Source organism: Monodon monoceros, unplaced genomic scaffold (genome assembly GCF_005190385.1).
Source record: "Monodon monoceros isolate NGI ecotype Baffin Bay Population unplaced genomic scaffold, NGI_Narwhal_1 Super_Scaffold_11, whole genome shotgun sequence".
Lineage (NCBI taxonomy): Eukaryota > Metazoa > Chordata > Mammalia > Artiodactyla > Monodontidae > Monodon > Monodon monoceros.
Genome location: NW_021703767.1, coordinates 19,933,070 through 20,077,248, shown reverse-complemented (window position 1 = coordinate 20,077,248; position 144,179 = coordinate 19,933,070).

Genomic DNA, 144,179 nt, shown 5'->3' with positions numbered 1-144,179 from the left:
TCATCGTCTTTTATTCCTAATGATATTTAAAAAGGACTGCAGTACATTTATGCCTCCTAAATCAATTTAGCGTTTAAGCAACCTTTGGAATGTAAGTAAATTTTGCAATTCTGCTGATTCTTGTTAAGTGCTACTATATCTCCTTGTAGGTCAATCAAATGCTTTTATGAATCATGTTAAAATAATACTAGGACTGTGGACATTTATAAGAAGTCCCATCACTAGTTCGATTTAGCTTACTCATCACACTAAGAAGACTTTTAGTCATAATTTTTACTGATTTCTCATTGATTTTATTGAGGAATGATTTATGTACAATAAACTTCATCCATTTCAACTGTACAGTTCAATGACTTGTGACAGTGCTATAAATCTCTGCAATCACCATAATGATCAAAATCTAGTACATTTCTACCTCCCCTTCCCCTGCAACACACAATTTCTCATGCCTTTTGGCAAACCATCCCTCCCTCCACCCCTGGATTCAGCAATGGCTGACCTGCTTCTCTTCTCTACAGACTAATTTGCATTTTATGTGCTCTATTTTGTTCCTGGCTTCCTTCATTCAGCGTGATTTTGAGATTCATCCATGGAGTTATGTTTATGGTAATTTGTTTCCTTGTGTTGTTGAGAAGTATTCCATTGAAAGACAATACACTTCATTTATCCATTTATATGTTGATGGACATTCAGTTTGTTTTCAGGTTTTGACTATTGTGAATTTTGCTGCTATGAATATTCATGTACATGTCTTTGTGTGGATATATGTTTTCATTTCTTTTGATTAAGTATCTAGGAGTGGAAAGGCTGGGTCATATAGGAGTATATTAAATTTTTTAAAGAAACAGACAAAATATTTTCCAAAGCGGTTGTTCAGTTTTATACTCCTAGCAATGTAGGAGAATTTCAGTTGCTCCAAAGCCTCACCAAATACTTGGTCATTTTAGCATTAGTCATTCTAGAAGATATCTAGTAGAATCTCATTTTTTTGGTTTAATTTGTATTCACTTTATTTCTGGTTTTGATGAGCATATTTTCATTGCTTAATGACTGTTTTTTAGCTTTATTTTGTCTAGTGCCTGTTCAAATGTTTGCCTGTTTTTAGTGGTTGTTTCCCATTTCATGATTGAGTTATAAAAGTCCTCTATATATTCTGCCTGTAAATCCTTTCTCAGATATGCATATTGCAAATACTTCTCCTATTCTGTAATTTTCATTTTTATTTTTTTAGGTTTTTATTCTGATCAAGTCCAGTTTATCATTTTTATTTTGTTTAGTATGCCTGACTTTTTTTTTCCTAAAACATATTTGCCTACTCTAATATTACAAATACGTTTTCTTTATTTTTTGTCTAGAAGTTTATATTATTCTAGCTTTTGTACTAGAGTTTATGATATGTTTTAAGTTAATTTTGTGTGCAGTATGAAAGAAAGTCAATATTCTTAATATCTTACATAGATATATTTCACATAGATATTGATTTTTTCCAATACCGTTGGTCAGAAAGATTTTCTTTCCCCTTAATTGAGTCGGTATCTTTGTTGAAAATCTATTGGCCATTTATGTGTAAATCTATATTTTGTATTGTGTTCTATATACTTATCATATATTGTTCATTGGAACACTGTTACAAGTAGTTTAAAGCCTCCCATGTGTTTCTTCATTTTATAAGTTGCTCAGAGACAATGATAACTATGTAAGATGACGGATATGTCAATTAGCTTGATTGTGTATATTTTTTATATATCCCAATGTATACATATGTCAAAACCTCAAGTCCTACACTTTATATATATATAATTTTTACTTATATCAAGTAAATTATTCTATCAAGTGTATCATAGCTCAGTAAAGCTGGAAAAACTTTTCTTATTTTTTGGTAGCTTGTCATTTTATACCCCCCCAAAAAAACCTGCTAATGTCTTAATGGTATTGTACTTTATCTAAAATCTATTCATCACTTTTGTGGGAATTGTCATTTTAGGCATATTAAGTCTTCCAAACTATGGACAGTGTTATCCCACTATTTATTTTGATCTTTTAAAATTCCTATCAGTAATATTCTGTAGTTTTCAGCTTAAAAATTTTTCATGTCCTTTGTTAAATGTGTCTCCAAGTATTATATGTTGGTACTGCTGTAAATAGAATTAAAATAATAATCCTATGACATATCATAGAATGCTATGTGCATCTACTTACATAATCCACTGATATTTAGAGTCTGTGTTATGTAGGAGAGAGTACAGGCTTTGTAGTCCTACAGATTTAAATTTAATTCTGATAATTATTAGATGTATATTTTATTCATCTCTAAAATGATTATGATGATAATATCTATTCATTTAATTGTGAGAATGAAAAGAGATTTCATGGTATATAGAGAATGCCAGTATACTTTAAATCTCTAGTTGCAAATGGAGAGGAGAGTGAAAAAACAAAAACTTTCTTTTATCACTTCCAAAGAAAATGAAAATACACTTTCTTTTTCTGTTTTATGAAACAATTCCCATTTCTGCCAACACAACACTTTCCTCTCCATATCCTGTACAAACTTTCTTACAATTGTTGGAAAAAAACTATTGGAAAAAAATCAGATAGCTATCCAGACAACCACAGAATTTCTCCCTTTTATTCACATGTGAAACATTTTCCCAGCTTTAACTACTTCTACTACACACATTCTAAACAAGTACTTATAATAATCTTAAAAATTTGACTTTAATTCCTACCATTTATGAAAGAGAAAAGTAAACAAGACAAATCATAGTAAACATAGAAACTACACCCTAGCCCTTTACATCAATTGTTGATGAAAAATATAATAAAACCTCCTCACTTCTTTATAGATTGTGTCCTTTGTAGAAACAATAAATTGAGCCATTAAAATGTAAAACACTCCACTGAACTGAAAGGCAGTGAATGTGAAAACCAATACCAAAGGGAAAAAAACATATTTTCTAATCTCTGCTTTTATGCCTCCTTTTGCCTTTGAGAGGTGATGAAAAATGGAATTCTAAATGAAAATATCACAGGGATTGCACACTAATATTCCAAACTGCTTTGCATACCAACGAGGGTTACTAAAATATAAAAATAAATAAAACATAGGAGATGCTACCTAAATGGAAGTGGGAAGACAGTGAGACAAATAATTCTATCAAGTCTATCATTAAGTAGCTCCTTTTCTAATGACAAAAATGAAATTTATTTCATAGTCATTCAAATTATTTGCTAAAGATATGCTAAAATATATTCTGAGACTGCTCAGATTTTATCGTTAATTTCTAAATCCTTAAGTACTGGATCCTTCTTCAGCTTCTCCGAATCCTGCATTGAACACGTGTACTTTTGTGTGTGTGTTGGCTCCATAATACGGGGCCTTGGTTTCTTCAGGGCCTTCACTCTACTAAGGTCAGAGGCAATGAAAATTGACAGGTGTTTTAGTCTATCTTTATGAGCTGCAGCTCTTCTTGTAAGTTCCAGCTTACATTTGATCTTGCCAACCTCGCATCTCTGTTCCTATTTCAACTGCTTGCCCTGTGCTATTCAAGTTTTAGCATCAGACAGGAAGACAAACTTCTTAGAGAGACTGCTTAACTAGCTCCCACAAGTTCCTTAGGTCATATCCCTCTAACAAATCTCATTGAAACTTGACTGATTCACCATAATCCTAATATAAAGGAGTTAGATCTTTGTGGAAAGTTTTTTAAGGATAAGCTTCTAAGGTCTGACCACGTAAGTAGTAATTTCAAAATTACCTGATTTTTTTTTCCTCTTATCACTTTATTAGAATGCTTACTTAGTGAAGATGAATCCTACCCAATACAATGAGCAATACTATGTAAATGTATAGCATTTTTTACATCATTATTGAGTGGAACTTAATATCCTTTGAAATAATTGAATGCTTATGCTTATTAGCCCACTAATATGTAGAAGAAAATAGAAGCATTTTTTGTTGTTTCTATGTTAGATAGATATTTTACTAAAATGATATAAGGTATAGTACAGTCATGCACTGCAACTTCATTCAAAGGGTTAATATAAATAGGTCTATTTAACAGATTCACTATAGTTTATTGACTCAGACTTCTAAGACTTAAACTTTGAATGGTCACAGAAAAGATATTGCTTCATTCTCTTTAATATTTTTCACAGAATATGTTATCACTTTGTGTCATTCCTTTTCCCTGGAGGAGATAAGCTCTTTTGATTTTAGATTGAAAATGAAAGAGGCATACTAGAAAACAAAATGAATTTTGACATGTTTTACTCTTGAGAAGAATTCTGGACTTTGGTGGCACTGAATCTTATCAGAACAATTCACTGTAGAAGACTAAACTCTGAATTGAGGCAGGATTTCAAAACTCTATAGATTTGGGGAAAAAGTAATATAAAGAATCCTCTAAGTATCCCTTTGCTAAATTATATTTCTTCTACTGTGTTTGTTTGACCTATTTTACTAACCATACTGAAAATAAAAGCCCTATATGACAAGTTGTTATAGGTAAGAAGCTCTTCAACGACTGTTCAATACAACTAAACTAAACAATCAAGGTTTATTAACTTACACTGTTAATAAGTGAGACCCCAAAACTTAGAAACTTGCTTTAACTTGGAAGTTATGGGAAAAGGAACTAATGAAAACTATGGCAGGGTGCTATTTTTTTTTCTCCTCATTTTTCTCTCCCATCTCTGTAGAGTCGGCCCTCTATAATCTCAGATTCTGCATCCATGTATTCAACTAACCTCAGATCAAAAATAATTTTTTAAATGTTCTAGAAATTAATGAAAAACAAAATTTGAATTTTCCATGCTCCAACAACTACTTACATTGTATTAGGTATTATAAGAAATTTAGTGATGATTTAAAGGACGATGTGCCTAGGTTATATGAAAATACTATGCCTTTTATATAAGGAACTTTAGCATCCATGGATTTTGGTATTTGCAGGTGTCCTGGACCCAATCATTCTCAGATACTGAGGGACAATTGTACTTTTATGCCATACTCTTCGATCTGAACTACAGGTTAAAATTATTTTCCAAAAGAGGCCCAATAAAAAGGAGGCTAAGGCAATCCTACCAGATTATTAAGATGTTACTATTGAGAGGAGTATTGATTATTTGGAAGAATCTATTGAATATGAGGAGGGAAAGGCATTGAATCAAATGAAGAGTTAAATTAGTAAATTAAAGAGAGAAATGTTTCAGTTAAACAAGACCCTAAAAGTAAAAACTAAAGCAAACAAAAGGGTCTTCCCTGGTGGCGTAGTGGTTGAGAGTCCGGCTGACAATGCAGGGGACACGGGTTCCTCCCCCGGTCTGAGAAGATCCCACATGCCGCGGAGCGGCTAGGCCCGTGAGCCATGGCCGCTGAGCCTGCACGTCCGGAGCCTGTGCTCCACAACGGGAGAGACCACAACACTGAGAGGCCCGCGTACCGCAAAAAAATAAATAAAAAGCAAACAAGAAATTAGTCCTGTGGAGGGGGTTTTACTCTTTTAACTGCACGAATAAAGATAGGCAGGGGTAGCTTATTATTAAGACCAGTTAAAGTGAAGTGTCCTACTCAGAGTGATACTGTACATACTCCATTCCCAGATGTCCTTGGAATCAGGAACTTCAACGTAAGCTGTTAGCATTGTAGTGACAAATGCATGTGACATAGATAAACACCGTTTGGGACCAGATACTCAGGTGATCTACTTATAGAAAATATCAGAATATTTTATCATAGCACATTAAAAACGATCCAGTTAAGTCAAAAGACACACAGTTTATGAATGGGAAAAGGCCTTAATGGCAAAATAGCAATTATCCAGGACTAAATATGTAAATCCTTTCATACCAAATAATGATATCTGTCAAAATGGATTAAAATATGTTTGGAAGATTAAATCTCAAGTAATAGTTATGGTAATTCTATTTTTTTTTTCATTTTGACTTAATTTTATTGTTTGAATACATTAAAAGAATACATGTCTCCTTGTCAAAGTATAACAAGATATCTTAAGATAAATATTGCATCCATCCTTGACCCTTCCAGTCTGTTTCCTACCTCTTCTATGTGTAAAAATTATTTTTTTAACAGCTTTATAAGAGTATAATTGCTTTACAATGGTGTGTTAGTTTCTGCTTTATAACAAAGTGAATCACTTATACATATACATATGTCCCCATATCTCTTCCCTCTTGCATCTCCCTCCCTCCCACCCTCCCTATCCAGCCCTCCAGGCGGTCACAAAGAACCGAGCTGATCTCCCTGTGCTATGCAGCTGCTTCCCACTAGCTATCTATTTTAGGTTTGGTAGTATATATTGTTCATGCCACTCTTTCACTTGGTCCCAGCTTACCCTTCCCCCTCTCCATATCCTCAAGTCCATTCTCTAGTAGGTCTGCATCTTTATTCCCATCCTGTCCCTAGGTTCTCTTGACCATGTTTTTTTTTTTTTCATTTTTAGATTCCATATATGTGTGTTAACATACGTTGTTTTTCTCTTTCTGACTTACTTCACTCTGTATGACAGACTCTAGGTCCATCCACCTCACTACAAATAACACAGTATCGTTCTTTTTTATGGCTGAGTAATATTCCATTGTATATATGTGCCATATCTTCTTTATCCATTCATATATTGTTGGACATTTAGGTTGCTTCCATGTCCTGGCTAATGTAACTGGAACTGCAATAAACATTTTGGTACATGACTCTTTTTGAATTATGGTTTTCTACTGATATATGCCCAGTAGTGAGATTCCTAGGTCATATGGTAGTTCTATTTTTAGTTTTTTAAGGAATCTCCATACTGTTCTCTATAGTGGATGTATCAATTTACATTCCCACCAACAGTGCAAGAATGTTCCCTTTTCTCCACACCCTCTCCAGCATTTATTGTTTGTAGATTTTTTGATGGTGGCCATTCTGACTGGTGTGAGATGATATCTCATTGTAGTTTTGATTTGCATTTCTCTCATGATTAATGATGTTGAGCATTCTTTCATGTGTTTTTTGGCAATCTGTATATCTTCTTTGGAGAAATGTCTATTTAGGTGTTCTGCCCATTTTTGGATTGGGTTGTTTGTTTTTTTGATATTGAGCTGCATGAGCTGCTTGTAAATTTTGGAGATTAATCCTTTGTCAGTTGCTTCATTTGCAAATATTTTCACCCATGGTGAGGGTTCTTTTCCTCTTGTTTATGGTTTCCTTTGATGTGCAAAAGCTTTTAAAGTTCATTAGGTCCCATTTGTTTGTTATGTTTTTATTTCCATTTCTCTAGGAGGTGGGTCAAAAAGGATCTTGCTGTGATTTATGTCATAGAGTGTTCTGCCTATGTTTTGCTCTAAGAGTTTTATAGTGTCTGGCCTTATATTTAGATCTCTAATGCATTTTGAGTTTATTTTTGTCTATGGTGTTAGGGAGTGTTCTAATTTCATTCTTTTACATGTAGCTGTCCAGTTATCCCAGCACAACTTATACAAGAGGCTCTATTTTCTCCATTGTATACCCTTGCCTCCTTTGTCATAGATTAGTTGACCATATGTGCGTGGGTTTATCTCTGGGCTTTCTATCCTGTTCCATTGGTCTATCTGTTTTTGTGCCAGTACCATACTGTCTTAATTACTGTAGCTTTGTAGTATAGTCTAGAGTCAGGGAGCCTGATTCCTTCAGCTCCGTTTTTCTTTCTCAAGATTGCTTGGGCTATTTGGGATCTTTTGTGATCCCATACAAATTGTGATTTTTTTTTTTCTAATTCTGTGAAAAATGTCAGTGGTAGTTTGACAGGGATTGCATTGAATTTGTAGATTGCTTTGGGTAGTATAGTCATTTTCACAATGTTGATTCTTCCAATCCAAGAACATGGTATATCTCTCCATCTATTTGTATGATCTTTAATTTCTTTCATCAGTGTCTTATAATTTTCTGCCTACAGGTCTTTTGTCTCCTTAGGTAGGTTTATTCCCAGATATTTTATTCTTTTTGTTGCAATCGTAAATGGGAGTGTTTTCCTAATTTCACTTTCAGATTTTTCATCATTACTGTATAGGAATACAAGAGATTTCTGTGCATTAATTTTGTATCCTTCTACTTTACCAAATTCATTGATTAGCTCTAGTAGTTTTCTGGTAGCATCTTTAGGATTCTTTATGTATAGTATCATGTCATCTGCAAGCAGTGACATCTTTATTTCTTCTTTTCCAATTTGGATACATTTATTATTTTTTTCTTCTCTGATTGCTGTGACTAGAACTTCCAAAACTATTTTGAATAATAGTGGTGAGAGTGGGCAACCTTTTCTTGTTCCTGATCTTAGTGGAAATGGTTCCAGTTTTTCACCATTGAGGTTGATGTTGGATGTGGGTTTGTCATATATGGCCTTTATTATGTTGAGGAAAGTTCCTTCTATGCCTATTTCTGGAGGTTTTTTATTATAAATTGGTGTTGAATTTTGTCAAAAGCTTTCTCTGCACCTACTGAGATGATCATATGGTTTCCCTCCTTCAGTTTGTTAATGTGGTATATCAGGTTCATTGATTTGCATATATTGAAGAATCCTTGCATTCCTGGGATAAACCCCACTTGATCATATTGTATGATCCTTTTAATGTGCTGTTGGATTCTGTTTGCTAGTATTTTGTTGAGGATTTTTGCATCTGCGCTCATCAGTGATATTGGCCTGTAGTTTTCTTTCTCTGTGACACCCCTGTCTGCTTTTGGTATCAGAGTGTTGGTGGCCTTGTAGAATGAGTTTGGCAGTGATCCTCCCTTTGCTACATTTTGGAAGAGTTTGAGAAGGATAGTTGTTAGCTCTTCTCTAAACGTTAGATAGAATTTGCCTATGAATCCATCTGGTCCTGGGCTTTTGTTCGTTGTAAGATTTTTAATCAGAGGTTCAATTTCAGTGCTTGTGATTGGGCTGTTCGTATTTTATATTTCTTCCTGGTTCAGTCTCAGAATGTTGTGCATTTCTAAGAATTTGTCCATTTCTTTCAGGTTCTCCATTTTATTGGCATAGAGTTGCTTGTCGTAATCTCATGATCCTTTGTATTTCTGCAGTGTCAGTTGTTACATATCCTTTTTCATTTCTACTTCTATTGATTTGAGTCTTCACCCTTTTTCTCTTTTTTTTTTTTTGATTATTAGTTTTGGTTTAATCCTTTATCATGTACCTCCTTTCTTTGTAGACATATATATTACTTTTATAATTGAAAAAAAATCTTCAGACCTATTATTCCAAGAAAAGTAGACCCTAAAGTGTTTAAAATTTTACCTATTTGCTCTATTTTCTTTTTAACATCTTTATTGGGGTATAATTGATTTACAATGGTGTGTTAGTTTCTGCTTTATAACAAAGTGAATCAGTTATACATATACATATGTTCCACATGTCTTCCCTTTTGCGACTCCCTCCCTCCCACTCTCCCTATCCCACCCCTCCAGGCTGTCACAAAGCACCGAGCTAATATCCCTGTGCCATGCGGCTGCTTCCCACTAGCTATCTATCTTACTACGTTTGTTAGTGTGTATATATCCGTAACTCTCTCTCACCCTGTCAAATCTCACCCTTCCCCCTCTCCATATCCTCAAGTCCGTTCTCCAGTAGGTCTGCGTCTTTATTCCTGTCTTACCCCTAGGTTCTTCATGACATTTTTTTTTCTTAAATTCCATATATATGTGTTAGCATATGGTATTTGTCTTTTTCTTTCTGACTTACTTCACTCTGTATGACAGGCTCTAAGTCTATCCATCTCATTACAAATAGCTCAATTTCGTTTCTTTTTAAGGCTGAGTAATATTCCATTGTATATATGTGCCACATTTTCTTTATCCATTCATCCGATGATGGGCACTTAGGTTGTTTCCATCTCCGGGCTATTGTAAATAGAGCTGCAATGAACATTTTGATACATGACTCTTTTTGAATTTTGGTTTTCTCAGGGTACATGCCCAGTAGTGGGATTGCTGGGTCATATGGTAATTCTATTTGTAGTTTTTTAAGGAACCTCCATGCTGTTCTCCATAGTGGCTGAACCAATTCACATTCCCACCAGCAGTGCAAGAGTGTTCCCTTTTCTCCACACCCTCTCCAGAAGTTATTGTTTCTAGATGTTTTGATGATGGCCATTCTGACTAGTGTGAGATAATATCTCATTGTAGTTTTGATTTGCATTTCTCTCATGATTAATGATGTTGAGCATTCTTTCATGTGTTTGTTGGCATTCTGTATATCTTCTTTGGAGAAATGTCTATTTAGGTCTTCTGCCCATTTTTGGATTGGGTTGTTTGTTTTTTTGTTATTGAGCTGCATGAGCTGCTTGTAAATTTTGGAGATTAATCCTTTGTCAGTTGCTTCATTTGCAAATATTTTCTCCCATTCTGAGGGTTGTCTTTTGGTCTTGATTATGGTTTCCTTTGCTGTGCAAAAGCTTTGAAGTTTCATTAGGTCCCATTTGTTTATTTTTGTTTTTATTTCCATTACTCTAGGAGGTGGGTCAAAAAGGATCTTGCTGTGATTTATGTCATAGAGTGTTCTGCCTATGTTTTCCTCTAAGAGTTTGATAGTTTCTGGCCTTACATTTAGGTCTTTAATCCATTTTGAGCTTATTTTTGTGTATGGTGTTAGGGAGTGATCTAATCTCATACTTTTACATGTACCTGTCCAGTTTTCCCAGCACCATTTATTGAAGAGGCTGTCCTTTCTCCACTGTGCTTTCCTGCCACCTTTATCAAAGATAAGGTGTCCATATGTGCGAGGGTTTATCTCTGGGCTTTCTATCCTGTTCCATTGATCTATCTTTCTGTTTTTGTGCCAGTACCATACTGTCTTGATTACTGTAGCTTTGTAGTATAGTCTGAAGTCAGGGAGCCTGATTCCTCCAGTTCCTTTTTTCATTCTCAAGATTGCTTTGGCTATTCGGGGTCTTTTGTGTTTCCATACAAATTGTGAAATTTTTTGTTCTAGTTCTGTGAAAAATGCCAGTGGTAGTTTGATAGGGATTGCATTGAATCTGTAGATTGCTTTGGGTAGTAGAGTCATTTTCACAATGTTGGTTCTTCCAATCAAAGAACATGGAATATCTCACCATCTATTTGTATCATCTTTAATTTCTTTTATCAGTGTCTTATAATTTTCTGCATACAGGTCTTTTGTCTCCTTTGGTAGGTTTATTCCCAGATATTTTATTCTTTTTGTTGCAATGGTAAATGAGAGTGTTTTCTTGATTTCACTTTCAGATTTTTCATCATTAGTATATAGGAATGCCAGAGATTTCTGTGCATTAATTTTGTATCCTGCTACTTTACCAAATTCATTGATTAGCTCTAGTAGTTTTCTGGTAGCATCTTTAGGATTCTCTATGTATAGTATCATGTCATCGGCAAACAGTGACAGCTTTACTTCTTCTTTTCCGATTTGGATTCCTTTTATTTCCTTTTCTTCTCTGATTGCTGTGGCTAAAACTTCCAAAACTATGTTGAATAAGAGTGGTGAGAGTGGGCAACCTTGTCTTGTTCCTGATCTTAGTGGAAATGCTTTCAGTTTTTCACCATTGAGGATTATGTTTGCTGTGGGCTTGTCATATATGGCCTTTATTATGTTGAGGAAAGTTCCCTCTATGCCTACTTTCTGCAGGGTTTTTATCATAAATGGGTGTTGAATTTTGTCAAAAGCTTTCTCTGCATCTATTGAGATGATCATATGGTTTTTCTCCTTCAATTTGTTAATATGGTTTATCACATTGATAGATTTGCGTATATTGAAGAATCCTTGCATTCCTGGAATAAACGCCACTTGATCATGGTGTATGATCCTTTTAATGTGCTGCTGGATTCTGTTTGCTAGTATTTTGTTGAGGATTTTTTCATCTATGTTCATCAGTGATATTGGCCTGTAGTTTTCTTTCTTTGTGACATCCTTGTCTGGTTTTGGTATCAAGGTGATGGTGGCCTCATAGAAGGAATTTGGGAGTGTTCCTCCCTCTGCTATATTTTGGAAGAGTTTGAGAAGGATAGGTGTTAGCTCTTCTCTAAATGTTTGATAGAATTCACCTGTGAAGCCATCTGGTCCTGGGCTTTTGTTTGTTGGAAGATTTTTAATCACAGTTTCAATTTCAGTGCTTGTGATTGGTCTGTTCATATTTTCGATTTCTTCCTGATTAAGTCTTGGCAGGTTGTGCATTTCTAAGAATTTGTCCATTTCTTCCAGATTGTCCATTTTATTGGCATAGAGTTGCTTGTAGTAATCTCTCATGATTTTTTTTTATTTCTGCAGTGTCAGTTGTTACTTCTCCTTTTTCATTTCTAATTCTATTGATTTGAGTCTTCTCCCTTTTTTTCTTGATGAGTCTGGCTAGTGGTTTATCTATTTTGTTTATCTTCTCAAAGAACCAGCTTTTAGTTTTATTGATCTTTGCTATCGTTTCCTTCATTTCTTTTTCATTTATTTCTGATCTGATTTTTATGATTTCTTTCCTTCTGCTAGCTTTGGGGTTTTTTTGTTCTTCTTTCTCTAATTGCTTGAGGTGCAAGGTTAGGTTGTTTATTCGAGATGTTTCCTGCTTATTAAGGTGGGCTTGTATCGCTATAAACTTCCCCCTTAGAACTGCTTTTGCTGCATCCCATAGGTTTTGGGTCGTTGTGTCTCCATTGTCATTTGTTTCTAGGTATTTTTTTATTTCCTCTTTGATTTCTTCAGTGATCACTTCATTATTAAGTAGTGTATTGTTTAGCCTCAATGTGTTTGTATTTTTTACAGATCTTTTCCTGTAATTGATATCTAGTCTCATGGCGTTGTGGTCAGAAAAGATACTTGATACAATTTCAATTTTCTTAAATTTACCAAGGCTTGATTTGTGACCCAAGATATGATCTATCCTGGAGAATGTTCCATGAGCACTTGAGAAAAATGTGTATTCTGTTGTTTTTGGATGGAGTGTCCTATAAATATCAATTAAGTCGATCTTGTTTAATGTATCATTTCAAGCTTGTGTTTCCTTATTTATTTTCATTTTGGATGATCTGTTCATGGGTGAAAGTGGGGTGTTAAAGTCCCCTACTATGGATGTGTTACTGTCGATCTCCCCTTTTATGGCTGTTAGTATTTGCCTTATGTATTGAGGTGCTCCTATGTTGGGTGCATAAATATTTACAATTGTTATATCTTCTTCTTGGATTGATCCCTTGATCATTATGTAGTGTCCTTCTTTGTCTCTTGTAATAGTCTTTATCTTAAAGTCTGTTTTGTCTGATATGAAAATTGCTACTCCAGCTTTCTTTTGGTTTCCATTTTCATGGAATATCTTTTTCCATCCCCTTACTTTCAGTCTGTATGTGTCTCTAGGTCTGAAGTGGGTCTCTTGTAGACAGCATATATATGGGTCTTGTTTTTGTATCCATTCAGCCAATCTGTGTCTTTTGGTGGGAGCATTTAGTCCATTTACATTTAAGGTAATTATCGATATGTATGTTCCTATTCCCATTTTCTAAACTGTTTTGGGTTCGTTATTATAGGTCTTTTCCTTCTCTTGTGTTTCTTGTCTAGAGAAGTTCCTTTAGCATTTGTTGTAAAGCTGGTTTGGTGGTGCTGAACTCTCTCAGCTTTTGCTTGTCTGTAAAGGTTTTAATTTCTCCATCAAATCTGAATGAGATCTTCACTGGGTAGAGTAGTCTTGGTTGCAGGTTTTTCTCCTTCATCACTTTCAGTATGTCCTGCCACTCCCTTCTGGCTTGTAGGGTTTCTGCTGAGAGATCAGCTGTTAACCTTATGGGGAGTCCCTTGTGTGTTATTTGTTGTTTTTCCCTTGCTGCTTTTAATATGCTTTCTTTGTATTTAATTTTTGACAGTTGATTAATATGTGTCTTGGCGTATTTCTCCTTGTATTTATCCTGTATGGGAATCTCTGTGCTTCCTGGACTTGATTAACTATTTCCTTTCCCATATTAGGGAAGTTTTCAACTATAATCTCTTCAAATATTTTCTCAGTCCCTTTCTTTTTCTCTTCTTCTTCTGGAACCCCTATAATTCGAATGTTGGTGTGTTTAATGTTGTCCCAGAGGTCTCTGAGACTGTCCTCAGTTCTTTTCATTCTTTTTTCTTTATTCTGCTCTGCAGTAGTTATTTCCACTATTTTATCTTCCAGGTCACTTATCCGTTCTTCTGCCTCACTTATTCTGCTATTGATCCCATCTAGAGTACTTTTAATTTCATTTATTGCATTGTTCATCGTTGCTTGTTTCATCTTTATTTCTTCTAGGTCCTTGTTAACTGATTCTTGCATTTTGTCCATTCTATTTCCAAGATTTCGGATCATCCTTACTATCATTATTCTGAATTCTTTTTCAGGTAGACTGCCTATTTCCTCTTCATTTGTTAGGTCTGGTGCATTTTTATCTTGCTCCTTCATCTGCTGTGTGTTTTTCTGTCTTCTCATTTTGCTTATCTTACTGTGTTTGGGGTCTCCTTTTTGCAGGCTGCAGATTCGTAGTTCCTGTTGTTTTTGATGTCTGTCTCCAGTGGCTAAGGTTGTTTCAGTGAGTTGTGTAGGCTTCCTGATGGAGGGGACTAGTGCCTGTGTTGTGGTGGATGAGGCTGGATCTTGTCTCTCTAGTGGGCAGGTTCACGTCTGGTGGTGTGTTTTGGGGTGTCTGTGGCCTTATTATGATTTTAGGCAGCCTCTCTGCTAATGGGTGGGGTTTTGTTCCTGTTTTGCTAGTTGTTTGGCATAGGTTGTCCAGCACTGTGGCTTGCTGGTCGTTGAGTGAAGCTGGGTGCTGGTGTTAAGGTGGAGGTCTCTGGGAGATTTCCACCGTTTAATATTATGTGGAACTGGGAGGTCTCTTGTTGACCAGTGTCCTGAAGTTGGCTCTCCTACCTCAGAGGCAGAGCCCTGACTCCTGGCTGGAGCACCAAGAGCCTTTCATCCACACGGCTCAGAACAAAAGGGAGAAAAAGTAGAGAGAATTAGTAGAAGTATGAGGAAAGAAAGAAGGAAAGGAGGAAAGGAAGGAAGGAAGAAAGAAGCAAAGAAGGAAAGAAAGGAGGGAGGGAGGGAGGAAGGAAGGAAGGAGGGAGGGAAAGAAGGAAAAAAGACAGAAGATACAGTAAAAATAAAATAAAGTATAATATAGTTATTGAATTAAAAAATATTTAGAAAAAAAAAAGGGACGGATAGAACCTTAGGACAAATGTTGGAAGCAAAGCTATACAGAGAAAATCTTACACAGAAACATACACATACACCCTCACAAAAAGAGGTAAAGGGGGAAAAATCATAAATCTTGCTCTCAGAGACCACCTCCTCAATTTGGGGTGATTCGTTGTCTAAAGGAGGGAAGGAAGGTAGGAAAGAAAGAAAGAACGAAGGTAAAGTATAATAAAGTTATTACAATTAAAATTAATTATTAAGAAAAAAAATTAAAAAAAAAAAAAACATGGACAGATAGAGCCCTAGGACAAATGGTGGAAGCAAGACTATACAGACAAGATCTCACACAGAAGCATACACGTACACATTCACAAAAAGAGGAAAAGGGAAAAAATCATAGGTCTCGCTCCTAAAGTCCACCTCTTCAATTTGGGATCATTCCTTGTCTATTCAGGTATTCCACAGATGCAGGGTATATCAAGTTGATTGTGGAGCTTTAATCCGCTGCTTCTGAAGCTGCTGGGAGAGATTTCCCTTTCTCTTCTTTGTTCTCACAGCTCACAGGAGCTCAGCTTTGGATTTGGCCCTGCCTCTGCGTGTAGGTCGCTGGAGGGCGTCTGTTTTTTGCTCAGACAGGACGGGGTTAAAGGAGCCGCTGATTCGGGGGCTCCGGCTCACTCAGGCCGGGGGTGGGGGGGGGGAGGGAGGGGCACTGCGTGCGGGGCGGGCCTGCGGCGGCAGAGGCCGGCATGACATTGCTCCAGCCTGAGGCCCGCCGTGCGTTCTCCCGGGGAAGTTGTCCCTGGATCCCGGGAACCTGGCAGTGGCGGGCTGCACAGGCTCCGCGGAAGAGGGGTGTGGAGAGTGACCTGTGCTCGCACACAGGCCCCTTGGTGGCGGCAGCAGCAGCCTTAGCGTCTCCCGCCCGTCTCTGGGGTCCGCGCTTTTGTTCGCGGCTCGTGCCCGTCTCTGGGGTTCGCGCTTTTAGCCGCGGCTCGCGCCCGTCTCTGGGGTTCGTGCTTTTAGCCGCGGCTCGCCCCCGTCTCTGGAGTTCCTTTAAGCAGCGCTCTTAAACCCCTCTCCTCGCGCACCAGGAAACAAAGAGGGAAGAAAAAGTCTCTTGCCTCTTCGGCAGGTGCAGACTTTTCCCCGAACTCCCTCCCGGCTAGCCTTGGTGCACTAACCCCTTCAGGCTATGTTCAAGCTGCCAACCCCAGTCCCCTCCCTGCGCTCCGTCCGAAACCGAAACCCGAGCCTCAGCTCGCAGCCCCGCCTGCCCCGGCGGGTGAGCAGATAAGCCTCTTGGGCTGGTGAGTGCCGGTCGGCACCGATCCTCTGTGCGGGAATCTCCCCGCTTTGCCCTCCGCATCCATCGCTGTGCACTCCTCCGCGGTTTCGAAGCTCCCCCCTCCGCCTCCCGCAGTCTCTGCCCGCGAAGGGGCTTCCTAGTGTGTGGAAACTTTTCCTCCTTCACAGCTCCCTCCCACTGGTGCAGGTGCCGTCCTTATTCTTTTGTCTCTGTTTTTTCTTTTGCCCTACCCAGGTACGTGGGGAATTTCTTGCCTTTTGGGAGGTCTGAAGTCTTCTGCCAGCCTTCAGTAGGTGTTCTGTAGGAGTTGTTCCACGTGTAGATGTATTTCTGGTGTATCTGTGGGGAGGAAGGCAATCTCCGCGTCTTACTCTTCCGCCATCTTCAAGGTCCCCCCTCCCTTTTTTCCTTTATAAGTCTGGCTAATGGTTTATCAATTTTGTTTATCTTCTCAAAGAACCAGCTTTTAGTTTTATTGATCTTTGCTATTGTTTCTTTCATTTCTTTTTCATTTATTTCTGGTCTGATCTTTATGATTTCTTTCCTTCTGCTTTGTTTTTTGTTTTTTTTTGTTGTTGTTGTTCTTTCTCTAATTGCTTTAGGTGTAAGGTTAGGTTGTTTATTTGAGATGTTTCTTGTTTCTTAAGGTACACTTGTGTAGCTATAAACTTCCCTCTTAGAACTGCTTTTTCTGCATCCCATAGGTTTTAGGTAGTTGTGTTTTCATTCTCATTTGTTTCTAGGTATATTTTTTTATTTCTTTTTTGATTTCTTCAGTGATCTCTTGGTTATTAAGTAGTGTGTTATTTAGCCTCCATGTGTTTGTATTTCTTACAGAGATTTTTTTTCAAGAATTGATATCTAGTCTCATAGCATTGTGGTCAGAAAAGATACTTGATACAATTTCAATTTTCTTAAATTTGCCATGGCTTGATTTTTGACCCAAGATATGATCCTCCTGGAGAATATTCCATGAGCACTTGAGAAGAATGTGTATTCTGTTATTTTTATAAGGAATGTCCTATAAATATCAATTAAGTCCATCATTTTTAATATATCATTTAAAGCTTGTGTTTTGTTATTTATTTTCATTTTGGATGATCTGTCTTTGGTGAAAATGGGGTGTTAAAGTCACCTACTATGATTGTGTTACTGTCGATTTCCCCTTTTATGGCTGTTAGTATTTGCCTTATGTATGGAGTTGCTCCTATGTTGGGTGCATAAATATTTACAATTGTTATATCTTCTTCTTGGATTGATCCCTTGATCATTATGTAGTGTCCTTCTTTGTCTTTTGTAATAGTCTTTGTTTTAAAGTCTATTTTGTCTGATATGAGAATTGGTACTCCAGCTTTCTTCTGAGTTCCTTTTGCATGGAAAATCTTTGTCCATCCCTCACTTTCAGTCTGTATGTGTCCCTAGGTCTGAAGTGGGTCTCTTGTAGACAGCATATATACAGGTTTTGTTTTTGTATCCATTCAGCCAGTCTACGTCTTTTGGTTGGATCATTTAATCCATTTACATTTAAGGTAATTAACAATATGTATGTTCCTATTACCATTTTCTTAATAGTTCTGGGTTTATTTTTGTAGGTCTTTTCCTTCTCTTCTGTTTCCTGCCTAGAGAAGTTCCTTTAGCATTTGTTGTAAAGCTGGTTTGGTGGTGCTGAATTCTGTTACCTTTTGCTTGTCTGTTTAGCTTTTAATTTCTCTGCCAAATCTGAATGAGATCTTTCCTGGGTAGAGTAATCTCGGTTGTAGTCTTTTCTCCTTCATCACTTTAAATATGTCCTGCCAATCCCTTCTGGCTTGCAGAGTTTCTGCTGAAAGATCAGCTGTTAACTTTATGGGGATTCCCTTATGTGTTATTTGTTGTTTTTCTCTTGCTGCTTTTAATATTTGTTCTTTGTATTTAATTTTTGATAGTTTGATTAATATGTATCTTGGCATGTTTCTCCATCTTGGCATGTTTCTCCATTATGGCATGTTTCTCCTTGGATTTATCCTGTATGGGACTCTCTGTGCTTCCTGCACTTGATTAACTATTTCCTTACCCATATTAGTGAAGTTTTCAACTATAATCTCTTGAAGTATTTTCTCAGTCCCTTTCTTTTTCTCTTATTCTGGGACCCCTATAATTCGAATATTGGTGAATTTAATGTTGTCCCAGAGGTCTCTGAGACTGTCCTCAATTATTTTCATTTTTTTTTCTTTATTTTCCTCTGCAGTAGTTATTTCCACTTTTTTATCTTCCAGGTCACTTATCCATTCTTCTGCCTCAGTTATTCTGCTATTGATCCCTTCTAGATAATTTTTATTTTCATGTTTTGTGTTGTCCATCACTGTTTGTTTGCTCTTTAGTTCTTCTAGGCCCTTGTTAAACGTTTCTTGTATTTTCTTCATTCTATTTCCAAGATTTTGTATCATTTTTACTATCATTATTCTGAATTCTTTTTCAGGTAGACTGCCTATTTCCTCTTCATTTGTTAGGTCTGGTGGGTTTTTTCCTTGCTCCTTCATCTGCTGTGTGTTTCTCTGTCTTCTCATTTTGCTTAATTTACTGTGTTTGGGGTCTCATCTTTGCTGCAGGTTCATAGTTTCCACTGTTTTTCATGTCTGTCACCAGTGGCTATGGTTGGTTCAGTGGGTTCTGTAGGCTTCCTGGCGGAGGGTACTGGTGCCTGTGTTCTGGTGGATGAGGCTGGATCTTGTCTTTCTGGTGGGCAGGTCCACATCTGGCAGTGTGTTTTGGGATGTCTGTGGCCTTGTTATGATTTTAGGCAGCCTCTGTTCTAATGGATGGGGCTGTGTTCCTTTCTTCCTAGTTGTTTGGCATGGGGCATCTTGCACTTTAGCTTGCTGGTCGTTGAGTGGAGCTGGGTTTTGGTGTTGAGATGGAGATATCTGGGAGATTTTCACCATTTGATATTACATGGAGCTGGGAGGTCTCTTGTGGGCCAGTGTCCTGAACTTGGCTCTCCCATCTCAGTGGTCCAGCCCTGACACCTGGCTGGAGCACCACGACCCTGTCCTCCACATGGCTCAGAATAAAAGGGAGAAAAGAAATAAATTTAAAAAGAAAGAAGATAAAATAAAATAAAATAAAATGAAGTAAAATAAAATATGGTTATTAAAATAAAAAATAATTAATAAGAAAAAAAATTTTAAGTAATAAAAAAAAAAACAAAAACAGACAGACAGAACCCTAGGCCACATGGTAAAAGCAAAGCTATACAGACAAAATCACACACAGAAGCATACACATACACAGTCACAAAAATAGAAAAAGGGGAAAAAAATATATATATATCATTGCTCCCAAAGTCTACCTCCTTAATTTGGGAGTATTCGTTTTCTATTCAGGTATCCCAAAAATGCAGGGCACATCAAGTTGACTGTGGAGATATTATCCGCTTCTCCTGAGGCTGCTGGGAGAAATTTCCCTTTCTCTTCTTTGTTCACACAGCTCCCGGGGTTCAGTTTTGGATTTGGACATGCCCTGGCGTGTAGGCCGCCTGAGGGTGTCTGTTCTTCACTCAGACAGGACGGGGTTAAAGGCGCCGCTGATTCGGGGGCTCTGCCTCACTCAGGCCAGGGGGACAGAGGGGTACAGATGTGGGATGAGCCTGCGGTGGCAGAGGCCAGCATGACGTTGCGCCAGCCTGAGGCACGCCGTTCGTTCTCCCAGGGAAGTTGTCCCTGGATCCCAGGACCCTGGCAGTGGCAGGCTGCACAGGCTCCCTGGAGGGGAGGTGTGGATAGTGACCTGTGCTTGCACACAGGCTTCTTGGTGGCTGCAGTTGTACCCTTAGCGTCTCATGTGCGTCTCTGGGGTCCGCGCTGATAGCCGCGGCTCATAGCCGTCTCTGGAGCTCCTTTAAGCAGCACTCTTAATCCCCTCTCCTCACGCACCACGAAACAAAGAGGCAAGACAAAGTCTCTTGCCTCTTCGGCAGGTCCAGACTTTTTCCCGGACTCCCTCCCGGCTAGCTGTAGTGCTCTAGCCCCTTCAGGCTGTGTTCACACTGCCAACCCCAGTCCTCTCCTGGGATCCGACCTCTGAAGCCGGAGCCTCAGCTCCCAGCTCCGCCCACCCTGGCGGGTGAGCAGACAAGCCTCTCGGGCTGGTGAGTGCTCGTTGACCCCGATCCTCTGTTAGGTAATCTCTCTGCTTTGCCCTCCGCATCCCTGTGGCTGCACTCTCCTCTGTGGCTCTGAAGCTCCCCCCTGCACCACCCACAGTCTCCATCCGCCAAGGGGCTTCTAGTGTGTGGAAACCTTTCCTCCTTCACAGCTCCCTCCCACTGATGCAGGTCCCATCCCTATTCTTTTGTCTCTGTTTTTTCTTTTTTCTTTTACCCTACCCAGGTACGTGGGGAGTTTCTTGCCTTTTGGGAGGTCTGAGGTCTTCTGTCAGCATTCAGTAGGTGTTCTGTAGGAGTTGTTCTATGTGTAGGTGTATTTCTGATGCATTTGTGGGAAGGAAGGTGATCTCTGTGTCTTACTCTTCTGCCATCTTGAAGCTCCTCCCCCCTCTGGTAATTCTTTTTTTGTTTGTTTGTTTTTGTTTTTTTTGCTTTTGTGGTATGCGGGCCTCTCACTGTAGTGGCCTCTCCAGTTGCGGAGCCCAGGCTCCGGGCGCGCAGGTTCAGCGGCCATGGCTCATAGGCCCAGCTGCTCTGTGGCATGTGGGATCTTCCCGGACCGGGGTACGAACCCATGTCCCCTGCATCGGCAGGCGGACTCTCAACCACTGCACCACCAGGGAAGCCCCCTGCTCTGGTAATTCTTAAAAAAAAAAAAAAAAGAACACGTACAGTGTATGGAAAACTAGCAATGGAAACGGAATTAGTGATCAATGGGTCAAGATAGAAATGAACCAATGCCTATGGCAATTTGCTAAAGGACAAAAGTCTTAGTTTAGATCAGTTGATAAAATGTATCCTTTAAAAACTGGTATTGCTAAAATTGTTTTCTATATTAAAAATAATACTTGACATAAAAACAATTATAAGTAAAATAATATAATAATATAGTCAGTGATATGCTGGTTAAAATATTTAACTCTTGGATTTTGAGGAGTGGGGAGAATACTGATGTGTACTATTTTCCAATTTCTATGATGTAAATATTACCACCATGACCAACATCAAGCTATCAATGTGATGTCAATAGGTTCACAAAATTTCTGAAAATTTAACAATTGGCCCTTGCAAACAGGTAGCAGAGCCCTCAATACATCACTGCATAGAGTTATTATGAGAATTAAATTATTTAACTACATAAACTGTTTGTCACACAGAAAACAATATGTATTAGCTCTCGTTGAGTTTCTTTTTTAGTGCAATATAAGATGCTTCTCCTATTTGCATTACATGTGTAGGTAATGCAAACATACATAATAATCATTTAAGTTAATAGCGATATATGTACACATAACATCATTGAAAAAAAAAACAAAACTAATTTTGAAGGGCTAGAGAACTCCCTAGCATTCCTATGATTGTGTATCACTGATCTGGTGAATGGTGTGAGGAAACAAATATGTAGAGTAAAGGATTATTCAGCAGACCTCGGTTGTCCAATGCCTGCACATGCCAAAGAATGGTTTCGCTCTTGACCAGTTTTGGGGAAATAACCTCTAAGTTCTTGGAATATCCTTCCTGAGAAGAATGTCTTCATTTACCTGGGACCTTGAGCCATGTCAAATAGTCTAAGATAACCATGGGATTTATGATGGGGGTCTTGGGCTATGTGGTATGACTTGACCTAGAGAGGGACTGGAGACTGAGTAACTGAGGTCAGTTATGTGATCACTCATTTCATACATGCCAACTCCTAATAAAAATTCTGGACACCAAGACCCTGGTGAATTTCCCTGATTGTGACACAGAGTTGCTGGCAGAAAGTGCTTTCCTTAAAACTCCACTGGGAAAGGACAATTGAAGCTTGCCCCTATTTTCTCTAGGACCCTGTTCTACATACATTTTACCTTTGCTGATTTTAATATGTATCCTTTTACTATAATAAACTGTAACCCTGGGTATAACAGAAAGGGCCCAGATAGTGTGGGTAGCTGAAGTTTAAATCTGATGGCCTCTTATTTCACTTTTCCCAACTTTTCCCCACAATTTGTTTTCTGATTCCCCTGGTCCTATATCATGTTCTATTTCTTATATTATACCCTATTATTTTGTTAAAAAGCATTGTGACCTATTAATTTCTGCTAAAGAGTTAGCTGGTAATAACATAGTTTTGCTTTTCCCAATCATACTTGCATTTGAAGAGATTCTTTAAGGTTGAAAAGCCCTTTAAATAATTACTGAAAATGGAATTTCATCCAAGATGAACAATGAAGACAATGTTGAATATTAATTCCTCTAGAGCAGTACCGCATTTGACAATGCCTGGAGAAATATTTGGTTGTCAAAATTGGGGTGGGGATACTACATGTAGTTAGGGGTTAGAGGCCAGGGATCCTACTAAACATCCTACAATGCATTGGACAGGGTCCCCACAAGGAGGAGTTGTCCAACCCAAAATAACAACAGTGCAAAGTTGAGAAGATACCTGCTCTATAGTTATGTATAATCATTTGATCTGAAAGTATTGAACTCCACACTATTTAAGGGAATAAAAGAGCACTAAAATATTTCTTATTGAAGACAAAAATCATCCTGTGAAGTTTACAGTTTCTAATGAATAAGCATAAACCTATAACACAGAGAGCTAAAGATATTCAAATTATATGAAGTTTAATTTCAGGTATAATCAGCTAATAGGACTTGAGGTATTAGTTTAAATACATCCTGATATTTTATTTGGTTAATGTAATTACAATGAAAGATTTTTTTTTCCTATTTACTAGATGAAAATTTCCTCTTGTTCATTACTGATACTTACTTTAATGGAAAAATAATGCAATATTTGCTTGTGTGCATATGGATTATGGTATTAATAAGACAGTGCTTTGTATAGAAATATCTCAGTTTAGAAAAAACTCACACCACATTAAGTCCCATCAGTATTTATGGTGTTTCAGTTAATTTTGCTATAACCTTCAAATTGCAAATAAAAAATTCCTTTCAAGTTTTTAAATTTTGAAATTAAACAAATATTGGCCCCCATATACAGACAGCTGGTGAGCATTTGACATTAAGTGTCCTCGAAGAGTATAAAGTTAGCACAGTGAATTTCAGACAATTTTTTTTGTCATCAAATGTATTGTTGATCATATAAATGGTTATCCTTTGCCCTCAGTCCATGCACATAAAATTCTGATTGATGTCAGTGGGAGCCATGTGAGGCTTCTGAGGACACTGAAGTTTGAAACTTTATGGTGTTTTCAGAATATTTTTGAAGTCCAGTTACTGAGAAGAAATACACTGTTTAAAAAGTAGTTCTCTGGGGCTTATTCTTATCCACTAGGAACAGGTTTAGATTGCCTGTTTCAAATGCAGTGTTAGGCTGGAATTGCAAAACACAATATGGGTAGTGAGTAGTTGATTTCTAATGGATTGTTTCAGTTGATTTCAATGCCAGATTTATAGCCTTGGGGGCCCATAGTGGCAAACCATCCACCACTCTTTTTGAGCATTAATATTCATGAGTTTCTTTCATTCAGTTGCACTAGTGGTAGATATTTTCTTTTATTCATAATATTGCTATAATTTGCATGCATTACTTTTATTAACATAGTCTACAAATTTCATTAAACAGAACAAGTGAGATCACTTTTGCATCAACAAATTTGTTAGTGAATTTCACTTTTACCTTTTGATGAAGTATGTTTTTATAAAACTTCTTCATTTTTTATTGATGCTTATCTTGATAAATATATTTAAGTACTCAACAAATAAATCTCCTTGAATTTATTCTTACAGCAAGAGATGGGATCTTAGGGTAATCACAAACAACCATCAAAATGATGGCAAGTGATGGTTCATCTCAGGAGATCTTAAGTATATAAGTCTGCTATTCAGCATATAACATTTAACATTTATAACAATATTAAATACATCAGTTGTTTTAAAATGAAACAATTTTTGAGTAATCTGGATCTCTTATGTAACAGGGCTAAAATCTGGGCATTCAATTACTAAATGAAATGTGCTAAATAAGATAAGGAAGACTTGCTTAATCTCATTCACCAAAATATTTAGTCCAGTTTACAGATTCTTTTTAAGAAAATTCATATCATGTATAGAAATAATTATACATTTTTAATCAGAAACAAATTTTTTGTTATCTGATAGCTCCATGTCTCCCATTTGAATATCTAAATGCCATAACCCAAGTTAAATGTCCTAAATTTTGTCTTTCTTGTCTTTTTGTGCTACTTATGGTTTTCATTTTGGAGCATAATTAAGTTGTGCTTAGAGCTACTGAATCTGAGAATCTTCTCAGAAAAATCTTTGTCATTTTGCTACTTTAATCTTATTACTTCCATGCAGGCTCAATACTCTTGACAGCTCATCCAGCATGAGCCTGATAATCCTTCTCAATCAAAACTGAAGGAAAGTGCTGAAACAGCAATCAAGAGAAGGGATGTTTCAGAGAAGAAAAAGAATTGACAGACAGCCTTTCAACCAGGAGCTAACCTTTATTTTCAGGAAGATTTCAGGGAGAGTATGCAGAAGTCAAGATTAAGACAATGAAAGTTCAGAAGACAGGAAGCAGAATGTAGAAATGGAGCCAAGAGATAGAAGCAAGAAGACAGTAGAGAGACAGTTTAATAACTTTGACTTTTTCTCTTGATAAAAGAGAGATATTGAAAAGCTTTAAGTAGGCAAATGATTCATTAGATTCACATTTTAAAATACTGGTTCTAGCTTTATGGAGAGAATGCAGTGAAATGAAGACAGAAGTCTCTGAGACAAGTTAGACTCTTGAGAGAAGATAATGTCCTGAGGTCATGCAGAAGATAAAATTAACATCCCTACAAGAAATAGAGTAGTGAATATCCAGGTCGTAGAACTGATTATATTTATTAGTTGGCTGAAGAAAAAGAGGGAATAAAAGAGTCAAAGATAATCTTAGATCTTGGGCTATTTTGCAGACAGAAATGTTCTTCAATGAGAAATACAATACAGATGATAAACCAACATTTTGGATAGCAAGATAAACCTAGTTTTAGACATATGGGGTTTTGGGATTCTATAGACATTCAAGTGTGAAAGTTTGGAAGTTACTTTTTAAGTTTATGTGCCACAGAAAATCACCTCTTCTGTTGCATAAACTATGCCTTCAATAGATTCCTCAAAAGTGAGTACTGCACCAGAGAACATGGAACCGCAAAGCTCATTCTCCTTGAATAATGACTTGTCTCTGAGGTTCTGCTAGAGAGGTCTCATTTGTTCCACCGGATCTATTCCACTCCTTGCCATCCTGCTCTGTACAGCTGGACTGTATCAGTGGATCCTTTGTTCTCTGGCTTCTGATCAATTTCAGCTGATAGTAAGAGATCAAAATGGAAGAGGAGAGTGAAGACACCCCTCTCTGTGGAATTGACACCAGCTGGTTGCATTAGACTGAATGTTTGTGTCCCCACCTCCCCCTCCAAATTTGTATGCAGAAACCTTAATCCCCAAAGTAATGGTGTTTGGAGGTGTGGCCTTTGAGAGGTAATTGGGTCATCAGGGTAGAAACCTCATGACAGGATTAGTGCCCTTATGAAAAGAGGAAGAGACAGGACCTCTCCCTCTCTCTCTGGCTGCATGTACTAAGCAATGACCATGTGAAGACATAACCAGGAATAGAGCCCTCACCAAAAACCTGACCCTGCTAGCACCCAACCCCTCCAGAAAGATGAGAAAAAAAATGTTTGTTGTGCAAGGCACCCAGTCTATGGTATCTTTCTTATAGCAGTCTGAGCTAACTAAGGCACTGGCTACTGAAAGGTCAGCCTCTTCATACAGACCTTCTTTTCCAGGTTTTGATAGCCAACCCTTCCTCTTCTTGTCCCATCAAGTCTAAATGCTATAAGCCACCAACCAGAACCCCACTTCTTGTTCACACACACTGTCACCAAATTACCTCAAGTTTTCTTACGTTCTTTTGACATCTTCGTAAACAGTCCGTTTATTACACTTCTCAAATTACTCAACTTGAGATCACCACTTTATTTCTGTGACAAATTAAAGGCTGAGGTTTGTGTTGTTTTGGTTTCTCCAATATCACCCTCAGCTGAACATAGTTATCTTTCATTCAGAAGGGAAAATATTATTAACAGAAAGAAAATTACATGATACAGAGAGATGTCCATGGGGTGAAAATATTTTTCTCCCTAGGTTTCACTAATGACTATAAAATTTTAAAATCTCATTGTTTCTCAAAGGGAATTAATTATGAAAACAAGACTAGTCCTCTTCCACTTGAGTGGAGTATAACTCACCCTCTAATCTGTGCAAGGCCAAACCTCCATGTGAGATGTTGTTCTATCCAAAAATACTATTTCTCTACATATAAAATAAGAAATTACCTGAGGAAGATTTTTCTTTCATTACAGAATCATAAATGAACACCACATCCAATGAAAATCAAAACTACTGTTTTTAATCCTTCTGAAAAAGAATGGAATGTCTTCAGTCCAACATTTACTGTTTGATTAAAAATATGGTTTATTTTAATATCACATTATGATCAATTATATAAGATGACAGGATAAAAGTTTCTGAACTTACAATAACAAGGTCAGATCAATATGAATGGGCATTTATTCAAGTTATTTAAATAAATGTTTGACTATAATATTTACAGACATCACTATTCTTAAGTGCCCACCAAATTATAAAAAGGTTTGTAAATTGCTCTCTTCAACTTCTCTTTTGACTTGCACTCCCAGAGAATTGTGTGCATTTGTCAACTTCCCAGCTCTATTTTAGTGTCCCTGTCATCATTCCCTCTGGGCCCCTATTCTCTGTCACACTATCCACAGGTGCTTTGCCATGTGTATTTCAAGATGAAAAGCAATTTATGAATGTAATTAAGCTGAAGTCTTACAAAAACCACATTTTAAAACTTATGTGTTATGCGTGTGTATAAATAGACAGATACAAATCCTTACAAAAACCTCCATAATGTCATTTTTTTCCCAACTATTTCAAATGAACAAGTAGCATTTAGTTTTCTGCAATGTCCTGACATCCAAAGCACACAGCTAGAATGACTACTATCTGCTCTCCAGGCCAGAGGAATCATTCTATTATCACTATTCTCAAAAGCACTTCCGTGTTTCATCTCTCTTTCTAGGACACCAATAAAATAGTCTCCAGAGAATTTAAGTTAAAAAAAAAATGCATGTAAAGTCATTGGCTTAAAGCAACTTCTCCTCTCTGACCTTTGATAGTTCTTAGGAAATACAGAGGTTTGGGCTACTCGCCTGTGCTTGGAGGGTGTATGTATGTGGGGAGTGGTCTGTGGTGCAAAAATATATTCACAGCAAAACTGTGCCTCTCAAATAATCCAGTTACAGATAAGAAAAACAATTTGCCAGACTTTGACATGGATGGAAGAAGAGCCTTCCAGCTCTTATGATATAGGAATTGCCAGAAAACATAGTGACCTCAGAGTCATATTGTTCTGATTATAGGTTATTAAACATAAGAATACATGTAAGTTTGATTTTTAAATGGGGAAAAATCAGTAAATTAGTCATGAGAATCTGCTTTGCTGCGTGTGTGTGTGTGTGTGTGTGTGTGTGGTTTCATTCTCCTCTATCCATCTTTATTCCATCCCTGTGAAACATATCTAGAGACTAGCTTAGCAAACATGCTTCTGACCAGTGCACTCATCATAGAGTGTGAATGAGTCTTAGTGTGACCTGAACCAGCACTGCCAGACCAGGTCCAGGACAGGATTTCTCAATATTAGCACTATGGACATTTTCATCCACGTAATTCTTTGTTGTCAGGGATGTCATACACATTGTAGAACGTTAAACAGCATCCTTGACCTCTAACACACTAGAACCAGTAGCATCCCTCTCCCCTTCCCCACCCATTTGTCACAATCAAGAATATCTCCAGACATTTCCAAATTTCCACTGAGGTGAGGGAGGACACAGTCACCCCCAGCTGAGAACCACTGGTTATAGGATAAAAAACATCATCGATAATGACCTGATTCTATAATGTTTGAATAAAACTATTTAAATGTTTCAAAACAAAACACACATGACTAGTCACATTGCCAGGCTAAAAGGTCTTTTTATTGTGTAAATAAGATCCCTTTTTTTCAGTTTAAACATTAGCAAATAAGAGGCAGAGTAACTGAATTGTTGAAGACCCTGCTTTTTGGATCCAGATTACCTCTTACTGGGTGACCCTGGGGAAATCATCCAACATCTCTGTCCCACGGTTTCTTCACTGGTAAATGGGGACAATTAATAACTATTTTATAATGTTGTTGAAGGATAAAACCAGTTAACATATGTAAAGTATATAGAATATTGCTGGGGATAAAAGGATGCACTCTTATTCTTTCAAAATAGAGGAATGGATCTTGAAAGAGGAGCTGACTTGTGCGTAGTACCAGCTCCATCACTAATTGCATATCCTCAGAAAAATCATAACTTCCTTCAGCCTCAGTTTCTTCATGTATAAAACATGGCCTTGAATGATATTCCAAAAGTCATAAAATTCCAAATTCTGAATCTTTGATTGTGAAATCATATTTTTCTAGCAATCTTTTTTTAAAAAGGCAGAATTTTATAGTTATATACACCATAGAAGAAATGTGCCTACCCATGAAAATTACTGTCTTGATCTAACATTTCACTGTAACATGCATAATTTCTAGCCACACAGAACATATATACAACACCGATGCACTTTTTTCTATTCGCTGTATTTTGCCTTCAGGAATCATTACTCAGATGAGCTTACTCCTCATAATACTGTCAAGAATGAATACCAGACATGAAAATAGTGCTAGTAGCTGAATTCTCTCCAAGTTTTCAGTAACTTTTGGTCTTAGTGGTATATCAGCTAAGGCATAAGCAGACAAGGAAATGGAGAAGTAGTAAATCTAGAAAAATGAGATTATAAGTGGAACACACACTGAACCAAGGAGTGTTACAAGGGAATTTCCAAGTTTAAAGCACAAACTCGAAGTTCTTAGAATGGAAAGAGGAGGGAATAATTATACCTGTTGTATTTCTAGATAAAAGGGAACATTTCTGGAGGGTAACCAGCCAGACACTTAGGGAGAGAGCATCTTACATTCTAAGAGCTACGAAAAGGGTGAGGGGGAGATATTAATAATCTTTTTTTCCAGTGGAAATATTTTGGTATGCCCCTTAAAAAGGGGCAATTTTAACTGACAACTGGGTTTCCTATCTCCCAAGAAAAAGCTCTGAATACAGTTTTATCACCATTCTGCTCAACTGTTCTGTGATAACAGAAAAAGTCCATTGGAGTTAGATGGCCCAAGATATTAGACTTCTCATGGAAAACACCAGTTTTCTGCCACATTCCTACTATCAAAGCTGTCACTCATCATTCCTTGGAGTGGGATGTGATCCAGTTGGTGCTGATCACGAGTGGCCTCCACCTGCAGTGGTTTGCAGCAGGGTTTCAGTTCCCAGTCAGAGATTGAAGTCAGGCTGGGGCAGTGAGAGAGCTGAATTCCAGCCACCAGACCACCAGGGACCAGTGGCAAGTGACAAGGCCCTGGCCCATATGGATTTGTAGAAAATGAATTTCCACAAAGAAATGGAAAGTAGTGAATCAAGTAAAGTGTTTATTAAGGGGAAAAAAAGTACATGTGGATAGACACACAGGTGGGCTCAGAGAAATAGCCATGCCCTCATGGTAGTTTGAATTCACTTATATGGGACATTTCTTCTGGGTTTCTTTTGGCCAGTCATCTTGCTTTGCCTGGTTCTGAGCCCAAATTTGGTCTATCTCAGGGTCCTCCCATGTGTGCGTGCACACCCCTTAGCCAAATGGATTCTAGTGAAGAGGCCTATTGGTAGGTTGACATCACTGCGTTTTTGACCTCTAAGGAGCCTTTCTGTGCATGCGTAGTCGGGAAGCTCTCCTTGACCTTGAGAATGAGAAATATGTGGTCTCTTATCTGGACAGGGCTTAGCTTCCCCTCCTCTTCATCTTGAAGTTTCTGTTCACAGGGGACAAACTCCAGCTGCTCAGCCTGGGTCCTATCAATCTCCTCCCTCAGTGCCACTGTACAAAGGACCCATTGGAGTAACTTCTCTTAAGCAGCCCCTCCAAAATCAAAAAAATATTTGACTCAATTTTATTTTAATTTATTTATATTTGACTCAACATGAAAGGAACTGGGGACTCTAAGGGTCTACCAACCAGCCACTTTGGTGCCCCTTTTGGAGGCAGTACTGACTTTTGTTACCCAACTGATATAGGTCCACTTGAGGGGTTCCAGCAATCCTAAATATTTTATTTACTCAGGGCCACTGTTCTTGGTGGAAGCCAGGCATTAAATAATCCCCTCCCAAAAACACTAACTTGCCTCTCGAATACCTAAAAGTGCTTAAGGAAAGACTAGCCCTCAGAAGAATGTGACGTTTTTTCCCAGTCAGGCTACCCTAGGTTTTGTGGAATTTTCCAACAGATAACTGAATCCTAATGTATGGGCAAACTGTGAATAGTTATCTTACTATATAAGTTATTCAATTATAAAGTGGGAATGAAATTTGTCTCTGATTCTAGGTGAAGTGATCATTATCCCTTTAGCTCTGGTAAGCATTCAGTTCAGCCTCACCTGATTGTCCAGGGTTGTTATGGAAAATGAAATTGTCCGAGACATCCTCCTTGTAGACCAAGGCAGATTCTATGCAATTGCTATACCTGTACCTGGATTAATGCCTCAGGAATTTGGAAGGGTCAGTACAGACTCTTAAGAAGAAAACTACCTAGATGTCTAAGGTGTACCTTGATGGTTAGGAGATCAGTTCAGCTGGCAGGTTTGGGACTCTGGAACATTTTTGAGGTTAGTACTTCAGGTTGACACATACTGCTGTTTGGTGTCCTGTTGAGGGTAGCCTTAATTAATTAACTGCTCTATATGAAAAATGGATTTCATCAGTCTCTGTTAGAGTAATCCAAGTGGCCAATGGAGTGTCATATTCATGGCCAGAAGACAAGACAGTGTAGAAAAGAGGAGTAGATATTTGAGCAATTCTCTATGGATTTCTTATGTTTTGGCACATCTTGCAGGAAGAGGCTCTGCCCTTTTGTTCAATAATGTTTGTGTAGTGAACAGCCCGGGTGGACATAGTGTCTCCTTCCTGAGCAAAAAGAAGTTTTTTTTTTTAAACTGTCTCCCTCTGTTCCAAAGGCCAGGCAGTTTTGCTTGAAGCCCACTGTAAAAGATCAGGATTTCCTAAACTCAGGATTCTTTTCCTATAATGCAACCCATTATGTGTCCAGGTGTCACTTGATCCTCCTTTACTTACCCTTTGGCAGTAGAGGCTCAGAGAAACATCATAAGAAAATGCTGCCATTCGGGCTGTAACTACTGCTATGATTAATAAACCATATTTTGTTACTGGCTCAGCAGTCTCATTTTCAGCCAGCATCCATGAAACTGTGGTTGACTAGTTTGCAAGTAGGATAAAATCTAAGACCCTTTTAGAATTCTTGAGACTAATTAACAGAAGTATGCTTCTGTCCCTCAACCACAAAACTAGCTTAAATAATAGTGAATTCTATTTTCTCTTTTGACATTGGACATTCTTCTGTTTGTTCTCTGTTATTCCCTAGCCACTCCACTGCCATGAGATTCTAGGATCCAAGGAGATCAAGAACAGTTCCACCACATATAGACAGAAGAAGGAAGCACTACCAGTTTCACTTTCCTTTGTCTGATCTTGCCTGCATTTTGTCTCTTTTACATGCATCTTGTTCTTGTACTTCTTTCTCCAACTCTGTGGAATTGGTGATATCTCTCCAATTTAAAAAGCAATTTAAGTATAAGTAAGTGTGAATTAAAAAGAACTTAAATGTTTATAAATATAATACAATATATAAGAAAAAAAATAAAATTTGCCTCATAAAAAAATGGCAAAATTTCACCAAGCTCTGATAAGACTTGATTCTTAGCTCCTGTGCCAGCTTTGTGAAAAAATCAGTTGTTCTGGGAACACCTCTTGGGGGTCCTTTTTCTTTTTCATTTTACATTCATTATGGCAACATTCTAAGCTAAGTAAATTCCATTTACTCAGATTATGGAGGTGAAAGTTTGTACCCTAAAGACTTATTAGATTATTCATTTCACATATCCAGAATCAAAATCTGCTTGAACTTGTTAAATATTGTCAGTATTCTTAATATAATCAGATAAAAATATTAGCAAAAACTAAAATAAAGTGTCCTAGGTTATGTTTGTTTGTTTCTAGATGTGTGTTTCCATGATTCTACAATCAATTAAATTTAACAGTAATAGACACAAATAGATATTTTTGCCATGTTTGTATATCATACTTAATGTTTATATGCATTTATTTACTTTCTTCAATTAAATAGCAAGTTATCTGGGAGCAGCAGAACTGGCTTCTCTTTTGTTGATATAAAATCTCTACTCAAGAAGCTTATATTTTTGGCCAGCTGCTTGCTATTTAGATTAAACACATTGATTTATCCACACTCCTTTTATCTTATAGGATATGTTTTTAAATAAACATTCATGTCAAATGAGCCACAAACTTCTAAACATATTGGCGTAAAAGTAAAAGAAAATGTGCATTAACATTAGAGATGATCTTATGTCTTAGTTCAATTATTCTTTGTAAGATATTACCATGTTTTTTAATCTAACAGCCACAAAGGGAAGACTCATGACCTTTCAAGTTTCTCAGAATCATCTATGAAATAGCAATTTCAGAAGAATTTTTATGTGACACTGTACAGTGCAACAAAATGTAAAATTCAGAAATTACATTCTATGATAAATCCCCAAAGAAGTTCCTTTATCACCTTCATTGACATTTCTGTAGTGAACAGATGAATTTATGACAGAACTTTGCCCAATAAAACTGAACTAGGTTAATGGAAGAGAAAAGGAATCCTAATTCTGTGTAGGCATATTTTATGAATCTATTTTGACTCAACTTCTTTTTGATAGCAGGAGTTCTTTTATTTAATGTCATGCTAGAAACTAAAGCAATTAGACTTTGTATATCTAAATATGTGTACAAGAGGTTTTTTTAATCCATTGAAATGAAATTTAATATTTAATCGTATTACAATTAGTTATGTTAATCTGATATGTAATTTAAGATTGATTGTAGGCAAAAAGGTCACTTTTATTTGTGTTATAATATCTAAAAAATGAAGTTATTCTTCCTATCTATATGGTATGTTTTTCAAATTTATTTTGCTAATTTTTATTTTTTTTTAATTTTTATTGGAGTATAGTTGAAATATGATATTTTGTCAATAAGATGTTTTAAACCCAAGATGCAAAAGGCTATTGTTCAATACAGATTTATTTTTCTATTTATATTAAGGACATTTTTGACACATAAGGAATTGTCAATGTTCCTTGATTATACAAAAGAAGAATGAGATTGTGTTATGTAGTTTGCCTAGTGACCACAGGTAGTTATGCCAGAACTAGTAATGGTCTGGTGATTAGTGAAATCATTTTTCCCATTAAAACTTGTGCTTACTTATGAAAAAAAAGAAAAAAAATGGTCACCTCTATGTCTAGTATATTTTAAAAGAACAGGAGGAAACTGAACAAAAAAACTTCTAAGCAACTTTCCTAGCCTAACATACATATTTCTCACTAGTCTTAATTTTTTTTCAGTTTTTCTGGGCTTTATTTTGAAAGTTTGAAATACTTTTATGGGTACAGGTACATGCAATCTAAAACAACTGAACAATGAAAAGTATTTTAAATAGATACAAGAGCTAAATAAATCACTCAAAACTACACACACTAAAGTCTAGATCAGCATGTCCCAAGCTTTTTGGCCCCAGGGACCGGTGGTTTTGTGGAAGACGATTTTTCATGGATGGCGACGGGGAGGAAAGATGGTTCAGGCGGTAATGCTAGTTATGGGGAGCAATGGGGAGCAGCAGATGAAGCTTCGCTCACTCGGCCACCACTTACCTCCTGCTGTGCGGCCTGCTTCCTAAAAGGCGGAGGACTAGTACCAGTCTGCGGCCTGGGATTTGGTCTAGATAATTCCATCAAGGAATCTACTCAATCATTACAAATAGAAAAAAAAGCTTCTAAGGCAAATATTTCAATAGCCATATTTGACAGCAAAGCAGTGAGCCCAGTTTAGACCATTATTTTACTATTAAGCTTAACTTGGAGTCTTCTATTTGAAAATACAAGATAAAAATATTTGCAGCCAAGGGTTACATTTTAATTCTCTGGAGCATAACTGTGATTAGTTCCTTATATTTAAATTTAAATATAAACTTAACTATTTATATTAGTTCCTTATATTTAACTGCTCACCAAGACCAGCATTATTTTCAAGTAATGTATTTTCTGAAGCATCAGACACAATTTAAACATAAGAAGAAATCCCCCTGTAAGAACATATATATGACATCTGGTTTTCTGTTCTGCACATAAGGAGATTGGAAGTCATCACTGCCTATGAAGAAGTAAAAAGCTAAATACCTGAAAAATCAACAAGTCTTCTTGGATCTATATATAAGAGAGCAGAGGACACAGGACAAACCTCTGTCCCCAAGACTGGGGAGACAGACAGGGAATACAAAATGTCTTGGCTTACCTGAACAAAGGCTCCTGAACAGAAACCATGAGGGAAGGAGAGGATGGAGAGAGACCATCAGTCAGCTCTGACTCTGGAGCCGCTGTGCTCACCTGGCATACTATACTGTCTTAATCTAGATCTCCTGATACCCAGTTGTCTTTTCCCTCTGCCGCATTGACATTTTAGTTGACCAAAACATTTTATTTATGTATAAATTGACCACATTCTTCATTGTATACTTAATTCATTATGCAGCCTTTCTCCAAAATAGCCTATATCACTTAACTGGTATTAAGACTTTGGAATAATGTAATAATATTTGTGATCTTATTATTTGTTCATATTTATAACTAAGAACAAATATGCAGTGTTCTGATTTGATGCATACTGATCAATATACACACATTCAACACAGTTGTCATTAAAAATCAGAGAGAGAAATAGCTCCAACTACTTTAAGGCTATACACATTGGCCCTAGTTGTTCATCAGATTGCATATAAAATATTCATTGAATTTGTATTCATTGTAAGGAATTATAAATTTCATATTTTATTAGCACAGATTTAATCTAGATAACAAATGCAAAAGGTATATAAAAAGCCTACAAACCATAAAAATGTTAAATTAAACAGGATTTGATACAAAGACCTTTTATATTTGTTTTTATTTTTTAATCTTGACTACTACTGAGTTAAGCCCTAATTTCAGCAGTGACTCAAAAATCGTAAGATAAAATTAATTTCCATATTAAAAAAATTTAATTAGAACTTTGTTTCTGAAAACATTCAAAACATTTCTATGTGCAATGCAAAGTAATTAATGTAATTTTTATTACTCTTAAACTGGGAGATGGAAACATCAAAAAATTAATTGAATACTAGATATCACAATAAGGAAATATTATTTGAGTATACTTCTGGTTAGAATCCTAGAACCCACTACACAGATGGGTGTTTTTTTTCTTTTCAACGTTTTTATTGGAGTATAATTGCTTTACAATGGTGTGTTAGTTTCTGCTTTATAATGAAGTGAATCAGTTATACATATACATATATCCCCATATCTCTTCCCTCTTGTGTCTCCCTCCTTTCCACCCTCCCTATCCCACCTTCTAGCTAGTAACAAAGCACTGAGCTGCTCTCCCTGTGCTATACACCTACTTCCCCCTAGCTATCTATTTTACACTTGGTAGTGTATATATGTCCATATATACACTACCACTCTCTCACTTTGTCCCAGCTTACCCATCCCCCTATGCATGTCCTCAAGTCAATTTTCTAGTAGGTCTGCGTCTTTATTCCCGTCTTGGCCCTAGGTTCTTCATGACGAGTTTTTTTTTTTGTTGTTTTTTGTTTTTTGTTTTTAGATTCCATATATATGTGTTAGCATACAGTATTTGTTTTTATCTTTCTGACTTACTTTACTCTGCATGACAGACTCTAGGTCCATCCACCTCATTACAAATAACTCAATTTTGTTTCTTTTTATGGCTGAGTAATATTCCATTGTATATATGTGAGACATCTTAATCCATTCACATGTCGATGGACACTTAGGTTGCTTCAACATCCTGGCTATTGTAAATAGAGCTGCAATGAACATTGTGATACATGACTCTTTTTGAATTTTGGTTTTCTCAGGGTATATGCCTAGCAGTGGGATTGCTGGGTCATATGGTAGTTCTAATTTTAGTTTTTTAAGGAACCTCCATACTGTTCTCCATAGTGGCTGTATCAATTTACATTCCCACCAACAGTGTATGATGGTTCCCTTTTCTCCACACACTCTCCAGCATTTATTGTTTGTAGATTTTTTTTTTTTCTTTTGCAGTATGTGGGCCTCTCACTGTTGTGACCTCTCCCATTGCAGAGCACAGGCTCCGGGCGTGCAGGCTCAGCGGCCATGGCTCACGGGCTTAGCTGCTCTGTAGCATGTGGGATCTTCCCGGACCGGGGCACGAACCCATGTCCCCTGCATCGGCAGGCGGACTCTCAACCACTGCGCCACCAGGGAAGCCCTGGATAGAGTAAACTTGGTTGTAGGCTTTTCCCTTTTCTCACTTTAAATATGCCCTGCCACTCCCTTCTGGCTTGCAGAGTTTCTGCTGAAAGATCAGCTGTTTACCTTATGGGGATTTTCTTGTATGTTATTTGTTGCTTTTCCCTTTCTGCTTTTAATATTTTTTCTTTGTAGTTAATTTTTGATAGTTTGAATAATATGTATCTTGGCATGTTTCTCCTTGGATTTATCCTGTATGGGACTCTCTGTGCTTTCTGGACTTGATTAACTATTTCCTTACCCATATTAGGGAAGTTTTCAACTATAATCTCTTCAAGTATTTTCTTAGTCCCTTTCTTTTTCTCTTCTTCTTCTGGGACCCCTATAATTCAAATGTTGTTGCTCTTAATATTGTCCCAGAGGTCTCTGAGATTGTCCTCAGTTCTTTTCATTCTTTTTTCTTTATTCTGCTCTGCGGTAGTTTTGTCCACTGTTTTATCTTCCAGGTCACTTATTCGTTCTTCTGCCTCAGTTATTCTGCTATTGATTCCTTCTAGAGAATTTTTAATTTCAATTACTGTGTTGTTCATGATTGTTTGTTTACTCTTTAGTTCTTCTAAGTCCTTTTTAAACCTTTCTTGTATTTTTTCCCATTCTATTTCCAAGATTTTGGATCATCGTTACTATCATTATTCTGAATTCTTTTTCAGGTAGACTGCCTATTTCCTCTTCATTTGTTAGGTCTGGTGGGTTTTTACCTTGCTCCTTCATCTGCTGTGTGTTTCTTTGTCTTCCCATTTTGCTTAACTTACTGTGATTGGGGTCTCCTTTTCATAGGCTGCAGGTTTGTAGTTCCCATTGTTTTTGGTGTCTGCCCCCAGTGGCTAAGGTTGGTTCACTGGGTTATGTTGGCTTCCTGGTGGAGGGACTAGTGCCTGTGTTCTGGTGGATGAGCCTGGATCTTGCCTTTCTGGTGGGCAGGTCCACGTCTGGTGGTGTGTTTTGGGGTGTCTGTCACCTTCTTATCATTTTAGGCAGCCTCTCTGCTAATGGGTGGGGTTTTGTTCCTGTCTTGCTAGTTGTTTGGCATAAGGTGTCCAGCACTGTAGTGTGCTGGTTGTTGAGTGGAGATGAGTAGTGGCATTCAGATGGATATATTTGGGAGATTTTCACCTCTTGATATTACACAGAGCTGGGATGTCTCTGGGAGATCAGTGTCCTGAACTTGGCTCTCCCACTTCAGAGGCACAGCCCTGATGCCTGGCTGGAGCACCAAGAGCCTGTCATCCAGACGGCTCAGAATAAAAGGAAAAAGAAAGAAAGAAAGAATGAAAGAAAGGAAGGAAGAAAGAAAGAAAGAGAAAGGAAGGAAGGAAGGAAGGAAGGAAAGAAGGAAGGAAGGAAGGAAGGAAGGAAGAAAGGAAGGAAGGAAGGAAGAAAGAAAGAAAGAAAGAAAGGAAGGAAGGAAGGAAGGAAGAAAGAAAGAAAGGAAGGAAGGAAGGAAGAAAAAAAGAAATGAGAAAAGAAGGAAGGAAGAAGAAAAAGATAAAATAAAATAAGATAAAATAAAAAAGTTATTAAAATAAAAAACAAAAAATAATTATTAAAAAAATGTTTTAAATAATCTAAAAAAAAAAAGAAAGAAAGAAGAGAACAACCAAACCAAAAAACAAATCCACCAATTATAACAAGTGCTAAAAAGTATATTAAAAAAAAAAAAAAAAACAGGCAGGGAGAACCCTAGGACAAATGGTAAAAGTGACACTATACAGCCAAATCACACACAGAAGCATACGCATACACACTCACAAAAAGAGAAAAAGGGAAATATATATATCATTGCTCCCATAGTCCACCTCCTCAATTTGGGATATTTCATTGTCTATTCATGTATTCCACAGATGCAGGGTACATCAAGTTGACTGTGGAGATTTAATCCGCTGCTCCTGAGGCTGCTGAGAGAGATTTCCCTTTCTCTTCTTTGTTCACACAGCTCTTGGGATTCAGATTTGGATTTGGTCCTGCCTCTGCACGTAGGTCTGTTCTTTGCTTAGACAGGATGGCGTTAAAGGAGAAGGTAATTAGGGGCTCTGGCTCACTCAGGCTGGGGGGAGGGAGGGATACGGAATGTGGGGTGACCCTGAGGCTGCAGAGGCCAGCATGACGTTGCAGCAGCCTGAGGCGCACCATGTCTTCTCCCGGGAAAGCTGTCCCTGGATGACGGGACCCTGGCAGTGGCGGGCTGCACAAGCTCCCGGGAGGGGAGGTGTGGATAGTGACCTGTGCTTGCACACAGGTTTCTTGGTGGCTTCAGTAGCAACCTTAGCGTCTCATGCCTGTCTCTGTGGTCTGCGCTGATAGCCGTGGCTCGCACCTGTCTCTGGAGCTCCTTTAAGCAGCATTCTTAATCCCCTCTCCTTGCACACCAGGAAAGAAAGAGACAAGAAAAAGTCCTTTACCTCCTTGGCAGTTCCAGATCTTTTCCTGGACTCCCTCCAGGCTAGCTGTGGCACACTAGCCCCCTTCAGGCTGTGTTCACACAGCCAACCCCAGTCCTTGCCCTGGGATCCGACCTCCAAAGCCCAAGCCTCAGCTCCCAGCCCCCGCCCACCCTGGTGGGTGAGCAGACAAGCCTCTCGGGCTGGTGAGCGCTGGTCGGCACCAATCCTCTGTGTGGGAATGTCTCCGATTTGCCCTCCAAACCCCTTTGCTGCACTCTCCTCCGTGGCCCCAAAGCTTACCCCTCCACGAATCACGAAGGGGCTTCCTAGTCTGTGGAAAATTTTCCTCCTTCACAGCTCCCTCCCAGAGGTGTAGGTCCCATCCCTATTCTTTTGTCTCTGTTCTTTTCTTTTTCTTTTGCCCTACCCAAGTACGTGGGGAGTTTCTTGCCTTTTGGGAGGTCTGAGGTCTTCTGCCAGTATTTAGTATGTGTTCTGTAAGAGTTGTTCCACATGTAGATGTATTTCTGATGTATTTGTGGGGAGGAAGCTGATCTCCACGTCTTACTCTTCCGCCATCTTGAAGCTTCCTCCTATGGGTTTTTTTTAAATATAGAAAACAATGCACAGGTTTTGTTTTCAATAATCCTTTTATTCAATTCTACACGTGAAGCAATTATTTTATCTTTGAAATACCACTAATCATTTTGCCATAATTTGAAATTCTGTAGGAATTGCCAGGAATGCCAAAGTAGCAGAATATATATATTTTCCTTTTCTCCAATATAGTATATATGAATCCCATCTGTAAAATGTCATAAAAATATTTCAGCATTGGTTCCATTCCTTTGTCAACCCATACTCATAATTATTTGCACTAGCTTGTCACATGTTCAAAGGGAAAAAAATCAGACAGAATAAGTGGTACATTACGAATCATGAGCATTTTTCATTATTATTTCCATCAATAAAATGTAGGATTAAGTAGCTTCCTCATTTAATTTCTAGGTACCACCTCATTTTGGAAAGCTGCCTGAGATGTCTTTTGGAGATTATAATTACAAGAAATTTAGACTGGAAAAGGCAAACATGAGACTAAAATAAAATTGTGAAGGTACTATTGATCAATATGAGAAGCATATTAATAGGACACAGAAAGTAGTTACACTGAACACCTTCTCCATGCAGGAGCTTCATGGAAAGAGATGCCATTATAGTTTTACCTATAGGCTTCCTTCCACCACATTTTGTAAACTCATGCTCCTGCTCACCTCTGAGGTGTTACTTGGTGTCATTTCTGCAATCCCGCACTGCAGCAAACAGCACGCTGTTATTTGACAATAGGAAACATTTCCTTTCTTCAATAGGAACATATCCACCTTTTGTCCTCTTTGCTCTGTGTTGTTCACTCAATCTCAATCACCCTGTGCAGTGTCACCGATTCTGAAACCTTTTTTTCTTTTTTTTTAATTTTTTCATCACACTGCATGGCTCTCTGGGATCTTCCCCGGCCAGGGATTGAACCCAGGCCACCACAGCAAAAGCCCGGAATCCTAACCACTAGGCCACCAGGGAAGTCCAGAACCTACTGATTAAAGTTGTCCTTCATATCTCAACCACATATCATTTTTTTCCAGAATACGTTTATTGACCACTACCCAATCCTATCCATTTTAAGTGGGTTAAATGTCACTACATCGCATTTTCATGGTAATCATTAGTTATCAAAATTTTAGAATTCCTCAAATTTTATCAAACTTGTTTTTATTTCTTTAACCCTCATAATTGTAAGTTTGGTGGAATTTTAGTTTTAGGGATCTTTATGTACCTAGTACCTCACATATCTACATGGCATAAGTTCTCAATAAATATTATCATGAATTGCTTATTTATAAAACTCCTCTCACTTTTCCTCTCAAAATATTCACTTCTCAGATTTTCATATATAGTAAAGTGTCTTACAAGTAGAAATTCTGTTAAGTAGTTTCTAGACTAGTCTTGGGTCTATTTACCCAATAAGGTAAGAGTAAAATATATTGCCAATAAAATTATGTTTATAATCTCTCAGATCCTAACAAGTTGATACTTTTTGACAATGCAAAAATATTTAAAGATTATTTATATGTTAACTATACATACTCCTCATTTTCATGTTTCGTGTGGGTCCTACAACTTTGTAAGTATAATGTATAGTTTTAAAGCAATACACTAAGCTTATGAAAATGAGAAAAATTTAACAAATTAATTCAAATAAGTTAAAAATATAGATTTTAACAATGTTGTGTCCCTCAAGGGTCTATGACACTCAACAGTCTGTTAAAACAACACAACCTGCAATGATCAAAAGGTATCAGGGTGAATTTAAAAATTAAACCTGAGGCAAATCAATAAGCAAACCCCTCTTAAAATGTAGGACCCATCAGGAGAATTTACATTTCGTAAAACTACAAGGTTTCAGGTTAGAGTAATTACTCAAGATGTTAGCAAGGTGTATTTATATGAGGTTTAATGACAGTAAAAAAAAGATAAAATACTGCAGGAGAAAGAAACACTGACAAACACCCAAGATGTGTGAGAGATATTTAAGCAGTTTCCAGGGTTTGCTCTCAATTGCATAGGGTATAGTTTGTCTCTAGATCATAAACCACCAATATCCATGTACAGTATCTTGTTTTCAGGAAAGACCCAGTCTCACTCAAGGAGGTATTTTTTATAACCTTCTGGCTGCATGACCAAACTTAAATGCAGAAATCAAGTGACCAAAACAGAAATCAGGTGTAAACCATCATTCTGGATATTTTCTATACAAACTAGATTGGCAGGGATACATTCTTTCTGGAAGATATAGAAGAGAACCATATCCTCGACTTTCAAGTTTCTAGGGACTACCTTCATTCCTTGGCTTGTGTTCTCACATCCCTCCAACCTCTGTTTACATCACCACATCTTTTTCTCTGACTCTGACCCTCTTGCCTCCATTTTATACAAACACTTACAATTACATTGAGACCATCCAGATAATACAGGATAATCTCTCCATCTAAAGGTCCTTCATTTAATAACATTTGCAAAATCCCACGTACAATGTAAGATAATATATTCACTGGTCCTAGAGATTAAGGGGTGGACATTTTGGGAATCTTCCACAGATTTTCTTAAAATTTATGCATTGAGCGTGGACAGTTAGAGAGCTCAAATGCAAATTATATTTTCTATTTTGAAATTCCTACAGACTGGTGTGACCGTAATTATACTATAAGTTTATTTATTGTACTTCTACTGCAGAGATCCCATCTTCCTTGACCTATGCCTACTTTTATCTGTAGAGATACATTTAATTGCTCATCTTGAAATGGTGTTCACAATCTGTCCCAACTTTCTCCTCTAGCATGGTGTTCATCTATTTGTTGAGTTTCTGTAATTTATTTCCTATCTGCCCAAACTTCTTGCCACCTTTTCTTTCCTCCTGAAATAACATTGCCAATAAATCTTTTTCCTCAATACTTCTCCTTTTAAAGGTTAATTTAGCTCTTCCCAGGAATCCTAGACTATTGTCATTTATGTTTAAGTCTCCTTCACGCTCACTTGGAAAAGTTGATTTATCCACCAAATATGTATTTTCATTGCCTGCTCATTGCTTAATCATGGTTTGAATCTAGCTTTTGACAGAAAAGGACTAAGTTTCCTAGGATAGTACATTAAAGGTATTATTAGCCACTTATACACTTTAGATTAAGTATGCCAAAAAGCTTACCATAGGTGACATCTGTGAACATTGGGGCTATCAGTAGCATGTTTGTAAACCCCACAAATAAACTCTAAGCTAACTTTGGTTTAAACTCTTCAAATATACTTTACTTTGAATATGTTCCTCCACTCACAAAGAGCATGGTTCACAGGTGTCAGGGCTTATAATAATATGGCAAGTCAGGTGTAGAGCAGATGAACATAATGTCCATCATATCCTATACATTTCTCAACAGATCATCTCATGTTCTTGGTTACACTAAGATGCATGTCTCTGATATGGAACAAGTCAACTTCATGCTTTCGAGGAGACATGTGAACTGCCAATAAGAGTCTTCTGTAATAGTTATAACCTATAAAGCAGGAACCAAAAGACAAAGAGACTTTTATGATTATTCAAGTGTTCACAACCCACAAGGTGTTACAGGTTATTTTAATACAACATTTAGATGAATACAGATTGAATGCTCCTTATATCCAGCAGGACCCAACCTTGATCTTCATTTTCATATAGAATAATAGATTGTATCAGACAAATAATTTCACCCTATAGGCATTGTAAATGCACCTAAGAGGCAATATCATTTTTTGTTCTCTATCTCACAGGAGGCACCAAGGCACAGTAATATTTTCCACTTTACATTAACTATTTATTGGCTCACTGTCAATCAACATTCAATTCCCTTTCTTGCCATTTGTCATTAATCTTCACCCATACCCTCACTTCTAGGGTATAATGGTCAAGCAAGCAAGAGGACTGACCTGCAGAGATGGCAGCAATATGAGTCTGATCAGTGGTTTCCCACTGCCAGTCATATGGAGAAATATTGGATAAATAGATGAATATAGGACCAATTCATCCACTGGTGGAAAGAGGCAGATAAGACAAGTAAATAAAAGGAACAATTATTCCACAAAAGAATAATCATTTCTCTAAGAATTTAAAGGTATAGTCATGATGTCATGTTAGGCAATCAAATTTTCCTTCAGAAAATTCATAAAGTCAACACATTATCTGGCACTACAATTTGAGGCAGAAAGAAAGAAAGAAAAAAACATAGAGTAAAATGCATGAAAGTTTCTGTGTCGTCCCCCATTATCTCTTTCCTGTCTTCCCAACAGCATCTTAACCATTGATCCACCAAAGATCTCTTACACACATATTCATTCAATCATGTGAACTGTCCCTTGAGTTTCTTATAAACTCTCAACTTTGCAAGCAGGTGTTTCAATCACCTGTTCCAATTTTAAATTATCTAGGTTTTTTGTGTGTGTGAATTTAAAGCAAATTATAAGTCCATTGTACATTTTAAAAAAATATTTTTATTTTTTAAATTCAAATTCAAAGTTTGAATTTATTTTTTTAAATTCAAACTTTATTTTTTTAATTTCAAACTTTCAACAAGTTTGAAAACTCCCAAAGGCAATCAACAACTTGAAAGTGACTCTTGAAAAATAGCTACTTTATGAGGTAAGAATGGCAAGTTTGTTGCCTTTTTGACTAGGGGTATGAAAGAGGAACTTAAAACTAACTGGGAAAATTTTAAAGTGAGAGATCTTTAGAAGAGCTAAGATAATAAAATTTTCACACATTCTGGGATGGAAAAGCCAAAAACCCAGTTAAATTGAAAGCCTGAGAGACTTGAAAACTTGTTGGGGCTGTGAATGTATTCTTTAACCCACATACATCTTAATTGGCAGAAAACCTAATTGGCTTGAAGAGTCTGAGCAGTCTTTGAAAATCCTTGCCTGACCCCTGAACCATACCTGCGCAGGAGACATCACTATGGAGACATTCTAGAAAGAAATCAACCAACAATTGTACACATGAGGGATGTAAATTTAAAAATTTGAGTCCAGACACATTAATTGGATAAGCAAATTAGAATTTGATTACTTTCAAAGAACAAAGCAGACTCTAAAGTCATTACAATCTTTTTTTTAAAAAGTGTCCAATCTTCAACAAAAAATTACTAGATATATAAAGTAATAAGAAAGTGTGACTCTTATTCTGAAAAGAAGCAGTCAATATAAACTAACTTTAATTAGGCCCAAATACTGAATTTAGCAAACATTTCAGAGTTCCTGTTAGTATATTAAAATAATTAAAATAATAAATCCTGAAAATTAATGCATAAGTAGGAAAATTCAATTTTTCAAAAAGGGAATTAATCTTATTGAAAATTTAAAGCTGAAAAATATAATATATTGAATTGAATGAAAAATACAATATTGATATATTTATTAGATGGGTCTAATAAAGATTTATGATGGCACAATAAGAAATACATTCTCCCCAGGAATATAAGATCCCCTGTTGCATAATAAGGTCTTAATAAAAGTATTTATTGAGTGGATGAATGATGAATAAAGGCCTAAGGAATTTTATTGGGGTGGTATTTACTTAGTAAGTACACTGTTCTTACTTAGATTGTCTATGTATATTGTATATGCATTCATGGAGTTGAGAGTGTAACTAATGGTACTTGAGCACCACCACCAAGAGCCTCATTTGTCCTGTAATTTGTGTAGCAAGAAAAGAATGTCTTTGTTCAACCCTAATCTACTGTACTATTCTGTCTTTAAAGACAACCATTCTTTAATGACAAACAGTAGTATCAGTTTCATAGGTATGTTTCAAGATAATTCAATGCATGTACTTGCATCTAAAGTTAATTTCTTTCAGCTTTACTGTAGCAAATTTACATAAAATAAAATTTATTCATGTAAATGTTCCAGTTGATAAATTTTGATAAATGTAAAAGAAGTATAACCACCACCACAATCTAGTTTTAGAGCACTGCTACACCCTAGATGTTCTTTCATACTTTTTGTAGTCAATTCATCCTTAGATCATTGGTCCCAGGCAATGAATCACCAGATTTCTGTCAGTATAGTTATGTCTCATATACTTTTATATAAACAAAATCATACAACATGCAGCTTTTTGTGTCTGACTTCTTTCACTTGTTATCTATTTTTTAACAGTATTATGTTATTGTTTTATCAGTTGTCTGTTTCTTTTTCTATTTCTGGGTAGTATTCCATGGTATGGCTACACCATATTTTATCTATTTATTAGTTAATTTAATAATCATAAGAATCATTTTAGTTGATTCGTTTGATGAGGAGCTCTTATGAATAAAGTTTCTATGAGTACTCATTTGTATGTCTTTGTATGAGCATAGAGTTTTATTTCTCTTTGTTATATACAGAGGAGTACAAATGCTTAGTCATCTAGTAATTGTACATTTAAACTAAAAAAAAAACAAAACTTCCAAATTGTTTTCCAAAATCATTGTACCATTTTCCAACTGAATTAGCCAAGTAGAAAATCCAATATGGAAACTTATAAAGAAAATCACCTGGCTTCCTAGGTAGTTCCTGATGGATGATCGGATTTGTTCAGCTGGAAAACTGATGTGGGAGTTCTGGGTACAACTGAGTCATCTCTGAATGTTCCCATTATTCTGGTGCTTGAAGTACTTTGATAGTGCCCTAAATTAAATGTTGCATGAATCAAATTTGACAGATGTGTTCTCATTCCATGTCTGAAGGTGTGCTGCATTCATAAGAAAATTTCCAGAAGCCAAGACACTGTAGAAATGAGGAGGTGAATATTAGAGGAGAGACAGATGATTTCCTCTTTGTCTTTCACATCACTGCATGTCTTCTGGGTAAGGGATATTGGCAGCTTTTTTCCAGACTATTTTCTAAGCATATTTGATATAGCAAACAGCCTTGGAAGATAGAGATAAAGCTTCCCTTAAGGACAGAGGCAGATTTGCTTCCTGACCAGGATAACAAAGATAATGTCTCTGTCCAGGGCAAATTTTGAGCAGGTTTTCCAGTAGCACATTATAAGATTAAATATTAAGAAGTGTGGGGTTCCTCAGCTGTAACTCAAACCCACTGTGTATTTAGCATCACTGTATGCCACTTTACATCACCCCCATGATACTTGGAGGTAAGGAAATAAATGCAACATGAAACTTAGGCTGCCTTCTGTGCTGTGAGTAAAAATGTGTTTTTCTCTGACCCAGGAGTCTATGTCTTCTGCCACCATATATAGACCTATGGCACCTTAATTTACCAGCCTACAAGTAAAGTAAATTCTCAAACCCTTTCCAGTTCTTGACAGCTTGATCTCATGGAGCTTACGTTCCAGTATGGGGAGGGAGACACTAATACAGTAAAGAATTGGGTATTAGTACTTCAGGTCATAGAGCATGATGCAAAAGAATAATGCATATAAAGAGGATAGAATTATGGTGTGGATGCTGTTTTATATGCAGTGATCCAACACTGAATAGAGACTAAAAGGAAATAGGAGTGTGAATTATCAAAATATTCCAAACAGATGGCTGCCTCTTTATGTAATTCCTCAAAATACTTTAGTTGGAAATATTTTGTACTGCTTGAATTTGGTTAATAGGATTCATGAATTAGCTTTCTAAAAAAAAAAACACTAAAATTAAACTTAGTGGAAAACGATAAAACAGGCCAAAAAAAGCAATCTGAAAAGTGCCTAATGAAGGTACAGCTAAGAGATACCCATTCTAGTTAGATAACTACTTAGAGAAACCTAAGCAAGTAAATAGTAAAATTGATTTTGCCATTGTTAAAAATAAAATAATTTTCTTAGGATTTTTGCATGTCTTAATTTATATCTCCATATTTCAATTTATATTTAGTTGACAAATTTGTGTCTTCAAAATGATGCAGATTAAAATGTAAAGTTTTAGTTTGATTATATAATGTTGCTAAACCCATACAAGACACATGTGCCTCGTCCTTATTCTCATTAGGTAAAATTGCACATTTTGAAATAAAACACAGTGAGAATATTTTTTCTCTGTTTTGTGGGGAAAAGAAAAGAGTGAATAGATGTACAAAGCCTCTGATCCCAGAGACATAGAAGCAGTTGGATTACAGGTGTAAATTTCAATACTTTACCAGCATTCGGATATACAAAAGGTATTGCAAGATATTATTAGTGTTTAGCAAGTCGGTTTTCATAGGGTTAATGACATTTTGTACCATATATATTATTTGTCATGACTGTTTTATGCCTTGCTTTGGTTTAAAGAAGTAAATGTACAGGATGATTTATAGTCTTAGTTATGTTTAAAGTAACGAAAGTGAAAAACCTACAACAAAGATTACTCTACCCAGCAAGGATCTCATTCAGATTCGACAGAGATATTACAACCTTTACAGACAAGCAAAAGCTAAGAGAATTCAGCACCACCAAACCAGCTTTACAACACATGTTAAAGGAACTTCTCTAGGCAAGAAACACAAGAGAAGGAAAAGACCTATGATAACAAACCCAAAACAATTAATAAACTGGTAATAGGAACATACATGTCGATAACTACCTTAAATGTAAATGGATTAAAGGTCCAACCAAAAGACAGATTGGCTGAATGGATACAAAAACAAGACCCGTATATATGCTGTCTACAAGAGACCCACTTCAGACCTAGGGACACATACAGACTGAAAGTGAGGGGATGGAAAAAGATATTCCATAAAAATAGAATTCAAAAGAAACCTGGAGTAGCAATTTTCATATCAGACAAAACAGACTTTAAGATAAAGACTATTACAAGAGACAAAGAAGGACACTACATAATGATCAAGGGATCAACCCAAGAAGAAGATATAACAGTTGTAAATATTTATGCACCCAACATAGGAGCACCTCAATACATAAGGCAAAGGCTAAGAGCCATAAAAGGGAAACAGCCATAATGATCAAGGGATCAATCCAAGTAGAAGATATAACAATTTTAAATATTTATGCACCCAACATAGGAGCACCTCCATACATAAGGCAAATGCTAACAGCCATAAAAGGGGAAATCGACAGTAACACAATCATAGTATGGGACTTTAACACCCCACTTTCACCAATGGACAGGTCATCCACAATGAAAATAAAGAAACACAAGCTTTAAATAATACATTAAACAAGATGAACTTAATTGATATTTATAGGACATTCCATCCAAAAACAACAGAATACACTGTCTTCTCAAGTGCTCATGGAACATTCTCCAGGATAGATCATATCTTGGGTCACATATCAAGCCTGGTAAATTTAAGAAAATTGAAATTATATTAAGATTCTTTAACACCTTTTCATATTCACAATACATTTGTTCACTAATTTTACATTCCTCTTAGTAAAAACTTGCAAATGTATCGACTTAAGTTATTTTCCACTGCAAAGCTTTTAGATATTTAAATTTATTCTTGTTTCGGTTCTTAAAATTGAAGACCATTTTTCATGTAAAATATGAGATGATAAGAATATAACGAGAATTTGCAGAAATAAGCAATTTTTATTTAAGAAGAAATGCTTTATGACTTGCATTGAATCTATTACCCTAAAATATATAATTTTGGCTGAAATGAACATGGATAAAGAATGAGAAATCTCATTCACTGTGGGCCATTTACATAATCAATCCTGGGACATCTTCATGATGCAAAAATCTGTTTAAATTTGTTTTGCTTTTTAAGGATGTCCTTTTATAGGTGTTACAGAATTTGGAAGTTTTAATATTTTGGTAGAACACATAGACCTCTTTCCTCTAACACACACACACACACACACACACACACACATTTAAATTCTTGAACAAAATTAACAAAAATGACTAACTGGTATTTTATCTATGCATAGTAGCAGAGTTCAAGTGTTTATGATGTCACCTAGCTGATTCAGCTGGAAAAAGGCAGACGTTGATATATTGGTATGTTTTCTGCCCCATACTGCTGAGGAAGCAAACTATTCAGGGCAACTTGATGGAAAAGGAAATGAGCAAATTGAAAGCTCTTGCCAAGACTCTCTGATCTCTGGAGCTGACGTGCTTTAGTTCTTCGTATACTTTCCTCTCTACTCTCTGTAGAGAGTACATCCAGTGATGTACATCTCTACATCCAGTGATGGCTGAACATCTTTTGTATCTTGGGGTATTTTTGCATTTTTATTAAATTTTGGGATCCATCAACCTCTCTCTGTTCTCTGTGGTAAATGCATACTCTCGGTTTTTGCAGTCATAAAAGCATGTAATTCTCAATGTCTAATGGAGCTAGATGCCTAATTCTGAGTCATGCTGGAGCACTAGTATGCCCGAAAGAGACAGTCTGATCCCAGAACTCTGTGTATCTGGCTCCTCTTCAGGGTTATTAACTAGAGAAAATAGTAAATGGAAGAGAATTCCATAGAAACACAGAGATAATGCAAAATTCATGAACTATACTCTAGATAAAAGGAGAATAGCTTTAGTGTGTTGACCTCCAAGAATTAAAAGCTATACAGGAGAACCACTAGAAGGGAGAAAATCAAATTGGTGTTTTTGTGAAGAGAGCAACAAGATGAAAAGTTTGTGTTATATCTTGAAGGTTATTCCAGTTTCTGTATGACGACATTCTGTACGATATAAAGATACAGTGTTTTGCAAATGCTTTATGGTCTTTTTACTGCTCACTATGTGTTGTTTAGATTATTGAGTAAAACTAAGCATTTGTTTTAAATTTCTGACAAGGGAAAACAACTAACAAGCATGAAGTTGTATGAATTTGGGAAAGCAGGGGAAGTTTATATTTCATAAAAAGATGAATATACATATATCTAGGAACATGCACTGAAGCATACTGAAACAAATACTGTTTATTGAAAATTCCAAAGTTGTAATTTATTATACATTGCGTAATTCTACAAAGACACAAATAATTACTTTGTAATTCTACAAAGACACAAATAGATGGTGGTTTTGTGTGATTAATTAATCAAATCTAAAATCTGAGGAAGTAATCAACACTCTGTGTATGTGTGTTTGTGTGTATATACATCTATATACCCACATTGTTCTGCAAGCAGAGTACTGACATGACCTTGGCACAGTGCTAGGAGTATGAAGACCAAGTGACAGTGAGAAGAAATAATATATTCCTTAATAATTTTATCAATGTTAATTTTGGTGATTGAGAACAAATGAGGAACCTTATGATAGGATTAGATGAATTAGGGTTCAGATATATCTGAAATGTAACTGACTTGATAGAATGAGAAAGTGTCCAATTACCTAAGCTATGGCTCCATTCTATCTTTTGTTTCCTCATCCTGTTGGTTCTTTATTCCACAATACCAGCCAATCAAGCCCTCTCCACTTCACTCTCACTACCAAGTTCAAAAAATAGCTTCTTGTGTTTTTTTTCCTCTTAATATCATAGAAATAATGGAATTTTGTTGTTACTAGCCACAGAGAACTGCAATAATCCTTTTGGTTGAATAAATCCTTGACTTTGATATATTGAACTATCCTCAAATAACCCAATAGATTCATGCTATCTGTTTCTTTCCAGGACCAATATAGAGTAATGGACTGTGATATCATACAACCATGGAGAACTAAGTAATTTGGTCAATTGGGATAATAAATAAATTTTAAGGAAAGTGATTTTTTGGGGGAAATGATTCTGAGAGAAAATATAAAATAAATTACAGAATGAAATATTTATAAAAGCTCTAATTTCTGTGAAAAATATTTTGGCTTTTTTTTTTTTTGTATTATAAAGTGCCAAGACAAACATGGCACTCTAGAAGTACAGCATTCATTTGGGAAGATAATGTTATCCTTTTTTGTTTCCATGACTACCTATTTAATAGAGTAGGAGTCTCTTCAAATATGATATTTTCCCTCTACTTCAATGATAATCCTATATTTTATAACCACTGCCCTCTTAATCTTATAGGTATCACTTTTAGAACAAAACCAGAAGTGCACATATATTTTACTCTTTACTTTTTTCTATATTTACCTAGAAAACTAAAATAAATATTTTGACTACAATCAATATAGTGAAAAGGTATGGTTTAAATTCTGCCTTTCAATTAATTTCAGAAATTGCCCAAAGACTTTTTATATATATGTCACCAAATTGATTAGCCAAATGACCGAAAAGAATATAAAAGGGTGCTGAATGCCAGAAAGAAAATGTAAATTAAAATGTCAATGTGATACCAGTACCTACTTACCAGAATCACTAAAAATAGCCAAAAAATATCAAGTGCAGGATAACATATGGAGTTCATTTATTTTCATTCTCATCTCCTCCTATTCCTATTCTCTAACAAAGCCTAATGACAAAAGAGTTTTTTGTTTGTTTCTTTGCTTGCTTTAACCTTCACTGTAATGACAGTGTCAAGAGCACACTGGAGTTACAGAGGACACTCCACTATCTCCTAAATGACTAATAACCCCATTTGCTTAAGACATCAGTTCATTTCTCATGCAAACACAGACACACACACAGACACACACACACACCACACAAGGAGACACTTCCGCAAATCTTGTTGTTCTTGGTGTCAGTTTATTTAATTGTAAGAAATTGTAAGTAATGTAAGAGAGTAGTTATAAGGTAGTGTGGAAACTCTCTATAATACCCTAGAGCTAAGAGAGATCAACTTACCCTATAGCAGGGAACCTCACTTGTTTGGTCAGGCCTAAGATGATCCGGAGTTGCTGGACAAGCAGTGAGCCACCTGCATAGTATGTGTGGTAGAGATGGCAACCAGCCACCAGTGGTGTGCTGTGGGCATGCAATGATAGTCTAGGGGAGGGCAGAAGACCTTCAGAGCATGGAGTTATACAGGAGCTGGAGAAGAAGTGGAAGCTCTAAATATGATTCCCCAAGCCACCAGCAACTGCTTGTGGGCTCTATGGGGCTCTGTAGAACCTTCAGACTGGTCAGGGACTCTATTCTCAGAATGATGAGGGCTGTGAAAAGGCTATTTCCAGTCTGAGTCTGCAAGGTCAGAGGGACCAAGGTCTGGGCAGGCTCCACCTGATGCCATTACACCCACATGGAAGGACCCTCTCACCCCCAAAATGAGAGGGTGTAATATCCCTCCTTTGATTTCTCCTGAGAATGTTTAACATCCTGCTTACGTTAAAGGATTAATACTTAAAGGAATTTCTTTGTTTATCACAGAGCATATATGAAGGGTACACTCAGAGCTGAAGGGCAGTTAATTGATAAGTGACACTGAAGGCTATCTAGAATTCTCACTTCCTTATCTGTTTCAATTAGTGGGCAGCATGAGACCATAATAGTTGCAAAAACAGAGCAAAGGGATAGGCATTAGTATTCTAGGGTTGCCATAACAAAGAACCACAGACTGGGCAGTTTAGACAGGGAAAATATATTTTCTCAATTCTGGAGGCTAGAAGTCTAAGATAAGGTATTCTTGGGTTATAGATGGCAATATTCTTTCTGTGTCTTCATATGTTTTTTCCCTCTATGAGTATTTGTGTCCTAATCTCTTTCTATAAGGATACAAGTTTTATTGGATTAGGGCCCATGCATACGACCTCATTTTACTTTAATTAGCTTTTTAAAGATTCTATCTCCAAATACAAATACATACTGAGGTACCAGGGGTTAGAGTTTCCACATAGAAATTTTGAGGAGACACAGCTGAGACCAATAACAGAACAGTAACTGTTTCTGTAATGACAGACAATTCTTCTGTAATAATCTATTTAAGATAAATCAACTAATTCAGTCACCAACTCTCTTACTCTGACATTATCTTTCAAGGTATTAGAATTTACATTCCCAATTTCAATCCTGCCATCATGGTGGAAAATGGCTTAATAATAGTCATACTTTCACTGAGATAGTTAGTATTCCATTATGTTTAAGCCATCTTCTTTTCTTTTCAACAACTTTATTGGAGTATAGTTACTTTACAATGCTGTGTTAGTTTCTGCTGTATAACAGAGTGAATCAGCTATATGTATACATATATCGCCATATCCCCTCCATCTTGCGTATCCCTCCCACCCTCCCTATCCCATCCATCTAGATGTTCACAAAAGAACTGAGTTGATCTCCCTGCACTATGCAGCTGCTTCCCACTAGCTATTTTACATTTGGTAGCATATATATGTCAATGCTAATCTCTCACTTCCTCCCAGTTTACCCTTCCCCCTCCCTGTGACCTCAAGTCCATTCTCTACGTCTTCATCTTTATTCCTGTCCTGCCCCTAGGTTCATCAGAACGATTTTCTTTTTTTAGATTATATATATATATATATATGTGTGTGTGTGTGTGTGTGTGTGTGTTAGCATAAGGTATTTGTTTCTCTCTTTCTGACTTACTTCACTCTGCACGACAGAATCTAGGTCTATCCAGCTCACTCCAAATACCTCAATGTCTTTTCTTTTAATAGCTGACAAATGTTCCATTGTATATATGTGCCACATCTTTATCCATTCATCTGTTGATGGACACTTAGATTGCTTCCATGTCCTTGCTACTGTAAATAGTGCTGCAATGAACATTGTGGTACATGACTCTTTTCGAATTATGGTTTTCTCAGCATATATGCCCAGGAGTGGGATTGCTGAGTCATAGGTAGTTCTATTTTTAGTTCTTTAAGGAACCTCCATATTGTTCTTCATAATGGCCACATCAATTTACACTCCCACCAACAGTGAAAGAGGGTTCCCTTTTCTCCACACCCTCTCTAGCATTTATTGTTTGTAGATTTTTTGATCATGGATATTCTGAGCGGTGTGACTTGATGCCTCATTGCAGTTTTGATTAGCATTTCTCTAACGATTAGTGATGTTGAGCATTCTTTCGTGTGTTTGTTGGCAATCAGTATACCTTTTTTGGAGAAATGTCTGTGTACGTCTTCTGCCCATTTTTGGATTGGGTTGTTTCTTTTTTGGATATTGAGCTGCATGAGCTGCTTGTAACTTTTGGAGATTAATCCTTTGTCAGTTACTTCATCTTCAAATATTTTCTCCCATTCTGAGGGTTCTCTTTTCATCTTGTTTATGGTTTCCTTTGCTGTGCAAAAGCTTTTAAGTTTCATTAGGTCCCATTTGCTTATTTTTGCTTTTATTTCCATTTCTCTAGGAGGTGGGTCAGAAAGGATCTTGCTGTGATTTATGTTCTTCCTATGTTTTCCTCTTAGAGTTTTATGGTGTCAGGCCTTATAGTTAGGTCTTTAATCCATTTTGGGTTTATTTCTGTGTATGGTGTTAGGAAATTTTCTAATATCATTCTTTTACAAGTAGCTGTCCAGTTTCCCAGCTCCACTTATTAAAGAGGCTGTCTTTTCTCCACTGCATATTCCTGCCTACTTTATCAAAAATAAGGTGACCATATGTGCATGGGTTTATCTCTGGGCTTTCTATCCTGTTCTATTGATCTATGGTTCTGTTTCTGTGCCAGACCATACTGTCTTGATTACTGTAGCTTTGTAGTATAGTCTGAAGTCAGGGAGCCTGATTCCTCCAGCTCCATTTTTCTTTCTCAAGATTGCTTTTGCTATTCGAGGTCATTTGTGTTTCCATACAAATTGTGAATTTTTTTTCTAGTTCTGTGAAAAATGCCAGTGGTAGTTTGATAGAGATTGCATTGAATCTATAGATTGCTTTGGGTAGTAGAGTCATTTTCACAATATTGATTCTTCCAAGCCAAGAACATGGTATATCTCTCCATCTCCTTGTATCATCTTTAATTTCTTCCATCAGTCTCTTATAGTTTTCTGCATACAGGTCTTTTATCTCCTTAGGTAGGTTTATTCCTAGGTATTTTATTATTTTTGTTGCAGTGGTAAATGGGAGTGTTTCCTTAATTTCTCTATCAGATTTTTCTTTGTTAGTGTACAGGAATGCAGGAGGCTTCTGTGCATTAATTTTGTATCCTGCTCCTTTACCAAATTCATTGGTTGTCTCTAGAATTTTTCTGATAGCATATTTTGGATTCTCTATGTATAGTATCATGTCATCTACAAACAGTGACAGCTTTACTTCTTCTTTTCCAATTTGGATTCCTTTTATTTCTTTTTCTTCTCTGATTGCTGTGGTTAAAACTTCCAAAACTATGTTGAATAACAGTGGTGAGAGTGGACAACTTTCTCTTGTTCCTCATCTTTAAGGAAATGGTTTTAGTTTTTCCCAATTGAGAATGATGTTAGCTGTGGGTTTGTCATATATGGCTTTTATTATGTTGAGGTAACTTCCCTCTATGCCTATTTTCTGGAGAATTTTTATCATAAATGGGTGTTGAATTTTGTCAAAAGCTTTTTCTGCATCTACTGAGATTATCATATGTTTTTTATCCTTCAATTTGTTAATATGGTGTATCACATTGATTGATTTGCATATATTGAAGAATCCTTGCATTCCTGGGATAAACCCCACTTAATCATGGTGTATGATTCTTTTAACGTGCTGTTGGATTCTGTTTGCTAGAATTTTGTTTAGGATTTTTGCATCTATGTTCATCAGTGATATTGGCCTGTAGTTTTTTATTTTTGTGACATCTTGGTCTGGTTTTGGTATCAGGGTGATGATGGCCTCATAGAATTAGTTTGGGAGTGTTCCTCCCTCTGCTCTAATTTTGAAGAGTTTGAGAAGTATAGGTGTTAGCTCTTCTATAAATGTTTGATTGAATTCACCTGGGAAGCCATTGGTCTGGGGCTTTTGTTTGTTGGAAGATTTTTAATCACAGTTTCAATTTCAGTGCTTGTGATTGGTCTGTTCATATTTTCTAATTCTTCCTGGTTCAGTCTCAGAATGTTGTGCTTTTCTAAGGATTTGTCCATTTCTTCCAGGTTGTCCACTTTATTGGCATATAGTTGCTTCTAGTAATCTCTCATGATCCTTTGTATTTCTGCAGTGTCAATTGTTACTTCTCCTTTTTCATTTCCAATTCTGTTGATCTGAGTCTTCTCCCTTTTTTTCTTGATGAGTGTGGCTAATGGTTTATCAATTTTGTTTATCTTCTCAAATAACCAGCTTTTAGTTTTATTGATCTTTGCTATAGTTTCCTTCATTTCTTTTCCATTTATTCCTGATCTGATCTTTATGATTTATTTCCTTCTGCTATGTTTTTTTTTTGTTGTTGTTCTTCTTCTTCATTCTCTGATGGTTATAGATGTATTTTTAGGTTTTTTATTTGAGATTTTTCTTGTTTCTTGAGGTAGGAATGGATTGCTATAAACTTCCCTCTTAGAACTGCTTTTGATGCATCCCATAGTTTTTGGGTCATCCAGTTTTAATTGTCATTTGTATCTAGGTAGTTTTTGATTTCCTCTTTTATTTCTTAGTGATCTGTTATTATTTAGTAGTGTATTGTTTAGCCTCCATGTGTTTGTATTTTTTACAGGGTTTTTTTTCCTGTAATTGATTTCTAGTCTCATAGCTCTGTGGTCAGAAAAGATACTTGAGATGATTTCAGTTTTCTTAAATTTACCAGGCTTGATTTGTGACCCAAAATATGATCTATCCTGGAGACTGTTCCATGAGCACTTGAGAAGAAACTGTATTCTGTTGTTTTTGGATGAAATGTCCTATAAATATCAATTAAGTCCATCATGTCTAATGTGTCATTTAAAGCTTGTGTCTCTATTTATTTTCATTTTGGATGATTTATCCATTCGTGAATGTGGGATGTTAAAATCTGCTACTACTCTTGTGTTACTGTCAATCTCCTTTTTTATGGCTGTTAGAATTTGCCTTATGTACTGAGTTGCTGCTATGTTCGGTACATAAATACTTACAATTTTTACATTTTCTTGGATTGATCCCTTGATCATTACCTAGTGTCCTTCTTTGTCTCTTGTAATAGTCTTTATTTTAAAATCTATTTTGTCTGTTATGAAAATTGCTACTCCAACATTCTTTTGATTTCCAGTTGCATGGAATACCTTTTTCCATCCCCTCATTTGCAGTCTGGTTGTATCCCTAGGTCTTTAGTGAGTCTCTTGTAGACAGCATATATACAGGTCTTTTTTTGTTTCCTTTCAGCCAGCCTATGTCTTTTGATTGGAGCATTAATCCATTTACATTTAAGGTAATTATCAATATGTATGGTCGTATTACCATTTTGTTAATTGTTTTGGATTTTGTTTTGTAGGTCATTTCTTTCTCTTGTGTTTCCTGCCTAGAGAAGTTCCTTTACCATTTGTTGTAAAGCTGGTTTGGTGGTGCTGAATTTCTTAGCTTTTGCTTGTCTGTAAAGGTTGTAATTTCTCCAACGAATCTGCATGAGATCTTTGCTAGGTAGACTAATCTTAGTTGTAGTTTTTTTTTTTTTCTTTCATCACTTTAAATATGTCCTGAAACTCCCTTCAGGCTTGCAGAGTTTCTGCTGAATGATTAGCTGTTAACCTTATGGGCATTCCCTTTTCTGTTATTTGTTGTTTATCCCTTGTTTCTTTTAATATTTTTTCTTTGTATTTAATTCTTGATGGTTTGATTAACATGTGTTTTGGCATGTTTGTCCTGGGATTTATCCTGTATGGGACTCTCTATGCTTCCTGTAGTTGATTGACTATTTCCTTTCCCATATTAGGAAAATTTTCAACTATAATCTCTTCAAATATTTTTTCTCAGACCCTTTCTTTCTCTCTTCTTCTTCTGGGACCCCTATAATTTGAATGTTGGTGCATTTAATGTTGTCCCAGAGGTCTCTGAAACTGTCCTCCTGTCTTTTCATTCTTTTTTCTTTATTCTGCTCTGTGGTAGTTATTTCCACTATTTTATCTTTCAGGTAACTTATCCATTCTTCTGCCTCAGTTATTCTGCTCCTGATTCCTTCTAGAGAATTTTTAATTGCATTTATTTTGTTGTTCATCATTGCTTGTTTGCTCTTTAGTTCTTCTAGGTCCTTGTTAAACATTTCTTGTATTTTCTCCATTCTATTTCCAAGATTTTGGATCATCTTTACTTTCATTATTCTGAATTCTTTATCAGGTAGACTAAAAAGACTATTTCCTCTTCATTTGTTTGGCCTGGTGGGTTTTTACCTTGTTCCTTCATTTGCTGCATATTTCTCTGTCTTCTCATTTTGCTTAATTATTGTGTTTGGGGTCTTCTGTTCACCACCTGCCAGTTCATAGTTCTCATTGTTTTTGGTTTCTGCTCCCAGTGGGTGAGTTTGACTCAGTGGCTTGTGTAGGCTTCCCAGTGGAGAGGACTGGTACCTGTTTTCTGGTGGGTGGGGCTGGGTCTTTTCTCTCTGGTGGGCAGGGCCATGTCCAGTGGTGTGTTTTGAGGTATCTGTGAACTTAGTATGATTTTAGGCAGCCTCTCCACTAATGGGCTGGGTTGTGTTTCTGTCTTACTAGTTGTTTGGCATGGGACATCCAGAACTGGACCTTGCTGGCCCTTGGGTGGAGTTGGATCTTAGCACTGAGATGGAAATCTGTGGGATAGCTCTTGCTGATTGATATTACATGGCGCCGGGAGGTCTCTGGTGGTCCAATGTTCTGATCACGGCTCTCCCACCTCAGAAGCTCAGGCTGGACACCAGGCCAGAGTACCAAGAGCCTGTCATTGGCCTGGGTTTAAAACTGTGGCCATACAGCTTCCATACAATGTCATACAACTTCCATTTCCACTTACAATGTACTTTATTTAGTTTAATTTGCTCTACCACTTCATAAGCCTGAGTAGCACCTTGGAATTTAAAGATGTGCTAACTTTTTTTCCAGACTTTGTATTTATTCTTGTTATTTCAATTTCTATGTTATGTTCAGTTTATTTACTTACTTATTTATTTATTTATTTTTGGCTATGACACACAGCTTGTGGGATCTTTGTTCCCCAATCAGGGATCTAACATGAGCCCACAGCAGCAAAAGCACTGAGTCTTAATTACTGGAACACCAGGGAATTCTCTGTTCAGTTTATTTTTGTTAGTTTTTTAAAAAAATTATTCATCATTCCATGGCAGTAATTACATTTAGAATCAGCCCAGACTCACTTTTCAGTACCATTCTTCTCATGTAATTTTAGAGAATGCATGGGACCTCGCCTTGTGATGCAAATTTTGTGCTAGATTAAATCATCTTCCTGCTGCACAGAAGAGCTACTGATGTCCTGCCTAAACCTGGCTGAATCATTTTCATGTAGATTTAAGGATATATATCTTTGTATATATAATTATACATGTATTTTTGTATATGTTTGTGTGTCTAAATTGTGTATTTAAAATATGAATATTTTACATACTTTTATATGTGTGTGTGTTTCTCATATGGGTTGTCACAGGTGGAATTTATTGTTGATTTTTCATTCTCACATACAACAGATAATGAGCCAATGTTTTAAAATTTATGGAAGAGAAATGATATAAATATGCTCCATTTTTTAACTTCAGAAGATACTAAGAGATATTATGTTTGGATGCTGCTATACATTATTAAACCAAACTTGTTGTTTTGCTACCTAATCTTTTCCTTCTTTCTTTCCATGACTCCATTTATTTTGAAGAATGAGTGAAGAAAACTGCTGCTCAGGCAGACAGTTCAATTTATAAACTCTCAGGGAAAATTTCCTCTCAGTTGTGTGAATAAGATCACAAAATGAGATTCACTATAAGCCTTATATTTATAATAATCTTAAATGGAACAGATGGCAGTTCATTCCTGTTACTTTATGTTGGGCCTGTAGAATCATTTAATTTTTGTATCAGTCTTCCTATTTTAATGTAGAATCTGCTAAATTATTGATATAATTTGCCTAGTTTATTTATTTAAGTCCTCTCTTTACAATTATAAATTTGGTGTTTGAAATATAAAGCAATTTCATAATTTAAAAAATCTATTATGCTCATATATTTTCTATTAAATTTTATATGTAAAACTCAAATTCATTACCCATTGAGATAAACAACAAAATGTATTAGATTCTTCCAACCTATCATAAGTAATCATAAATGTAATCATAATGAGTCCTAATAAAATATTGCCTGTATTAGTTCACTAATACAATTCCATAAAATGTATTCTTTTGGTTATATATTCACTTCTCCAAATCTATAATTTATATTATTTATATGTACAGTCATTTATATGTACAGATGTTGCAAAAGATAAATGTCAAGCAAAAGTACTGTTGAAAGTAATCAAAACATCATTTTATTGCAATATTGGGTAAATTAATTCACTTAAAGTGTTCCCAAAGGAGAATATGAGCAGGGTCAGTGAACTGTAGGAAGTATGCAGAATGAGAGAGCCTTTTTCCCCCAGGACCCAGTTATTGTTAGCCTTGTCATATCAAGAAAGGATATAGCTCTAAAATTAGGAGAAACTTCAGGTCTTTATAAACATGACTGAGAAATAGGATATTCTGTTTATGTTTCTTTCCAAGTATATCCAGCTTCCAATTGCTTCAGGTCACATGCATTGCTGCCATCTGAATCTGAGCCACATCCATTATCACTGGTATTATTGCAAAAGCCTCTCAGATTTTCCTGTCTCTTCACTTGCTCCCCTGTATGTTATTCTCATTACATAATCAGACAGATCCTTTTAAAATGAAGGTCTAATCATGTCAATGCTGGGCTCAAATTTGTAAAATATTTACTCAAAGAAAAGACAGTCCTTACAGAAACCCACACTCTGTGATTCAGCCACCACTCACTCCCTCAAAGAAATTATCTCCTTATATATTTTCCTTTCACAGTGCACTACACCAACGCTGGTCCCCTCTGGGTCTTTCAGTGACCCAAACAACATCCCCACCTTATAACATTTGCACTGGCTCTTCCCATGGTTAACTCACATATCCTAGAAATCTGCTCAAATGTTGCCTTCACAATGAGGTCTATTTCTTTGAACTCCAATTATAATCACTAAAGTTCCCATTTCTAACTTGCCTCTTCATTGCCCTTTCCCAACTCTGTTTTATTTACATGAATAATCTTTAATGCTTGATATGCTAGAAAACATATTCTTATATTTCATGTTTATTTTGTGTTCTATCTAGCTAGAATAAAACTCTGTCAGGGCAAAGACACTTCTCATTTTTATTCATTGATCGGTCCCAAGTGCCTCAAAGAGTTTCTGGCATATAGTACGTGTATACCTCAAAATTATTGTATGTGGAAGAAATATTATAGAAAATACTTTTAAAACATGCTTTGAGAAAGTACTATATATATATATATATATATATATATATATTGCTTTTAAAATATTTTAACTAGTACTGTATACAGATACAAAACTCTAATATGGAGGCGATTTGATATAGAAGCAGTTTAACACAGAGGTTATTTAATATACAGAAATGTTACAAAGTTGTTAGTTTTATGTAAAAAGGAAAAGGGAGGAGTTTGTTTTTTTGTTTTGTTTTGTTTTGTTTTTTTTGAGAAGAAAGGAGGAACAAAAGGAATACCATGTTTATCCCAGCGGTTAAAGCAGCTGATACCCCCAGGGTGGAAGTCTCATGCCTACACTAGCTGCTGCATTTTGTATAGAGATGCAGAAGAGTTTCTATGTCAACTGAAGCTGGAATTGCCAAAATGGTGTGCTTGCTGGGCTGCTAGATTCCAGAATTACCCAACTGCTATTGCTGCTTCAGCAACTTTTAGCAACTTCTAGCAACTGCCTTGATGTTTAAGGCAGAATTTGAAAGATGTTTTTTGCTGTCCACCTCCCTATGTAATACTGACAGAACTGAACAGAAATTCTCTGGAAAGAAAGCCTAAAAAAGTATGATTTGTAGATTTCCTCATACAGCAGAGAAGGGTTGGTATGGAACTGAGAAATAATGGAAAATAGCCAACATAGCAACCAACTACTTTTAACAATTAAATCCAAGTCTCTTTTTTGGCACATACCAGGTCAATGAGTTATGGGGAATTTTGCATGTTAGTTATATTTTTTTTCTCTGACTTTTTTTCTGTTACATAAATATAAGTTGAGAAATAAATAACATGAAAAACATGGACCGGTTTTGCCATGTGTAATGTCCAGCGTCATTTCACTGGTACCAAACAATGACTTTTCATTTTGGTTTCCTTCAATTTGTTACAAATTATAGTAGCTTTAACTAATCTCTCCATGAATACATTTTCTATTTTATAATGCTCTATTAACGTTAAATAACATGTTCCAGGCCACCAGATTTGATGATTTTTTAAAGAGATTAAATGTGTTTGATCACTTAGAATGGTTTCCAGAGATTTCATACCTTTGGCGGACACTTTTTTCTTCATGAATCACATTATGAATTACACTTTCTAGGACAGTAAACATAGTTGGATATTTCCTGAGATGTGTAAAAGCAAGACTATTTTCTCACTAAGCAGAAGTAATATACACATGGAAACACTAACATGACAAAAATGCATACCAGAAAACAGATTTACGCATGATGAATATTTATAAACTTCATTATATGCAGTTTCCTTGCCAGTCTTCTAATCTTCCCTACACAAACCAAAAACTTTCCATATTCTTTCCTGGAAATAAATATAAAATCAAAACTGAGAGTTGAAGATTTTGTCAAGAAATTGTCACCTTATAAACAAAGAGATTATTAGTCAAATAATAATTCACAATCACAAAGTTCAAAGTCTTGAGCTAAACAAGGACATTTCAACAAGCAAATATTAAAATCAAGACTTTAATTTAACACTGGGCAGTCTCTCAGAAAATACAAATTTGTGAAACAGGAATCAAAACTAAATATTAAGATCATGAAGGAACTTATCAACTGTTATTATTTTTGGACATGATTCATTCTATACACTGTTGTTTTACCTTTAAAAATAGTTTAACATAACATTTTTTAAAATTTTACAGGTAAATTGATTTGGTCACATTTAAAAATCAGTCTTAATATAAGTAATCATGAAGAAACAAGGAAAGAAAAAATCAAAATGAAAGCAAAAAGAAAGCAGAAAAATAATGTCTTGACACGAAAACCAAATTTCCCTAACATTCCAAGAGACAAGGCCACTTAATAGGCTTTTGCCAGAGTTATACTAACCCCTGCCTTGTTTGCCTGTTTCTGTGGTTCCCCAGGACCTGACCTTCCTCCTGCCTTAGGCATCCATCAGGAGTTGGCTCAATCTGAATTCTTGTGACTATTTAGTAGCCAACTAAACCCCAGCATGCCTAATAATATCATATCATTTGTCATCACCCAATATGTTTTCCTTCTGGCTATCCATCTCCTGTACTTTTAACCCCTGCTGTTCTGAGCCATTTCTCCTGACCCAGATTGAAATTCTTCTTTCTGGAACACTTAATTTTCTGTGTTTGTTTAAACATTCTATATTCTAAACCATCTTTGAAGGCTTTCACCTTTAATTAAAAATGGATTGTCTTTTCATTATAACATGTCCCCTGCATCCTAGTCTATGCCCATTATCCCATATGCTATATTGTTGCATTGTTTATGTATGGGAGGAAAAGATTTTCTTCTACCCTTCTGAGTTCTTTAGCTAGTTAATAATTAAATTTACATAAAACAGATTAACAAGAGAAAAAACAATATAATTACTTATGTACAGGAGCCCCAAAGATATGAGACCCAAGGACAAGTAGGGCAGCTGAAACTTATATGTTACGTTTTGCTAAGGAATGGGATAGGGACCCAGGGTTTCAAAGGGGCAAATGGTAACTCACAGGACAATAAGGAGAGCAGATATTTGATAGTTAGATATTTGTCCTTCCATATAGGTAGGTCGTACAGATGAAAGTTATCTCTGGTAACTGCACTCTCTTGGAGCTACCCCTCTACATAAAATCTTTTATGTAGTTAAGGGGAGGGTAAAAAGCTCTTCCTGGGTCTTCAGCTCAAAATAATCCACATGCCAAAGTGAATCATTTTGTGGGGTCTGGTTGTGAACACCTTCACTTACCTCTTGCAAAACTACTTACATTTTTGAAAATTGTGGTTTACTACTTCTCTTCCCTTTCTCTTCTCAGTTTTCTACTGACTTTTTACTGTCCCTGTTTACGTAGGAGTTAATTGTGTAGTTGTTATTTGTTTGTTTGTTTGTTTCTACTCCAAGTTATTTCAATCATCTTCATTATCCTAATTTACCTATTTACCATGTTGATAATCCAGCTATCTATTTAGATTTGTTTTATTGAAATTATGATTTCCAGTCAAAAAACTGTAATTGGTCCACAATGAGATAAGCACTGAAACTGAAAGTAAGACATTGGAGATCACAACATCCTTGCATATAATTATTTTTCTAATTTCATTTGTTTGGATTCTTTGTGAAAGCACTTCTATGTAACAAATTTGAAATAAAAAAAAAATTCCTCTTCCTCTTTCACGGGCTTTGAAAAACACTGTTCTAGATTAATTATTTACCTCATCAATTTCAGAGGCTTTCATATCAACCCTATTTCAAACTTTGAAGTCTGTGCACATCTCAAGGATTTATCAGTAATTTTACAGGTTCAGCTTTTATAACATTATGTTGAAATATCTTACTAATTCACTATAATCTACATTTTTGTTTCTTTCATTATAATTCCATCATTATACGTGCACTTGATGTAAAGATATCTAGTCCCTGAATCCCTTTATTTAAGTTGAGTGGCCTTCCTTACTGCTTAGCTATCTAGCTAATGTTTCCCATTCTTAATTTCAACTATTCTCTTGCAAATTTACCCCTTTGCAAATTTTTCCCTACAAGCATCTACAACTGAAAAGTTCAGCACTATCAAGAAAATAAGAAAATTTGCTAAATAATACTACTTACACTATCTTGGTTTCTAATCTGACTAGATATTGAATGATCCAAACAAATGTTTTTGTTTTTCCTTTTCCAGTCATCACTCTCTTATCTTTTCTCAGCCTTACCACCCTTCTAATTCAGTGCATATCTTCACTTCCTACTTCACAAGTGAATATAAAGAAATCATACTGACTTTAGAAAATGAACTGATTGTGTTGCAGGAAGGGAGATCTCTTCTAGAGCTGGAGAGTGGACTCTTGTGTAACACTCGGAAATGAATTGTCCAGGGAGACGCGTGTACTGACAAAGCAAAAAACTTTATTGGGAAGGGGCGCCTGGGCAGAGAGCAGAAAGGTAAGGGAACCCAAGAGAACTGCTCTGCTAAGTGGCTCGCAGTCTCAAGTTTTATGGTAATGGAGTTAGTTTCCGGGTAGTCTGTAGTCAATCACCTTGCTTGTCCCATATTTTGTCTGACTCACACTCTTTCCTGGTGGTACATGCATCTTTCAGCCAATATGGATTCCAGTGTGAAGAATTTTGGGAAGTTGGGAGGACAATATTATGGGCTGGCATCTCCTTGCTCTTTTGGTCCCCCTCCCAAATGGGAACCTCTGTTGTGAAACAACTCATGCAAGTGGTTATCATCAAGCCTAGCCAAGGCAGGTGGTTTCAGTCAATCGTTCCCTAACAATCACATTGCTGCGTTAGCATTTATTCTTTCATCTTCATTTACAATAGATTTATTTTTACTAGTTATTTCTAAACTCAATATTAATACCATTGTCCCTAATTTTATATATTTGTAGAAACTGATCCGATAAATATTCCTTCATTTTAAAAATATGGTCTACTTTGACCTAAAAACAAAACAAGGACTTCCCTGGTGGTGCAGTGGTTGAGAGTCCGCCTGCCAATGCAGGGGACGCGGGTTCGTGCCCCGGTCTGGGAAGATCCCACATGCCGCGGAGCAGCTGGGCCCTTGAGCCATGGCGGCTGAGCGTGCACGTCCGGAGCCTGTGCTCCGTAACGGGAGAGGCCACAGCAGTGAGAGGACCACGTACCGCAAAATAAATAAATAAATAAATAAATAAATAAAACAAAACAAAAAAGAAGGCAAAACCAAAAGCAGCAATATCCTGATATTCATGTTCTTCCTGTGACCACTAAATATCTACCATTTTCAATTAAATTTATAAATTAACTTAAAAGGAAATTTGTGATGATGAATAGTCCTATCTTAAGTTTTTTGCTTATTCCTATATTGTTAATTTTCATATGAATCATAATTTTATTTTATATAATAAATATGTATATATAACATTATATCTGTTCTTACATACTCTAACACACATAATTATGTATATAATATACATACACACTACATATATTTGTGTGTATGTATATTTATAGTTATATATATATTTAAAATTTGATGTTAATGCATTTAGTAGTTGTACAATTTCATTTATTCAGTTATTTATTCTTTAACAAAAATTATTTAGCACCTGATATATTCCAGGGACACAATGGTAAAATCATATTGGCTTCACCTATTGTGTGAATTTGTTTACAGTTTATTAGTGAAAAGGCATTTGAAAAATAACCACCCAAATAACTACTCAAAGGCACATTTGATTCCTACTCTCACTGAGATTACAATCTAGGCACCCAGTTCTCTTTCCTTCTATTCCAAGTGGCAGAGTTTCCTTGTTTTTGATGATCTTAACAGTTTTGAGGAGTAATGGTCACATAAATATGGAACATCCCTAAACTGAGAGTTGTCATATTTTCTTTTTGCCATTTCTGCTTTCCTGACTGTAACTTGAATTATATATAAATTATAATTATGAATTTTGGGGAACACAAGCATTCAGTCTATAACATAGCCTAACTTAAAACTAAAGAACTGACAGAATTAACCTACATAGAATATTTTATTCTTAATTGTAAATTAAGATCAGAAATTAATTATGTAGAAACAAATCTGAAATATAGAGAATTAAGAAAAAGATAAACAGTTTTTGGGAAGATAATTAAAGTTGACAAATCTTTAATAAGAATGCAACAGAAAAGAAGAAAATACATAAATATGCACTACAAAGAATACCAATGATATCATAAAAACAGGGAGAGCAGAGATAAATATATTTAATTATGTGAATATCTATACAATACACGTATCTGTCTATATCTATATCCACACATGCATACAGTCTACTCTTATAATTTATGTTCTGTAAATTGCCACAAACACTGAATTAGCAAATACTTAACTCTTAGGGAAAAAAACACGGTTAGGTTTCTGCAAATATCTGGTCAGAAAATTTCATCAATTGATCATTGCAGACCCTTGCTTTACTTGTGCCTTTGTTTACAGTTTATTTAATATATTGATATTTTGTTAATTTATGAACGTTAAATTCTTTGCCAACAGCATTATAACTCATGCCTCAACAGAGCTTATCTGACACATGTAATTTCTCCATAAGTTCCATCACACTGTTGCACTTAGAACACTAGACAACATTTCAAGCACTAAACTTGGGAGATATTTTAAAAAGTGACATCACCACCAAAAAGTACAAAACTGTGAAAAACTTGGCACTTAATAAACCACAAAAAGGATGACTGTTTATAATAAGAGAGCTAAAACAAGAAGGCAGAGCATTACCTTGTCCAGTTTCACCTGGAGATGTGTGTATTGTATCGGGCAACTCAAAATTTTAGCTCTTTGCATATGTACACAAAAGACCATGTAAGTGTCACAAATAGTTTTTAGATTCCAAACACATTTTAGCTAGTAGGTGAGTTTACAGATATGCAATCCTTGAATAATGAGGATTGATAGTATATATATATATATATATATATATATATAGAGAGAGAGAGAGAGAGAGAGAGAGAGAGAGAGAGAGAGAATATATATATATATATATAATACAGCATAAACATACCATACTTAGTGTATACACATCATATAATGATAAATATGTGTACATGTATATATATACATATGTATATACATATAGCTCAGAAAAAATGCCAATTATCAATGGTAGGATGAATTTAAGGATACATTCAGAATGTAAATAGAATAGATTGATTCCTAGGGAAGTCCTATCAGTCAATTGATACATAGCTCTAATAGCATACAAAACTATTCTAGTATATAAAACAGTATAAAACACTACTGCAATCATTTTCCATGGCAAGTGTAACCTGAATACAAAAATGTGACAGGGATAATCTGAGAAAGGAAACTTTAGTACACTTATAGATTTTCGTGCAGTGTTTTGCAGAAAATAATTTATCAACACAAATAAAGATATTTACCAATCACATTTTGTAAAACATCAGAATTGTCGGGTAAGTATTGCATTATTATCTGCAGCTTCATAAATTTATAGTCAATGTGCTGAATGATGATTGTACTTAAGCATATACATGTCTACAAATGGTAATATTAGATAAATTCCATTTTGCTCTAATAAAAATTGGAAAGACTTTTAGTGCATACCTTGATGAAATATTTAATCACAAATTCAGTAAGTAGGCTTGGTGCCTAATACAGCTCCAAGTCCAGTAGAAGAAACACTTATCATTATCTTATATTCTTATCTTTAATAAAATTAGTATTATTCAGCTTGATTATTAAACAAATAAAAATGCTATTTTGACATTTCACATATACACACAAACTTGCACTTAAAAATGCCGGTTTATTATCTTTTAAAAGGTTTCCTACATATAAATAGGTTCTGTTTTAAAGGTTTATTTTTGGCACTTGAACATTTTCTGCAAAGTCACAGTGATGACCGCTTAAGCAAATCAATAAAGCTACTTAATTTATAAGCTTAGTCTAATAGTCTGTGCTTGAGATCTGTATCAGGACCAGAAGGTATTGTAAAGAGTTGAAGGAGATGGAAATGAGGAAAGTTCTTTGATTTTCTTTTTTTTCTGACACAGAATAGTTTTTTTGGGTACAAATGTCATTGAAACATTCTAACTCTGCTTTACCTTTCTCTGCATCAAAATAAGTGCTCACTGAGCTACTTTCTCTCTCTGACCTAGCATTAAGACCTGCTCAAAAGTTCCATGCTCCAAACTGCCTTTATTTTATTCTTCCTAATCAAATATTCCATTTTTTATCAGAGCTTATTTGCTAATGAATATCAGAATTGTCACATTTAATATCAGTAAGACTATACAATTTCATTCAAATATATGATTATATGTTATATCTTTTCATGTTGAAGAACAAATTAGGTCAAGATGGATAAAGGAACCATTTAAATGTTAATGGACTTAAAAAACCTTATGTTTGAAAATACATAGAATTCATGTGCATAACTTATCTAAAAACAGAGCAAATTTTGTAAGTATATAGGATAGAGGGGTCCCCTGGGAAAGAGAACCAGGCATGATTTTCTTGACATAAGAGAAGGCATTTTGGCCTAAGCCATTTTGTGATCTAAGCTTGGCCACAATGCTTGCCCTTGAGCAGGTCTCAGTAGTTCATGATCTTAAGGGAAGTGAGGGAATTCAGGAACAAAAGATAAAACAGTGATAAAACAGAGTCCTAGTTGCTCCTCAAAGGATAAACATAACAATCTTTTTTTTTTGTTTTTTTTAATTTTTATAACTTTTTATTTTATATTGGAGTATAGCCAATTAACAATGTTGTGATAGTTTCAGATGCACAGCAAAGGGACTCAGCTATACATATGCATGTATCCATTCTCCTCCAAACTCCCCTCCAATCTAGGCTGTCACATAACATTGAGCAGAGTTCCCTGTGCTATCCAGTAGGTCCTTGTTGGTTGTCCATTTTAAATATAGCAGTGTGTACATGTCAATCCCAATTTAAGTTCCAGAAGTCTAAAACAAATTGAAGTTGGGTGCTTTATGTCTAAGAATGATTTTCTTCTTATGTTACAGTGTACATTATTTTGTATGATTATGATATTTAATAAGATTGTTAAGATTCAGATAGAATTTTTTTCTACAGTAGGGCATTTAAGGTTATAAATTTTCTCACTCAACATAGGTTACTTATTTAATTGTTTTACTTGCTTAATCAAAAATTTCAATAAAATATTTAAGATCACTTGAAAAGTCATTGTCTTGTGAATTTCTGTTCCTATTGTTATGGAAATCTTGAGAAACTACTGCCATTCTTTTATCTATCCTTCCTCTAATTTTTTTCTAGTTATTGCTCTTGTATTCTCCACAAACAATACTATTTAGATGAAGCAGAGTCCCAGGCATTAAGAAGCAGCACCTAGGTCTCTGCTTCATCTAAACAGTATTGTGTCTCTGCTCTAACCCTTTTCACATTCCCCAGTGAGTCAGTTCCTGTCTACTTTTCCTTTATTCTTTTCCTACTTTTATTCCTATTAGTTCACATTACCTTCTAACCAAAATGATCAAGGACTTGACTTTATCAGCTCTCCTTCTTTGATATTCTTCTGTTATGTTTTCAATCTGTCCTATTTTCCCATAAAAATAGCAGGAGTCATAATCCCAGATTGTAAGGCCTAATAACCTTGAAATTGCCAAATTGTTCTTGCATGGATAATTTTAAAGTTTTTATTCAAAAAAAGGGGAAATAAACGTAATCCCAAATTAGTTCTGTTTAAAACAACTCTACAGATAGTAACAAATTTACCTGTCTAATATAGTTACCAGCAAATTTTAAGAATGTCCAAACCACCATGGTTTGGAAAAAATTAAGTATAGAAACTAATTAACACTTAATTTTTCATAAAATTAAAGTTAAAAATAGTGTTTTTTTTCTTGCAGACACTGATGTATTTCTATTATATGAATGAATGAGATAGTTCTTGGAAGTGTGAGATAAGTAAACCTTTCTCCACCTTCCATTAATCTATCTCATTTCATGAAAATGAATGTTTTCTAACTATATTGGAAAATTGTGACTCAAATAAATCCCCCTCTTTGATACTCTCTAATAGTGTGCTAGGAAACTTGTAGCTTTGGGTGAGTATTCATCTAGTGTTTAAGTTTGTATTGTTTTGAGTAATATGATTGAACATTTGACTTTCATCTCTGTGGTGTGTAGGTTTATGTTATTGTTTTATGTTTTGCTAATTGCTTGTTATTTCTCTTGTAGATTTTTATGGAAAGTCTTATTTACTAAAAATTGTATTTCTGGTTGTATTCGTATGTTGCACACATGGAATAAAGTAGGAGTTTTAATTTTATTTTATTCAGAATGTGTTGTCAGTTGTTCCAGTGCCATCAATAGCTTTTTATATATTAAATTCCAATATATGATCAGTTATATTACTACCGTCCTTATTATAGCTGGTCTTTTAGTCTACTCCATTCTCTCATTACTTTTTTGGTAATAGTAGTTTTTGAAAGAAATCTCATAAGTCTTTAGTTCTTAAAGTCTTTTTATCTTCTGGCTAAATATTATTGTAACTGAGCAGAATCTTATGGGGCCTTCCTGGGACAGACACCCCCCACCCAATGTCCTCTGTCTGCTTCTTGTTTGTAGAAAAACTTAAGCCTCCTAGGCTTTCCCTGAGTTCCAAAGAATAAATTTAATCTGAGAAGTGCAGAAACAAAGGAAAACAGTCAAGCAAGCAAAAAAAAAAAAAAAAAAATAGTTTAGCTATTAATGTCAAGGACCTTTAGTTCCTCCTGAAGAGCTGTAGATAATATTCTGAGTAATATCCTTTGAGCTATTTGCAGATACTGAAACAACCACCAGCTTGAAGTTAACTGTATGCTGTCCACAAGCATTTAGACTCCTGACCAGTTGGAATCAGGTTAATGATGTTGACTCCTGGTTACCTCACCACCAACCAATCAGAAGAATGTCTGGGAGCTGATAACACACCCCACAACCCCCCTCCTTCACCCTGTCATTAAAAACCTTTCCTTTAAGGCCACTGGGGAGTTTGAGTATTTTAGGACTAGCTACCTGGACTCTTTGCTTGGCACCTGCAATAAACTCTGAACTTTCCTTCACCACAGTATTTGGCTTTACTGTGTACAGAGAAGACTCAAGTTTGGTTTGGTAATATTTTTGCAGGCTAATAAACAAGTTAAAAAGTTTATGTTTTGATTGATATTCTTTAGTTTACATAATAATTTGGCAAGAAATGAACTTCACTGAGTATATTAATATATTCTATACTTTCTCCCATACCAGGAAAATGAATTTATGTTACTATCTCCTTAGGTGTTGTAGAGGAGAAAAATTGGAGATTCACAAGCTGAGATACAAGTTAGGAAACTATGATAAAGCAACACAAAAAATATAATGCTTTGGGTATTTGACATAATTTAGTAACACAAAGTAAATGTTATAAAAATTTATTCTTTATTTTTTCCTCTGATATGAATCCAAGTATAAATCTCCAGTGATGGAAATATAACTTACAAAACCATAGTCCTATGTTATTTCTCTCTTGTTGCTCTGCCATGTCCAGCAGAGGGCCCTGGTGGTTGTTTTTGGTCTCAACCTCATATCCACATTGTAGTCAGCTGGAAGGAAAAAGAAAAAGGTGGTGGTATGATCCTTTCTTTGACTGGTGAAGCCTGACCATTGTAGACACAACTTCTATCCACTTATGAGGGTCAGAATCTAGACCTAAGTCTATATGTAGCTGGAAGAGAGGCTACATGCATTCAGCTGCTGAGTATGGGTCCAACCAAACTTCCATTAATAGATGTGTTTAGAATCCATATTTGTAGATAAATGGCAATTTCTGCCATAGTAATCATTGTTATATTCTAAATTTTAAAAACACATTAATTTGTAATTACCACTTAAACTAGGTTTTACTTAAGGGAGGTGGTCTGTTAGTTTTCCCTAACACTTTGTTTTTATTTCCTAGTTTTATTATATGTTGTCAGTATATTTTTTCCCTTTTGAGAATTTATTCAGAATTTCCACATGACCTAATACATAATAAATGTATAGGTCCTTTGTGTCCTATTGGGGCTTTCATAGAAAATGCATTACCTTTTCTACAAGACACTTTTTACCTATAGCTATTGTATCTGATTTTCAAAACTTCTGTATATTTTCTCTTGAATTGTTTTATGTATAAATTTAAAAAAATATATTTATTTATTTATTTCACTAAGATAGTAATCATTAACCAAGAGGTAAGTTAATAATATTATCTGGAATTTGTACATAAAATTAATAAATAAATTTTAGTAAATATTGATGACTTTTTAGCAGATAAATTAATTCTGCTTCAAGAGCATAACATTTAAGCCTGCATATGCATATTTATATTCTTTGAAAACATACTTTCTTGTTATATAAGAGGAAAAAATCTATTCTTTTAACTCTTCATTTTGCTTCATAAAATAGAAAGTAAATATTTTAAAAAATCATAAAAGAGAAACTAAATGTGTGTGTGTGTGTGTGTGTGTGTGTGTGTGTATACAGAGAGAGAGAGAAATTCAAAAAAACTTTAGTTCAAGGGATTTACAAAGAGATAATTTATTCAAACATACCAGTGAGTTCTTAAAAAGAAAATCTTTTGTGTTCTAATTAAAATAGCAAACTTCACAACTGGAGTTACTCAGCTCATTTGTTTCCTGACTTCTTTATTTCAAGTTAAATACTTCCAAGGTAGGTCATATAATTCAGTGACCTTTAAAGTAAAATTGAAATATTTGATTTTACCGATTTTCTTTATCTATTTTTCTTTCACCACATGCAGCCTATAAATGCCAGTAGAAATAATTGCCTAATTAAAGGGAGTAAAAACATTGCCTTTTGAAAGGTTTCAAATTTGTATATCCTGCAGTGGAGATTTTGCTTGACTACCTGACCTATATAGTCTGCACTTCTTAAAGAAGGAAAATAAGAAGTCTACTTTGGAACACATTTTTGACTTGATAATGAGTGCAAAAAGACTGCTCTATAATTTTATATTATTTTATATTTAAGTGCTTAATATAAGCTGTTTTACTGTTTAACCTTTTACCATAACTATTATATATACTCTTTAATAAGATCCATTATATGTTTGTTTGTTTTTTTTTGTTTGTTTGTTCTTTTCTGGATACAATTTAATAATATGGCACAGAAGTAGGAATAAGGCAAATACTAATCTTTGTTAGATTTTTTAACTCAATGGCACACATTTCCCAACAAGAGGATTGGATGACTTTGATTTATAGGTTACACAAAGAAGCTGTATACCTAAACAACATACATAATTTCTTTTACCATATCACTTGAAGAAAAACAATATATATGTAGTTATATGTGCTTCATATTAGTTTTACCTATTAGATAATCTTGTCTCTGAGAATCTTGGGTTTCAGGTATACATAGTATAGTCATGTCAACTTTATAAGGTCTTACTTTAAGCATTAGATACAAAGACCTGGATATAATGGCAAGATTTCTAGGTTAAAAAGAGGTATTTTGTGACATTACAGGAAGACAGAAGCAAGAGATATTTTGTGATCAACCTGTGAAGGAAGAATGAACCTGTGACCTAAAATTTAGTTCAGATATCTAAACTGATGATGTCATGCATGAATCAAGGGGATATCAAAAGTTTTATTTCTTATATGGTGTGGATTTCTGGAGAGAGTATGGCAGGCTTCCAGGCAGGTCTGAAAATGGCTTGTGAAAACCTGGAAAGATCACTAGCTTGCCTTTTATTGTAGTTACTGTTGGGGACAGGTCAAGGTTTCTTGTGAATTTGGTATAGGGTTTACATGGTTTGAATTTCCAACTGGTACCAAGGTAAGGAACAAGATTGTATTATTGGCTTGACAAGATGTGGGACAGAAGAGGGAGGAGGAGTGGTGGGACATGAAAATAGTCAACAATTAAATGAAAATGCATTCAGACACAATTACAACTTACCCCAAGGTTTGACTAAACTAAAATGTACCATGATTCATTTCATTGCATTTGAACTTGTTAAAGTAAGCCATTATAATATTCTGTGAGACTTTTAAGGAAGTAAGAGTTTTGATTGAATCCCTTGGTCATGGGCTGTGATGGTTAATTGCATGTATCAACTTGATTTGGTCATGAAGTGCTTAGGTATTTGCTTAAACATTATTCTGAGTGTTTCTAAGAGGGTTTTTGTGGATGAGATTAACATTTAAATTGGTAGATTGAGTAAGCAGACTATCCTGCTTATTGTGGGTAGGCCTCATCCAACTAGTTTCAGGTCTGAATAAAAGAAAAACACTGATTTTTCCCAAATAAGGAGAATATTTTCAGCCTGATAGCCTACAAACTTGGACATCGACGTTTTTTCTTGCTTTCTAACTCAAACTGAAACATCAGCTCTTCCTGGGGCTCGAGCCTGCTGACTTTCAGACTGAAACTATACCATTGGCTCTTCTGATTCTTGAGCTTTTGAACTTAGACTAGAGCTAAACTTTTGGCTCTGCTAGAGCTCTATCTTGCTGACTTATTCTTCACATTTGGGACTTACCAAACTCCATAATCATCACTTATAATCATCTCTTCATATATATTATATATATAAATCACTTTATATATATATATATATACATCCTACTGGTTCTACTTCTCTGGAGAGCCCTGACAAATACATGAGTCCAGCATTGTGTATTTTGTGAAGTGAAATGAGTGTCTTGATCATTATCAATGATGTTTAGAGCTCCAAAAAGTGTAAGGAGTGCCTTAATAAGAACACTTAGTGTGGTTTTGTTGTATGAAGAGGAATGTGAGAACTTGATTTATATTATGGGCATTTGTTTTGTTGTGGTTTTTTGTTTGTTTGTTTGTTTTAATTTATTGAATTTATTAATTTATTTTTTTTGGCTGCGCTATACAGCTTGCAGAATCTCAGATCCCCAACCAGGGATTGAACCCGGGCCATGTCAGTGAAAGCCCGGAATGCTAACAACTACGCCACCAGGGAACTCCCTATCATGGGCATTTGTGGTTCACAAAATTCCCAGAAGCTCTTTTCCCCAAAGGGGGAAACCTTGGATATCAAAATTTTATTGTTGCTATCTGCCTGGCCAGATGACCAGATCATTGTCAGTGAACTAAGATTCTGTAAAAATATGCAGGTGAAGCCAATAATTAGCTAAGACATTCAAAATTAAGATGACTGTGAAATCTGACTAGCTCAAATTCAATATCTATCAGGGACATTGGTTTGTATTTTTCTGAGTATTTTTGTCCAGCTTTGCTATCAGGGTGATGTTGGCCTTGTAAAATAAGTTTAGAAGTGTTTTATCCTCTGTAATTTTTTAGAAGAGTTTGAGAATGACTGGCATTAATTTTTATTTAAATCCTTGGTAGAATTTATCTGTAAAGCCACCTGGTCCTGGGCTTTTCTTGGAAGGTTTTTGAATACTGATTCAAAATTTTTACTAGTTATAAGTCTGTTAAGATTTTTTACTTCTTTATGATTCAGCCTTGGTAGTTTGTATGTTTTTGAGAATTTATTCATCTCTTCTAGGTTATCTACTTTGTTGGTATATAATTATTCATAGTAGTCCCTTATAAACCTTTCATTTTAATTCATTTAATATTTGTAGTATTTCCTTTTTCATTGCTGATATTGAGTCATCTCTATTTTTTTAGTTAATTTTGCTAAATGTTTATCAATTTTCTTAATCTTTTATAAAATCTAAATTATTTCATTCAATTATTAATTGTTTCCCTGCTCTCTGTTTTATTTATTTCTGTTATAATGTTTATTTTCTTACCATTGCTAACTTTGTGCTTATTTCATTCTTCTTTTTCTACTTCCTTTAGGTGTACAGTTATTTTTTTGAGATTTTTTTGCTTTTTAATGTTGTCATTTATTACTACAAACTTCACTGCTAGTACTGCTTTTGCTGCATCTCACGAGTTTTGGTAAGTTTTAATTTTGTGTGTCTCAAGATATTTTCTAACTTCCCTTTTGATTTCTTCCATGACCTACTGGTTTTTCAAGACAGTATTGTTAATTTTTCATATATTTGTGAATTTTTCAGAAAAATATACTTGGTATGATTTAAATTATCCTAAATTTGTTAAGGTTTATTTTGTGATGTAACATTTGATTTATCCTGAAAGATGTTCCAATTATGCTTGACAAGACTGTGTATAGGCATACCTTAAAGATATTGTGGGTTTGGTTCCAAACCATGACAATAAAGCAAATATCACAATAAAGCAAATCACACAATTTTTTCTGGTTCCCCACTGCATATAAAATTTCTGTTTCTACTATACTGTAGTGTATTAAGTGTGCAATAGCATTATGTCTAAAAAATGTACATACCTTAATTTAAAAAAATACTTCATTGCTAAAAATTGCTAACAGTCACCTGAGCCTTCAGTGAGTCATAGTCTGTTTGCTGGTGGAGGGTCTTGCCTTGATGTTGATGGCTCCTGACTGAGCAAGTTGGTTGTTGCTGAAGGTTGAGGTGGCTGTGCTGATTTCATGAAATAAGACAACAATAAAATTTACTACATCAATTGACTCTTTCATGAACGATTTCTTTGTAGCAACCAGTGCTGGTTGATATATTTTATCCACAGTAGAATATTTTTTTTCAAAATTGGAGTCAATCCTCTCAAATCCTGCAACTGCTTTATCAGCTAAGTTTATGTAATATTTTACATCCTTTGTTGTCATTTCAACAATCTTCACAGCATATTCACCAGTGATAGATTCCATCTCAATAAACCACTTTCTTTGCTCATCCAGAGGGAACTCTTCATCCATCAAAATTTTACTATGAGATTGAAGCAGTTCAATCACATCTTCAGGCTCTACTTCTAATTCTGGTTCTCTTACTATTTCACCACATCTGCAGTAAATTCCTCCACTGAAGTCTTGAACCCCTGTAAGTCATCCATGGGGGTTGGAACAAACTTCTCCCACACTCCTTCTAATATTGAAATTTTGACATCTTCCTATGAATCATGTTCCAAATGGCATCCAGAATGGTGAATCCTTTCTAGAGGTTTTCAGTGTACTTTGTCAGATCCATCAGAGGAATCACAATCTAGGGTAGCTTATAACCTTGTGAAATGTATTTCTTAATTCATAAGACTTGAAAGTCAAAACTACTTCTTGATCCATGGACTGCAGAATGGATGTTGTGTTAGCAAGTATGAAAACAACATTAGTCTCATTGTACATCTCCATCAGAGCTCTTAGGTGCCCAGATATATTGTCAATGAGCAGTAACATTTTGAAAGAAATTTGTTTTCTGAGTAATAGGTCTCACCAGTGGGCTTAAAGTGTTCAGTAAACCATGTTGTAAATGGATGTGCAGCCATCTAGGCTTTTTATTTTTCCATTTAGAAAGCAGAGGCTGAGTAGATTTAGCATAGGATTTTTGAAAGAGTAGATGAGCTTTGGCTTCAACTTAAAGTTACCAGCTGCATTAGTTCCTAACAAGAGAGTCAGCTTATGCTATTGTGGCTTTGAAACCAGGCATTGACTTTTCATTTCTAGCTATGGTAGCCCTAGGTGGCATCTTCTTCTAATATAAGACTATTTTATCTACATTGCAAATCTCTTGTTCAGGGTAGCCATCTTCATTAACATCTCAGCTAAAATGTTCTGGATAACTTGCTGCAGCTTCTATATCAGCACTTGCTGCTTTACCTTGTACTTTTATGTTACAGAGATAGCTTCTTTCCTTAACCCCTATGAACCAACGTCTGCTGACTCCAAACTTTTCTTCGGCAGCATCATCACTTCTCTTAGCCTTTATGGAATTGAAGAGAGTTAGGGTCTTGCTCTAGATTAGGTGTCGGCTTAAAGGAATGTTGTGGCTGGTTTGATCTTCCATCCAGACCACTAAAACTTTTTCCATTTCAACAATAAGGCTGTCTTGCTTTCTTATCATTTGTGTTTTCACTGGAGTAACACTTTTAATTTCCTTCAAGGACTTCTCCTTTACATTCACAACTTGGCTAACTATTTGGCACAAGAGGCCTAACTTTTGGCCTATATTGGTTTTCCACATGCCTTTCTCATTAAACTTAATCATTTCTAACTTTTGATTTAAAGGGAGAGGCATGTGACTTCCTTTCACTTGAACACTTATATGTTTATTAATTTGCCTAGTTTCAATATTCTTGAATCTCATGGAACAGGGGGCCAGAGGAGAGTGAAAGAGATGGGGTAATAACTAGTCAGTGGAGCAGTCAAAACACACACAACATTTAAGTTTGCCTGTCTCATATGGGTGTGGTTCGTGGTACCTCAAAACAATTACAATAGTAACAACAAAGATCCCTAATCACAGATCACCATAACAAATATAGTTATAATGAAACAGTTTGAAATATTGTGAGAGTAACCAAAATGTGATACAGAAATACAAGGTGAACAAAAGCTTTTGGAAAAATGGTGCTAATAGACTTGCTCAATTCACAAGGCTTCAATCCGTAAAACATGCAATATATGTGAACCACAGTAAAATAAAACACAATAAAATGATGTATGCCTGTATGCTTATGCTATTGAGTCGAATGTTCTATACATGGCTGTTAGGTTCATTTGGTCTATAGCTTATTCAAATTCTATCTTTCCTTACTGATCTTCTGTCTGTCTATCCATTATTGAAGGTGGGATATTGAAACCCCCTACTAATATTATGTTGCTGTTTATTTCTCCATTTAGTTCTGTCAATGTTTGCTTCATATATTTGAGTATTGTAATGTTAGCACATATATATTTATAATTGTTATATCTTCCTGAGGTATTGACACTTTTATCATTTATATAATGTTGTCTCTTTTGACTGTTTTTGACATAAAGTCTATTTTGTCTAATATAAGTATGATCTCTTCTATTCTATTTTGGTTACCAATTTCACAGAATATCATTTTTTTTATTCTTTCACATTCATCATATGTGTGTTCTTAAATATAATGTGAGTCTCATAGATAAAATCTAGTCAGATCTTTTAATCCAATTAGCCTCTCTATATCTTTTGATTGAGAAATTTAATCCATTTACATTTAAAGCAATTAAAAGTGATTTACACACAACCATTACAGTGTTACAGTATTCTGTATTTGTTTATATAGTTACTTTTACCAGTGAGCTCTATAATTTCATATGTTTTAGGATAGCTGTTTGGGATCTTTTGTTTCAATCTGAAGATTCCCTTTAATATTTCTTGTACACAAATCATGGTGATGAATTCTCTCAGCTTCTGTTTATCAAGTAACGTCTTTCTATTTCCTCTGCTTTGAAAAATAGTTTTACCAAATATCCTTAATTTTACCAAGTATCCTCAGTTGGCAGTTTTTTCTTTCAATATATTATACTTGTTAATTAATATGAAGCCTAAGAAAAAAGACAATATGAAGACTTTGATATAATGACTGACTTCTAAATGCTCAAATTCTTCTTTTATTAAAAGTGATGGTTATGTAACCATGAAGATTAATGTCATGAAGTAATAAAACATTTAGAGAACTGAAATTAAGAAATATGGTTGTTAGAATAAATAGAAATCAACCATCATTTTATGAATACAAAATGCACATTAAAAAGGAGGTGTGAGATATTCTACTTGTCAAACTAGTACTCATAAAAGGTGAATTAAGTAAATTGACAAAAAAAAAGTGTCCTTAAACATAAAGTATTTCCTGGTTAAACAATTAGTTTGCATATATACTTTGTATGTAATTAGAAATCAGATTTGATAAGAAGTGAGAAATATTCTTCTGGAAATATCAGTGAAAATCATTATCTTCTTCTTGGCTTCTCCATTCATTTCCCCCTGTCTCTGAAAATGATCAACTAAACTTTGGCCCCTCCATGAAGCTTTTCCCATGTCTTCTGGAGATGCTGAGGTACACTGCACACTTTGAGATACTTGTAAGTGAAGACACAGTAGAATGGCATCATGTTCAGTGTTCTATACAGAAGAGTTTAATAAGTGTTTGCTAGTGGTATTTTTAAAAGGTAGACAAAATGAACAAATAAGCATATAAAACTCAACTTTTAAATTGATATTACCTAAACAGGGATGGACATTCAAGATGGCAGAGGAGTAAATTGTGGAGATCACCTTCCTCCTCACAAATACATTAGAAATACATCTACATGTGGAACAACTCCTACAGAATACCTACTGAAGACTGGCAGAAGACCTCAGACTTCCCACAAGGGGAGAAAATCCCCATGTTCCTGGGTAAGGCAAAAGAAAAAAAAAGAAAAAAAAAAAAAAAACAGAGACAAAAGAACAGGGACGGGACCTGCAACTCTGAGAGGGAGCTGTGAAGGAGGTAAAGTTTCCACACACTAGGAAACCCCTTCACTGGTGGGAGCTGGGAGGTAGGTGGGGGAGAAGCTTCAGAGCCACGGAGGAGAGTGCAGCAACAGGGGTGTGGAGGGCAAAGCGGAGAGATTCCTGCACAGAGGATCGGTGCCAACCAGCACTCACCAGCCTGAGAGGCTTGTCTGCTCACCCTCTGGGACGGGCGGGGACTAGTAGCTGAGGCTCGGACTTTGGAGGTCGGATTCGAGGGAGATGAGTGGGGTTGACTGCATGAACACAGCCTGAAGGGGGTTAGTGCGCCACGACTAGCCGGCAGAGAGTCCGGGAAAAGGTCTGGAACTGCCTAAGAAGCAAGAGGCCATTGTTTCAGGGTGTGCGAGGAGAGGGGATTCCTTCACTGTCTGCCCACAGAAGGCAGAGTACCACATAAACAAGCTCCAGAGACGGGCGTGAGCCACGGCTACCAGCTCAGACACCAGAGACAGGCATGAAACGCTAAAGTGCTTCTGCAGTCACCAAGAATCTTGTGTGAAAACACAGGTGACTATCCACACCCTACTTGGAAGCTTGTGCAGCACGCCACAGCGAGGGACCTGTGATCCAGGGCCAACTTCCCTGGAAGAACACACAGCGCGCCTAAGGCTGTTGCAACATCATGCCAGCATCTCTTGTGGCAAGCTCACCCCCCATTCCAATTATAACTTATATCACCCCCCCACCCCCACCTCCGGCATGAGAGAGCAAGAGAGCCCTAATCAGCCACTGCTTTAACCCCATCCTGTCTGGGCGGGAACAGAAGCATGGCAGCAACCGACACACACAGGTGGGGCCAAGACAAAAGCTGAACCCCAGGAACTGTGTGAACAAGGAAGAGAAAGGGAAATCTCTCCCAGCAGCCTCAGGAGCAGTGGATTAAATCTCCACAATCAACATGATGTACCCTGCATCTGTGGAATACCTGAATAGACAATGAATCAACCTAAAATTGAGGCAATGGACTTTGGGAGTAACTGTAGACTTGGGGTTTGCCGTCTGCAATTGGATTGTTCCTGATTTTTATGTTTATCTTAGTATAGATTTTAGCACTTGCTATCATTGATGGTTTGGTTTATTGGTTTGGTTGCTCTCTTCCCTTCTTTTTATTACTTTTTAAATTTTTATTTTAAAAATTTATTTTATTTTCTATTTTAATTATATTATTTTATTCAATTATTTATTTATGTTCTTTCTTTTCATCTCCCTTCTCTTCTGAGCTGTGTGGCTGACAGGGGCTTAGTGCTCCAGCCTGGTGTCAGGCCTGAGACTCTGAGGTGGAAGAGCCGAGTTCAGGACATTGGACCACCAGAGACCTCCCAGCCTCATATAATATCAATCAGTGACAGCTCTCCCAGAGATCCGCATCTCAATGCTAAGACCCAACTCCACCCAATGGCCAGAAATATCCAGTGCTGGAGGCCCCATGCCAAACAGCTAGCAAGACAGGAATAAAACCACAACCATTAGCAGAGAGCTGCCTAAAATCATACGTAGTTCACAGACATCCCAGAACACACCTGTGAGCACTGCAATACATAAAGCAAATACTAACAGCCATAAAAGGGGAAATCGGCAGTAACACAATCATAGTAGGGGATTTCAACACCCCACTTTCACCAATGGACAGGTCATCCAAACTGAAAATAAAAAAGGAAACACAAGCTTTAAATGATACATTAAACAAGATGAACTTAATTGATATAGGACATTCCATCCAAAAACAACAGAAGACACATTCTTCTCAAGCACTCATGGAACATTCTCTAGGATAGATTATATCTTGTGTCACAAATCAAGCCTTGGTAAATTTAAGAAAATTGAAATTGCATCAAGTGTCTTTTCTGACAACAACACTATGAGACTAGATATCAATTACAGGAAAAAATCTGTAAGAAATACAGATTTCAAAAACACAAAAACACATGGAGACTAAACAACACACTACTTAATAACCAAGAGATCACTGAAGAAATCAAAGAGGAAATCAAAAACTACCTGGAAACAAACGGCAATGAAAACACAGTGACCCAAAACCTATGGAATGCAGAAAAAGCCATTCTAAGAGGGAAGTTTACAGCTATACAAGCCTACCTTAAGAAACAAGAAACATCTCAAATAAACAACCTAACCTTACACCTAAAGCAAATAGAGAAAGAACAACAACAAAAAAAAAACCCCACAAAGTTAGCAGAAGGAAAGAAATCATAAAAATCTGATCAGAAATAAATGAAAAAGAAATGAAGGAAACAATAGCAAAGATCAATAAAACTAAAAGCTGGTTCTTTGAGAAGATAAACAAAACTGATAAACGACTAGCCAGACCTGTCAAGAAAATAAGGGAGAAAACTCAAATCAATAGAAGTAGAAATGAAAAAGGATATGTAACAACTGACACTGCAGAAATGCAAAGGATCATGAGAGATTACGACAAGCAACTCTATGCCAATAAAATGGACAACCTGGAAGAAATGGACAAATTCTTAGAAATGCACAGCCTTCCGAGATTGAACCAGGAAGAAATAGAAAATATGAACAGACCAATCACAAGCACTGACATTTAAACTGGGATTAATAATTTTCCAACAAACAAAAGCCCAGGACCAGATGTCTTCACAGGCAAATTCTGTCAAACATGTACAGAAGAGATAACATCTATCTTTCTCAAACGCTTCCAAAATAGAGCAGAGGGAGGACCACTCCCAAACTCATTCTACAAGGCCACAATCACCCTGATACTAAAACCAGACAAGGATGTCACAAAGAAAGAGAACTACAGGCCAATATCACTGATCAACATAGATGAAAAAATCCTCAACAAAATACTAGAAAACAGAATCCAACAGCACATTAAAAGGATCATACACCATGATCAAGTGGGGTTTATCCAAGAAATGCAAGGATTCTTCAATATACGCAAATCAATCAATGTGATACACCATATTAACAAATTGAAGGAGAAAAACCATATGATCATCTCAATAGGTGCAGAGAAAGCTTTTGACAAAATTCAACACACATTTATGATGAAAACCCTCCAGAAAGTAGGCATAGAGAGAACTTTCCTCAACATAATAAAGGCCATATATGACAAACCCACAGCGAACATCATCCTCAATGGTGAAAAATTGAAACCCTTTCCATTAAGATCAGGAACAAGAAAAGGTTTTCCACTCTCACCACTATTATTGAACATAGTTATGGAAGTTTTAGCCACAGCAATCAGGGAAGGAAAAGAAATAAAAGGAATCCAAATTGGAAAAGAAGAAGTAAAACTGTCACTGTTTGCAGATGACATGATACTATACATGGAGAATCCTAAAGATGCCACCACAAAACTACTACAGCTAATCAATGAATTAGGTAAAATAGCAGGATACAAAATTAATGCACAGAAATCTCTGGCATTCCTATACACTATTGATGAAAAATCTGAAGGTGAAATTAAGAAAACACTCCCATTTACCACTGCAACAAAAAAAATAAAATATCTAGGAATAAACCTACCTAAGGAGACAAAAGACCTGTATGCAGAAAATTATAAGACACTGATGAAAGAAATTAAAGATGATACAAATAGATAGATATACCATGTTCTTGGATTGGAACAGTCAACATTGTGAAAATGACTGTACTAACCAAAGTAATCTACAGATTTAATGCAAGCCCTATCAAACTACCACTGGCATTTTTCACAGAGCTGGAACAAAAAATTTCACAATTTGTATGGAAACACAAAAGACCCCTAATAGCCAAAGCAATCTTGAGAACGAAATACAGATCTGGAGGAATCAGGCTCCCTGACTCTAGACTATACTACAAAGCTACAGTAATTAAGACAGTATGGTGTTGGCACAAAGACAGAAATATACATCAATGCAACAGGATAGAAAGCCCAGAGATACACCCACACACATATGGTCACCTTATGTTTGATAAAGGAGGCAAGAATATACAATGGAGAAAAGACAGCCTCTTCAATAAGTGGTGCTAGGAAAACTGGACAGCTACATGTAAAAGAATGAAATTAGAACACTTCCTAACACCATATAGAAAACTAAACTCACAGTGGATTAAAAAGCTAAATTTAAGTCCAGACGCTATATAACTGTTAGAGGAAAACTTAGGAAGAACCCTCTTTGACATAAATCATAGCAAGATCCTTGTTGACCCATGCCCTAGAGAATTAAAATCAAAATGAAAATAAACAAATGGGACCTTATGAAACTTAAAAGGTTTTGCACAGCAGAGGAAACCATAAGCAAGATGAAAAGACAACCCTCAGAATGGGAGAAAATATTTGCAGATGAAGCAACTTACAAAACATTAATCTCCAAAATTTATAAGCAGCTCATGCAGCTCAATATCAAAAAACAAAAACAACCCAATCCAAAAATGGGCAGAAGACCCAAATAAACATTTCTCCAAAGAAGATATACAGATTACCAACAAACACATGAAAGGTGCTCAACATCACTAATTATCATAGAAATGCAAATCAAAACTACAATGAGTTATCATCTCACACTGATTAGAATTGCCATCATCATCAATCTACAACAGTGAATGTTGGAGAGGGTGTGGAGAAAAGGGAACCTTCTTGCACTGTTGGTGGGAGCGTAAATTGATACAGCCACTATGGAGAACAGTATGGAGATTCCTTAAAAACTGAAATAGAACTACCATATAACTCAGCAATCCCACTACTGGGCATATACCCTGAGAATATCATAATTCATAAAGAGTCATGTACCAAAATGTTCACTGCAGCACTATTTTCAATAGCCAGGACATGGAAGTAACCTAAGTGTCCATTGACAGATGAATGGATAAAGAAGATGTGGCACATATATACAATGGAATATTACTTAACCATAAAAAGAAACGAAATTGAGTTATTTGTAGTGAAGTGGATTGACCTGGAGTCTGTCATACAGAGTGAAGTAAGTCACAAAAAGAAAAAAAAATATCGTATGCTAACACATATGTATGGAATCAAAAAAAAAAAAAAGGTTCTGATGAATCAAGGGGCAGGACAGGAATAAAGATGCAGGCATAGAGAATGGACTTGAGGACATGGGGAGGGCTATGGGGAAGCTTGGACAAAGAGAAACAGTAGCGTTGACATATATACACTACAAAATAGAAAACAGACAGCTAGTGGGAAGAAGCTGCATGGCACAGGGAGATCAGCTTGGTGCTTTGCGACCACCTAGAGCCGTGGGATAGATAGTGTTGGAGGGAGACGCAAGAGGGAGGGGAAATGGGGATATATGTATACACGTAGCTGATTCATTTTGTTATACAGCAGAAACTAACACAACATTGTAAAGCAATTGTACTCCAATAAAGATTTAAAATGTAAAAAAAAAATAAAAACAAACAAACGATCAAAAAATAACCAAGTTACTGTTATGTGCCAGGGGCAGTTCTAGATGCCAGACACACTGATTTGAACAAAATAGGAAAGGTCTGTTCTTTTTTTAATTTTTAAATATCTTTATTATTTTCGTTGATTTTAAAGCTATTATACTCCTAAGTTCAAACAAAACAAAAATTAAAAGTGAAAATCACTCCATTATTTTTCCCCAAGATATAATTACTACTATATAATGTATACATTTAAGGTTAGATTTTTAAATGTTATAAATGAATTATATCTTACTACTTTGTAAAAGGTCTGTTCTTTTGAAGCTGGTATTTCAGTGGAAGAAGATAGATAATAAATATATAAACAAATAAAAAATTGATATTACCTAGTTTATTAGAGACATTCAGCAGAATGATTATATAAATTTCTATTTCATATTTTGCTATATTAACTCTCCATAGTTTAAGACTTTGATAATTTATTCTATGAATAATATGATTCAATATATGTTCCCTTATTGTATGTTCAAAGTATATCCATTTATTAAAGTGTTTTGGATATCTAATTTATTTCCTAAAATTAAACTCTCTAAATGACTAGGCTTAGTTAAGCATTTTATCATAAAATGTAATCTAAAGACCAAAGTTTTCCAAAAATGCCAAACCAGATATCAGATTTTTATTATAAATCATGTTCTACAAGAATTATTTTATTAAATTTTTATTGTATTAAAATAACTTTAGTTTAATTAAAATCATATAGTTCTTAATTTTTATTATATTTTTGCATACTAAATAATATATGTATAAACAACATTATATTTAAAACTTTATTCATCCTTTTTCCTAATTGTTTATTGTGTTTTGTAACTGAATTTTTAAATTCATATGTATAACATATAAGTTTTCTATAGTATTTTCATTGTTTGGAAATATTCACCATTGAGCTTAGGTTTCAATCTTTTATATTTTTAGGATGTACAGTTAGGTGTGAAGGTATAGTGTTATAGATATGGTTATGGATACATACATAGGTAAAATTACAGCAGTATGATTTTACAAAAGTAATATTTTTAACATTTTATAAGCTGCACTTTGGTTATTAAACATATTAATTTTTCATGTTGATAAATATTCCTGATTTCAATAATTAATTAATTTCCCAATTGTATGATTTATCATAAAAATTTAGTTCATATTATTAGATATTTAGATTATATCAAATATTTCACTGCTATAAATAATACTGTACTGGATATCTTTACAGCTAATATGTTCATAATTTCTCATTATTTTCTTAGAAATATATTTGCTGTGCTAATCTATCTTTTTAAAATGCAAACATATTGCCTAATTGTACTCTAGATAATTTATCCTCATTTACACATCCACCAGTAGTATTTGAGAGATTTAGTACCCTAATAATTTGCCAATACTTCTTACTGAGTGTTTACTTTGATGTAATAAATAAATCTGTAGAAATAATATTTTCAAAGGTATTGCATAAAATTTATGTTGATAAGTATTGAAAATAACAACATGGTATTGGTATATTCTGGACTTCATAACCCATGCAAACACTATTGTAGGGAAAAGGATTGATACTAATAACTCTTGGAAATTCCTTGCTATTCTATTTTTGTTTTTTGTGTGTTTTGATTTTTTTTCTTTTTGCGGTACGCGGGCCTCTCACTGTTGTGGCCTCTCCCGTTGCAGAGCACAGGCTCTGGACGTGCAGGCTCAGCGGCCATGGCTCACGGGCCCAGCTGCTCTGAGGCACGTGTGATCCTCCCGGACCGGGGCACGAGCCCATGTCCCCTGCATCGGCAGGTGGACTCTCAAGCACTGTGCCACCAGGGAAGCCCCCTTGTTATTCTTAAGTGAAAAATAGATTGTATTACATTGTATCTTCTCTTTTGAGAGTACTGAAATACTGGTTAACTGCTCACCAAGGGGAACATCCAAAGAAAAGCAATTTGTTTTTGGCATAGAGGTGAGGTAGAATATTAGTGAACTATAACTTTAGTACCAAGATAATCTTCTGCTACAAAGTGGATTTTTTTCAATCTGTAGCAATAAAAATGTGTCTAAACTTCTCTCAAGCAGTTAAGAAACGCAGTGAGTGACATCTACATTATCCAAATAAAAGTAACAAACCTGAACAATAATAACCATTATAAATATATTTAGCTGTCTTTTACAGTCTCCAGTAAACCTTCACAAAATTGTCTTATAGAATATTGTTAATAGAGAAATTAAGCAAAACTGCAATTGCAAACAATGTGACTTACTTGATTCATCACAATGAAAATGGATAAATTGAAATCGTAGTTTGAAATGCTGTATGTTATTTGATTGAATATTAAAGGACATACTACCACCTTGTGGTAAAAAGTGTTGATCTAGAGAAAATATTTTCAATATTTCTTTCAATATGTGATTGTGTTATGGTTAAGTGAGGTGTGTAGTAATTAACAAAATTGTGCATATGTTAGCTTCTTAACTGCTGTACACTTTATTCTACTTATTTCAACAGTTGAAGCCCTTTCACAAGAGGGAAATAGATATTATTGTAGATGTGGCTCTAGGTAAAAAAAACATATGCCAGTTTCTCCTCCCTCTGACTTCTGTTTCTGTTATTACATCTCTTCTCTGACATTGATACTCCTGTTTTTCTCATATAAGGACTTCCCTGGTGGTCCAGTGCGCTCCCAATGCAGGGGGTCCAGGTTCGATCCCTGGTCGGGGAACTAGATCCCACATGCATGTCGCAACTGGCACAGCCAAACTAAATATAATAACATAATAATAAAATAAGAACTGGCACAGCCAAAATAAATATAATAACATAATAATAAAAAAAAAAGAATTATTGAGTTTACATTGGGCCAAGCTGGATAATGCAGGATAATCTTAATCCTTAATCCTAAATCCTTAATCAGGTCTGCACTGTTCATTCCAGCATGTAATGCAACATATTTACTAACTATGGAAATTAGGATATAGATACCTTTTGGGAGCAGTCATTCTGTCTACTATAATTTGCCTGAGGTTGAATCAACTATTTTTTTTCCTACTTATCCCATTTTTCTTTTATTTCTCCTCTTTTCCTGCTTTCTTTAGATTTTTTAAAATTTATAAGCCCATTTGATCTCCCTTTCTAGTATATTCTAGCTCTTTGTTACTACTTCCATGATTGCTTTAAAGTTTATAGTATACATCTTTATGTTGTCACAAAACAAGTATTTTACAACAGTATACTTCCATTTCTCCCTACAAATTTTTGTGATATTCTTGCCATACATGCTATAAACTTCAAAAAATATCAATTTTACTGTAAACTTTCAACTGAGCATAAGAAATTGAAGCTTTTTATAGTTATGTCCATGTAGTTGCCATCCATAGTACTCTTCATCCTTCACATAGATCCAGGTTTCTATCTGGTGATATTTTCCTCTATTTGAAGGACTGCCTTAAAATTTGTGTAGTACATATCTGTTGGTTATGAAATTTTTAAGATTTTATATGTTGCCTTTATTTCATTTTCCTTTTGCAATATATGTTCACTGGGTAAATAAATGTAGGTTGACAGTTTTGTGTTGTTTTGGTATTTCAAAGATGTTGATCTAATTGGATGAAAGAATATTTTTGCTTTAGTTTGGTTCATTTTGGTTCCTTCAAAATACTTATTTTGAAAGTATTTTAAGACTTTTCTATTAATTTTAATATTTATATTATTTCTTGGTCAATTGAGTGTATATTTTTCTTAACTATGGAATGTATTTCCCTGCATCTTTGAATGCCTGGTAATATTTTTTTTTTTTTCGGTACGCGGGCCTCTCACTATTGTGGCCTCTCTCGTTGCGGACCACAGGCTCTGGACGCGCAGGCCCAGCGGCCATGGCTCACGGGCCCAGCTGCTCCGCGGCATGTGGGATTTTCCCGGACCGGGGCACAAACCCGTGTCTCCTGCATCGGCAGGTGGACTCTCAACCACTGTGCCACCAGGGAAGCCGTGAATGCCTGGTAATTTTGATTGCATGCTAGATAATGTAAATCTACCTTGTTGGGTGCTGATTATTCGCATTCCTAAAAAGTATTCTTTACTAGAGAATGGACTTGAGGATATGGGGAGGGGGAAGGGTAAGCTGTGACAAAGTGAGAGAGTGGCGTGGACATATATACACTACCAAACGTAAAATAGATAGCTTCTGGGAAGCAGCCGCATAGCACAGGGAGATCAGCTCGGTGGTTTGTGACCACCTAGATGGGTGGGATAAGGAGGGTGGGGGGGAGGGAGACGCAAGACGGAATAGATATGGGAACATATGTATATGTGTAACTGATTCACTTTGTTATAAAGCAGAAACTAACACACCATTGTAAAGCAATTATACTCCAATAAAGATGTTAAAAAAAAAACATTCTTGAGGGCTTTTTTTTTTTTTTTTTCAAATGCAGTTAAGTTACTTGAAATCAATTTGATCATCTTGGGTCTTAATTTTAAGCTTTCTTAGTGCAATATTTAATCTTGGGCTAATTTTTCATGACTACCAAAGTAAAGTCCTGTTTTTTATTCTATTCAATGTCCATGAATTATAAGATTTTCTACTTGCCCTGCAAGTGTTTTGGCACAGTTCCTTCTATTATTTAGATGTTAGATAGTTCTTTCTCTGGCTTCAGGTGGATTCCTCACTCATATGCCCTAATCTGTACTCAGATCTATAATTTGCAGATCTCCAAAGTTTCCCTCTGGGCAGCTCTTACTTCTCTGGCACTCTGGTACTCTGCCCTACAGACTTTATCTACCTTGGCTTCCCTGGATTGCTATCTCACTTTCCTCATAGGGTGACTATGGATACTTCCTGTGTTTCTATTCCTTATGCTGTAGCCTATAAACTCTCTGGTTAGTAAACTGGGAAAATTTTACTGCTTAATTGATTTTTTTTTTTCCCAGCTCTTAAAGATCATTGGATTTCCTTGCCTGTTAAGCATTGTTTTGTGAAGCATTGTTATGTATATTTAGATTAGTCTTTCAGTTGGGAATATGGTCCCTGTTATTTCACAAGAAGAACTTACTTTCACAATTTTTTCAAATTTTAAGTTTGAACAATTTAAAATTTATAACCAATTTTCACAAACAACCTCCAACTATCTTTCATTTAGATTAATTAATTTTTAATGTTTTGCAGTATTTTCTCCCTATGAATAAGTATTTAAAATTTTTGTACCATTTGAAAGAAACTGTAGACATCATGATTTATCACCCTTTAATACTTCAGCACATATCTCCTAAGAAGGAAAATCACATAGACCAAATAATGAAAGTATTCTGTTGTCCTAGTGATGTAAAAGCAAACCCCTCCTGATGTTTTTATTGATCAAACTAGAGGAAAATCAATGGTTGAGAATCAGAAGTAAAACACTGAATTAATTTGTTCTAAGTTAGCTGTTGATATCTAAGAGAGATACTTCAACTAGAGCACCATTTGATTAAGATTATGGAGGTGGTTGTGATAGAAGATGATAATGAAGCATGAAGCAAAGCCTAAACATGCAGAGCTTTATAAATTATTTGATCAAATCTATATGTTCAAGGACATAAGTAGTTAAATATCAACAGGGCTTAAACAAGGCATTTTCATATTCATAAATATGCCTATTTACTTCTTTTTAGAGAATGGATTTAAAGTTCCAGAAGGGCAAGCCAAACAAGACACAGTTCATAAGCTGTAACTGTAATCTAGGGGGATTATCACAGTGATTCAATACAGGTTACTTGTCATGGGTTAGAGAAATGTATAAATACTTGATTAAGCAATTACAAGAAATAAAGATCAATTTATGACTAATCAGATAGAGAGAGGAAAGGAAAGGAAGTCTCAAATACATTTGAAGAACTTCATCATTGCTGACTCCATTGACTGAGATAAAGAATATAGATTGGGTTTTCTTTTTTGAGGGTTAGGGATAATGAATGTAGGCTTTTGAGAAGGACGATTAATAATACACCTATATTAAGTATCTATTGCTTTGTAAGAAATTACCCTCAAAATGTGTGTCTTGAAAATACAACAAACATATTTATCTCACACAATTTATTATAGTCAAGAATTTAAGGATGGTTTAACTGGACACTTCTGGCACTAAGTCTTTTGCAGTCAAGACGTCACTGGGGCAGCAATGATCTGACTCATTGGCCGGGGCTGGAGGATCCACATCTGATGTAACTCACTCAAATGTTTGCAAGTTAATTCTGGTTAATGGCAGAGACCTCAGTCACTCATTTGATCACTTCCCTCCAGGGCTGCTTGAAACTAACTAAAAAGTATTTCTGTAGATCTGTGTTTAGTAGGATAGTTTATATATCCTTGAACTGGATAAATAGTTATTTAATTATTCACCACCGTATCTGGATAACAGCAGGCTTTTCTAATGAGTACAGCCCCTGACCACAAAGCAGGGAACTGACCAAAGCATATTAATCCTGTGGAGAAGGAGTAAGAGGGCAAAGAGTAAGAATTTATTCTAATACTTCTAAGATAATCAACTCTAAATAGAGGATAAGGTTAAGAAGTTTTTCCCCTAAGAACAATTTTGGGCATGGTAATCTTTACATATCTTGGAAGTATATAGATTTAGGGATAGAGAAACTGTTTCTTTAATTGGTATTATTTTTATTTTGTATTTTAGTATACCACTGGAAAAAATTTAGTTTTCAGTAATGTCAGTATCAAAAGACAGGCATTTGCTAGAGCAATACTTTGAAGTGATTAAAATAAATACACTAGTTATGAGAGTGTTGAAATACAATTTCCTACATAGCATTGTGGGGGAAAATTAATTTGCTATTATGTTTAGATGATTAAAAATAATTTGATCTATTAAAAATGCTCAAGAAATAGGGAAATGTATTCTATTTGGGGGCATCTACAGACAGCCTTAATGCACACAAGTATAGATTGCTATATTTGTTCCTAGTAGACTGTTCATAATTTATATTTTTAGTTTATGTTTATGTTTAATTATGCAATGTCAATATGTATTTTGAGATGATTCACTTGCAATTTATCCACATTTCTTTAGTGTGTGGGATTAAAAGCTATTAAAAACATATGGCCAGTTTGATATAATACTTGCTTTTGTATTAGTTAGAACTCAGTTTTGTAAATTTAAAATGATTTCCTACTTCATGTTTCCCTACAATCATCTGATTATAGACATTATGCATTAGACATTATGCAGGTTCTTTGAACCTGCATACCTCAATAAATAAACTAAATACCCCATGCCTTTTGTATGTTTTAATATTGTCTTGAATTCATTTTTTTTCTCATTCAAATTTTAAATTAATGGTTATTTCTGCAGTAGCAGCACAGAGACAAAATGACTTCTAAGTTTAATTTGCAAAAAGATGTACTGTCTTGCCTAAAGAATAGTGATAAATGTTTGATACTCATTCGTGTTGGTTTACATACTAATGCTCCCTGACCATCCACCAGTACATTTGAAAATTAACAACAATGTGCAGCAATGAATTGAGACAAGTGGTCCATGGTGCTTCTCTGAGATATATCACTTCCAACAAAGTCTACTGAAATCCTCTTTAAATTAAATGCTTGTTGCTTACAATAGGTTTCATGTGGCTTCCTCAGTAATCCTGAAGTTTCTAAAGTAAATAAAAATGGACTATGCTGTACACTTGAAACTAATATAATAAGTCAAACTATACTTCAAGATAAAAAACAGGAGAAAAATGTATTAGAATTCTAAAGGTAAATTTTCCCTTAAAATTTTGTTTATTTAGCCACACAGTGTGGCTTGTGGGATCTTAGTTCCCCAACCAGGGATTGAACCTGGACCCTAGGTAGTAAGAGTGAGGAATCTTAACCACCAGACCACCAGGGAATTCCCACCCTTAAAATTTTAATTAAACTGACTTACTGCAGGTATAGAATACCTTGTCTCACAAATACCTAGAAAAGTGCCTACTAATCCCCAAGAAGTTATTTATTAATAACAAATATTTCTCAAATAGTGATTATATTTGTAAAATTTTTCTATGTAATTCTTTAAATGTTACACTTTAGAGAATTTTTTTATAAGTCTACAAGAGTGCTCTAGTATTTTATTCCTAGTCGTTGTGCAATATTATTAAATAGTATTTAAATAGTTGTTTACATATTCAAATGTATGTATATATGAAATACTGGGAAATCATAAATATATGTAATCTTAGAGAAACATCACATTATGGCTTAGAAAAATAACTCACAGCTTCAATAACTGATAACACATATAGTTGAATATAATTTTCCAAACTATTATAATCAAGAGTATAATCAAGCGTTAGTATATCATGAGTAAACAACTTGAATTTTGTAAAATTGCATCTTTATGTACCGTGCAGTGTTATCTGCTTCATTATCATTATGAAGATTGACTTGTTAAACTGTCAAAGATACGATATGGTAATGAACAGATAATTACAAATCAATTGCAATCAATCAACAGTTCCCATAACTTCCCAGACGTTTCCTCCTTAGATTATTAAGTTAGATGTTGTCACTTAATTAATTCATATCTGATGGGCCATTTTCCTAGCATAATTTTATGTCATGACGGGAATTTAAAGTGAATTTAATCAATTTGTTGCTATTTGAAATAAGAATCAATGCATTCAGTATTTTAATAAACTAAACATTACTTTTTAAAAAAATTGTTATTAGAGTATAGTTGATTTACAATGTTGTGTTAGTTTCAGGAAAGTGAATCAGTTAAACATATACATATATACACTCTCTTAGATTATTTTCTCATATAGGCCATTATACAGCACTGAGTAGAATTCCCTGTGCTATACAGTAGGTCCTTATTAGTTAACTATTTTATATATCATAGTGTGCATATGTCAATCCCAATCTCCCAATTTATCTCTTTCCCCTCTTACTCCCCTGGTAACTATAAGTTTGTTTTCTACATCTGTAACTCTATATTTGGAATTTTAATAAATTCTTTAAATGATAATATGTAAAGAAAGAAATTGTTCACCTATATATACTGTATCACTATATTAAGGAACATACCTATGAAGAGATAATATTTTATATAGAAAAATTATGTGTATGGATATTAGCAAGATCTTTATATATTTAAGTTTCATCTATGACCTACAAAATGATAACACTTAACTTATTTGGTTATTTTGAAGGTAAAGGAGATAATGCATGTAAAATAATTTACATATAAATGAATTAGCTAACTGTTCTATGCAGGTGGACAAATTTTAGGAACTCTAGTGGCTAAGAAAAGAGTTTGACTCTAACCACAAGGCAAAGCATAAGAGCTAGCTGCTGACTACAGTTAAAGGCCACGTGGAAGATCAAGGTTGCAAAGTAATGATAAAGATCAGCCAAAGTCTGATAAACATTTTCAGAAATAAAGACTTTTTCTGTAGTTATAGTAAGATTTTTTTTTTTTTTTTTTTTTGTTTCTCCGGATTTGGTTATTCAGAGTTTGGTGAATTATTCACCCCATCATTTTTTGTTTTTTCTATTCCTTTAAAACATATTATTTTTGCTAGCTTATTTATGTGTATTTTTTTTAAGAATGTATATATATGTTTTAAAGGTTTTTTTTTTTTTTTTTAAGATTTATTTTTTATTTATTTATTTTCGGCTGTGTCGGGTCTTAGTTGCAGCACATGGGATCTCTGTGGAGGCATGCGGGACCTTTTGTTGCAGTGTGCCGTCTCCTCACTGCAGCGTGCGGGCTTCTTTCCATTTGTGGCCTGGGGCTTCCAGAGCATGTGGTTCTGTAGTTTGCAGCACACAGGTTCTCTAGTTGAGGCATGCAAGCTCAGTAGTTTTGGCGTGTGGGCTTAGTTGCCCCGCAGCATGTGTGATCTTAGTTCCCTGACCAGGGATCGAACCTGCATCCCCTGCATTGGAAGACAGATTCTTTACCACTAGACTACCAGGGAAGTCCCAGAATGTGTATTTAGATTGAGCTAAATGCTTATTAGATAATTTACAAAATTTAAGGAATGTACTTTCTGATAGATTTATATGAATACTTTGCTCAAATTGGAATGATGTCTAATAAATAGGTCAACCAAATGACTTCCCCTGAGACTAAAGCTAAAGGCTGATGACAGGTTTTATTAGATGATGGAGAAAATGAAGCACATGGAGCTGAGCCACGTTAATGGTGGATGTGCTGTTTGATAATACTTGTTCCTAACTGCCTTTCTAGTTCTAAAACCATAAGTCTCACCCATTTTACCTCTTTCTGGAAAGCAATGAATAGATCTTTTAAATCAAATGCTTGTTTTATTTTGTCACAAGCTGAAACAATTGAAGGAATAAGAGTTTAAATTTAATTTTATGAAAGAAAAACAAGTGCCAAGGGAGGGGCATCCTGTTTTTCGTTCATAAAATTATTTGGTATAAAAAGTTATTGAAAATAAATTTTTCTATTTCTGTATTTGAGTATCTATATAGTATAATGCTACATTCAATGAAAAACTCAGACAATTTTTTGGTAAAATATTTTAAATAATATTTAGAAAATAAATATATTTCTTTATAAATGTATTGTCCAATGTAATTCCCAGTAGCAAGTGAATCATTAGAATAAGGGAAAGACATTTCTCCCAGTGAATATCTGACATTAAGGAAGACTCATATTTGAAAATGAGAAAGAAAGTGGTTTGAGTAGTTTATGCAAAAGTAGGACAGTAATCTTGCACATTACTGATGCATCTTGCAATTTTAGCAGCCTTTCTTTCCCTCACAGGTGAAGATGAATTGGAAAGATGCCTTAATCGTTTCCACATTTGAAAGCCTTTATTTTCCTCCACGTTGGCTGGAAGCCTATGGCAGATCCGTAAGGTCTGTGCCTGTCCAGATGCACAGAAAGTAATTGGCATGTCCATTTTATTCGTTTCTTTCTGGCCTTCAACTGCTATATTCATCCATTTTCTAGTTGTGCTTTTAGTATTTGACACCAATGTCAGAAAGTGGTCATTCGCTCTTTAGTAAATAAGATAATGGTATATAAATGATTAAAAAATAGACATCAAAATAGACAGATCAATATCAAAAGAGCTCTAATCCCCAGATAGCTCTCATTCTTTCATAGATAAACCGCTGCTAGATTAACAGAATTATTTTAAATAGTCAATTTTCAGAGAATAAAACTTGTCAGTAAACATTAACCAAGTTAACTGTCTCAAAATTCATTATTAATTCTGCAGAAAACGTATGTCATGGTTGTTGGGCACACACATTGGGAAGAAGGGGAAGGCAATTGCAAAAAGTTGAAAGGTCAAGTTGGTCTTTTCTGCAAAGCATGGGTTCAAATGTACTCCATGAAAGCTGGGGAGGTGTCAGGACCAAACAGGTGTCTACATGGCTGGGTCCAAATGTGTGCTGCAACTTGCCCTTATTGTCTCACAAAAGCAAATTTTAGGGAATTTCACAAGTCAGTTGTTAAATATACCCATCCTTATAAGGTGAAATTTATCAAATTAAAAGTAAAAAAAAAATATTAAAAACAAAGGTATGAAGCACCTGAGCTTTTCATCTCTACTCCATGTTCAGTAAGATTAATTTTATAGCTTAAAATTATTATCCATGGAGGTAATATTTACACCATGGAAACAAGCAAAAATACAAATTGGTACTAACACATATCAGCTTGCCCATTGACCTTAGACTTAGAGCTTAGAACTTAGATGTGAGCTTCCAATGTTGAAAAAGATCTTGCAATCTAGAACAGTAGAATCTCTGTGGTAAAAGATAGCAATTAATGACTAAAGGAATTTTACCAATGGGACTTGGAAGTGGAATTAACCAATATAAATAAATATTTAAACATTAAAGCTTAGGAAATTAATACTGTTTGAGATAAAAAGAAAATTCCAAGGCATCTTACAAAGGCCTATAATGAATACATCTTCTTTCCTCATTGAGCTAGCATCAATCAGAGACAGGCTCATGATTGTAATATATTCATTCATTTAGAAATAAATAGATAAATACATAAATAAATATGGCTGATCTATGCTCTGGTAGTGAATACTTCTATTATATTAAGCAAATCTCTTATAGCTTCTGCCCTTCTGGACTGATTATACTCTTGGGGTGGAGATAAAATAAAACAAAATAACAAGCAAGTAAGTAAATAAATATGTAACAAACTGTAGAAAGAACAATGAATTAAAGAGTAGAGAGTGATATAAATGACTATAATTAAGATGGGACTGTAAATTGAATTAAATAAAGCAATTATTGAAGGCCTCTGTTAGAAAATGATACAAATGGATGTTCTAATCACCTCCTTCCCTTTACTAAAACATAATATGTCACCTGAATATTTTGCTCTAACTGGAAACTTCTCAAGCGGAGGCTTTATTTTTCCCACAAGTCCCTACCCTAAACACTTAACCACAGGTAACTCTGTCTCTGAACCACAAGAAAGATTTCCTCACAGACAACCACTATCATTTCCAAATCATTCATTTTTCCTTCCCCAGATTCTTTGGAATTCTTGCCCTGAGATTTTACCATCAGGTGCCCTTCCTTTTGCTGCCATCTGCTGGCCACCCCATCTCTGCTTCTGATTTTCAGAACACTTTAGAATCAGATTCACTCTCTTCCTTTCTTCACCTACTCATGTTCCTGTTTTTGGCAATTTCAACAGCTGCAAGTATTCAGCACACTGGCCTCTCATCTACTTGACCATCACTTCCATAACTCTCCATAAAACCCAATCATTCACATACTCCATTACTTGAGGTTATTGGGCTGAATTGTGTACCCCAAAACTCATATGTTGAAGTTCTAAACCACAGTATATCAGAATGTGATTGTACTTAGAGATAGGGCTTGTAAAGGGGCGATTAAGATAAAATGGGGTCATATGGGTGGGTGCTAATTCACTATGACTGGTGTTCTTTTTTTTTTTAATTTTTCAGCAATTATTTTTTTTAAAAAATTTATTTTATATAAAAGCATAGAAGATTAACAATGTTATGTTAGTTTCAGGTGTACAGTAAAATGATTCAGATATACATATACATGTATTTATTCTTTTAAAAATTCTTTTCCCTTTTAGGTTATTACAGAATATTAAGCAGAGTTCCCTGTGCTATACAGTCCTTGTTGGTTACCTATTTTAAACATAGCAGTGTGTACATGTCAATCACATACAATTAACTATGACTGGTGTTCTTTTAAGAAGACGAACTTAGAAAAGAAGTTTGGGGACATTCAAAATGGCGAAAGAGGAAGACATGGAGATTACCTTCCTCCCCACAAATATATCAGAAATACATCTACATGTGGAACAACTCCTATAGAACACCTACTGAATGCTGGCAGAAGAGCTCAGACTTCCCAAAAGGCAAGAAACTCCCCAGGTACCTGGGGAGAAAAAAAGAAAAGAAAAAAAAGAGACAAAAGAATAGGGACAGGACCTGCACCTCTGAGAGGGAGCTGTGAAGGAGTAAATGTTTCCACACACTAGGAAGCCGCTTCACTGGTGGAGATGTGGGGATGGGTGTGAGGGAAGATTCAGAGCCATGGAGGAGAGCACAGCAACAGGGTGCAGAGGGCAAAGCAGAGAGATTCCCACACAGAGAATCAGTGCCCACCAGCACTCACCAGCCTGAGAGGCTTGTCTGCTCACCTGCTGGGGCAGGTGGGGGCTGGGAGCTGAGGCTCGGGCTTCAGAGATCAGATCCCAGGGAGAGGACTGGGGTTGACTGCATGAACACAGCCTGAAGGAGGCTAGTGCACCACAGCTAGCTGGGAGGGAGTTCAGGAAAAAGCCTGGAACTGCCTAAGAGGCAAAAGACCATTGTTTTCCGGTGCACAAGGAGAGGGGATCCAGAGCACTGCCTAAACGAGGTGCAGAGATGGCGTGAGACACAGCTATCAGTGCAGACAACAGAGATGGGCATGAAATGATAAGTCTACTTCTGCAGCCACCAAGAAGCCCTGTGAAAGCACAGGTCACTGTCTACACTTCCCCTCCTGGGAGTCTGGGCAGCCCACCACTGCCATGGTCCCGTGATCCAGGGACAAGTTCCCTGGGAGAAGACAGTGCGCCTCAGCCTGGTGCAACTTCACGTCAGCCTCTGCCGCCACAGGCTCGCCACACATTCCATAGCCCTCCCTCCCCCGGCCTGAGTGAGCCAGCGCTCCCTAATCAGCTGCTCCTTTAACCCCATCCTGTCTGGGTGGGGAACAGACACCCTCAGGCGACCTACATGCAGAGGCGGGGCCAAATCCAAAGCAGGAGCTGTGCGAACAAAGAAGAGAAAGGGAAATTTCTCCCAGCAGCCTCAGGAGCAGCAGATTAAATCTCCACAATCAACTTGATGTACCCTGTGTCTCTGGGATACCTGAATAGACAATGAATCAGCCCAAAATTGAGGCGGTGGACTTTGCGAACAACTGTTGACTTGGAGTTTGCTTTCTATATCTAATTTGATTCTGGTTTTATGCTTATCTTAGTTGAGTATTTAGAGCTTATTATCACTGGTAGATTTGTTTATTGATTTGGTTGCTCTCTTCCTTTTTTATTTTTTTAGTATATATATGTATTTTCTTTTTCTCTTTTTGTAAGTGTGTATTTATATGCTTCTTTGTGTGATTTTGTCTGTATAGTTTTGCTTTTACTATTGGTCCTAGTGTTCTGTCTGTCCAATTTTTTTTTTTTTTTTTGGCAGTACGTGGGCCTCTCACTGTTGTGGCCACTCCCATTGCAGAGCACAGGCTCTGGATGTGCAGGCTTAGCGGCCATGGCTCATGGGCCCAGCTGCTCCACGACATGTGGGATCTTCCCGGACCAGGGCACGAACCCATGTCCCCTGCATCGGCAGGTGGACTCTCAACCACTGCACCACCAGGGAAGCCCTTTGTTTTTTTTAGTATAATTTTTAGTGCTTGTTATCATTGGTGGATTTGTTTTTTGGTTTGGTTCCTCTCCCCTTTCTTTCTTTTTCTTTTTTTTTATTACTTTTTTTTCCTTTTTTTACTTTTTAATAATAGTTTTTATTTTAATAACTTTTTATTTATTTTAATAACTACCAGAAAGCAAAATAAAGAAAAAAGAATGAAAAGAATTGAGGATAGTCTCAGAGATCTCTGGACAATATTAAACACACCAACATTTGAATTATATGGGTCCCAGAAGAAGAGAAAAAGAAAGGGTCTGAGAAAATACTTGAAGAGATTATAGTTGAAAACTTCCCTAATATGGGAAGGAAATAGTCAATCAAGTCCAGGAAGTGCAGATGGTCCCATACAGGATAAATCCCAAGAGAAACATGCCAAGACACATATTAATCAAACTATCAAAAATTAAGTATAAAGAAACAATATTAAAAGCAGCAAGGGAAAAACAACAAATAACATACAAGGGAATCCCCATAAGGTTAACAGCTGATCTCTCAGCAGAAACTCTGCAAACCAGAAAGGACTGGAAGGACATATTTAAAGAGATGAAGGAGGAAAACCTGCAACCAAGATTACTCTACCCAGCAAGGATCTCATTCAGATTTGTTGGAGAAATTAAACCTTTACAGATAAGCAAAAGCTAAGAGAAGTCAGCACCACCAAACCAGCTTTACAACAAACGCTAAAGGAACTTCTCTAGGCAGGAAACACAAGAGAAGGAAAAGACCTATGATAACAAACCCAAAACTATTAAGAAAAATTTAATAGGAGCATACATATCAATAACTATCTTAAATGTTAATGGATTAAATGCTCCAACCAAAAGACATAGACTGGCGGAATGGATACAAAAACAAGACCTGTATATATGCTGTCTACAAGAGACCCAATTCAGCCCTAGGGACACATATGGACTGAAAGTGAGGGGATGGAAAAAGATATTCCATGAAAATGGAAATCAAAAGAAAGTTAGAGCAGCAATACTCATATCAGACAAAATAGACTTTAAAACAAAGACTATTCCAAGAGACAAAGATGGACATTACATAATGATCAAGGGGTCAATACAAGAAGAAGATTAAACAATTATAAATATTTATGCACCCAACATAGGAGCACCTAAATACATAAGGCAAATGCTAACAGCCATAAAAGGGGAAATTGACAGTAACACAATAATATTAAGGGATTTTAGCACCCCATTTGCACCAATGGACTGATCATCCAAAATGAAAATAAATAAGGAAACACAAGCTTTAAATGATACATTAAACAAGATGGGCTTCATTGATATTTATAGAACACTCTATCTAAAAACAACAGAATACACTTTCTTTCAACTGCTTATGGAACTTTCTCCAAGATAGGTCATATCTTGGGTCAAAAATTAAGCTTTGGTAAATTTAAGAAAATTTAAATCATATCAAGTATCTTTCCTGACCACAATGCTATGAGACTAGATATCAGTTGCAGGAAAAATTCTGTAAAATCTGTAAAAAATACAAACACATGGAAGCTAGATAATACACTACTAAATCACCAAGAGATCACTGAAGAATTCAAAGAGGATCTGTTGTGATATTCCCCCTTTCATTTCTGAAATTAGTAATTTGTGTCCTCTCTCTTTTTTTCTTAGTTGTCCTGGCTCCAGGCTCATCAATGTTATTGATCTTTTCAAAGAACCAGCTTTTGGTTTAATTGGTTGTCTCTATTAATTTCTTGTTTTCAATTTCATTGATTTCTGCTGTGATTTTTGTTAGTTCTTTACTTCTAATTTGAATTTAATTTGCTTTCCATTTTCTTGTTTCCTAGGGAGGAAACATAGATTATTGAATTTAGATCTTTCTTCTTTTCTAGTATATGCATTAAGTCCTATAACTATTTTAAACACTGATTTTGCTGCATCCAACAAATTTTGATAAGTTGTGATTTCAGTTTCATTCAGTTCAAAATATCTAAAAGTTTCTTTTTAGATTTCTTTTTTGACCCATATGTTTTTCAGAGTATGTTGTTTAATCATTATGTGTTTTGGATTCTAGTTTAATTCCATAGTAATCTGAGAGTAGACAGAAGAGGAAGAAACACATGAGCACTCTCTCTTTTCATGCATGCACAGGGAAGAAATATCATGTGAGCACCTAGCAAGAAGGTGGCTATGTAGAAACAAGGAAGAGAGCCCTTACCAGAAATTTAATCTGCCTGGCACTTGATCTTGGACTTCTCAGCTTCCAGAAATAAATGTTGGTTGGTAAGCCACACAGTCTATGGTATTCTGTTATAGCAACCTGAACTGATTAATTCATACAAAATGAGATTTTGCATATGAATATGTTATTGAGATATTATTATCAATTGCATCTTAAAATGATATTTATATTTAATGGAATATAAGAAGTGGAATGCAGTACTCAGTGTGTGTACTAGCCATACATTTTCTATCACTATCCACTTTTTATTTCAAGCGTTTACTAATATTTACTTATATTTTCACAGAGTAAGTTAAAGATTTTTTAAATGTTTTAATTTGTTCTCAGATCTTTAATTTTATGTGAAAATGCCTTTAATGTTTTAAATAACACTTTCAAAAACTGAACAGCTATTATTTTCACATACTATAAAGATATGAGTTAGGTTTTTATTGATGTACATTATTCTAATACAGGCAGTCATATATGGATTCATATCATTTTTATCTTAAACAGAATTTTAAAAATAAATGTGAAAGTGCATCTGTATAATGGTAAAAGGAAAATATATATGTGTACATACACATATACATTTACATATATATAAGTAATACATGTATATACTATAGATATTTATATATAAACATATATATTTCAAAGATTGTATAACCTTTCAAAATCATATACAGGTACAATAAAATAACTTCATTGTTATTTGACTAGAAATTGTTAAATGTTAAATTGTTAATTGTTAAATGACTCGAAATTCAAATGCTGAAACTTCTTTGAAGATGATTATTATGATTTGTTAAAATGGACACTTTGCTCAATGATATTATGCCTGTTTTTGTAAGTATGCTTGTTTTATTAAATTCTATTAGTTACAGTAGCAATGTTTTTATAGTGATTCTATGGACCAAGTTCTCTTCTAATTGTTGTATATATATTTACTCATTAATATTTACAATAAGCCCTATAGGGCATTTGCAATTACTCTAGCCATATTTATAGATGAAAAAACTGAAATGTAGATTGCCTAAATAACAAACCACAGTGCTTGTGACTGGCATATCTGGTATTTAAATCCTCACTCTCTGACTCTGCACTAGCCACTACTTTATACCCCTCTTTTTACTGATTCATCTAGTAAACAAACATTTATTGATTTTTATGTATCCTTTAATGAATACAATAAAACTAATCTTGATGAGGCAAGTGGGAACTCTTTGAGCCCCAGAAAAAATTAAAATTGGAAAGTTTTATTAATGTTTCAAGGAAATCCTCAAGATTATTAAAGTGTAAAGGAAAATAATCTGAGACTGAATTTTCAAGACAATCAAATTATGCACTTGATAAGAAGCAAATTCTGAAATTTGATTTAAATCTAAAAAGTCATTTTGAAGAAAAGAGTTACTGGTTCATCTTCAGGTCACTGAAAAAGAAAATGTGACTTTGAGGAGAATATAACATAAAAAACTGAACTGCACAACTTAAATTTACCCTATACTAGATCATCTCTGTGTTTAAAGTTCTCTCTAAATATATGTTTAATACCATAGTAAGCTGTAAGGCATTTTTCAAATATTTTGGATCTTCAGGACATCTTTTAACTAATCTAGGTCTCACAGAACTAAATAGTCCAACTTTGATTGAAAATTGCATGTTAGATTTCAAAAATATCTCCCTGGGGCTACCTTAAGTGGTTAAAGAATTTGGCTCATTAGAGTATTTGTTTAAATATTTCAATTATGCTAAACACCAAAATGCAATCAATTTATAGAAGTTTTATTTAAAGATTCTCCTCTATCTTCCTTCTTATCTGTTTACCTAATCAGGGGAAGTATAAATATCATTTTTCTAGCAAAGAAACTATAATAATTTTGTAGATTTCTGGTGGTTAATTTGAGACAGAAGTAAAGAAGTAAGGAATTTACATTTAACAATAAAAATGCTATCATCCAATTCTCGGTTTAGCTTATTTTCTTCTCTAAAATTAATGATAGAAACATTTGTATAAGATGTATTAAATAGTACAACTAATTGTTTATCATTTAAATTAAAGTAAATTAGACTCTCAAAGACAAGAGCTAAAAGATGATTAGTTTTCAATGAATACAATTTTGTGTAGATTAAGACATTAGAGTTTCCAAGACTATACTGACTTGGAGAACATTCTGCTCAAACTAAGTTTACTTCTTGATTTAAAACACAAGTTTTAAACCAGAAACATTAATCAGGATCCATTAAGAACTCAAAATATTTTAAAATATTAATTCTATAAATAAAGATATTTCCTTCTATTCTTTTTTTTTTCTTGGAGGATGGATAAATTTTAAGTAATATATTCAAAATATATATAATTTTGACACTTCACTAACTTTGAAAACTATTATAGCAAAATGATATCTTTGTGATAATTTGCATATGACTTATTTTTGTGTATTCTATCTCTACTTCATATCATGGAAATGTCTGGTAATATGAATATGGAGAGAAAGTCAATGACATTCTGAGGAAGATGGATTTATCCTTGTCACAGTGAAGGTTGCACATATTCCCATATCTGTTGAACAACTGAAAAGCAGAGATTTTGTGCATCAAATGATGTTATCAAAAATTAAAAAGAACCTACTGAATGAAAGAAAATATACACCTATCATATTTCTGATAAAATTTTTAATATCCAACATATATAAAGAATTCTTACAGTAAAACAATAAAAACAAGCAAACCAATTAAAAATGGGCAAAGGACTTTAATAGTCATTTCACTAAAGAATATATACAAATGGACAATAAGCACATAAGAAGATTCTAAACATTATTAGTCATTAAAATACAAATCAAATCAAAGTCACAATGAGATACCACTTCACACAAATGGCTATAATAAGAACAAAAAAGAAAATAATAAGTTTTGGTAAAGATGTGAAGAAATTGGAACACTCATATATTGCTGGTGGAAATGTAAAATCGTGCATCCACTGTGGAAAACATTTTGATGGTTCCTCAAACTGTTAAATATAGAATTAGTATATGACTTAGCAATTTACTCCTAATGATGTACCCAAAAGAATTGAAAACAGGAACTCAAACGGATATTTGTATACCAACGTTCATTGCAGCATTATTCAATATAGCCAACTGGTGGAAACAACTCAAGTGTCCACCGACAGATGAATAATAAACAAAATTTGGCAATGACATATTATTAACTATAAAAAATAATGAAATTTTGATAAATACTACAACGTGTGAAAATTGAAATCACTATGCTAAGTAAAATAAGCCAGATATAAAAAGACAAACATTGAATAATTCCACTTATATGAAATACCTGGAATGAGCAAATTCAAAAGAGAAATTATTACAGCTTACCAGGAACTAGGAGAAGGGGAGAATGGTGGTTTACTGCTCAATGTGTACAAAGTTTCTGGGTAACAAAAAAGTCATGACTGTTGTACAACATTGTGAATGTAATTAATACCACTTCATTTTACACTTAAAATGGTTAAAAAGGCAAATTTTATGTTATGTATATTTTACCATAATAAAATGTTTAAAAATATGATACATACAGAATCCAAAAATTGACTACTATAAATAAGTCCAGAGTTTCCATGCCAAAATTATATCAAGTGTAAAATGTATAAAAATAAGTCTGGTGTGAAGATATTTTAAAAGTAAAGCAAGCAAAAGTAGCATAAGTGATGTTTTTCATTTTATGGTTTCAAGAAAATATGAATTCATATTTTTCTCTGTGGTACCTGTATCTTTCTTAAGATAAGATATGCATGAAAGCAGGTTGCTCCACTGCACATGCAAACAGATAGATGAGATCAATTCACTAGGTGGCAAAAAATATCAGAATTTAAATGCAATGTTAAGAGCATCTAGTGTTTGACATCTTGAGTTTTCTATCACACTTGAGCATCTAGGAAGAACCTAAGTGAATATATGAGTATCTAGGTAAACAGGATGCAGAGATCTAATTTATTCTCCTGGCTTCACAGCCCTTATACACCTATGATTTACACCTATATGATTTATTTTCTCAAGATAAGGTAAACGTATATAATCTGAACCTTTTCTCTTGTAAATCTCTTTTGTACTGTTTAACTTGACTATATAAAATTTTTGCACAAGAAAAAAAAAGTTCCATAGAAAATGTATAGGTAAATTGTAAAATATATCTTTATAACATATTTTAAGCAATGGACTAATTTACTTAATCATATTTTAATTTATCATGTGTATATGGAGCATAAAGAGTATCAGCATTAAAAAATCAAAGCTAAATAAATGTGGGGATGCTTTATGGAGGATTAGTTATATGATATTATTAAAAAAAGAGTTAAGGTGATGAATTGTCCTAACTCCTTAACTTTTGTCCAGTTCCTTGTAATAAGGTAATGTGTAAAATACGTTAAATAAGGTTAAAAAGAAAATTAGGTGAAATTAAGGTTAAATGGCTTTCACTAAACATTTTCTGCTTTACTTTAAAGTACAAGAAAATATTTTACACATAAATAATTATGATAACCATAATTAATGCCTATTAGTAGCATAAATCCTTTATTATTAGTAATGAACCATTTTCTATTTCTTTCCAACTATCCTAGGGTCAGTTATTACATGTGTCGTGTAAAGTGACTCTTTATCACATACCCCGCCTCTTTCTCCCCTTGATCTGCACAACCTAGCAATGACTATCAGTTAAAACTTTAACAGAGCACATGTTTCTCCTGTATGAGAGAAAACAGTAAGCATTATTTCAGAAAAACCTGCAGGAAGAATAAAGTAAGTCTATTGGAGAGATAGATACCACATCTCTAAAGATAAAGAAATAATATTTGCAGTTATCATTATTTATGTTTGCTAGGTGTTAAGCACTGCTTCAACACATAGCATGTTATTAATTTATTTAATTACATTTCTCTTAAAAAATTACAATGTAAGTACCCTCATAATCTTTTGTCACTTAACCTTCCTAAGTCCCAGTACATGGAGAAGCCTGACAAATGGTCTCAAGACTGTCTATTCTTGCCTATGGAGAAAGTCCCACTAAAAATTCTGAAATAAATTTGGCATCTATTTTAATTTCACTTCCTTTATAATTAGATTATATAAGAACGATTATTTTGAGGCAACTTATTTTACACTTAGACGTTTCTGTTTTTCTAGCTTACTGTCTTGGGAGAAGTAGGATGGATAGAAGTGGGATGGTGAAGAAGACGTCTGTATCCTATTAAACCTGAGACAATGAAGAATACATATGCAGAGCAATTTAAAATAGATAAATATCCCAAGATCCTTCCTAAGAATACATTTTGTTAATCCTTCCAAATCACTCTGATCTTGTCTCTTCTTATTGTGTACAAAAAGATATTTTATGGCATTAGGTTTTAATTTCATAGTATTTTTTCTTTCTACCTTATATGAGTCATAAGCTGTGTACTGCTTTATGTAGGAAGATTACTCCTAAAGAGAAGATCAATTAATAAGTGAACTCTTTGTAGATGATTTTGGTTGAAAATATATTTCATATATCAATGTAAAATTGTTATACTAGATTTTGAGTTCGAATATGCTACTTTCCTTTAAAATATGGAATATGTTTTAAAATAAGGAAAAGGATGAGGAAGCATAATATTGAGATGACATTATCAGTAGATTTTCACACAAATCTATAAATCACGTTGTCAACTCTATGTAGTTAACACTTTCCAGTGCTCTCATTATGTCTGAATGATGAAGTCAAATTGCATATTTCTACTGATGCATTGCTCTTTTGAAAGGAATAAATTTGAAAGAAGACTTTGATTTGAAATGCATACAATTTTATGCAAATGTATAATTTAATTATATCATATAGAATGCTTGTCAGCTGGAACAAAAATAGTTCAATATCAAACATAAAATAACATGCTACCTTGGAAAATTATTCAAATGAAAGTGATGTGTGAGAAACTTCATGCTTTGGTAATTTATCAGAACAACAGATATATTTAAAACATACATGAATATACTTTTCACACACATCGAGCTTAGCTTGCTAAATTTTAGCACATAAGCCAATTAATTTAAATAGTTTTCAAAGCTATCTTATATTGCTGGTATTAAATCAACTTTTCCCCAGAATAACCATTTTTTTAAGCTTTGATTACACAGTGGAAAAAACTTGAGGTAAATAACAAGATAACTGAAGACAAAACATGTCAAAAACATAAAAATAAAATCCACAGGTTACTAGCTCAATTTTTTATTGATTTTTAATGTACAATATACCTTTTTTGATGATGATATTATGACATTACTCAGTAACAAATGTCTTCATATAGTGAATTCAGTGATAAATATCCAGGTATCTTCAAAATTTGCTGCAATATTTTTTTTCAAAATTTTATAATGAAGGCCTCTTTATTAGTAGTAGTACAGTATGTTGATAGTAGATCCTACCAGGAAATATTAAACTTTACTTGATTACCAAGCTAATTGCTATGATTATACTCCTTTTTATGAATAAACTCAGCCAAATTCATATTGGAGGAGCAAATTTTCATCATCCATTTATTCACTCATCATTCATTTGTCCAGCAAATATTAACTGGAGGTTCTCTGCATGTCAGCATTGTTCTATGAACTGTTTCTAGTACTGAGGCAAACACACAATTGCCCCATGCCACTTACTTTTAGTAGGAATAGACAAATATTAAATTAAATAAATATTTTAACTACAAAGAGGTTTACAAATTCTATAGAACTAAAGCAAGAATGGGGAATAAGTTTTCTAGAAGTCAGACAGTTTACTGAGATTACACAGGGTGATAAAAGAACGTCTGGTAAGAAAATAGTTTATCAAGAATGAGGGGAGGTCTTCCCTGGTGGCGCAGTGGTTGAGAGTTCGCCTGCAGAAGCAGGGGACATGGGTTCGTGCCCAGGTCTGGGAAGATCCCACATGCTGCGGAGTGGCTGGGCCCGTGAGCCATGGCCGCTGGGCCTGCGCGTCCGGAGCCTGTGCTCTGCAACGGGAGAGGCCGCAACAATGAGAGGCCTGCGTACTGCAAAAAATTAAAAATTAAAAAGAAAAGAATGAGAGGAAAATGATAGTGATGTAGTTCTCTAGGGGAAGAGCATTCAAAGCGTATGAAAAAGAAAGTGCAGAGTCCCTGAGTTGGGAGCAACGTCTCTATTAAAAAATGCTTCAGAGGAGTGGGCAAGAGGGAGGCAGTAGTATACAAAGTAAAAGAAATAATACAGGGACCTAGACATTGTAGGCCACTGTATAGATTTTGTTGTTTACTTTCAGTAAGAAGGTAAGAAGGGAAACTATTGGAGGGTTTTCAACGTGATGTGACTTCTGTTTTAACCAAATAATTCTGACTGCTATGTTGAGAATAGACTATAAGAGAACAAGGTGATCAGTTATTACATTCTCTTGGATGCTGTAAACATCATGCAGCTTCTCCACAGTAATAAAGCACTGTTTTCCCAGTTCCTGAGAACGTTGGCTGCTGATGACTTCCAGGTGGGTCATGCCAGAAATCTCCCTTGGCTGTAGGAAGATGCATCACCTAAAGCTACATCTGGCAACTGAACTTCAATTCAGTACATCTCTGAAGGGTTATCCCAATCTAGAACTTCCTGGAGGATTGTTAGAGACCTCTTGCAACTGAATCACAGTTCAATTTACTCCCTCTCTGATCATCTTTCCAATTATTTTTCACAAGTGTTGTTCTCGAGAGTACTCCTTAATAACTGCCTAAGTCTCCATTGCAGAGTCTATTTTTAAGGTCACTCTGCCTAGTACAGATACTGTAACAATCCAAACATGAAATTATGGTGTGACTGATGACCTTTATGTTGTTAAATCCTGTGGTTAATACTTGTCCATCAGCAGAATTTGACACTCCTTGTTTATCTCTTTTCCTTGAGTCAATTTATTCATTTCATCTTCAAATACCGAATTCATATCTTTTCCACTTAACATATCTGTTCACACCAAACTAGTTTCTTGGTTGATTCACTTTACATTCTGGATTCTAAAAGTCACAGTGTCTCAGGGTTCCTCCTTCATCCATGTCTCCTGTGTGCCTGTTCTCACTGCATACAAATTGATACAATTTCAACTTTCTTAGTTTTTTTTTATAACAGATACCATATTTACTGTCTGTCATAATTCAGAAAATAGAATCTATGAAGAAAAATATAAGCTTGGAAGGTATTTTTCAACACAAGAATCCAGAGATCTTTGAGTTTTGATAAATATTGTTCGGTTGCTCAATATTTGCTGTGACAGAAAAACATCCATTTTCAAACAATATCAAAATAAATATATGGATTAATTTTTATATTCTATCTGTATATTTTTAAAGAGAGGACTTAACTCTCATATATATGATTTCTTTTTCCTAATTGATTTGGCTGAGTGGCCTATTCTAATACTTTCTTAGGTTCACCTGGTGTTATGCCCACCACCATCTTTTGTTGGAATCAGCATAAGATTTTAGTTCAAATTAGGGTCAAGAGTTAATATAGATTTATATTTATAGGTTGCCCCCAAATTTATACCTACTGTATTTTTGTTAAGAATTACCAAAAATACATATCTATGTATATTTCTGTTAAGACTTTTACAGTCTCTTGGCCTTTTGTCATCCAAGAATGCTCATGCAAGGGGATGAGTTGCTTTTTTCACAACTGAGTTATTCTCCCCAAATACCATCTGAAAAGTTAGGAAATTGGTCATTTTTGATTTTAAGGTAATATTATTGGTAAAGATATAAAAAGCATTCAGTGGGCCATCTTCAGATGCATAGCTCACAGTTTTTAATTTCTTTTTGAAAATATATTTATTCTGGGAAGATGCCAAGAAAACAATCATAACAAAACCTATGACTTGGTAAACAGGTGCCAACACAAACATAGACATTGTTAGAAAATGTATGTTTCGATGTTCCCAGAAGCTCCTTTATTATTTATACCCTCCCTTTATTCTGAACTCTGTTCTGGAACAAATGGGTGTATATATATATATATATATATTTGTTAAGAATATTGCTGTATATCTTACAATAAAAATATTCCTTAAATTTTCTATAGGGTATGCAGATACATTCAAATGAAACATGTACAAACTTATACATTTTTAAATTGAATTGATCCATATTAACTAAGTGCATTCAATTTCCATTCCCTTGCATTCTTAGAGAAGTAGTCACAGAGGGAGAAGTATTGTGTGTGTGTGTGTGTGTGTGTGTGTCAGTTTGCTGAACACTAGCTTCTTACATTACTAGTATTATGTCAGTCCTGGAGCTATTTTTCTGCATGGAAATTGGCTTCATATGCATTCATAATGGCAGCAGGAAGCGCAAGTGTGGCTGCTGAGATACTTGCCTCTTCACAGTAAAGAACTTAATATAACCAAAGATGAGCCTTCTTGACAAAAGAAGTGCTTCATACTGAAGTTTTTAAGATGTAGATTTAACTTCCGTGGGGCAACACTCTGTCTACCTAAACAGTAGAATTCCAACCTGAAATAATGCAGAAATTCACTACAAGCCAAAATTTGAAAGAGGAAACATGCAGGTCCTCAGTGAGTTATATTTTATTTTTGGTTAAAGATGAAAAGAACACCTGAACTTTCCCATAACTTTGGAAATTTGAATTCATATTAATGTCTTTGGAACAGCTGGGCATATTCTCAAATTAAGCAAAACTTTCTATTTGTATTCCTTTAAAAAATGGCCTTTGGATTTTTCTAAATCTGTATTGTTTCTTAAGCTATTCAAACCCTGTATAGTAGTTTTTATGAATCCTGTTTAAACGAGGCTGTCTAATTTCTGAGCAACTTTTCTTGAATTTTCTATTCTTTCCAATCAGATACATCGTTTTCCACTGAAAAAATATATTTTATGCATTATCACAAAGTTAAACTTCATTAAAAACTGACAAATAGATGGAGAGTAAAATAAAGTGGTTTTAGAAATATTTTAAGGAAGAAATTCTAGAATACCTATGTAATGAAAATATTATTGATTTGAAATTCACTACCTATCTATGTATCTATGTATCATATCTAATTATGCATCTATCTGTACTTTCATCCAACTATCAAAACATCAAGGGCTTCCCTGGTGGCACAGTGGTTGAGTCCACCTGCCGATGCAGGGGACACAGGTTCGTGCCCCGCTCCGGCAGGATCCCACATGCCATGGGCTGGGCCCATGAGCCATGGCCACTGAGCCTGCGCGTCCAGAGCCTGTGCTCTGCAACGGGAGATGCCACAACAGTGAGAGGCCGGCATAACACACACACACACACACACACACACACACACAAAAATCAAGAAGCATGGCTCATATATTATAATTAGTGAAAAAAGTAGAAAAAACAGTTAACGTATGCAAATTAATATTTCAAATATTTTAGAGTAAGACATTTCTTGAAAAGCATGCTGAAATATCCTTTGGATGAAGGCTCCTAAGTGTTAGAGCATATATATACTATGAAAGAAAAAAAATAATAAATGTGTACATGCAGTATGTTTCCTAGCTCTCAAAGGTGGACCTGATGAAATATAAAAATATTTTTATAGCATAGATATATTTTGAGTTACCATGTTACAGAATAAACTGAAGGAGGCCATCAAATTACAGAATAAAGGTGTGCTTGTGTGTAACATTTTTTGCAATATTGATGTACTACACTTTAACACAGAAGACAATGTCATTATCATCTTTGAAACATTATAAAAACAGAAAGATGAGAAGAAACATCAAAGATAAATGAAGAATCTTGTAGATTGAACTTGTATATTTTATAAAAATTTTACTCTGTGATTTGTACACTACCAAGTTTAACATGGTTCAGAATTATGACCTTATCAAAATGTGATTTACCAAAAACACAAAAATCTAAACAGTGAAACAAAGACAAATATAAAAACACATGAGCCAATTCAAAATGAATTAACACAGGGGTTAAAAAACAAAATAAAACAAAACTATTTGTCACAAATAAACAAAAATTAATGACATCTTCTAGCTATAAAGAAATGCCTAAAGTCTCAAAGGAGTGACAGGTACAAATACAGTAGGTTGATCACCTGAGTGATACATGAAAGATGAAACCAGTGGATCAAAGGTCATGAAAAAGAAAAAAGTTTGGCGCCTACTCTGATATTCAATCATTTGTTGTTGTTAGTAGCCTACAGCTAAACCTATAAACAAAGAAAAATGATGACTATATTCTTGTACATAGTTTTCAGATATTCAGATTGTCTTCACTTATTCATCCATTCATTGAATAAATATTGAGATCTCAACATTCATCCACTGTTGTAGGCATCAGGAACCTAAAACCAAATAATGCATTAGTGTCAGTCAAGAAGATTCATTTTTAGTGAAAGAGACAAACACTAAAACCCTTGTGTTTTAGGTAAACATAGATAAATTAACACAAAAGGAATGCTGTGAAAAATACAAGAAAGTCATAGAAATTTTCATATGACAGGGGCTTTAATTGACTTTTGAAAAATAAATTAAAAGTATGGTGTGCATGGTTCATCAAGGATATAAAGGTTAAAATTTACCACATATAAGTGAACACCTACAAGACATTCTTTATAACTCCATGTTAGGAGCTCATAGTGAAAGGTAACAGTTAATTTTGCTTGAAATCTAAATAGCTTTGGGTATCCTTTCATATGATCTAGGCAGATGCCTTGTCCATGTGCCTCAAGGCATGAATGCTAGCAAGTACTTACTCTAATTTTTGTATAATAAACTCATTTTTATTGTATAATATAGGATTACACATGAAGCACACACACAAAAAAAATAGACACAAACATACAAACACTGGAAACTTGATTATTGGCCATAAAAGTCTAATCTAAATATTACTCTTTTGTTATTAGCCTATTTTTATAATATTTTTAGATACAACAGAAAAAAGTTTATTTGAAATTAACATAATTTTAATTAGTATAATAATAGTATAGTAGACAAAAAAGAGAAATAATGAGGAAGGAGTTAGAAAAAACTGTAAGAAGTTATTTAAAAATAGTTATTATTGAAACTAAAAGCAAAGTAAATTAAACATATGCAATTTAGAAATGCCATGTTTAAATGTGATTTTTTAAAAAAATTTGTATTAGCCATGGAAGGAGGATTAGAAGTACTATCAAAAAGTATTAGCTAGGATTTCTAAAAATGACAAATGGCTTATTTGGCAAAAAGTTAACTGTTCTGTCATAAAGATTACAAAACCTTGTCAAAAAGTGAAAGCAATTCATGAAAGAACTAGAGAATTCTGGAAAAATAATTAAACACAACATTGCCATGTGAAAGTATTTCAAGATCAAATTAAAGAACCAACTTGTGTAGCGTATTTAGTTAATGAGATCATAAAGGGCAGATTGCAGTGCCTGTGCTCTCCAAATTTATAGGTTAATCTGGCATCAAGAATGTCTCTTAAAGGTCAGCAGCCAGTCTTTCACTGTTGGGTGCATCAGGAAAAAGAGAATGAGCCCTGAAACCATTAGAGACCTTCCTCTCCCCAAATTCATATGGCCAACAATTGTTAGAGTTTAGTGATATAAAAACATCTCCATTGACCTTGATATCAACCAAGGTCACTGTTATATTGACTCATATTTTCCTTATCAAGATCTATGTTGGAATGGAGTGCTGAAAATAACTGTAGTTTGTTGTCAGTCACTGCTTTTTTGTCTCTTAGATTAGTAATAAAAGACTGTTAATCACATCTTCTTACTTCTGCTTTTGCTATCTGGGGAGCGACTAACCCTGGAGAAGTGGACATTTTGAGCAGGCTTAATTTCTTCGTGTCAGGGCTTAGCTCTGGCCAAAGCTCAGGACTGCATCTACTAGAGTCACTTCCCTTTATAACCCATACTATAATCTTTAATTCAATAGTCATTCATTGCATGCAATATATGTGGATTTACTTGTTACATTTGAAATTTTTGGAAACTGATATAATTGAATTCCATAAGTGCTTGTTTATAAGAGGACTTTAATTGCCACATATGAACTTGTTGTATGTAATTCACACCTTCCTCTCTTAACAACAACAAAAAAAAGACAAAGAAAAAAGCAAAGTTCAATACCATCATTTGATGTTCAGGCTGATCGGAAAAGTTAGCTAGTATAATTAATGAGAGTTTTACAGGAAGGTTAGAATTATTAAGCCATAAGTCAGTTTAAAAATACTTTTCAAATACACTGTTTAATTTTGAGCTTACATTCCTAGGAGAAGACTCCTAGTATCATCAGCTCTATATGTCCACTCCATAGTAACTCAGACATCCCCATAGGAGCTCATTGCTGGGTACACTGTGCCTCTGGAAATCTCAACCCCAATCTTGATTCCACTATTTTCTTGGCTGATATGGCCAATAATGTAGAGGTTTAATACCTCATGACCAAGCTTATCATCAACAGGTTCAGTGGCCTTTACCAGGTTCAGTGGCCTACCAGCTCTTACCCTGTAAGAGCTTCAGCCCAGATATCCAGTTTACTGGAAACAATAGCAAGGTTTAAGAGTGCCTTTGAGCCTCATTGGAGGGACATTACAGTTAACCACGAACATTTCAGCGAAATTCAAGTGAATTTATGTCTCCCAGTTAAAAAGACTTCACACACTCACCCCCCAAATTTCTAAGCTGATGGTAGATCTAAAACAAATTTCTTCAAGTGTCCAGAATCAGAAGTCATCATGAAGGAAACAGCTCTCTCAAGAACCTTAGATATTAGAAGATTATTGCACATGGACATTTTATGCCCCAAACTTCCTTGACTGCCACACTTTCTTTCTTATTTTTTCTTCTTTTTTATTGAACTATAGTTAATTTACAATATTGTGTTAGTTTCAGGTGTACAGAAAAGTTATTCCATTAAGTTATACATATATATGTGCATATTTATATTCTTTATTTTGATTTATTTCCATTATAGTTTATTAAAAAATATTGAATATAATTCCCTGGACTATACAGTAAACCCATATATTTTATATATGGTAGTATGCATCTGTTATTCCTATATTCCCAATTTATCCCTCTGCCCCCTTCCCCATAACCATAAGTTTGTTTTCTATGCTTGTGAGTCTGTTTCTGTTTTGTAAATAAATTCATTTTTACTATTTTTTAGATTCTACATTTAATTGATATCATATAATATTTGTCTTACTCTGTCTGACTTACTTTAAAAATTTTCTTCTTAACCTTGTTTCTTTGTGCATCAGAAGTATAAACCTCATTATACTCAAGCCTACTGGTAATGAAATCGCGTTTTCTTACAGACTTGGGACTGAGATGGATTACGCTCTCTTCAATGATTTCAGGTTGGGAAGAATCTTAGCTTAAAAGTATGTTCAAGATTTTCTAATAATTTTAATTTTCATCCTTGTTGTATCCCCAAGTTTCTTTTTTTTCCTTCACATTCTCCAGAGCCTTAAAATATTTTAAATAGCAACTCATTTAATAAATAATAGAAATTCAACAACAAAAAGGAATAGTCATGAGAAGCCCTCATGACAGCCATCATCAAAGAGTCAGGGAGTCAGTTGACAAGGGTGGTATAGATTTGGAGGAATTAACAAAAATTGTCAAGTTCTGAGACTCATCTCTCCTTTGACTGAAGGAAGAAACTGTAAGAGACCCTGAAGGACTGAAAAAAAATCCACTTAGACTCATCATGACTTTGTCTCCTACAACTTTTTTTGCCCACCTCTGATATTTGCATGACCTTAACCGCTAAATATTTCCTTTTCAACCCTCTTAGTAAGACTTTATCATAGAAACAAAGAACTGTTCAATCTAAGAAAAAATTCCTCCCTCTTCTGAGCCCTGTATTTGACCAACTATAAATGCACAAACAGAACCTGCCCCATCATATTGATATAAATTGTCTGCGTCATTGAGGTGACCTTTTCAAATGGAAGGCACCATAGCACATGAAAAATGCAGAGACCCTCTTCTTCATAATTTTCATTTTAATCTTATACTTGAAATATCATTCATTTGGACAAACATCTTCTGTTTGATTGCTGCTCTTTTACAACAAATTTTGAAGTCTAAGATCAGAACAGAAAAGCTATTGGCTATTCCCTGCCCACCTTCTTCTGGCTACTCAAGGGCTTTACTCTTTTATTTTAGAAACACATGTTTCAAATTCAACAGCTAAATTATTTTTTATTCAATCAGAACAATCAGGGCCCTTGAGAAACCACTGATCATAGCATAATCTAGAAATACTCTTCAGGGGCACAGTTCTTAATCATCTAACCATATTCTGAGTCTGTCTTGAGTCATAGTAGGAGAGGAGAAAAACTGGGTGTTTTAAAGATTTGTCTACTGTGTTAAATGAATGCACTCACTAACTTAAACATGCAAGTGACATTTTCATTGCTCATTTGGGATAGGATAGTTTTTGTGGGACCTTAGAAAGGAAAGAAAAAGCTATTTTTTTCTCCTAAAGTATTATTTATTCTTGTACCCTTAAGAAAGAATTAAAGCCCGCTGTGTTTCTTCAAAGCAGTAGATAAGAAAAGGAAGCAGAATAAGGTTTTAAAAAGTGCTTAATTTTAAATCTTGTATAATTCCAAGTGACAATAAAACAAATTAATGTTATGCTGCTAGCTACTGCTGCTTTGGTTAAATGGTAGACATTTCTATTTGAGAAAGTGATTAGTGTTATAGAGGGCAGGAGGAAAGAAATAGGTCTGGCAATTCTGCAAAATGTCCTAAGAATGAGAAACTGGCCAATTTTCAGAGGTGTCTAAGGACACACATTTTACCATTTACTATTTTGTTTGGTTGCATCTATTGTTATTGATGAAAAAGGGAAGAAAACCAAAAATAAAATATGATTGATTACTTATATTAAACTCTAGAAGACATGATTCTGTTTTGAGCTAGATTCATATTATAATATCTCAGTAGCAATAAAGAGTCCTTTAAAATATAAGCAAATGTGATTGGTATATTTAAAAATGTTTTTAATAGTTAAAATATTTTATTAGTTCACTTTTATTTGATACTTCAAATTTAGAACATGTAGAATCAGAATAAGCAAAAATGGCAAAATTTGAATAGCAGAAATGGACTACTATTAACAGGATGACCTCAACTTCTGCATGAAATGGAAATCTGTATCTTGCACATTACAAAACTCTGAAACACACAGTCCTATAATAGTATTTTTCCAAAACACTATTTTGTAGTCTCAGAATACTTTTAAATTAAACTGTTCTGGATGCTTAATGGTGAGAAATATATTTTTTTCTTTCTTTACTGTTTTATTGAGATATAATTGATTTATAACATTGTGTTAGAGTCTGCTATAATGATTTGATATATGTATATGTTTTAAAATGGTTAACACAATGAGAATATATATTTCCTCACATAGTTACATTTTTTTCTGTGAGGAGAAATTTTAAGATCTACTCTCATATCAACTTTCAAATATGCAATTCAGTATTGTTAACTATAGTCACCATGGTGTACATTACCTCCTCAGAATTTATTCATCTCATAACTGGAAGTTTGCATATTTTGAGCACCTTCACTCATCCCCACTTCCCATCCCAGCCTCTGGCAACTACTAATCTGTTTTCTCTATCTATGAGTTCAATTTTTTTGATTTTTTTTTTTTGGTTGTTTTATTAAATTCCATATACCAGTGAGATTATATGGTATTTGTCTTTCTCTCTCTGATTTATTTCACTTAGCATTATGCCCTCAAGGTCTATCCATGTTGTAGCAGATGATAGGATTTCCTTCTTTTTATGGCTGAGTAATATTCCATTACACATTTTCCTTATCAATACATCCATGAATGGACACAGGTTTTTTTTCGATTGGCTATTGTAAGTAATGTTGCAGTGAACATAAGAATGCAGATATATCTTTGAGATAATGATTTTGTTTTGAATATATAACCAGAAGTGGAATTGCTGGATCATGTGGTACATCTATTTTTAATTTTTTGAGGAACCTCCATACAGTTTTCCATAATGGCATCAATTTAAATTCCCACCAGCAGTGCACAAATGTTCCCTTTTCTCCCCATCCTTGCCAACACTTTTATTTCTTGTTTTTTGGTCATAACCCTTTGGTGAGAGGTGATAGCTCATTGTGGTTTTGATTACACTTCCCTGATGATTAGCAATGTTGAGCACCTTTTCATGTACCTATTGGCCATGTGTATGTCTTCTCTGGAAAAATGTCTATTTGGTTCCTCTGCCCATTTTCAATTTTCATTTTAAAGTTTAATAACTAATAATGTCTAATAAATTTACATTTCTTTCCATTAATATAAGTCAAACACAACTGAGAGTAAACACAAAACTATCCAGGATACTAATAACAATAGCAATTCATATCTTTACTGAGCATCTCCTGTGAGGTAGGCACTGCACTAAATGTCTGAACATGCGATTTCTCATTTAATTACCTTGATTAGAAGTGTCACACGCTCACTTGGTTTTCACAGCTGACAATGATGCCATTATGATAACTTGTCATGAGCTTGTGTTTCCAAGCCTTTTGCCTGGCATTTCAACCTGCATTTTGTATTTGTCTAATGTCATCTTATTGGTCTATATCAATATATACCAAATGCCCATCATCAAGATGTTAAAGGAAAACATAAACAGAACAAAACACTTTCATGTATATGCTGTATATTAAAGTGCACAATAATCAACATTTAGTCAAATATTATGCTCTTAAATCATATGATTCTGAATGATTAAAATATCATGATTCATTTAAGCAAATGTCTATATACCTATACAGAAACAACCTGCAAAATTTAAGTTGCAGACAGGTGCTATATGTTGAAAGTGTGTGTATTTTTTAAATAATTAAGTACCATTGCTAAACAATGTAACAAATTCAGTAACCTGAGTCTTAGTGCCAGGTATTAGAAATTATATAAAAATTACTTTTAAGTTTTAGAAAAGCAGCAATGGATTTACTAATATTCTGTTTTGAAAGAATATTATAAATTTTAAAAAACAATCTGTTAAAAAGAACACTATTGTAATGTTGCAACCACACCTCTTAGGGGCACATATTACTCACCATTTATAGCTACAAGAAGCATGACAGCATTTGCACAATAGGCTCCAGGAGAATGGAGTGGTAAATTGCAGCATCACTGAAGCATGAATGTAGCCTAATTAACAAAACTGAAGCTGCTACATTCATGCCCTCATTTCACTAATCTTATTTCCCTTGCATGATATATGCTGCTGCATTCAGTGAAATGTTGTTTCTCACTGGCATACTGCAGTATTTCCTGTCCACCTGCTGCATCTTGACTGCCATCTCAGGATGCTGTAAGTGCAATTATCATTTTGCTCAATAGCACTCTAATTAAAGTCTACTATATCACAGAACTGCTATTGAAAGCAATTAGAAATATCTCGTCTCTGGAAGCACCTCTGAAAACATATTTCTTAACTCCTTGTAAGTCATACATATGGATTTAACTTACTTCAATAAAATCTCAGCTAAATTCTTATAATTTTTAATGTACATACACATTAACTTTTATTAAAGAGGGCTACATAAAGAAGAAAACAAACGAGGCTTAGATCTCTTCATCACAAGCAAAGCTATTCCTCTTTGAATGTTTCTATCAGTTTCTCTGTTGTCTTCAGAATATCCATTGATCTTTTGTTATCCCCCCATTCAGTGAAATAACTATTTTGTGTAGCGGCAATACAGTAAATCATACAAATAATATTATCTGATTGAAGTAGTGAACATCACTTGATATATATCACTTGATAGAACATCTTAAACCCCGTATTTTAAACTTGGTGCCATAAAATGTGTAATAACAGCAAAACATTTAATGTTTCTATGACATAGTTTCCTCACTGATTTATGAGAGAGTGATTTGATGACCTTTGGGATTTGATTGATTTCTAAATTTATTTGCTCTATTTATCTTTACTTTATTTCAAATACAACTTTATAGGTAGGAACAAATTAAAAGCATAGTATGTCTATTTGTATTAATACCATAAAGTCAAAACAAAGCATCATTAATCAGCTCTCTCAGTGACATTGTCACTTGTTTTGGACATATGGTCACATTGTCCTGAACTTCAATAAATTTAGAGTGATGGAACCTAAACAACTGTGTCAGGCTTGTAGAGTCAATGTGTCATGACGTCATAATGGCAAGGAAGTTCTCACTGTGAAATATCTTACCTACAACTTGTAATGATGAGCAAAATTTAATATATTCACAAAGACACACTCATATATGTTTATATGAATGTTTATTATATATGTGCACATTATATATATTCATTACACATATATATATATTCATTCTCTTTTTTAACAGATGTATTGAGGTATTATGGAGGTACAGTAAAATGAATACATTTAAATTATACAATTTGATAAATTTTGACATATGCATGTACTTGTGAAATTATCATCGCAGTGAAAAAAATAAACATAACATTACCGTTAAAAGTTTTCCGTGGCTCTTAAAGTCCTCTCAAGTCCTTTTCAAGGTGTTGGTCTAATGCAATTTCCTTAAAAAAGAGAACATTTAATACAGAAGGGTTATTGAAATACATTTCCACTGGAAGCCATAATTGTTTTTTTCCTTCCTCTACCACCCACTCCAATGCTACAGCTAGTCTAGGCTGCTTGGATAATTAGATAGTAAGTAAGAGCTTAATCCTTAAGGGAAATGAGCCATTGATTTCCTTGCTCAGTTAAGGTTGTGGTAACTGCAATTGCCAATTCATTGTTTTCACCTGATAGAGAAGTAACACTGAAACTCCTGTTTTCTTTGACAAGCCCTAGTTCGTATCATGAAGTCTAACTATTCATATTAACTCTTTTATTTTCCTGTGGTTTTGCTGTTGACTTGGCACCAAGTAGCTAGCTAGTGTCCTCAAGAGATTTTTCTCTGCAGAGTGCAGTTTAGGTTTTATGGTTAATAATTCAGGAATTACCAATGGCAGTAGCCGTCATGAAAAGGAAGCCATGCATCTGTGCTCCTACATCATGTTCATTCTTGACATGGAAACTGTTCATGGATGGATCATATAAACTCTATGTGGTCAAGAAGAGAGAGCAGCTGACATCCATCAGTTAGTTGTGAAATAAGTCATCTCAAATGATGTTCTCCTTTTTCAGGGGCATTGACGTAAGTTTCAAAGATTCACATACCTTGTCCCCATTAGTGCAATATGGTCCTTCTTCTCTAGACTGTTTTGTATCCAAAATTCTAGTTCTTCTTTCTATGCATCTTACTTATAAGCTAAGACATTCACCACTGTCCAGGAATATGTACATATGTCTTCATCAGGCCACATACACAACTATGCAAAATTTATTAGAAAGAACTTGGTTTATAGTGTGGATTTTCCGCCCCTGTTAGGGTTATCGTGGTTTGTTTTCTGCTCTAACATATTGAGACAAAATTTTCATGAACTACTCAGGAATTTTTACTTCCTCCATTAAATGGATATAAAAAACACACATATAAGCATAAGCATAATCTGAGGAGGTGGCAGATCAAGTGATGTAGGTGGGACAGGAGTCTGACCCACCTCTTTATGCAGCTTACTTACTGTGTCTTCTGGAGCTTTTGCAACTATCCAAACTATATTAGTTCCATCATACGTTTGATTGCTAATATCCCTGTCGACCTAATTATTTTGTGGACTTGACAATACCCTGAGTTGTAATAACCAACTTCAGTCCCTTAGGTACTTGTTATACCACTGTTCATCTCCTGACTCCACTAAGTTTCAATAACGTGTCAAAAACTCTTATTTAAATGGCAAATAGTTGCCTATGTCAGAAGACATAACCTTGCATTTATGTCTGTAGAAGATTGTAAACTCTACAATGAATTGCTTTTGACTCTCTTTCTTTAGAGGAGTTAAACTCACTTTTTCATCCCTTTGATTGGGGAAGGCTTTGTGAATTACTTTAACTAATAGAATGTGTTTTGGGATAATGCTGTTTTCTACCGGTAAGATTCTTCAGAAAATAGACTCTGAGTTGGAGTTCAGTGGGCATGATATTTATTAGGGGATTTTGTCGGTGTCCACACCTGTAGAAGGAAGGAAAAAGAAGCAAAACTAAGCAGAGGTAGAAGTTAACCTGTAAACAAATTCTGACAACAGCTTTAGCCAACCTGACAGGCAACTTTGGAACTAAAATGTCCTTAAGAATTGTCCTGCATTGGGCTAAAATAGCCAAGTCTTTCTATATATCACTATCAAAATCATTTGTTACACGTGGCCAACATTGACAATGATGTGACCGTGAGCAAGGTGACTCTGCAACTGCGACAGCTTTTGCAAACCTTACAATCAGAATGATTTCTCTCCATCAAATTCTTCATTGAAGGGGAATGTGGATGGTATATCAACATGTCCACTACACTGTGACTTTCAGGCTAGGCTTTGAAATCTTTTTATTTTTAATTCTCTCATATTAATCATGTTTTTTATTTTCTGTATTTTATGATGCTTTGCTGTCTTGGGGCCATGTAGACCTGTGGAGGTACTCCGCCTCCCAGAGTTAGCTAATTCCTGAAGACAACAAACAGCTTGTTGGAGAGCATACCTTTGATATGCAAACCAACCAAATCTGAGTTCACACCTCCATCTGCCCCTGTAGTAGGGGACACTATCCATCTACTGTCTACTCTAAATCCCCCTAGGGCCACCTACCCAACAACTAAGAGCTATGACCACAACCCAGAACCCACCAAAATTATTCAAACTATCCAATCCAGAACCTGCTTGGTGTGCCACACTCATTCCTTCCCACAAAAACACAATACATTTTTTTGCCCAGGCTTTTTCTCGGCTCCTTCTACCTCCTGACTGTCCCTGGAGCTTCCCCATGTTGCCCTTCCACTTGGGAACTGTGAGTAACAAACTATCTTTTCAAAGGCAGTAGTCTTCTGAATAATCTCATACTTAAATAAAAGCAAAATCTCAGGTACATTTTAAAACAACTCTCTTTTGGAAGGCATCAACCTTGTAAAGAAGCCTGAGTTAAATTACTGGATGATGAGAGATCACGTGGACTAAGAAAATCCACATGGAAGAGAATCAAGCTATCCAGTCAAGAGCTTCACTGATAGTCCATACATGTGAGTTAAATTTTCTTGGACATCCCAGGTCAGCCGAGTCCTTAAGTCCTGTGAGTGATCACAGGCAACAACGTATCTACCTAGTCGACTCTCAGAAACATGAAAAAAAATAAAGTTTTACGGTTTCAAAACCCTGTGTTTCAGTATGATTTGTTATATCAAAATACATATTAATTGGGCTTCCCTGGTGGCACAGTGGTTGAGAGTCCGCCTGCCGATGCAGGGGACACGGGTTCGTGCCCCGTCTGGGAAGATTCCACATGCCGCGGAGCAGCTGGGTCCGTGAGCCATGGCTGCTGAGCCTGCACGTCTGGAGCCTGTGCTCTGCAACGGGAGAGGCCACAACAGTGAGAGGTCCGCGTACCGCAAAAAAAAAAAAAAATATATATATATTAATCACAGTAAGTAATCATTTATTTATTTATAAAGAATAAATAAGAAAAGTAGTGGACTGTCCTAACAAAACCCGAAACATATGCTGCCAGGGAAACCACTAATAAGTAACAATGGGAAAGATGGTTAGAGGCCTATGCCAAAAGCTAAAGTGAAATAAGCTAATTAGAGGTGGAGTGTGGAACAGGAGAAAAAAAATTGCTATTGGAGGTGAAAAAAAGAGACATATATTATATGAGATAGTTACCTTCAGTAACACAGAAGAAAGAAAATATCCCAAATGAACTTGTGAATAAAGAGATCTCCCCACCCAAAAAAAGATCCCCAGCATGACACTAAAGTGCCAATTGTCTCGTTTCAGTTGCATATGTTAACTTATAGATAGAAATAAACTGAAGAAGAAATTGTTAATATTTCAAGCAGATTCTAGAAGGCAATTTTTTAGCTCAGGACTTGCTTGGTTAGAAAATAAAACTTTATCATTCCCAGTTTCTCCAGTTGGAAAAGAGTTGATAAATTAAGAAATGGCCTCAGGCAAAAATTTAATTTTATCCAACTGCTCTTACAGCCTACTTAAGGAGCAGAGGCAGGTCTTGGGCAAAAGGTCATAAGAAAGTACATGCAGGATTGCCTGGATATACTGCGTTTTTTCCCCCCTTGACAGATTATAGACTTGGTTCATAAATCCAATACATTAAGAGAACATAATTTTGCAAAGTGAAACGGGACATTAATTCATGGAGAAAAAATAGAATTTCCCACCTTACCTCCTGAGAGAATTTCTAAGAGTAAATTTCTGCCTCTCCACATCTTGTTGTCTCCTTCCTTAGGTGAGGATTAAGTAACCACTGGGGAAACCCTGACACCTGTATGTAGAATATATATCTCTCACACCAGCAGTGGTTGCACTTATTATTATTATTTTACTGACTGTATCACTAAGAAAGGTTAAGGTTCTCTTTTCCTATAAGAGTTTCCTCTTGGCAATGAGGCTGGAAAGCAGGAGGACATACCACCTTCTCTACCTGTAACTGGGAAATAAGGCTGCTCTGAGATTCACACACTCTTCCATTCAGTTTAGGTGGCAGGAAGTTCAAGCATATTTTCAAACCAGCTGATAATAGAGTTTATACTCAGATGTTTATTATATACCTTCTGTGAGCTAATTACACAGCCTTCATATATTTCTTTGGGCCTGAAGTATGAATAGATGAGTGCCAGAAATTAGGCAGCATACCGCACACTTCATTGCTTACCAAAAGCTTTGTATAATACATAATTTGCTTTCAAATAAGGGCAAGATGGTGACCTCAACATATTAATTGTGTATATGTTTTCAGTCATTTCATATGAATTTATTGCACAGTTTATTTTTATCCTCGTTTCAGATTCTATGTGCTTTTAGGCTTTAGTTCTGCTAGAGTCAGCAATCCCTTTCATTCAGAGGTATGTAAATATTAATAATCCATGTCTCAAGGCTTGCAGAGTATATTTTTTCACTGAAATTTAATTTTTGATTGATAGGTAAAAAATATTATTTTCCTTCTGAATATGCCCTCATGTAATTTATTAGTCAAGACAAGAAAATTTTTTAAATGGATAGGAGGAAGAAGAGGAGAAGGAAGGTGGGGGAAGGGAATATGCTGATAAGAAGCACCATGCCAGCGCTTGGCAGTGAGGTCTTGATTGCAAACTCATGGCTGTTGAAGACATGCTGGAGCGGAAATGGCTCCAGGTACTCTGTTCCCCACTTATCCTACCATCTACCAGCTATTACTTTTTGGATCAATGGTAAAATCCCTTATGATTTTGCTCTTTCTTTCCAAAACACTAAACCCTGTGTTTATGTGTTTTCTTTGAACTTAATTCAGAATATAACTGTTAGATACTCTTAAGTGGTTTTTTTGTTTTTGTTTTTGCGATATGCGGGCCTCTCACTGTTGTGGCCTCTCCCGTTGTGAAGCACAGGCTCCGGACACGCAAGCTGAACGGCCATGGTTCACGGGCCCAGCCACTCCGCCGCATGTGGGATCTTCCCGGACCGGGGCACAAACCCCTGTCCCCTGCATTGGCAGGCGGACTCTCAACCACTGCGCCACCAGGGAAGCCCACTCTTAGTGTTAATACTATGAGTTGAAATATTTAATTTTAACAAAGATGATGTATCTCATCTGTTTTTATTATTTTTATTTGTTAATTATAAACACTAGATCTCTAAAAGAGATCTAATTCTAATTAACTAATATAATTTTGTCCAACCCTTAGTCAAACATTCACAGTACCCACATATGTGTTAAGAAAGAAGGCTGACTCATGAATAAATAAAGAACTAAATGGTTAAGCTACAGAGAGGATAACTGCTATCAATAAATTTTCATATAACTTTAATATTTGTGCTGAAGTAATATTCATAAGTCACTTAAAATAAATGTGCATGGTTGTTAAACATCAGTTAACATTTTTAAAAATCGGGAGTAATCAAATTGTTTTGTCATGAGTTAGACACCTTAAAATATTTTTAATTTAGGGGACAATACAGCTATGCAATAATTCAATGGAGAATTATAACATTGAATATTTAATAAGGTACTCCTGGAAGGAATTCCCATGTTTCTTGGGAAATTATTGCACCTCAAGCTAAAAAGTTGGATTGAAATCTTATTATAAGTTAGGGATGATTTCTAAACCAAGGTTTCTAAAAAGTCACTTTTTATACAATATAATTTCTTTCTTACTAGTAAGTAGAAATGACTTCACCTTCAAGTTTCCCAGAAAACTAATTTATTTCTTCCTCCCTTCCTCCCTCCCTCTTTCCTTCTTTCTTTTTCTCTTTCTTTCTTTCTTTCTTTCTTTCTTTCTTTCTTTCTTTCTTTCCTTCTTTCTTTCCTTTTCCTTCTTTCTTTCTTCTTCCTTTCTTTCTTTCTTTCTTTCTTTCCTTTTCTTTCTTTCTTTTTTCTTTCCTTCTTTCTTTCTTCTTCCTTTCTACCTTTCTTTCTTTCTTTCTTTTCCTTTCTTTCTTTCTTCTTTGTTTGTTTGTTTGTTTCTTTCTTTCTTTCTTTGTTTCTTTCTTTCTCTCAACTCTGAGACACCTTTTTTAGGCAACAGTGGCAGTGAGTGCAAATTTAGTTTACTTTTATTAGAATTTATTATTTCCTTGTGAGCAAGACACACACACACACATACATACGAGTTATATTTTTTCCCTTAAGCAGAGCATTTTAAATGTGTAAGTGCTAAGTAACAGCAGAAGCTCATTTAAAGAAGATGTTTACAAAAAATTCCAACGACCCCACAGCATCACAGATATAGAGCAGATTTCAAATTATGATCTTGAGTACATTAACAGGGGAGAAATTATGCTTTGTTTCCTTAATTTATTGTAGCTCATTGATTCAAAATGCCAGACATTAAATGGTAAATATTAAGATATCACTTATAAGTAACTTAAAGTAGTCTAAATTTAATTAAATGAGAATACTATTCAATGCACATAATTATTCTACTCATAGTGAGATTTAAATGATAATGTTTATTATAAAAATAACAAGTTAGATAAGTGTTTTTCAGCTAAATTATTTGTTTTAATTTTAAATAGGTTTATAAACTCTAAAATGAAGGTAGTAGTTGTAAATCCCCATTTCAATCTCTTTGTGTTATTTTTTCTAGTTTTTGAAAATAAGGGAAACATTCCCATATCTGTCAAAATAATCTCTAAACAAATTATTTAAATTATACTCATGGGTATAAGTCTTATCTAAAAGTTTGTTTAAAACACTGTATTATTCAATTTAACTCTCTAAATCTTGTAAAGAAGATATTTAAAGGGAAAGCACACAACAGATTTTTAAAGTAGAAATTATGAATGTTGATAAATATAAATAAGTATAAATATAATATTCATATATTAATTAATATTAAAATTTTAAAATCCACAAATTGTAAATTATTTTATCTTACAAAAGATAAAGGTCTATTAACTTGTGTTGATTCACTGTTTTAATCCTAATGCCATTTCTAGGTGAGAACAGCCCAAGCATAGTAAGGGGCACAGAGAAAAATGTAAAGATCAGGCAGCTTTAGATTGCTTTAATTCACAAACAATAAAAATGGGTCACCTGGATACAATATCTAGATATCCCAGCACAATATTCTTTACAGACTGTAATGCCAATTATTCTGCCAACCTCTCATATTCCCATTCTGACCTCCTAACCCCCAGTACCTCAGGATGTGACTATGTTTGGAGAAAGGGCCTTTAAAGAAGTAATTAAGGTAAAATACGGTCATTAGTGTGGCCCCTAATCCAATATCATTGGTGTCCTTATAAGAAGAGGAAATTAAGACACTGACAACTACTGAGGGAAGAATTTATGAAGACACAGGGAGAAGACGGTTATCTGCAATACAAGGAGAGAGACCTCAGCAGAAACCAACCCTGTGGATACCATGACATTGGCTTTCTAGTCTCTCTAACTGTGAGAAAATAAATTTGTCATCGAAGCCACCCAATCTGTGGTACTTTGTTAGGACAGCCCTAGCAAATTAGTATGCTGGTGCATAGAGGAAACTAGATAATATAAACATCCAACTACAGTGTTATCTACATGGATCCCAGGCTAAGTTAGAAGGGGAAAATACCAGAATTTGCTATATCCGGAAACTATCAGGCATATAATGTGATTTAAACCCAGCCCTACGTTAAGTCCAATTCTTTTACTAAGGAAATATATGGTATATACATACGCATACACTCACATACAGATAATGTTTCTATTTGTAATGAAATATATATATATATACAATATATATAACCTATATATATGAAATATATGTATTTCATATGTATATATATATATATATGCCCTTTTTAGTTTTTCATGTACATATTGAAACACATACACACATACAAACACTGCATTTCTCTCTTCCTCCATATTATTTTTATTTTTTCGTAGGATCTTAATGACCTCTACACATTTCCTCTGAATTCACTGGCTTTATATGTTCTCGGACTACTAACCAACCTTAATGCTTTCTCCTCCTCCATCACAATATATAACATTATAAGCAATTATGCCCTTAATATTTTGCTGTTTTTTTTTTTTAATCAGGGTTTTGAAGTTTCTAGATATTTCTGATTTTGCACAAAATGTTATGTGTGCATTTTCCTTTTACTCTCTCTCTTAATTCATTTTCATAAGGCTAAATATTTCAAAACTCTTAATAATATAATTTTCCCTCAGCTCTTTATTTTAACCAAACACTGTTGAATAACATTTATAAGAATAAACCCAACATCTTATTTTTTTTTTTTTTTTTGCAGTACGCGGGCCTCTCACTGCTGTGGCCTCTCCCACTGCAGAGCACAGGCTCCGGACGTGCAGGCTCAGCGGCCATGGCTCACGGGCCCAGATGCTCCGCGGCATGTGGGATCCTCCCAGACCAGGGCACGAACCCGCATGCCCTGCAACGGCAGGCGGGCTCTCAACCACTGCGTCGCCAGGGAAGCCCCCCCCTTTTTTATTGAAGTAGAGTTGATGTACACTATTATATGTTACAGATGTACAACATAGTGATTCACAATTTTAAAGGTTATACTCCATTTATAGTTACTATAAAATATTGGCTATATTCCGTCTTGTACAATATATCCTTGCAGCTTATTTTATCATAATAGCTAATACCTCTTAATCCCTTACCCCTATGTACCCAATATTTTTTAATTAAAAATATTAAAAATATAAAGTAACAATTTATTTTATTCAGACCTTTAAGCTCACAGATCCCTTCTATATTAAAATGCTGTTAATCTGTGAGATAAATCTGAGAACATGCTCAAAACAAGGTAACACAGTACAGGAGAAATTTGGAGAAATATTGAGGGGAAAAGGATGAGTCATTGAGGCAGAGCAGGGTGATGGAGACTGTAGAAGTATACAGTGCTAAAATGTCCTTGGATAAACAGGCATTTAGGAAATATTTATGCCTAAGTTTTGAATATTTTGGTGCATAAATATCACTCAATTACCAAGGAAATAAATAGATAAGTAAATAAGTAGTCATTAGGTATACACAGATCTCTAGCATTGTTTTTGATATACAGAAGACATATGTGAAATTGCTCAGGGATGCTCAAGTAATGTGTCCAATGATAAAATATTTGTGACTGTTTTTATGTCCTAAATTAATTTTAGTCTCAACTATTATGTGGAAACTTATTTTGTAAAAACATCTCTTACAGCCATAAACAATGGGTAAACAAAACAAGATTCATTATTTTTAAACTGAACCTTAGTTCAACATTATGATCCCTCAAAGCAAATATTTATATGATTTCAAAATTGTATTTTAAAATAAACATAAAATAAAAACAAACTCATTTTACACCTGAAACTCATATAATAAAAAGAAGTAAACTGAAAAAAATGTGGTTACAAAAACAACTTTCTTCTGCTAGTAAACATCAAATAATAATAAACACTATTCAAACTTAGCTTGATATAAATTCTGTTTATAACTGTAGTCAAATAATTTAATTTTTATCTAAATACTTAATCTTTATTTACAAATTCCAGTGATATAAAGTATAATTTGGCCTGAGAATATTTGCAATAGACTGGAATATATTCACACTTCTAGCTTGAAAAGTAAAACAACTATTCTGTTAACACTAGTTAATAAAATAGTTGTCTTGTGAGACTGACAATTTGAAGTTACATTTGAAAAAGTTATCATTACTAGTGTAAGCAAATTTTCCAGAGAATTTACACATATTGAGAAAAAACATTATAACATTTTTTTTAAAGCAGAATAATTATTTGGACCTTTCAAAGTGAAAATAATTATATTTTTCTTTAAAATGATGCTGTCAATTTACCAGATGCCTGTTCTGTACTCCAAGCATGTAAAAATGACTCTTAAATTTGCATTACCTACTGCTACATTTTTGCTCCACTCCATACAACTCATCTCAGTCTGTAAGAAGCTTTAGTTATGTGCAAATATTTGTAATTCATGTTTGGAATAATTGTTCAAGTTCATGGCCTTACACTCTACTAGGAGACATATGTATTATATCACTCGATAAACACAAAAACCAAATGGCAGGGGCAATTATCTTTCTTAAACCCCTTGTGAAGACCGATGCCATTCAGACCTTAAATCTATACTTTGGCCAAATGATTTCCATTAAAACCAACTGGGAGTATTGTACAAACAAGAACATTACTATGCTACGTTCATTGTCTCTTATCCTGCCAACTTTATTCTTCCACAAGCATAAGCCTATTAGTCCAACTAATGAAGATCTTCTACAGAAAAAATAAGTATAATTTAGTTATCATGGTCACACATTAAGGTTCCCCCCCAACCCCCCATTTGGACATATGATTTTGTGTGTGTGTGTGTGTGTGTGTGTGTGTGTGTTATGCGGGCCTCTCACTGTTGTGACCTCTCCTGTTGCAAAGCACAGGCTCCAGATGGGCAGGCTCAGCGGCCATGGCTCACGGGCCCAGCCGCTCCGTGGCATGTGGAATCTTCCCGGACCAGGGCATGAACCCGTGTCCCCTGCATTGGCAGGTGGACTCTCAACCACTGCGCCACCACGGAAGCCCTGAATTATTTTTTAAAGACATATACTTTAAAGATTCACTACCTGGACATTAAAAATAATGTATAATAATTGAATATTTTCCTTTCACATTTCAATAGAATCAGAGTGAGGAAGAACATCTTGACAAAAGCTACTGATCATAGTATCAATTCCATGCCTTGCTGCATGGCATGTTGGTCTGTCATGAAATTATTTCAACTGCAGCTGTTTAAATGACCCTAACTCTTCTTCCATTTATATGAACTCATTTATATCTAAAAATTCCAATGTGGATGAAAAATAGCAATTTAACTGGATTATCTTTCATTCTTTGAAATACTCTACTGTTGTCATAAAAAGGACAATTATGTTTAAGCCATTTTTACTATCTTCTTAGTAAGTAGTGACAAATGGAAAGCACTCACAGGAAACTGAAATGCTGAAATGAATTGAAAAATAAGCCAAGGCATTTTTTAAAAATGTTAACACACAGAGAAATAAATCCCTTTTCTAAAAGAAGGACAGTGAATAAGTTGCAAGATCTTTTTTTGTAGTGTAATGAAAATAAAAGATCTAGTATAATGAAAATAAAAACAAAAATAAACAAATGGGACGTAATTAAACTTAAAAGCTTTTTCACAGCAAAGGAAACCATAAACAAAACAGAAAGACAACCCTCAGAATGGGAGAAAATTTTTGCAAATGAAGCAACAAAGGATTAGTCTCCAAAATATACAAACAGCTCATGCAGCTCAATATCAAAAAAACAACCCAATCCAAAACTGGGCAGAAGACCTAAATAGACATTTCTCCAGAGAGGGCATACAGATAGCCAAGAGGCACATGAAAAGATGCTCAACATCACTAGTTATTAGAGAAATGCAAATCAAAACTACAATGAGATATCACCTCACACCAGTCAGAATGGCCATCATCAAAAATCTACAAACAATAAGTGCTGGAGAAGGTGTGGAGAAAAGGGAACCCTCCTGCACTCTTGTTGAGAATGTAAATTGATACAACCACTATGGAGAACAGTATGGAGGTTCCTTAAAAAAACTAAAAATAGAACTACCATTTGACCCAGCAAACTCACTGCTGGGCATATACCCAGAAAAAACCATAAATCAAAAAAAACACATACACCCCAAAGTTCATTGCAGCACTATTTACAATAGCGAGGACATGGAAGCAACCTAAATGTTCATCAACGGTGGAATGGATAAAGAAGATGTAGTACATATATACAGTGGAACATTAGCCATAAAAAGGAATGAAATTGGGTCATTTGTGGGACATGGATGGACCTAGAGACTGTCATATAGAGTGAAGTAAGTCAGAAATGGAAAAACAAATATTGTGTATTAACACATATATGTGAAATGTAAAAAAAAATGGTAAAGATGATCTTATTTGCAAAACAGAAATAGAGACACAGATGTAGAGATCAAATGTATGGATACCAAAGGGGAATGGGGGTGGGATGAATTGGGAGATGGGGATTGACATATATACCCTATTGATACTGTGTATAAATTAGATAACTAATGAGAACCTGCTATACAGCACATAGAACTCTACTCAATGCTCTGTGGTGACCTATATGGAAAGGAAATCCAGAAAAGAGGAGATCTATGTATACATATAGCTGATTCACTTTGTTGTACAGTAGAAACTAACACAGCATTGTAAAGCAACTATACTCCAATAAAAATTTTAAAAAATAGCATTACACTTCATTCCTTCAGAATTCAGGAACTGTTTTCACTATGGACATACTTGTGGCTTAACATTTCTTGAATTTTATTTTCAGTAAGATTATCTCATTGAATTCTGGCAGAATATAACAGTATAAAGGGGCATTAAGATCATAGGTCCTCTCTGTAATGAAGTGATGGATTATCTTATTTCTTTTTACTTCTTTCTTCAGTATATCACTTTGAGTAAATGTTGAAAACTGTAATAAATTGGCATCATATTTCCAAACCCTCTCCCCTATACTGAGGGTCGTTTGGATATGAGCTTGCCAGTAGTTTCCAATAAGATGCTATTGTCTAGATAATACTTAAGATAAAATTTGTCAAGGAGCTTTTTTGGAGATAGGCTTAATGCTAATTATATGCAGAAATACACAGCTGCTTTGAAGTACACTTTTAAAAAATTTAAGAATTGCATTTTAAGCCCTCTATGTATTCTAATTAAGTGTATGTTTTAGTTTAATGTTAAATATTTGAACATGAGCAGAAAAATTTATAATTCTCAATTTACATGATTTTATTTAATCTCATGGACAGAATGCATTGCAGTTCTAAAATTCCAAATATCCTGCTCAAACCCAAGACTGTTTTACTTTGACAACTTAAAATAATGTACAAAATATAAAAAATGTAATTCAAGTTATATTGCTAGAATTAATATACAATATGAGAAAATGTATTATGTACAATGTAGAAAAAGGTTACCATGGCAACCATGTGTTCCATGAAGTCAAAGAATCATTTCTGCTGTAAAACTACATGAAATCTAGACCTTAATTAGAAGTTTTCCAAGAAGTCATAACCTGTGCATCTTCTTATTCTTCAGTTCATTTCATATTCTAATGACTACATATATAAAAATAGTGCTATCTCTTCTGAGTTTATAGCATGTATTACAGTATTTATTCTTTAAGAAAGAAGTCAAAGGTATGAATAAGTAAACATACTGAAACAATATGTCAAAGAAAAATAATTTCTTCAGAGGAGAAATACTTTTATTTGAGAAAATTTTCCCTTTCTTGAACATTTTTTTCTAGTGTAGCCATAGAAAATAGTTTAAAAAATTTGGTCTTATGTAAGGTGCTTCGTGTTGTATGACATACAACCGATGGTATAATCCACATTTTTAAATTTTAAAGGAGCTAATGTATATAGCTCTAAAGCCAGTAAAATAAACTTATTTCATAAAAGTTTTGTAATCTCTATTATAGACATAGCTGGAGATTGTTAACTATTTCTGAAAACAAATTATTAAGGTTCTTATTATAGTATATAAAATGATGTTTTTCTTTCTAAATTATAAATCAATAGGACCGTTTGTCTTAATTAGTGGAATAATCTGGAGACTTTCATATGTCTCCATAAGATACTTCATTTGAAATCTCAATTACATTTCTTATTTTTGGAGAGCAACCTTTTTGGAAGATACAATTGATTTTAGATTTTTGTTCCTTATCCTAATTAATGCAATGTAATTGTTTTCAGTAATTTCTTTGGACTACTAAAATTCTATGCATAAAACTTTAGATACAGAATCAGTTTCTCTGACTACTTTTGACCACGGTGGTGACTGTAATAGACTGTAAGCCTCTGTAATTCTAATTTGGCAATAATATTTTCAACATATAGATATTTTCATGTATATTTTACTAAAAATTGTATTTCACAGTAAGTTTATACTTCTTTCAATAGTTCTTTATTTTTTTAATAAAAATTATATGTATTTAAGTTGTACAACATAACTTGATATACATAGTGAAATGATTACCACAGTCAAACTCGTAACCATATCCTATCCTCACACAGTTACTTTTGTGTGTGTGTGTGATGAGAGCACCTGAAATCTGCTCTCTTAGCAAATTTACATTATTCAATAGAGAATGGTAAACTATAGTCATCATGCCTTGTATTCAATCTGTAGATATAGTCTTTGTAGACAACTGCAACTTTGTATCCTTTGACTAACATGCCCCCATTGTTTCCACCTCCCTGCCCCCATTGTTCTACTCTTTGCTTCTATGTATTCTACTTTTTTTCAGATTCTAGGTATGAGTGAGAGGATACAATATTTTTCTTTCTGTATCTGGCTTATTTCACTTGGCATAATGTCCTCTAGGTTCATCCATTTGTTGCAAATAACAGGATCATCTTTTTTAAGGCTAAGTAGTAATAGTCCATTATATCTATCTATTGATATCTATCTAGCATCTATTTAGCTAGCTAGCTAGCTACCTAACTAGATATATACCTCTTTTAATATTTCTTAACATTTTAGGCATTTTAGTTAAAGGTAATAAAGGGTCTAATATTAGTATGTACTTACCTATTCTGCGCCACATTCAGAACAACCTAATACCAAAAAAAAATAATTTTTAGTCTTTAGAATTTAGGATATATATATATATATATATATATATATCTTTTAGGACATATGTTGCAATATATATCCTACCTTTAGCTTGATGAAATTATGTCTATAAACCTGGAAACAGCTGCAGAAAGATGTGAAGTCTTCTCGGTCTCACTTCATCATAGATTAAGGAGAAAAGCTCTAAATAACATATCCATTACAAAAAATTGAACAAAATTACAAATTTACTTAAAGAAAGAAATATTTAATTTAAATGTTACATATTGGGCATTTTCTGCTGTTCTCTCTGTCCCTCATTCTCTTTTCATAGTCATGCCTTCCCCAGTACATTAATGAGCAGGTCAAGTAGGCTATTCATTTAGAAAATTTCATCTCTTTAGACACACTTACTACTTTTGATTTGGTCTTATAACATAAGAAGATCTAATCAATTAATTAATTAATCTAATTAATTATAATTAGCATGTAAGCTTTAATTTTAGATGCATTTGATACAGGAAAACTTTACTAAATCAATTTTTGGGGGGAGGGCTATATATTTCTATTTCTAACTTGCAGATGATTATTGTTTGGGAGATCCATCTAGCACAGAAAAATTTGCAATACGTAAAATACGTATTATGTACAAAATGTTCTTATTATCTCCCTAATTTTCTACTTAAAACCTTCACTTCACCCAGATGGAACTAGTCACTATTTTCTAAACACAGTTTTAAATATATATATATATATATATATATATATATATATATACACAATGCCCTTCAAAAGGTAATTTACTTATATAAAGACATTTATTCTGAAAATGTTGCTTTCTTATAGCAAGATTGATGTCACATCACCTATTTTTTCATCAGTGTCTACATGTTATCTAAACGGAAAAGGAGCTCAGTATATGGATGAGAAATGGAACATACAACTTTCCTAGGGGAGTCATGACAGACAATTTGAAAATTTTATTATTAGTTCTTCAGTTCAAAATATGTTATTGTTACCAATTTATATATTTTCTGCCAAGCGCTTGGAATCTACAAATATTAAGGAAGAAAATTGGAATCACATAATTTTAGGTTTAGAACTCTTAAATTCAATCTGTGTTTTCAGTATTAACAACTGAGATCCTGAAAAGATCAATGAGTAAATCCTGGTTAAAAAATGCAACTGAAGCTAAAATAACAACTAGAGCTCTGGTATCTAATGCTTCTGGTTAAGGTCATTTTAAATTTTTCCACATTGTCTTCCAGAGATGACAAAATCATATACATATTTAACACTGCTATGATATATGACATAGTCCTATAACTATAAATGTAAAAGACAATTAAAAACACACAGTTTAAGGTAAATCTAGTTAGGCAAGCACTTTCCTAATACTTACAAATATTTTTAGATTATTAATTTCTGGATAATCATGGCTAATAATAACATTACAATAAAGATTCTCAAGAGATTTTATGGATCAGAAATTCATACCATACAGAATCTACAGTCAAATTGTGTGAAAAAAGTATTTTTAGAGCTCTTATGGTTTCCTAATAAAAGAACCAGCATCAAATACTTCTGAAACAAGACAGTTATAGGATAATATGGTTTATAACAGAGGCTTTCAAAAGTTTCAGCCCAATAAACCATGTTTCATAATAAAAGGTAATATAAAAAGCAACACCACCATTCCTCCCCGCAACTATAACACACACACACAGAAAATGAACAGGCAAATGACAATGCTGGTGTAGTTGAAACAGGGTTTGTGGTCTGTATCCTTCACTCACAATATGCTCATAACCCTCTATCAAGTATGGATAACACTCACAGAAAACCAAAGGGAATTGCTTGAAACCCATTAGTTTATTAGGAGATTGATTAAGCAAATTATGAGGAAGTAGTGATAAAATATTTTATAAGTAAAACATTTTTTTAAGGCAGTAACAGATTTGCTATAAGATTTCTGGAAAACACCTTAAAACTTTTAGCTACTCTGCTTTTTTTTATTTGCATGAAACAATTTTATACTATAATGCAGACGTTTTAATGCAACATTGATATTTTCTGATTCTAATGAGATATGTCATTCAAACAAGTTTAAGGAATAAAAGACCAGAGGGAAAAGCAAAATGTTGATATCTCTTTGATGAAAAGAGATATAAAACTGGCAAATGTTAGTATCGTATATAATAGAAATCCAATAACTGAAAAACTCTTAAAAGTTCAATGGACAAAAATAGATTCTATGATCATAACAGCAATTCAAGATATATAGGAAAGGTAAAACTCAATGGCATGTCATAGATTCTGCCTAAATTATCCTAATCCAAGAAAGCAATCATAATGTTAACGGCTAAATATATTCAATAACTTTGCTTATGTAAAATTTAAAAGAATTTAAAATATATTTTCAAAATAATAATTGAAAAATAATTTGATTATTTAATAAGACTAAAGTAAACAATGTTATATCTAATTGGAGCTAAAGTTAATCATCTCTGTGGATAATTAAAATACTACTGCAAAAATATATTTTAAAAAAGGTTTTGCTTTAACTATTACGTTTTCTTGTATCCTAATGAAGTTACACTTGCTTTACCTGCAAACTAAAAAGCAAGCATTTACTAAAATGGTGAATACACAGTATTCCAGGAATTGATATCTTTCATCCTTTATGTTACAAGAAAACATAACATTATGCTTAATGTTTTCTAAACATATTTTCATTCATAATTTGAATTTTTAAGACTAAAGACATATATTTACATAGAAACAAGGATCATATGAATAAACTATACATTAAACCTTTACAGGAACATAATCAATATGGATCAAGACAAATGTACGTTTGAGAAAACATGATCAGGACTTTTAATAGAGGACATGTAATTGTAGAAATTTAAGACATGCATTTTCTATGCAGTATTAATTTCTTTAAAATCTTCTAATGTCTGGTTTAAATGTGAACTTTAGAAACGATTGCCTTATTTTGTGATTCCAGTCAAAGCTGCTGACAGTTCCTAAGTAAGATTATCTATTCTATTTTTGCCACAAGGTAGCAATTTATATTTTATTAGGTCCAGGTTTCATTAAAACTAACTTTACTGCTTCTTAAATTCACTAAAAAACTACTCCTTTGTCTCAATTAACATACAAAAAGTGAGATGTGGAGTTTAAATGACTTGTTCAAGGACACATACAACTTAGAGGAAGGGAGAATTAGAATTCTCTTTGCTTAATTTTTAAAATTGTTGCTGTCTAAAACTATTTATAATTTAGTAACTTCTTCAAAAAGAAATTGTTACTTTGATAAATAACTTCTTTGGAGAATCTTGAATGCTCTGACAAATTTTTCACTGCTTTTTATTACCCATACAGGTTTAAGCAATACTAATTATGTTTTATTATAATAATTATTACACACAAAAAGGAGAGATTTTTAAAAATTACAACAAAATCGTTAAGACTTTATGTTTAAAATTATTTTTTTCTGTATTTTGATGACTTCTAAATTAGTGTAGTCAATCCTATATTCTTTATTTTTGCTTCAAATATTTTTCCATCTGATAAATACAAATTTCCTCAGATGCAGATTGAAAGAAAATTATAATATTTTCCCAAATTTTAACAAAATGATAATTTCATTCATTAAATGGATTTAATGTTCTCATTGGCCTCAAAACAGCATCTCTACCATAGAGTAAATATCAATGTGTTTGAGGATCATTATTTTACTTTAATCTTTTATGCTTTTTCCATGAAAATGTAAACTCAAATTTTAAAAATACATATGATGTTACAAGATAACAACGATTATAATGTCAAGGTTAAAAAGCACACACACACACATTTAATTAATATCTTGAATCAAAAATAAAACTGAAGCTGACTCATGGTTTCAGCTTTCCATAAGAAACAATTTCTGCATGCAGTTCACCATTGTTTTGTTTTTCTACACTGTTTTTCAACTCTAAACTGGAAATGAAGTAAAACCAACTGCTTAACTTATGCAGTTTTAGCTGTACATACATCAGAGGAAGGTTGTTAGGATGTAATATAATTATCACTGTGCTGGCATTCCTATAATTTTCATCATCATCATTGTTAACACAGTAGCTCCAAAATTCTGAAATTTCTTGAAATAGATTGTGGCTAAAATAACATATGGCATGCACTATTTGTCCTAGACGAATTTAGACATTTATACTCAATATTTAAGGAAATGACTCCTTTTTAAAAACACTTCCCAGAAACGTTCATTGCAATGGGAGAAAATAGTCTACTTTTAACATTAAAAGAAGAAAAATTCTTGTTTGAAGAGTGGAAACCCCCCCAAATTAAAACCAAAACTTTGACTATTTTTAAAATTTCTTGGGAGTCCATAATTATATCTAAATAAAATATTCTAAAATTTTAATGTGAGTTCAAAATCTCAAAGGAATGCAAATATTTTATTTCTCCATAAATTCTATTTTAATTATGGTTTTCAGTTTTTTAAGGGTACTTACCTATGTGAGCGTGTGTGTATGAATTAATTGAAATTATGAATTTCTGGTTTTGATATTTAATTTTGATTTTCCCAGTTTTCCCTTATCTCTTTTCCTCTAAAGATTAAAATCTTGGACTTCTTCAAAACTCAACTCTCTGAGAGGCATCCTTTTTGACTCCTATCATAAGAAGATGTAATTTGGTTTGAAAGAATAGAAATTTCAAATATGGAGAAGAGAGAAAGTGTTTAATTTTAAAAGGTTCATTCAATCTGGGTTAATGAAAGACTACAGAAATGGTGGTGGTGGGATGAATTGGGAAATTGGGATTAACATATATACATTAATATTTATAAAATAGATAACTAATACAAACCTGCTGTATAAAAAATAAATAAATAAAATTACGTTTTTAAAAAGTGAATATATTTCTAGTTTTGTGGTACAATATATGTTATAAATAGTACACACACACACACACACAAAAAAAAAAAAAAAGGAAAAAAGAAAAGAAAAAGAGATTACCAAAATGGTAAAAATCACATAGGTTAGGTTTGGGATTGAAGAGCGGGTGCTGAAGCAACTCAGGATGTTAACAGATGAGAAGTGAAGGGAAAAGAGGGATGAATAAGAATCAGAATGTGGGCGCCTTTCAAGGTTTTGGAGAAATGTAAGAAAGAACTAGATTTCTTCTCAAATTAGTGCAAGAGAGATAATCTTTCC